The 144179-nt window shown below is 38.7% G+C and overlaps 2 protein-coding genes and 1 long non-coding RNA gene across 6 annotated transcripts; 2 read left to right on the top strand and 1 right to left on the bottom strand.

Moving 5' to 3' along the window:
* Positions 1-49205: 49205 nt before the first annotated feature.
* CCNH (cyclin H) lies at positions 49206-62133 on the top strand. 3 transcript variants are annotated; one of them, XM_068667954.1, is made up of 9 exons: positions 49207-49387; positions 49519-49641; positions 53212-53285; positions 53544-53754; positions 54032-54195; positions 56155-56225; positions 57966-58077; positions 58378-58438; positions 61948-62133. In XM_068667954.1, exons 1-9 carry the CDS (start codon positions 49271-49273, stop codon positions 61984-61986), a joined length of 972 nt encoding a protein of 323 aa, XP_068524055.1. In that variant the 5' UTR covers positions 49207-49270; the 3' UTR covers positions 61987-62133. The 3 variants fall into 3 exon arrangements, 2 of the variants coding, with proteins under 2 accessions (XP_068524055.1, XP_068524056.1); XR_011091462.1 differs by lacking the exon at positions 61948-62133 and having other exon boundaries at positions 49206-49387; positions 57914-58077; positions 58378-58439; XM_068667955.1 differs by lacking the exons at positions 49207-49387; positions 49519-49641 and adding an exon at positions 50577-51422.
* Positions 62134-63991: 1858 nt separating this feature from the next.
* RASA1 (RAS p21 protein activator 1) lies at positions 63992-122848 on the bottom strand. Its single transcript, XM_068667953.1, has 25 exons — positions 122330-122848; positions 108549-108698; positions 104639-104774; positions 103739-103809; positions 100932-101049; positions 99904-99935; positions 99291-99343; positions 98468-98618; positions 93009-93087; positions 90662-90782; positions 88767-88923; positions 86071-86158; positions 83757-83834; positions 81922-82079; positions 81544-81620; positions 77574-77746; positions 77218-77377; positions 76909-77051; positions 75963-76078; positions 74636-74722; positions 71915-71982; positions 69291-69379; positions 68025-68102; positions 66970-67104; positions 63992-64973 (listed from the first exon to the last, which is right to left on the bottom strand). The coding sequence occupies exons 1-25, from the start codon at positions 122707-122709 to the stop codon at positions 64890-64892; spliced, it is 2982 nt and encodes a 993-aa protein (XP_068524054.1). The 5' UTR covers positions 122710-122848; the 3' UTR covers positions 63992-64889.
* Positions 122849-123250: 402 nt separating this feature from the next.
* LOC137848655 (uncharacterized) lies at positions 123251-134436 on the top strand. Of its 2 annotated transcripts, XR_011091464.1 has the most exons (4): positions 123251-123380; positions 123729-123885; positions 127465-127526; positions 128161-134436. It is a non-coding gene; the product is annotated as an uncharacterized lncRNA (long non-coding RNA). The 2 variants fall into 2 exon arrangements; XR_011091463.1 differs by having other exon boundaries at positions 127465-134434.
* The last annotated feature ends 9743 nt before the right edge of the window (positions 134437-144179 follow it).

The following is a 144179-nucleotide window of genomic DNA, read 5'->3' as shown; positions in this document are numbered from 1 at the left end:
CCTCACTCTTGCAAGGACCTCCTAACAGGACTTACAATTAACAGTGAGGTGGGTGATGGAAGTGGAAGCCCTTGAATATGGGTACCATTTAAAACAGCTGGAGCTCCCTAGGCTGTTAGTCATTTTAATTTCCATTGTGAGAAGGAGAGCAATGTGTTCTATAACTCTGCAGCCTTTTAACAAAGTGCAACAGAACCATCTGAAGGCATCCCAGGCAGGAGATACCAGAGGAGACCAAGGTTTCCCTGGCTTACCAAAACTGAGTGGGGCAGATTCATGTTCTGCTTGATGGTTAAGGTCCTCATCCATCATACAGATGGTCATCTTGTCTGAAAAAGAGAGATGGATGTACTTCCTTATCTACATACACCTATACCTGTTTGGTTCAGAGATGTCAGGGCAGAAGTCAAAGAATAATCAGGGATGGATAAGACCACACATGCTCATTATAACTCCTTAAGAGTAGACATCTAATACTATGGCCACTTAACACTCAGGCATGCAATTTAGCTTTGACAGTTATTAACCTTGGTAGTGATTTATAATCTACCTAGTTTGAGTGCTTCTGAAATCCCAGGTCTGCACCTTGTAGGCATCTAAACACCTTTAACAGTCTAGCTCTTAGTTTAGCCAGCTCAGGTGTAAGAGCAGCATTTGACACCTGCATCTTATATTTTACTGCTTTTTACACATTGAAGAGCAGAATAATTACTGCCAAGTAGTTATTTATTCTTTTTTTAACAAGACAGCTCTTACATCACAGGGCAGGATTAATTCTTCTGTCTCTTACCCTACTGACTTAACTTTATTATCTACAATTGAAAAGTCCAGTGAGCAACCAGACTTTGCTGGGTGAAAAGAAAAAAAAAAAAAAAAGGAAAAGTGGTGTTAAAGTAGGAGTGCTAAAAGAGGGGCAAATAAAATTGCAAGGATAATTACCCTGAACTATTTTAACCCACTTTAAAAGGTAATAAATAGGGCTATTCACATGTATCCCTAAGGACAGTGTTCTTTTGTAATGATGAAGAGTAAGTATAAACCAGCACTGCTAATGTTATTATGATAATCCTATGTACTTCAGCAGCCACTTGCACTTAACTGTTTGTAGCTTAAAACACTTTCTGTAATCAAGCTCACTGCTCTTTCTTCCAAGATTTCATTATTTTTATTTTTATTTTTTTTCATTTAAGGCACATCTAGTCCTTTCCATATATGAACTACATCAACATGCATCCACATTGCAATTCTCCCCAAAAACCTTTCCCACGCAGAAGTGCTGCACACCCATTGCCTCCACAAGTCGCCCCATTAACCCAGGCTTTTTTGTCTCAGAATCCAGAGAACGAGGTCCCAACACTTATTTTCAGGTGTCTCCCTGTGCATATTGCCTGCAGCTATGATTTGAGTTAATGCACGGGACCCTTTGGGTAGTGTAACATCCCTTGTGTTCAGTGGGATGTTACCTTTGTCTAATTTTTGGTTTGCCGACTGAGCTGACAGGGTTTTATCATGCAGCAGCTCTGAAGCATGACACCATTAATCTCACTGATGTGCCAGCATCACTCAGCCCATCTTCCTAGCAAGTACTGTTATAATATTATCCCACAACATGTTTTATCCTACTCTTACCTACAAAGCAGACTGAGCATTTTCCTCTCTGGGACTGCACATTGCTGTGGCATGGCAGAGACGAGCTCTCCATTCCACTTGTTTCCCTGCCAAATCAGCTAAAAAAGTGCACAAGTGTAATGCTTTTCCAAGCCATCAGAGGAATGGTGTGGTTCCTCAAAAAATATTTGGGCTTTGGAGCCAGGGTCGGCACAGTAAATAATGTACATAAAGTATGAGGGATGTATATAATGGAAATATTCAGATGTTTGTTGTGACGTTTGACATCTTTCAAAGAAAGGCAACAAGAAGTGGACAACACTGAAATGAAACACATACAAGACAAACCTAAACCTCACGTAAAAGCAGTGAGTTGTGGCTCACAAGGCTGTCTGTTCACAGGGATGAAACGCACAGAAAGCAGGGTGAGAATAAATGAGATGCGTATTAAATTATTTCTACAATTACAATGTTAATAACGATGCACAGAGACAGTCATCTAATATCTGTCTAAATTTATCCTGTGGGCACAAGTATGCTTTCTCTCACTACACAAATGTAGACTAATTAGTGATACAAATGCTTGATTTTCACTTCTCACACACTCAAATGTAAATCAAGAGTGACTTCCTATAAATAACCAGTTATGGTAATGCAAGCTGATAAAAGAATAGAAATAAGATCTAGAAACCCTTTTTTTTTTTTTTTATAATAATAATAATATAAAAACCTCTATTATTTTTGTCTATTGTTTATTACAAATAAATAGGACAAAACATGGAAAAGAGTTCCTGATTTTTCTGCTCAAAAGAACAAAAGGCAAAGCTGTGCATGCAAAAGGTACACAGCGGTGAAAGAGGTCACAGCCTGGCCACGAGTAATGCAACAACTGCACTTAAGTCTAAAATAATACCAGTGCTGTTTTCAGATTGCCCTCTGCTCTTCTGCTGCACTTCTAATTTGTCTACAAAGAATTCAGCATGAACTGGAGCCCACAACACCATGCGTTCCCAAGCTCACCTATATTTAAGCGATGCATACTGGCTAAAATGAGATAAAACACATCCATCTTTTGCCTGGAGAGCCAGCGCTCAGAGAGGGTGCTAAAGGAGGGTTCGTTACATCGCCTCACTCATGAAACCTGTCACCTTTCCCTTCCTTTCCAGAAGGCCAGCCCAGAAGTTCCTCGCAATGCCACACCAGCTGCTGGCACTGCTGGCCTGGAGGAACGGCACCCAGAATTGCAAATGTGGTCAGGAACTCAGGGATCTTCATCTCCAAACCTCTCTGCTCTTCAAAGTCAGCTTTTTCCAGCACTCAGTACTTTCTAAATCTGAGGTTCCCTGTGTGATGGCTTGGAGAGCTCTTTTGAGATGAATAATTTTGAAAATGCTGCCTGGAGCATACAACTCTGAATGTGCTGAATGCCCTCTGTGCCTACAAATGAGAAGTGTTTTTTAATTTAAGAACTCAGATTATTAGACAAGGATTCCCCTGTTTCTTATGTTGATGTTTCTTTTTTTTTTTTTTTTCTTAACCCTTTCTCTAAGTGAAACTTAGAAGATGTTTTCCATAAAAATTGTCATAATCACTTGTGCTCAATAGTTACTATTATGTATAATTAGAATAAAGCTGGTTGATAATCACATCAGCCATAGCCAATTCACCCCAGGATGCAGCTGTGTGGTATCTGAAGGGGTTGGTAAAATGGTGCTGAAGAAAATAAATGTTAAAGATACAATAAAAGAGTTCACACCCATTCATTCATTCCCCATTTGAGTGGCCAAGAAGTATCTATTCATTTGATGAGTTATTCTAGCTGTATTTCACAATAATGTTTATTACAATTATTTTTATTTATTTATTTAAATGAAATAGAAATATCTGGCTGTGCAAGTCTACCCATAAACGATAGCCTGACATGGAAGACTCCTTAGCAGGTTTCCCCCAGGCTATTCTGCACCTGACTACCTGCATGGTTTTAGCACCATTAAAACAGGTCCAACACTTCAGCACAAAATAAATCGTGCCTGAAATTGGGACTGTTAAAATTCTACAGTGCCATCAGGAAATTCACAGAGGTGATACCAAAGACCTGTAAAGAGCACAAAGTGAAAACACCTGCAACGTGAGGCTCCATTCATGTTTAAATGGATGGAACCTCATGGAACATCATGTCCAAAATGTTTAGCTAACATTTTTCAGCTCCAATGAGCTGGTTCCTATTCCTTTGTCAAGTTAAAATTTACCAGCCAAGGTTGGGACATACTAGCAGTACAGTAGTCATGCAGATTTCTTAGGAAACAAAATTCTTCAATGGCAAATATTGTCCTGTTCTTTTTCAACCTTAGGGACGTTTACAAAACAATTTAGCTAGATCAAAGGTAGTAAAAAAATCCCATTCTTCAAAACTTCCTCTTGGTTTGTTAGAAGAAATCTACAACAGTCAGGCATTTTCCAACACAGATTTCATGTCAATCACAGATCTGACGCTGGGAGAATATTCCTAGCCTTTCTTCTGGTAATAAAGGAAAGAGAAATGTCATGTCGTTGCAGCATCTCAAAGGAAAGGAAAGGAAGATTGTGGCTTTCTGCCTTCCTAAATGATCCTTCTCTCACTACCCTTCAGTGTGCCATTTTTAATAACAATATTCCCTAATAAGAAAGCATTCCCTACAAATTTCAGGTGATTCACAGTCCAGTGCAGACATCCTTCATAGCACATCCCCTTCAAAGATGCACATACAGATCTCTCTTTTCAAAAAAACTCAGCACATCACAATTGATCCTAAACTTTCAAAAAGATTCAGTTCCCATTTAATTCCTCTGAAGGAGTGCCAGGATTTCAGAAGAGCTCAGTGTCCTACAGCTCAGCTCCCGTCGTCATATGCACAGCCCAGATTTTGATTCAAGAGACTTCAAAATGTACTGACCTCTTCTGAAAATGTGGTTACTAATTTTGGTTCCTCACTGGAAAAAGCTGTCTCAACAGTTCATTCCTACCTGCTGTTGCCAATTTTTGTTGTTGTTGTTATTGTTGTTGTTGCTGTTTTTTCCTGAAAATATAGCTTTTTGTTATTAAGTGAACATTCACAAAATAACACTAAGAATAATAAATAAATAAAGGATTAAAATTCTCCTTAACAGGGAAACAAAGTTCCATCAACACTCCATTACTGAAGTAACTTTCATTCAGAAAGATTCTTATCAAAAGAAAGAGATAGGCTTTGCTCAGTATCTAGGAACATTTATTTGGGTTATGGGAATGCCAGCTCCCTGACTGAAATGATATCCTGTTTTCTGGTCAGCTTTGTTTATAGGCTTCCTGCAGCAGCTAAAGAGAAAACGTGCCACTTAATTTGATAGGTTTCACCTTCCCAATCCCAGACAGAATGTCATTTAAGTCAGAAGGGAATTGATGCTTGTAATAGCCATTTAAAGCCAGTAATATTTTTAAAACACTCCTCCCCGTTATTGATATAAACCTAAAAATTTCAAAAGAGCAGGCAGAGTTACCTAGCAGATAATTAACTGGTGCTCTTTGTCCAGCTTTGAAGTTCCACTTCTGTCATTGGCCTTCATTATCTTGAAGAAATAACTACTGATTACTCCATTTTCTACATATAAAATAATAATAATAATAAATGATGGTGGCCTTTGTGAAGACCTTTGAGTTTTTATCATCATCATCATCATTATTATTATTTTCAAATTACTGTCTAGGAGATGGGTATTTTTTTGTTATAGTTAGCTGTGTAAATCAGAACATAGAGATATGATACAACTATAATGCAGACTACTGTAGTATTTCAAAGATAACATATCTATATAGTGTATATATATAGTCTATATTCAGTCTATGTATACTGTAGACAACATATTGCATATAGAAATATTTCACAGATAAGATTTCATCTGCTTAACTAAAGTTTCAAATGTTTATTTGAACATTTAAAGTTTCAAATGTTTATTTGAAACTTTATCTATCAAAGAGAAAATTTACAATTACTTTCGTGGGCATATGTTATTATTTTCAGATCTCTTTTGGCTCAGAAAAGTGAAAATACAAACACGACACATTTCAGACAACATCTATGGTCTTGGGAATTCCTCTCCTTGGCCACACAAACTGTCTCTGGTGGGCCAGTAGGACCTGGCCAGGTACTAGCACATCATGCTGAGTCAGGAATCAGAAGTGGCAGGGAGGATTGTCTGGGTAGCGTGTAATTGATCATCAGCTACTGCTGCATGACACTCTGGAGAGCTGCATTTTATGCAGACCATTAGGATGGGAGAAGAGAAGTGGACAGGCCATATGTACTTGAAAAGTAAACTGTCCTTTTTACAACAAAACTTGATCCTTTTGTTGTTACATGCTGGAAAAAGAAGTCTTTGTACTAAAGAAATATTGCAATGATATATTTTAGATATTGCAACTCCAAGCTTCACTTTATATAGAAAACAATTTCCAAACCTGAATAAAATAAAATAAAATAAAATAAAATAATAAAATAAAATAAAATAAAATAAAATAAAATTAAAAAATAAAATAAAATAAAACAATGTTTGCATGCCATAATTGCATGCGTAGATTGCTACTTTTGTTGCTTTCATTTTACGTGTTTCTAAATCTAACATACCTAACACATAAGTGCATACAGTGATGTGTGCATACACACAAACACAAATAGGACACATAAGTGTGCCATGCAGAATTCACACAAACACTTCTACCATGTCAGTGTGTCTTAATTCCCTGCCACACAGCCCTGAATTAATATATCAGAAAGGTTTTTCCCTATATTGCAGAATTTATTAATGTCATGTTCAGCAACCATCACAACTCTGAACTCCTGAAATATGCAGAGAAGAATCTGATGATTGATGTTTTTTCATACCTGTACTCTAATAAACTTACTGCCCAACTACAAAAGTGGCAATAATCCAATTGCTAGAAAGAGAAAGAGTTGACTTTGTAATGAAGGTTTTCTAATATATATTTGTAACCACATATAATTTAGAGTAAAACAAAGTCATTTAATATGAGTACATGCATTCATACTCCTGCCTATGTGCATCAGAAAAATAATAATAATAAAAAAAAAAATATGGAGTTGAAACAATTTCTGTTCAATTATTCTTTTTAAGATTAAAGAATTAAAAGTATTTAGGTTATTTTAAGTAAGGAACAAGGAGAAAGGCATGTTTTTCACTAGGTTATACAGTTAATTCAACAGCAATACCCATAAAACTTGATGGCTTTCAAATTTAATGCAATTTGATGTTGCTCAAGTGCTCTACTTTGCCCTATCTGTTTCCTTTAAAAGTCCACCATTTCAAGCAGAACAATGTTTAATTTTATATTATGTATAAAAATCAATGTTAGTAGAGGCATACATTTTAAGCTTTGACAGATCTATTGTGATAACCAAATCTGACCTCCTCTGTATCACAGGGCACATGAACTCAACAATCAATTTCTGCATTGATGCATTATTTCTAGAAGAATGAAAGCATATACTTTAGAAATAAATGCTTTCCTTATTTCCCATGATGGACAACTCACTTTATCCATACAGAAGTTGTTTCATTGATTAAGAAGTGAAAAATAATTTTGCCTTATTTTAATTGAAGGCTTTCTTATCTTCAGTTTCTGGCCATTGGATTTTGCTGGCACAGTGTAATTAATTTATGTGCAGTGAATAAATGTACGTACTTCCAGGAGCAATTAGATATTTGTAGCTGAAAACCATGCTTCTAGGTTCAGTTTACAGCACATATTTTTGTTTTTTCTCAAATATTTTTTAATAATGCCTTCTCCAAGTACTTTAGTAACAAAGTAGACAGACTGGGGATCCCACAAAATTTATGCTACCAAACTCTATTTTTCATAGGTTGAAAAGGGTCATGTCCCAACTGAATAGTGCCTGATATTCCTGATATATGTTGCTAAAATCAGAATTAAAATTTTCTACTAGAAAGTAAATTAAAATGATCTGATGGCATCCCTTATATCTTCTCATGTTACAACAGAGGACAAAGTCCCCTCCTTTATTAGGAAATTAACCAGATTAACATGAAATTTAGGAGTTATATTTTCTAAGAAGATGCTAAAATAATTTTGTCATTTTGGCCTAGACAAAGGCCATCACTTGTGACAGATCTTGGGTAAACTGTACAAGGAAAATCTGACCAGTGTCAGATCCATAGCTAACCAACACCTTTTCCTCAATTAATGTTCTATAGTGACCTAATTTTCTAGAGGCGACAAACCTGGAAAGGGTCTAATTTGAAGTATTGGTTAGAGAAGAACTGTCTGCAGCTCTAATTTCCCTGGTTTATTACGGTGTCCAAGAGGGCTCCCAGATGAGCCCTCACCTCTCCTCCCCTACGCATACAACTCCTACAGCCCCTGAGAAGTTCCTCCATGGATATTCTGCAGCCTCCTCACTAGCATCCATCTAAACAAACTTTTTTTTCCCCTGCTTCTCTCCCAGACTCACTTTCCTTTGCCATTTAGGCACACTTTTCCTCTCCAGTTTTGGCATTGAGCTCTTTATTCCTCCCAGATAGACACCTTTCATCAGTTTTAGCACTCTGGTTCCCTCTCCCTGCACTCTACTCACACCATCAGTTATATAAAGAAGTTTTGTTTCTCATAACTCTTCACAGATTATCAAATAACTCTCCCCCGACTTTGTTTTTTTTTTCTTCTTCTCACTTTTCTAGCTTGTTAGTAACAGGTAATAAATTACACTAACCTCCCCATGCTGAGTCTGTTTTGCCCATGATAGTAACTGGTGAATGATCTCCCTGTCTTTATCTCAACGTGAGAATTTTTCACCATAGTTTTTTTAAGGAAGGGGAGTGAGAGAGCAGTGTGGTGGTGCTGAGCTACCTACTGTGGTTAAACCACCACAACTGCTTGACGATGGTCTGCATATTAAAAGTGTGGCTTAATTTTCTTATTATGTTTACAGATATGCTAGTAAAGCAAATTTTCCCCTGCATTACAGCTTGTTCAGCTTTTAACCTGGAGTGGACTTTGATATTGTGTCTTCAGATAATAAGTTCCCTGATTTTGCTACACAAAACATCTCTGGGAATTAATATAATTCAAATGTTCTCTAAGAAAATACTGTCATAACATCAAAATATTCTCTCTTCAAGAATGTCGTATTTTAAATCATAATATTCTTGACCTAATCTAAGAGGCTATAGAGCCTGATCCAAGCCTAGTGAGCTGTACATTTCCATATCCACACATCTGCATTTGGGTGTTTATGAACTATAATGTTACGACAAACAAACAAACAAACAAACAAACAACACATCAAAACAATTTATATTATGAAATGGAATTTGATTAAAACAATTGATCTGAATCCCTGAAAAATCACCCATAAGTGAGTAAGATCCATGAGCAACTACAATCAATCTTCAGTTTCATCAGGATATATTTGCAGGGTTTTTTGTTTGTTTGTTTTTTATTTATTATTTTATTTTATTTTATTTTATTTTATTTTATTTTATTTTATTTTATTTTATTTTATTTTATTTTATTTTATTTTATTTTATTTTATTTTATTTTATTTTATTTTATATATATATCTCATTTCTTTTTCCCTAAGAATAAAGTGAATTCTGGCTTGCATTTCATGCTTTTAAACTCTTCTGGAATAAGGATGAATAAGTTGCTAAAAAGAACGGGAGATGTGTAATTAAAAACATATTTCATAATTCAAAAAAAAAAAAAAACTCTCATAAAGGTGTCTTTATAAAGCAGAGCTACTGAGAAATAGATAAAAAATACTAATAGCATTTCAAAGAAATTAAATTTTGAAAATTTAAATCATTTTTTCTCATTGCTCTTGGAGCATATTCATAGTACTGATGGATGATAAATTTATATTTATCTTTACTATGACATAGTTTTAAAAGAGACTTAGAAATATTTATGAAAGTCTAAAAGCTGCCATGCAGTAAGTCCATGGAGGTATAGTGGAAATAAGTCTGAATTGCTATGTTGATTTAAGTATACAATAAGTGTAAGTCTTGTACCTTTTTCATGATGTTAGTAAGGAGCGAGCATAATTGTTTCAGTGATTTGAAGCATGTTTTCAAACAGAATCACAGAATGGTTTGGGTTGGAAGGGGCCTTAAAGATCATCTAAATCCACCCCCTGCCATGGGCAGGGACACCCGCCACCAGCCCCATCCATCCTGGCCTTGGGCACTGCCAGGGATGGGGCAGCCACAGCTCCTCTGGGCAGCCTGGGCCTGGGCCTCACCGCCCCCTGAGTGAAGAATTTTCACCCAACATCTAATCTAAATCTCCCCTCTTTCAGTTTAAAGCCATTCCCCCTTGCCCTATCCCTATCCCCCTGACACAGAGTCCCTCCCCAGCTTTCCTGCAGCCCCCTTTAGGCACTGGCAGGCTGCTGTAAGGATCTCCCTGGGGCCTTTTCCTTTCCAGACTGAACAACCCCAGCTCCCTCAGCCTGGCTCCATAGGAGAGGTGCTCCAGCTCCTTCATCATGCTTGTGGCCCCCTCTAGCAAGCTCCTGTCCTTGTGCTGGGGGCCCAGAGCTGAGCGCAGGGCTCCAGGTGGGGCCTCACGAGAGCAGAGCAGAGGGGGACAATCCCCTCCCTTTCCCTGCTGTTTCCCTGCAGTTTCCACTGCTGTTGGTGCAGCCCAGGGTACGGGTGGCTTTCTGGGCTGCCAGCACACATTGCTGGCTCATGTCGAGCTTCTCATCACCCACCACCCCCAGCTCCTTCTCCTCAGGGCTGCTCTCAATCTATTCTTTGCCCAGCCTGTGTTTGGGCTTGGGATTGCCCCAGAGTGGGTGCAGGACTTTGCACTTGGCCTTGTTGAACTCCACGAGGTATGCACAGGCCCAGCTCTCAGGCCTGCCCAGGTCCCTCTGGATGCCATCCTTCCCTCCAGCCTGTTGACCACACCACACAGCTCAGTGTCATCAGCAAATTTGCTGTGGGTGCACTGGTCCCAGTACCAACCCATTAGGAACTCCACTCATAACTGGTCTTGACAGGGACATTGAGCCACTGTGTTGCAGAAGATAAAGACCTTCAGCCACTGACTGCAACTCTTCAAGTGCAAACATCCAGTGAACATCCTTATCCACCACATAACCCACCCATCATCTCCATGTCTCTTCAATTTAGAGACAGGGATATAATGCAGGACAGTATATCTATCTTTGTATTTCAAAACCTCTTTTACTGCATATAATCAGGTCCATGATCTCCCTAAGAGAATAGGTTGCAAAAGGGCGTGCATGTAAAACACAGCAAACTGTGCTCTCTTAAACCAGAAATGCTTTAAAAACAAAACAAAAACAACCAAAAAAATATATTTTTTTAAGAAAGAAAAATTTTGGAATTCAAAAGCAGATTTTCCTCTGCTCCCTGAATACAGAGGGAAAAAAAACAAACAAACAAACAAAAACACTCCGACGGCATATGACAGTAATCATGCATGGTTTTGGCAATGAATGGCTTTGCTATTCCTGTGGTATATGCCCAAGTCTATGCACGTGGTTGAATGTACACTTCGGAATAAGTGCTGAAGCTTACTTGACTTTCTAGGGGGGAGATCACAGTCAAAAAAAATCCCTGCGAGACAGTAGGACATAGCCCCTGGATGTGTGTGCTTTCCTGTCTTAGTTACCCTAGTAATAACACATTCCACAAAAGGCTGTTGTTAGCAATATACCTGTAAAGTGCCTTATTTCATTCTCCTCTACTTATTATTTTCTGCATTATTTTTGTCTATGCTCATCCTATAATAACAGTCATCATAGCATGAACTGCTGATGTTAGAGAGGTTCTCTTCCTCCCTTGCTATTACTACAGGCTGAGGGCCTAAATTTCTAGTCAATTTGATAGGTATGAATCAGAAGTTCCTACACAATGAGTGGAATAACGTGGATGTAAATCCAGCTCAGATGTGAGGAAAAGCAAGCTGTACTGCCAGAAATGCATTTAGACCCGTGTGGAAAATACATGATGGAATACAGTCACACAAAGGATCAAAAATGAGTTACCAGGTGCTGATTGAACTGCCATCACTAATCAGGTGTGTGCTTTTTGGCCATTCCAATCAAGAGGTAATTAAGTTAATCCTCAGTGCAAAAGATTCTGTTCAACTGTGTTCAATGTGCATCCTAACACCTTTTTAATGAACAAACCCTTTCCTCAGAAAGTAGTCCAAAGAAAAGCATTTTATACAAGGTGATGAAATTAAGCCTTTTCTCCACCTTGCACTTCATCACATTGAGTCTGAAATTGTTCCCCTCTTACTGTGTAATGGGCATGACATTAACGTTCTCACAAGCACATCAGAATGGGTAGCACAGCTAAACCAAAGGTGGGTACAGGTGGCTGAAAAAAATGTACTCAGCAAATAACTATCAGTGTATTCCTGTCAAATGAGGAAGACAAAGCCAGTGACACCCTGCAATGTGGGTCTGGTAGCATCTGATTTTTAATTTTCATTAAGGACCTGATTGACAGAATACAAAATATACCTAGTAAATCCTCAGACAATAGAAAACCAACAGGGAGTGCTAGTTGATTGGAGAAAGGTTTAGGATCTAAATGACCTTAACACATTGGACATGGGGCATGAAATTACAGGATGTTCTTCAACACTGATAAGTGCAAGGTATTGTCCTTGGGAGGAAGTAGCCTTGTAGTTTGGTGCAGGATGCAGCAAAGAACTGACCAGATGAAGGACCCAGGACTTTCACAGGGTTGAAGATCTCTCAGTCTTACCTTGACAGCATTGCTACAGGAGGACCTCGTAGGTTTTGCTGTCCTGAGCACAGCGATGGATCCTTCCTTCCCCTTTCCCTGACCTTTGGCCATAGCTTTATATCAGGGCATGTAGTATGTGCATGGACAAAGCTCAATGGCCAGTAAGCACACCCACCCACTCACCATCAACACGTGCTCCAATCTGCACTAACAGCAACACCAGTAGGAAAAGGACCATTGGAGAGTTAGGGCAGGACCTGATGAAAACTCAATTACCAAGGGAAAAGAGAGGATAGCTGTGGAGGAACCACCAGTAGCACAACAGAGGAAACCAAAGGTATGGCACTCATCTAGAGACCCCTGTTTCTTCTCTTCCTGGCTGGCCACCATAGAGTTTTCCCCTTTTCACTTCTCTCCATCTTCTTCTGATGTCTTAGTTATTTTTCTTTGTCTGTTTCTCCCCCCAAAATAAATTCCACTATTAGTCAACATCCACTGTATTTTGCTATGGACCCTTCTAATTAATCTTGATGTGTGGGAACTTGAAACCCTTTATGTAACATGGGATGTGGCTACTGCACACTATCTCATTTGGCATGGTCATGACTCCCTGGTCAGTTCAAGCTGAAATACTTCACCACTGCTGCCAGAAAGGGTAAAACAGCTTTTTTTATCCTTGCTCTGTCCCCTCAGTTCTGTCATCAGAGCTTGCATGGTTCTTCAGGCTACCAGACCTAGCTGCTTTCATTCTTCAAGCTTAGTTTTTTGATTAAAACACCTCCCAAACCCTGAATTTGAGAGAGGGTAGAGAGTTGTGCGTTTTGGTGATGGGAAGCTGGAGACCACACATGTCAGCATGACAGCTAACTAGATCATGCTCAACCACTTGTGTGTCTCATCCTGAGAAAAGACAGTTAAGTGGAATATGGTAAGAGCCTTCAGATATGTAAAAGCTGCTAAAGAAAGGACAGAAACCATATCTCCATGTCTCAGCAAAGGTGATTTAGCATCAGCAAAAACTCTCAAACAGTAAGGGTGATGAAACACTGAAGCAAATTGCTTGGGTTGTTATGGAGTCTCCAGCATCAGAAACATTTACAAAAGGTTGAGAGGAGCTTGTATCATAAGTGGTGTAAGTGCAGTCTTTCTGGTCTTTGGAAAAGTGGCAGGCTTTTGGTAGTCCTTTACAGCCTTTGGTTTTGCAGCTGAATGGAGACGAATTGAGATTAATTTCTCAATGTATGTGGCTTCTCCTGCCATTGATCATGAGTGTCCAAATGGCTCCTCTCCACCATCCAACTTGTTCCATATTCTACAAGTTCCCATAAAGGTAAATTTTAGGTCCCTGCACCCAAACTCTAAGTACTCATTGTGCATCCAAATAAAAAGGAAAAATGCCCTCTACCATTTCTTTCACATTGCCTTTCCCAAGACAGATACAACAGTCAGTACATCTGACAGCAGTCAGCCATTCTGAAAAAGTAGGCTTGAAAGGATTTTTGCTCAGCATAGTACCAGTGAGACATCTGCCCCTTGATGAGACAGTATACATGTACATGGGCCATCTTAACAGCATTTCTCTGAGGAGCAGGCAATAATGTTGGTGAAACAGGCAGTGAAGAATCTTTCATTGATCTCTTTTTAAAGAAAATACTAGTGGTATTAGATTTTTTTATTATTATTTTTTTTATTTATTTTTTTAACATTCATAGTCCAGTGCCACCTGGAACAGAGCATCACATCTATGCATCACCCTTTACACTGAGCAGCATAAAAATACTGGCTTACCCCATATAAACCACAGTATATGCTCACCTGTAATAGTGTTAGAAGTGCTTGCCTCTCTCTCCTATCCCACTGGAAACAGTACTACAGAAGCACAAGAAGCTCAATGAAGTACAATGATGCACAGCAGGCAAAAAGGGGAGGCTGATTAAAACAGAAGGCAACGAGATGGGGATTTACACTAATAAACGCACTATATACTGGGCATAATTTGGGCACTTCCTGCTGCTCACTCATATACAGAATTACTGAATTAAATGTAAAGACAATACTTCATAAGTTAATGATAAGGCAAGGACAAGTTGCCTTCATTGCCTGGAGACTTGAGGGTTCTTGCCTGATTCTCCTTTCCTGTACTTCACTGGGTCAATCACTTTAGTAGAGTTAGGTTCATTGCTAAACTTTTAAAAAAATGTTGAAACACCAGCAAAAAGTGGTCTTAAGTAACTTGATGAAAGGTGGATATAGATGGATCAGAGATCTAAGCTTAGATGGATGTTTCCTGTTCTCATAGGAGGGAAGGGAAATGAGACATCCAAAGACACTGGTTATTCCTAATTAACTCACAAAAAGAATAATGATGAAAATATAACTTTACTGTACATTTTGCAAAGTACTGCTATCAAAGCAAAGCATATGCACAAAATCATGGGAATTACTGGCCTTAGCTTTTACTGCTGAAAGACAGAGACAAAAAGAACAGTCTTCCATTTAATTTGAGGAAGATCTACATTCTTTCTAATTTTTATGATAATGACATATGTTTCAAATGCAGAAAATTCACCTGGCAAACAAGCCTGACCTTTTTTTAAAGGTCACAGAAGTGATTAAACTTACAAGCCTGGGTAAAGCTGATTAAAACTAATAATGAATTTTGAAGTGCGGATTTAACCATTCTCTGTCAAACTTATGAGGTCTTCCAGAGTGATGACTGGCTTCTGGCATTGCTTTCAGGCTAACAATCGTAAGTCCTCCTGAAAAAAAAGCCTACCCTTTGTGTGCACCATTTTTATGTTATATATAGCTGACCATGTTATTGATACCTAGCTTCTGAAAGGAACAGCAACCAGATCAGGACCATGGGCTGAAGAGCACCTCATCCTTCAGCTATTCATCCCCATGCTCCTGGCCAACCTCTCCAGACTGGACATGCTGTGATGGTGAGGAAAAAGAGTTGCTCACTGAACAAAGCACTGAGCAGAAAGTGAGTAAATAAACTGAGAAAGACCATTTTCCTAAGGACACGTGCCCTGTGTCCCCTAAGTTTTCCTGCTGCTCACCCACTTCCCTCTCCTATCCCCTGCTTGCCGTGCATGACAGCATATGCCATGGCTGAATCCCAGTCCCTTTCCATGACTAGTTGCCAATTTCCTACAGCATTTATTAAAAATAAATATCTTTGAGCCCTCTGGGTGGCTGTCAAAACTGGCCACAAAATTTACATAAAAATTAACAGGCAGGTAATGTGGTCAAATATGTATCATGTTCCTCAGATTTGGGCTTATTGCACAACTGTTTATATGCAAAATTAATTCTCAAAATACTGGATAAACATGAGTTTGGGTGACTTCATACGTTACCATCTGTCAAATGAGTCACAAAAACCACCTGGGGGTACAGAGTCACCTTATCCCAATTGTGAAAATACAGCTTTTTAGCCAAAACCTCAATATGGCTCTCTGAACCTGTACCTTTGCAAGTTTGGGTCTTTTGAGTTCTCCACCAACCTTCTTCAAGCACTTTGTGTTTTTTTTTGTTTTGTTTTGTTTGGTTTGGTTTGGTTTGTTTTTTTGTTTTTTTTTTTTTGTTTTTTTGTTTTTTTGTTTTTTTTTTTTGTGTATGTGTGTGTGTTTGTTTGTTTGTTTTTTTCTTTTCCATTTTGAGATGCAGATTTATTCAACCAAAAACATTTTTGACAAAAGCTTAGCTTCAGGAGTGCCACCATATAATTTTACACTCCTAAATTGATTTTTTTTTCAATGCAGCACAGTGATCCTGCTTCCCAAGACAATGTATGGCTTTAGCTAAAAGAAATGACAGATTCCAAAGATGTTCTTGATGGACAAAAAAATGCAAAATGTATGTTAATTTTATTAAAGGGTTGCTCTGAAAGCCTTATTCTTCCCCCCAGTTCCAACAGTCAATACATTTAACTACAGGTCTCCTAGTATTAGACCATTTTATCTTTTGGAATTTTTGCCAACACTAACTCCTTTGGACTATTAACAGCATGGGAGCACACAACAACAACGAGATCTGAAGTAGACAAATACTGCAGGCTAGCAAAAGTACAATAACAAGGACAGAAATTAGATTTTAATATGCATTGTGACATGTAGCCAAGCTCCTGGGCTGGCAGTTTTGTGCCCATAGTGTTAATTAGAAACTTTGAAGGCAAGAAAACCTCTAATGGCACTTTACGTCCCATTATGTTTGAGATGTTTGAGATAGAATATGTTGCTTTCACTGCAATTAAGGCTGAATGCTTCTCTACTTTGCACCTTACCTGATCACTTCAGTGTGATAATGGAGCAGATTGACAGTTTTCCTCCATCATATGTTTTGCACAGCTGGAAATGATTACACAAGATGTTCAGAAGTACTGGGCTGACCGTTTCTCAGATATCTCTTCTTTCTTGTTCCTCAGGCCCCTTTCACTAATTTGATGCCTGTCATTGCTCCAGTACTGTCAAATTCCACCAAACAGAAGGCTGAACCCAATGAAGTATGGTGCTTCTTTAGTCACTACTCAGCATCAGTTGTGACCTCCCACTGCCTTGCAAACGCCATGCTCATCATAGGGCTTATCTGAACCCCTATCAAACAAGCCTGATTTTAGCAGTCCACCAAAAATGCCAGGTGACCGAGTCATGCCAACAAAAGCCCTACCAGTGCCATCACCCTACTGGCCAGAAATGACAGATTTTAATGTCTTAAGCAGGAAACCGGTATAAAATAGAAGAGATCTTTCATGGGCTTAGGTAATAAGCTTTGTTTTTGGTTAGGATATCTTTACTTGTAATGCTATGCCAAAATAAATAAATAAATAAATAAAAAGCTAGTTCACAGAAATCAATGTTATTCTATCTTCTGAAGTGTTTAATAGCTATCTCCTTGAAATCTTGCCCATCTCATACCCACTGAGGAAAGAAATACATGCTTGCATTTTTGTAAGAGACTAGAGTCAATAACAAGGTGGAAATGCCTTTTAGAAAGGGATGGTTGGCAGTCTCTCCGTACAGCTGTTGGCAAAGCAGGCTGTGCTCCCAGCAAAAGGCCCAGTCTCTCTGACCTGCATACAACAACTCCTCACTCCAGGAACATGCCTGGAAAATGCCACTCTCATGGTGACATTTTATATGTGCAAAAGACCTCCATGGCTATATTTGCAATATTTATTAAGCAACAGGCAAGTAGCTGGCAGCAATGAGTCCTGGCAGCCTGTCCCAAACCGAGTGTCAGGAGAAACACGTGCTTTTTTAGCCCTGGTCCTCTTCCTCTTCATTTACATGCACATAGATCAAAGGAAAGATGCAGAAAAACAAGCAAGTGAAAAAAGGCATTGCTAGCAAGGGCAGGCAGGGAAACATATTTACTTGGAAAAGAAAAAAAAAAAAAAAAAGTGGGGCTAAATTTACAGACAGGCTGTTGAGAGTTAAGGAGAAGTAGTGACTGTGAATAAAAGACAGTTTAAACTATTTGACTGTACAAGGAGAGATTTCAGTGAAGGACAACCCCTTGGTCTTGCCTAGTGAACACCAAGAACACCTTGGATGCCTGGGACACCTGCCACAAAAAGATAAAGTGGAAAGAAAATGCTTTTATCTACCCCTTCTGTCCCAAAGAGTGGGGAAATAAGATACAGATATCGGAAAGCACAGTACAGGCCAGCACAGAGACTTGATTTAACATATAATCTTTCAGCTTTCTGCTTGGATGATGCTATTAAAGGCTTTCATAATCAACGAATTTCACTTCTGTTGAGGAAAAGAAGGAGCCTGAACACTTCAGCAGTTTCTAAAGAATGTGCAAACAGCAAACGAATCAGTGATTCATTAAGCAGAGGAACCCGATATTTTAAAGAGGTTCTTCCTCTGTTGTGCTAGCTGTCTGCCTGAGGAGTCAGCATCACTGTGGCACTCATGATGAGAGTCTCTGCTTTGTATTTTTCATCAGGATCAGATGTAGCCAAAGTTCTGGTGTTACCCTGGGCATGACCTGCAGCAGTACAGCAGGTGACAAGCCCCCCACACCTTCATCCCCCTTCACACTCTGTGCTGATCTCTGGTTGGAGATGCTGGGCTGTCAGAATTATCTGCTGAGGTTTCCAGGGACCCAGAGCAGCCACAGAACTTCTCTGGCAAATTCTTGCTACCTTTTCTGTAGATTAGGTGCTGTGTTTTGTTTGCTCGTTACTTTGGGTTTGGTTTGGTTAAATATGCAAAATCTGCCACTGCTTTTGTGTAATGAGACTCCTTTTCCCTGCAGCAGTCCCAGCCAACAAGGGCACCACCTGAAAGCTAAGTAATAAAGTGAAGTGGCTGCAGCTTTCTGTTTATCACATGAATAGAAGCAGCAGTGGTCACAGTAGGCAGGGCCTTAACAGGAGGACATAAAGGACATGCATTCAGACACATCTTTGTGTCGGTGTGCTGTATGCTGTAAGCTGTGCAGGGGCAGAATGTGAGTAATTGCACCAGATGTATCAAAATAACAGCAAGTGTGGGAATGGTGTGGATTACTCAGATTTTCTCAGCCTCAGCTCCCAGGCAGATAGGGAGAACATGCTTGTTTGTAAGGAAACACTCTTCTATAGGTGAATAGATGTTGAAACCAGAAGAAACTCCCTTACAGTCATCTCCTTTTTGTGGGAGATTGCATTCAGGTAAAGAAGAGGTGTGTGCAGCAAAATGCATCCAGAGGCAGCAGACACAGTGCTGGCTGTTAGTGTGACAATAACTGAGCAACTGAGATACAGGTATCATCTGATATTTGGGCAGCCCTATTGAAATAAATAATTCCTCGGATAACCAAAGTCACAAACGTACATTCACGTTCTGGGGATATGGGAAGGGAGACCAGTGTTTGTCGCTTGCATCTCTGTTTCCTGGATAACAAGCACGGTGGGTATACTTCTCATATCTGAACGCCAACTCAAAAACTAGCTGGAAGAGAGAAAAAATATTATACAATTCTATAAAGGGGGCCTTACAGGAAAGATAGGGAGAAAATCTTTATCAGTGAATGTAGTCATAAGACAAGAGATAATATCTTTAAACTAAAAGAGGGTAGATTTGGATTAGATATTAGGAAGAAATTCTTCACTCTGAGGGCAATGAGGCCCAGGCCCAGGCTGCCCAGAGGAGCTGTGGCTGCCCCATCCCTGGCAGTGCCCAAGTTTTAGGGATTTGATAATTCATCCAGAACTTCTTTCTAAAGCAGCAGTGACAAATGCCAGGACATCTTTGATATTTGATTGCAAATATGTCATCATCTGCCACTGGGCATACAGGTGGTGATGATGAGCCAACAAAGAAATAAAGGCTCTTAAACCGGGGCTCTGAACTGATTTATGAAGTAGTGTTTATCCACAGAGACACATTCAAGGAAAGATTCCCAGGAATGCCAGCTTTCCTGGGAATGCCATAAAAGTTAGAACAGCAGAAAGCTGAGGTAACTGGAGTTTAACCAAAGCAATTTAGAAATTTAGTTGGATGTTGAATGGAGAATAAGAATAAAAAAAAATAAGAATAGTCTCTCTTGGGTGCAAACATAACTCCTTATCCCTTTAGGTTTTGGTTAAAAAGAGAAGAGAGCAAAGAGGTCCTAAAAGGTTGGCAAGGAGAGAGAAAATGGGGAGAGGGATTTTGAAGATATCACCTCTTTCCACGTTAATGTAACAGAGAATCGGTTGAAAATTTCTGTTGTCTTTGACAAACCTAGGGTACTATAATTATTAGAGGTGAAAAACATACAGGCTCATTATAGTCAATTCCACCAAGCAGACTCACGGCAGCTAAAAATCCATCTCTTACCATTGAAAAACAGCTATAAAATTTGTCTGCTAATGGACTGTACCATAATGCTATGTAATACTATGCTATACTTTTCCAGAAGGAAGGAAATACACATTTCCCAATAGCACAGGCGAACAGACAGCAGAGCTGATGTTGACAATTACTGCCATGCCATCCCTACAGATCAGGAAAATCTCCTCATCAGACAAATGCCTTCAGTGAGAGTTTTGACAGACTAAAGATTGCATAAGGACTTAAGGACTCAACCCTGGAAGACTGAAATATGAATTGATAGGAATCATTTTCAGAATATGAAAGTTTTACTTCGCTTCCAGTAGGGAAACCAGTCCGATAGAGATAATAGTAATCAAGATGCCAGTTCTGCTCAAGGTGCAAGAAAGGGAAAGCCTCAGATGGTCACAGAAGCTATTGCTCTATGACTGAACTGTGTTTTCCCCCTAGTGCTTACCTCAAAAATAAGAAGAGCAAGGAGGAAAAGGCAGAGAAATAGATTAAGGGAGCATCAAGGTGGCACAGAGGCTTGATTTGCTCAGACATCTCAGGATCTTTCATTAAGATTTACATCACGATGCTGACCTAGGTGGCAAAGCAATTTTTTCATTGTGGGAGAGAGAAGCTGGCGTTCTCCAGCTGGGTCAGGCAACCTTTCCTGTGCTCACTGCCGGTGATGCGAGTGGGACGGACCAAAGAGGAGCGGGTTGCCCAGGATGGCTGTGCGGCTGCTTACAGATGAACAAGCAGCACCTTGATTTTATCCATCATCCTGCACGAGACAGGCCAGGCACAAGGCAACATGATTTAAAAGTGCTAAACAGATTGACGATGAGGGTCTGATTTTTGTGATTAATTTCACTTTCTGTCTGCGTTAGTGCAAACGGAGTTTTGCTGTGTGGGATTGGGAACGGTCTGCTCATGAGAAGACCTTTCTGAGCAGGATGCTTGGCAGCAGCATGAATTAGATGTTAGCTTGTTCTGAAATTGAAGCACCGAAACAGCTCCCACCTGAAATCCCAGTCCTGAATCCCAGCCCAACACAACACATGCTCAGCATTCAGACCTGCCCCAGAGCCAGGTCCTATGTCCCCATCCCCAGCATGAAATACTTTGTTTAAAGGAAAACTATTTGTGAAGATGGTTTACTGCACACCTTGGTGTACCAGGACAGGGATCTCACAGCCACACTGATAACACAACCTGGCCCAACTACAGCCAGCCGTGGTTCCAGCACTGGGGCTGTACCAGAACCAGCCACACTGGTTTCCAGCTTTGGGAAGCACAGCCACAGCCTTGGGAGCTTCTCAGCCACTTGATGGGCACTCTGTCTTCCCAATGAGATTATTATTCAAGCAACGTCTTTGGTTAATGAAGTATTCTTCTTAATGGAGACAACGGGCCATCTGCCAGGGCATCTTGATTAGGATTCCAGTGTATTAAATTTATGGTGGTTATAGAAGATCGAAGTGGAGTGAACCAAAACAGATTTTCTTCTTTACATCTTTTTGTTTAGAATCATTCTTCATTGTCGCTGCACATGGGTTGCCTTCCCTTGCTGCTCACAACTTTCTGTCTTTCAGCCCTGTTTCATCACAAAACAATCTAGTCAAGAGCTGGTTTAGTTTAAGGTTTGCTAGGAGGGACTGAGTTTGTGAACATAAGAGAAAAATGATATTTTGCTTGTAATGAGCCATGTGACCTAGCATCCTCACTGGCCCGGAATTTCTTTTTTGGGCATGTCTGCGGAATAAGGCTTCTGACTGGTGGTGATTAGCAGCATGAAGGGTGTTTTGTATGTTAGCATCTGGCTCAGTAGCTGCTACGGACATTTGTGCATGTTTTTATGGCAGAACTGAGAGTATCACAGAATCCAAACAGAGCCCTGCATTAGGATTTTGCAAGGAAAACGAAAGAAGCACTTCATTACTTCACTGTAAATATTTTCAACCATTTATGAGCAACATGTTGGCTTTTTTTTTTTTTTTTTTTTTTAATAGAAAAACACACATGCAGAAAACACACTTGTTGCAGCTGGAGCCCGGCTTGCAGACTTGCCGCCCACAGGGAAAGTGCTCCCCACCCCTCCTACAAGGGGTCAGTCGGGCAGCGCCGTGCCCTTCTGTGCATTATGGAAACCTCAGCAACTGCATTTCTTTATTTATTAATTTGTTCATTTATTACTCATGTCCAGAGTATGAAAAATAAACCTCACGTAATGTGTCAGCAACAAGGCTTGGACACTGGCTGCCTGACAAAGTTCTGCCATTGTTAAAAGAAATGAGGGAAAAACAAAGTTTTACTGCTGTGTTTTGGGTGCGTAGATGGGATGTGCTACGGGTAGCTAATTTTCTGAATGACTAATATAAGCAGCAGATGGCGAAATGACAGTACCCTCAGCGATTAAGAATATGAATCAAAACTAACAGTGAGTACTTGTACGTGACCTAAACATTTACAGGGACTGTTAAACACTGTGTGAAACTGTTTGCTATAGTAACCTCAGATACTTCCACAAAACATATACAGAAATCAGAAAAGTTTTTCTCAAGTCATTTATTGATTTAAAATTTTCTAAAACAAACCTTTACTTATGTATCTGGATGACACTGGAGGATAATAGCAGGTGCATGGTCAGACTGACATTCATTTTATTTCACAAGAAATACCTTTAACTTCTAACAACATGCTTGAAAAACTTGGAAAAATATTGTTCAAAACATAATCATGAGCTACATCAACTTTTAGGACCTCAACATTTTTAAAAATTGTGTTTTTGTTTGTTTGTTTGTTTTGTTTGTTCTGATTTTTGTGGGGAGAGGAATAGAATGAATTTATATTTTTTCTGCATATACATAATGATATAACTAAGGCATTGCTAAGATAAAAGTGTACCCTTTGTGCAACTTGCTTAATTAATGCAACATCTTTGTTTTCTATTAAAAATCCATTTGACTGTTCAAGGTAAGGGTAACCTATATGCTGTAACAACACTAATGACCAGATACAAGAAATGAATGTGTATTGTAGAAGCTAATTCATTTTTCTTGGAAAAAAAAAAATAAATCTAAAATACTAACAACTTTATATTTAAATTTATTTTAATTTTTATATGTTAAGATATTTCAGCTTTATCTTCAGATGTTCTTTAGCATTACCTTGTTACCTTAATTGATAAACTTCAAGGAATCTGATGGTTCTTTATTTTTTGCTTGGGCTTATGTTTATGCAAATAAGGAAGAAATCCAGCAATATCCTTGTAAAATAATAATAATAATCACAGATCTGACTGAATCTTCAAAAGAACAATCACAGACCTTTTAACACATTCTTCTCAGGGAAAAACTAAAATAAAATAAAAAATCAAGGAACAATAATTGTATTGCAAAACTTTGCAATACAATTGCATTGAAAAGACTTAAAATATTTCTCACAAAATAAATATTGTCCATTTCTGTCAGCCTTTTCAACCTCTTTTGTGTTCCCAGAAATTGCCAGTAATGAAAACAGAGCAGAGCCAATCAAATTGTTGTGTACACTACTGCACAGTGGGAGCTGGAAGCCCTGCATTTAAAATAAGTCTTATGCATTATTCATGCACTGTGTATGTTTATGTAAATCACCAAAGGCAGAAGTGTGTACTAAAGCAGAATGAGAGGTAAAACGGTGATATTAAAAATCCCCTAATTAAACCGTACCTTAGCAGGTGAGATACATGACCTTTCTATACCTCATTGGTAAAATAAATAAATAAATAAATAAATAATATAAAAAATAGTGTTCATCACATGCTTCATCCTGTATGGAAATCCAATATACTTTCTGGCTTCTAGGACAGATACATTTTTCAATATTTATACTGGAACAAGTGTACTAATATAAATCAAAGCATGTGAGCCATTTAGTCATTCAGAAAGGAAGTGGGGAGATTTGGTTGTGACACTGAAGTGGAAGTTTAAAATTATAGGATAGATATTTGTGGGAATTGAAACGTGAAAACTGACTAAAATAAAGAAAGGGTCAGGAGCATGCAGAGGAAAAACAAATGTTTCCAACAAAACCTAGACATTTCTAGGTTAAGGATCTTCTTTCCATGCACCTATAACTTTATCGAGGACGTGTACCATCTGTGAGGAAGAATTTTGGAGGTGATCGTATTCATTACAAACGCATAGGGAAGGGTTAAAATGCTAATTTCATTCAGGCATTATGAGTGGCAAGAGGAGGAGGAGCATTTATGTAAAAAGAGCTTTCTACTGCACGGTTGACTCTGCAGCCCTCTGCAGTTTAGTATTGCACATAGCACAGACACATTTACTGTTCCTGGATTCATATATTTGCATAAAAAAATAGAAAATTCATACTAATTTGTTTATATTTTGTCATACTATTTTGAAATTATATATCTGATATAATACATGCTGTATGAAACATGATATATTACATGAGTATTACATTAGGTAAAATCATTTTACAGTTTTCATTCTTTACATGAAAACTGTTACTTGGCCTAAGCTCAGAGCATAATTTACTGAGTGACTGTGTAATTACATAGCTGCATAATTACATACCTAGTTTGAGCTGGAAATTGCTTTCCTGATCTTTGTTGTAATTTTCCTGGAATGCATTAAAACAAAACCAACGCCATTTGAAATATTTCAGATTTACATCTTGCACCATTAAGTATCCATGTTCCTTTAAAAATATGGGTATTTTGAGTAAGTTATGAGGCACCCCACACAAAAACAGAGGAAACTCAGATGTAAGCTGGCTGATAGGAAATAAGGGTTTTGAAAGGCATTTTCCCACTCTAATGCAGCACTGATTTTTGAACACTGTGATTGTAAGATGAATGCATCATTAGGGTGCTCAGAAGGTGCACAAAATTCTGTGGGAGAACTTGGACCCGTGATCCTGCACTGACAAACATGGAACTAGCAACTGACTCCAGACACCAGATATTTCCCTGCCAGAACATGGTTACATACATATCTTTCCAATGCATATTTATAGATCGAGTGTCTCTCCATCACCGCCTTTCTACGTGTGTAGTACAGAGATCTCTCAGGAACACCCATGATAGGAAGTGTAGGCAAGGGCTTGGATTGTTGTACCTCAGCAACGTTGCTGATAATGTCAGAAACCCTCATGGCAAGGAGCTGTCAGTTCTCATCTCACAGTGCTTCCACATTGTGAAGTTTGAGAATAAGGAACTGTAATGAGTTTATGTTGTTAACTTGACAACGGGAGTACACTGAAAGACCTCTCCAGAGAAGAATATCCTGCATTCAGGACTGCCTGGAAAGATTTTCCATCTTTCAGGAATACCTTGCACCAAACAAGTCTGGCAGCCTCAGGCACCAGCTGTTTTATGTAGGCACCTTATGACATTTCACTGATACAGCACTCATCATCTTTTATATCATGCAGTGGAATAGCTGGCTAGAGACTTTGCCTAATATTTCCTGTAGATATATGTATATGTATGTGTATGTGTGTGTGTGTATATATATGTATCAGATCTATACATAGTTTACATAGAGAGATAGATCAGAAAGACAGGTCACATATATAGAGATCAGATATGTAAAGATCAGATATATGCATATCAGAAAGATAGCATTTAACTTCTTGATACTGTTGTGACAGTGAAAGGACAGAGTGAGATAATGTTAAGTCAGGAGATCTAAGCACATTACACCATTTTAGGAAGCAACATCAATATTTAGCTCCCTGTTGAGGCTGAACAAAGGGAACAGAAATATTGTAAAGGTTTTGTTTTGACTACAGTGCATGTAGATTTTTTTTGAGAAAAATTACATGTGTAACCCTTGGCAGGCTTAAAATCCAGGCTGATATCCTGGAGTGTGTCAGCATGTGTTTTTCTTGCTCAGGCAACTTTGTTAATGTTCTTATCTGCTTTATGTTCCTGAAAATAACTTCTCAATCAGCAAATTTAGCAACTCACTATGGTTCACAAAGGGCAGCCCCCGGTCTTCAAACATAACACACTTTCTAGCTCATACCATCATAGTTCAGAAGCATCATGACCTGACAAGTTAGGAAGAGACATTCTGTTCTTTCAGAAAGGTCTCACTGGTACCTAACACTAGAGCTCTGGAAGGCTGCAATAATTGTCAACAAACAGAGACATTTAAATTAATGATATTTAGTACAGAAATGCTTTACATGTACTTCTTACAGCTTGTAGTGAATACATTGTCTAAAGAGGTAGACATCCAAGAGGATGGTTATGAATACAAGACAGACTCTATGAGGAATGCTCAGAAGAGAAGAGGACCACTTGCTCTATGGGATTTGACAATTCTCCAGTCAGATGGCTCTCCATACGCATCAGAGAGTGATGCAGTATAAAAGCATTCATAAAATATGCACAGTTTTACAAACCCATTCTCCAAATGGTTCTATAAGTACCAAATTTGAAGACATTATTTGGACTACTGAAAGACTAACTTCAGAATAACTTCAGTGCAGAATGTCCGTGGAGTCTCTTGTGGCCATTCTCCCAGATGTCCAGCTAGAGTAGCGAAGCAAAATGGTAAAAGAAGACAATTGCTAGACAATGGGACTGCATTTAGCAGCTGTAACCTAAGCCTCTTATTAGTGATTTTTGATGAACTTCTGAGACCTTCTGTTTACAGGCATCACCCAAATTAAGCACAAACCTTGCATTGAGCTAAAATTTTGGTATTAAACATTCAGTGAGACAATGGCTGAAGAAGGGATTGAGACTCATATTGCAAGCCCTTCCATGGGACTCAGGAGGCTTCAGTCCAGATGTTGCCCTTTAGACAAAACTGGAGAATATAGGTCGAACAACATGGGCAATGGAATGACAACAAGATGTTTCTCTTGCTACACAATCATTGACTGAATGCATAATAAACCCATGGTAAATATTTCTTCTTGTTTACCTTTCTTCATAAAGGTAAAACACCAAAAATCATCAGTATGTTTACATTATATTTGTGCAATTTCTGTGTATGAAAGCTTCTCTCTCAAATGTATATTAGCTAAGCTGTAATGTAAAAATGGAATCACTGTGAATTACCAGCAAGTATTCTGCAAATTGTGCTTCTTGCTGGCATGGAGCTGCAGCAGATTTACACGCGGAAAATGAAGCAGATTTACACAATGGAAATGAAGCAATGTGACACATAGGACTTCACAAACATCAGACCTTTGTGCTACAAAACTCTACCTCCTCCAACAAACTAATGCTGCCACTTACAGATCAAAGTCTATGTTACAACTGTTATGTGTTCACTGTGAAATTTTAAAAATACCTGGTTTCCTTTAACGGGATTAGGACGAGGAGCTTCCTTATCACAAGGCCATGTTTTCAAATTAGGGAAAGGAAGCCACTTGTAAGTTTACTATAGGGAGAAATCCATGCTTTCCATCAGGCTGGCACGTTTTTACGGAATAAGAAATTGTGCAATAAAAGGACGGAAGTCTTCAGAGACTTGATACAATGAGTAAACAATATGTACATGAAATTTATTTTGTTATTTACATAACATTTGTCTACACTGTAAGACTCTCTGCCCGCATGGAAACACAGTGAGGAATTTCCGTGTCTCATGACAGAAATGTCTGAGTGTATAATTCCAGCTGTTTGATACTTGCTGATACTTTTGTACGCTACACTGGTGATTTCAAATCATATTTTAGGAAAGCACTCAAGAATCCTTGGATATCATGAGTAAGAAGACATAATATTTACCTCTTAAAGTATCAGAATAAATCTAAGGAGATGCAGAAGTTACTCTGTGATAATTCTCAGGGAAATAAACTAAATATATGAAACAGAAGGTGATACTGGATTCCTGAGATGTAACTTGTTATTGTGGCACAGGATGCTGGATGATATTTGTTGTTCTGTGTCTGAAAGCAAACACCAAATGTTAGCACAACTTCTTGTTAGCATTGATCTATACAGCTGAGACTAAGGAGATCACTGATTTTGCTTTAGCAGCAGTCAAAGAGGATGGGAGAACAATGAAAGAAATTTTAAAAACTCCTCCAGATTTTGCCAATGCCAAGTCTTCCTAGCTTTCCAAGTAAATGAAACAGTCCCTCCCAGTTGCTAAATATTCACTGTCCCATGACATATCAACACGCACAAAAGCAATAAGGATGAAGTGAGAAGATTGCCTGTGGTCCATTGAGAAGGAAAGACTAAAGTGGCACCCATGGTCAAGCCCTTCTGGCTGCTGCCACCTTTGCCATTGCTGCTGCAGAAGATAGGATTTAGACAGTGTGGTAAGGTAGAACCACAGAAAGAATTAGGAAACATGTTTGTTTTCAGCCTGAGGGTCTCAACAGCAACGAGGGGATACATGCCTTCATCTCCAGGATAAGGTCAATATAAAGGTGGGGGTTGGTCATTTACAGATTTTGAGGGATATTCTGCTTGTTTATTTTTAAACAGTCTTGTCAGAGAGATGTGACATTGATTAATGGTATCAGTATTGCTGACTGCAATCACACCAAATACAAAAGTCAATCTACAGCAAGATCAGCAGAGGTTTAGAAGTTTGGACACACCTTTTCCAAATGGAGGAGATTTTAATGCCTGCATTATTACTATTATTATTACTATTACCAGAACACTTATATCAGAAGTTATATCAATCACTTAAATATATAGAGTAATAGCACGATAGCGGAAAACACAACTTTCATTTGATTTGAAGCAGATTTGTGTCAGGGTTAGTTTCAATATACAGACTTTAAATTTCATTATGTTATGCTCACAGAACCAGTGAAATAACTGCAAATTACAAGACAGAAAGCCTTGAAAAATGCAGCTTTTAAAAATCTTCCATGTGAAAGATACTTACCTGTAAGAAACAGACTTTTTTTTTCCCATTTTTCTTGTGAAATGAGATCATAAAAAGAACAGAAGAGGGTAGAATTTTAATCAAATGAGAAAGCGTTAAGGGAGTTTTCCTTAAGCACATTTTGTAAGGTAACTGTGTGCCCCCAGATCTGATTACGATGATTTTTGGTAACACACGGCAGCTGGAACCTACTTGGGTGTCCAACAGCTCAGCAGGCATTAACAATCCGCAGATAGCTCTGCAGCAATTGTGTCCTGTAGACAATAGGGACCCCATGATCAGTAAGAGGTACCAATAGCCTTTTGAATTGTTATCAAAAGTACTTTTCAGAAGACAGGGTGTGACAACAATGAAATCCCCTTTAGCTTCCACATCCTCTCAAAGTACCTGTGTACAGGTACTTTCCCTACAAAAACAGAAGAAACTGCTTGGGAAGAAAGGTACGGTTTCTTTAAGTAAGAAACTTTGACGTTCACCAAAATTGGTTTAAGGCATTTTTCTGTATCCTCCTCTTCTTAACTTTCTTAGTGCTCTCAGTCTTTCTGTGTCCTGAATAAGGTTTTCACAGTTTACAGATGGAAGTTCCTGAGATACGAGTGCCGAGTGCCACCTATCTGCAGATCACAACACATCACCTTCTCTCAATTCAAAGGCAAAAACTACTAGCTGCTGCTTTTTTATTATTATTATTATTTCTTTTTTTTTTTTTCTTTTTCTGCCTGTGTTGCCAACTATAGGCTAGAGATCAGTTGTAAAGCATTCAATAAAATGAAAAGAAAATAAATAAATAAATAAAAATCTGTGGATGTTCCAAGGTTGCAAACAGCTATATATTATGTACTAGCAATAACCTCCATAGAGTAAAACTGTCTCCTGTTCTTTCAAGGTGAAAACAGTTTTCTGTTTGCAAAATCTGCACACCAGTCAGGACAAACTCTCTTTCAAATAAGGAGAAATAAGCCCACCTGGATGTCCGTGGAGACACGGTTACATATTCCTTTAGGACTGAAACCAGCCTCATTTAATTCGTTTGCTTATGAATTTGCTAAGGGATGAAATGCAAAAATTCAGTGGCCAAAAAACAGCAGAAAGCACAAGAATGAAATCACAGCTTCAAGTCCGGTGATTTGCACAGTGGGCTTTGGGGAGGTCCTAACGCCACTATCTTAAAGCATCACTCTGTGACAGAAACACAAAACATACCAGCAGAGGTACCCTAATACAAAAGAAGAGTAAGTGCATTTAGGAAAATATGCAAAAATGGCAAAAAGCCGTATTTTAAAATCTTAGTAAAATAATAATAGAGCACTACTTCTAAAGTTTTTCCTTTGTCTCATTGTATGGCTTTTTCTCCCTAGGATTTTCTTTTAGATGGTTACGGAAATGTTAATATATTCAAAAAGCATTTTTTCATGCAGACGTTGTTCTTTCTGTCCAACATGCTCAGAAATTACTGTTATTACCAAGAAAAACATAGTAACCAAAAAGGAGTCATGGCAGTCTGGTCAAGTTCCCGCTGACTGGAAGAGAGGAAACATAATGCCCATTGTTAACAAGGGAAAAAGGGAAGACCCAGAGAACTACAGTCTCACCTCTCTGCCCTCAAGTTTGCTAATGACAGAAGCTGTGGATGCCCATCTCCCTCATAGTAAAAAGGGGGAGTGCCTCACTTATAGTGAATAATTTCTATTAACTATAATTGCCCTTATAGTAACTAATTTCTTCCTTATAGGTAAGCTAATTCCACCCTCTTCTGGTTTAAAACCATTACTGCTTGTGCTATCAATACATGTCCTTGCAACAAGTTTCTCTCCATCTTTTGTAAGCCCCCTTGAAGTATTGAAAGGCTGCAACGAGGTCCTCTCAGATACTAGATTATTCCCAACAAAAGCTGAACAACCCCATCTCTCTCAGCCTTAATTTAAGAGGTTCTCCAAAAAGCATACAAAAAACCATATAGTTTTAGGAAGACATTTCTCTACAAGTTTTTCTTTTATTGGGGAACTAAAGCAGATCTTGAAAGCCTAGTAGCATGATCTTATATAGATGCACATCCACCACTGTTCACAGTCCCCCAAAATTCTTAAGATTTCTGCATTCTACATGAAAGTAAAAACAAGATTGAAACTGGAAAGATATTGGATAGAAGGCTGTTGAAGTATGGCAGAAAAAATCTAAACAAATCTTGATTTTTCAGTAAGACTCTTAAGGTGTAGCATGAGAATAAAGACAATGAGGTAGTTTCTGTGTACAGTGTAGAAGTAAAACAAATATTTCTATGCACTAAAATATGCATACATTTCCATCCCAAATGAACTGGTATATCAAACTTAAATTCCCTTCTGACACCCTTTTGTTATTAATCTATCGCTACTTAACTGTCTTGTTTTTAATCCTCATCCTTTCCATGTTAAGTTCTCATTGAACGTATTGAATGCTTCACTGAATAAGATATTCTTCACTGCAATCCATACTGACATAAGAACTATTTGCTTTTCTGGGCAACTGGTTGTTAAAGAAAGAGTTTAGTTCACTGTAATATAAAGTAGATAATCTCACTTACCTTTCTGTTTTAAATTTTGAGTGAGGATATAATACATGAAGATTTATTTTCATGTGTTTTTTTCTAGCCCTCCTTTCCTCATGTCAGGTTTCTGTCCTTGTCTCCGTAGGTTCATTCCAAGAAATCTTTGCAACTGAATTTTATAAATAGACATCGTAGGGACTAATCTGATTTTTCCACTAGTGACATTGACACAATGAATAAGTAAGTAAATATATATAATCTGAATATGTCAAACGCATTTCCTAAGGACATGGGTTTAAACTGTGAAGAGGAATATTTGCTTCATTCCACATAATAAGCACAATGATTTAATATCCCTTTATAGACAATGGAGGGAATCAAAAGGGATTTAAAAAAAAAAATGGTACAGAGGGAGGTTTTACTTTATGTGTTCAGAAACATCTCCTAGAGAGAGATTTCTAGAAACAAGATTTCTCTGAGAAAATCAGGCTTCTAGAATAATTGTCTAGGTTGGATGACATTGTATTGTTGAGGTTAAAGAGTGTCAGAATATCATACAGGAATAAACAGATGACATTGGGGGAGGGAATAAGAGAGATGACCATGTGCTGATGAATACAGATTCATGTGTTCAGACATCATTAAGCAGAATTTCTACCAAGAATGTTGAGTCCGTGCTGAAAAACATGCTTTTGGTAAAAGCAAAATCCAAAACCAACATTTGAGGATCCCCTTGCTCCTAGGAAGACTGTGATCTTATGAAGACACGACAAAAGAAAAATAAAAAATGTAAAAAAAAAAAAAAAAAGAAAGAAAAAAAAAGTAAGAATAATCTAATTACTCATCAGGAACACTTCTTCCAGTAGAGGCAGGGAAATATTATTCACAGCAATAATGTTTCCCTGGGCCTCACATACAGTCAAAGGAAAACTGAATGGGACTTAGTAAGCATTTGCATGATAGGAGAAATGGAAAGTCTAAAGGTGAAGGAGAAGACCTGCTTAAACTAATGAACTATGCTCGTACAAAACCCAATACTCTTAAGGTGCCCATGAAAAAATGTAGATTAAAAAGTAGGTTTCTTACTTTTAGGACAAGATATTCCAAGGCAACCTTCCACTCAGAGTGGTCCAAACAAACAACCAAATTCAAGATGGAGAAACTTAAGAATGAGCTTTATAAGTGGCAACTGTAAAGCTCCCAGAATGTGGTCCAAGGCTGTGATGGAACCGTATAAAAAATTTAGAGAGGCATTCTGAAATCATCGTATAGAAAGTGATACATAACGTGAAAAGAACTCTTCATAAGTAAGTATATCTGCTTTTTCATCATTTAAAAATAGCATCAAAACAAACAACCCCACAACACTGTAAACATTGATATTAAGAGGAGGAAAATGAACACAGAAGGACACCATAAGAATCAGAATTGCGGAATGGATACACATGGGCAGTAGAAGTCAGGTAGACAGAAAATTTAGGTCGTATCTGTAGTGATATTCCATAGGATCTACATTACTGAAGTCTTATTTCTTTGACTTCTATAAAAAGCACGGGCAGATGATTGCCAGGCTACAGTTAGACATTGTGTTATTGGGTGCTTTCTGTATGCAGTGCACACCAAGTTCTGTATTTCAGCTAATAAAATAACTGTTCCTAATGACATCTTATGAGCTCTAAATGACAGCTATGGACAGAGAAGATGCTCCCAGCACTCAGAGACTAAGTATTTTTGTGGTATAATTTTATAGCCACCCCCGGTAACAAGCACTGATACTGCTCTGCTTTCTGATGTCCTGTTTTACATATGTGCCATGCCTGAGCAGCATATGAAAAGAACTATTAGGCTTCAGGAACAAAACTAGTTAGGGTCCCTGCCTGTTTGCCTCTCTTTATCCATATAATCCTTTCACACTATGGTCAGTTAGAAAATATCTATACAGCTAAGCTACTCTAACTTGGCTGGTTTGTATTGTTAACAGAACCGCCCATGTTTTTTTGTCATAATCTTGCATTTACAGATTTAAATTGGGAGGACGTGAGGGGAAGAAAATCAGTTAGTTGCCATTCTTCTGCTTTAATTATTGAATTCACTGTTTGATGAGAGGAAAAGTAAACTTTGAAATATATGTCTGGATACACCTTAGAATAGTAATGCTTTTCTTCTTAAAATAAGAGGAACTTCAAGAGGGTTAATTTGGAGACCTGTATTTGCTCTGTGCTTATGATTTCCAGTAGAGTCAACAACTTAAAGCCGGTTTAATTGAAACACAGTACCTAATAAGCTGAAAAATATTTCAGAATATGAGTCTTGAAGTTAACAGCCAAAAGCATTTGAGGAATAAGGGGCTCAGAGGGGTTCTATGAGCATAAAATCATCTTCAAATCTTTTCTTGTTGAATTTGATAACACTACTCACCTCTCAAAAGTATTTATTACTTTAGAAGTACTACAGAGCAATAATAAACTCAACAGTATTTTATATTTTAATTTATTGAAAATAATATATCTAGCACCAGATTGAAAGATGATGGAATCCTGTGCATGCTTTTCTTCAGAGAAAAGAACAACCCATTAATGTGAGAATAAAAAGGTTTTCAACAGTGTCAGTTCTCTGTCATGAACATGTTCCTTTTACTGCTTTGTGCTCGTACCACAGTGGTTTACAGCAATACCAATAAGACTGTCAAAATGTTGTAAATCTACAAATAAATAAATAAATAAAACCTGCCATTTATAGCTTTTGATTCAGAAACATGACTATTTATTTTATTTTATTTTTTTCAAATAAAAATGAGGACCGGTTCTGACCCACAACTGAGATGAAGTACAACTATGTTCTCTCGTACAAAGAATGGATCATATTCTTTACAGTTTTGGGGGTGACTTCAGTGACTTCTGTATGATACCTGCAATATTTTCCCCAGAAGAACCATTTTTATGATCTCTTTCCTGTTATCTTCCTGTGAGTCCACTGACCTCACAGTCTGAAACATAACCAGAGCATTCTGATAAATGAGGCTCTGCAGACACAAGAATTGTGTCCTACCAGATGTGATAACTCATACTCAGAAGTTACTGATCAGATCTGATATTATTTTTGCAGTAACAGAAGAAATCTGCTTTTATTGGCATTTACTTTTATTGGGAAAGGTGTTTTGTAGGTGATACTTTTCCTCCTGTAAATAAGTAACTTTATAATACATGCTTAGATTTAATATGTGACTATCTGCTATTACTGGGAGAATCTGTCAGCCCATTTTCTACAAAGTGTTTTGAACCACAGACATGCAAGTGACATCCTGTGTATTCCGTCAATATCTCCCTTGACATTTTAAAGGAATATTGTACCCAACTTCAACTTGTTTATCTACAGGAAACAATACTGTGTTTTATTTTTTTTTTCCACAGGTAAACTTTGAAACAGGAAATCCTCTCGTGCCCAGAACAGAGTAAAAGTTTTCTTAGATCCATCCTTTCCCTTTGGCATACACATAAAAGAACTATTGATTTTTAACATGGTATGTATGCTGTGAGCTTCAACATCAAATACCTTTAATACATGCGCACTTCTAAATTTCTGAATAAGGTATATTTTGATGATGTTTCTAGATGCATCACTTCAAAATTAGTTCAGAATTTTGGGAATATGACAGGAGCAAATCATGACCCTTGAATTACAATCTCACATAATCCAAGCTTGAATTATGTTTGAAAATGTAACTTTAAGCATCCCAGAACATTCAGAGCCTGAGTGATTGTCACCTTCAAGAGAAAAGCAGGTTCTACCTATGAGTGAAATGTATAATATATTCCAATAATGTAAGGTATCTCATTTTATAACTTGAAAAAATTACTACAATAAAATCAAGAGTGTTGCATTCATACAGCACATGCTTGGATGCAAAGTAAGAATAAAAACATTTCTAAACTCTAATTTTAGTATAAAATTACCTTTTTACTGTACACACAATGTGCTAGCATTTGACTTCAGTTTACGTGGCAAGTAGTATGACCACAGCACTATGGGACTGAAGAAAAATTTTAGAGTTCATAACTCTACTGGTCAAGTAACAATCACCTCTTATGTGCGGTATTTCTGACAGACACCCAGTGAGGAAACATCTCTTCTGCAGCAAGCCAGCAAGCCTACATTTCTACTAACACCTAAACTTTGCCGACATTTTCCTCCCCAGACTTCTATTCTCTTTAATTCAGATAACTCCCATCTTTGCAACACTATCCAAATTTTCACTTTTTTTTTTTTTCTTTTTTTTTTTTTCTCCCTTTAGTCTCTTAAAGTATACCATGTTTTTCTTCGGGTTGGGCTGGGTTGGGTTGGGTGGGGTTGGGTTGGAAAAGCCCCAGACTGTGAACCGTTCCAGCCTTACACGCATTAGGCAGAAAAATATAATATTCAGAATGCCACATCCATTTGCAGCAGCATGACATTGGTTCATATTTAGGTCTTCCAAGAGATAACTGCCTAGCAAAACTACCTTTCCAGATGCTTTGCATCTTTTATGTGTACAGCTGACTCTGTATTTTGCACTTTAACACAATTTCCTCAAAATTCCTTTAAAACAACTCCTCTTTTGCAATGCATTTGCAGAGCACCCTAGGCTGTGGTTTCATGGCAATGTAACATTTTTACACATACTAAATTGCCCAGGTGAAGAATTACAATGCAGAAGATGCATCTAGATGCAGAAGAGACTGTTATAGAAGCCTACTCAAACCCATTGACAGATTATTCACCTTTTTCATCATGAATCATTATGGCACTAATTAAAATAATCTTATTGTTCCTGCTTTAAAAATAAATCAGGAATGAACACACTCAACTCCAGGTGCTGAACTGGCTTTCCAGAACTCAAGAAGTATTCTTATCCCACTTTGTAGGGCATACATGTATGCCCAAGGAAAATTGGGACAACAAATTTGACACTGACATTTCAGAACGTATGAAACATAATAGATTTATTTATTTATTTATTTATTTATTTTTGTAGAAAGAAGTCCAAAACTGTTAATTACTTAATGTCAAGGAGGAGACAAAACACAAACAAGAATAATGTCCATGAAAATTAGAGTACCCTACTAGCAATTCAAGGCCATTGGACTTACACAGCCACAGCCACCTTATTTTTATTTTTTTTTTCTGCAGGGAAAAGAGAAAATTATATATCCACTTTTGAACTACTTATACTTCTAATAATATTTCGTAAGATAAGGATTTTCTATGAAAAGCCTAGTTTGAGAAGAATCTATTCCAAACTATCCATTGTAACTCAAGGGTTATTAACGCATGTCAGGGGGCAGACAGTCAAAGCTCTCTGCTCTGTTTTCTCTCCATATATCTCATAAGGCAGCATAGTGAAATTTCAATATTTGCAAAGCCCGTTCCAGATGACAAGTACCTTACCTCTACAGCTTAAGCCCTTTTTCAGCCTGGAAGTTGCTTTTGTGTAGCAACAAGGAAGATCTATAACATTTCTTGAAACCTTCTACATTTTCATGTCAGTGATAATGAAATCAGGAAATCTCATATGTGCTGTTAGTAGTTATTTAGCCCTCAGAAAATTACCCCCTAATGGGCTTAAGTTAATACCATATTTTGGCTAACAGGTCAGAACAGTACTTTGTATGTGAAGTTTCATATCATCTGATTTGCCTGACTATTTTGGTGTATGTATTTCTCAAATCCCTCATTCATTTTCTTTATATCTTTGCAATGAAGCTCTAAAAACATTTGCTAACCTCCATCAGCTTCCTTTATGTTACAGTTATTTCAGGTACTTTAGCTTCACAGGGATTCAGTTATTTCATTTTAACTTATCCTACCGACTAGAAAGAAGAAAATGTTTTCTTGCCAAATCTAATGCAATAAAGAAGTGAGATGGAAGAGAAAAAACACCTAAAGCCACTTACACAATGCTGAACTCAGTGAAGGATTACCTCCATAAGTCCAGCAAAGAACAACTCTCAGAACAGCATAGATCACTCTGAGCTGAATGGCAGTAGAGATGACATGAGGCAGTGGCATGCAGGACTCTTTGCTGCTCACAACAGCATTCTCTCCTACGGCCCTGTGAGCAAGGCAGGCAGGGAGGGTATTCCAGCTCTAATGGCAAAGATGGACAACAGGATGAATGAGTTGATCCCTGGTAGCTGAAAGGCCAGGAGATGCTGCGAGTGAAACAATTCTTTCTTCTGAGTTTCATAAATATTCCTTTATTTTCTATTCCTCTTTCTCCTTTAGGAAAAAAAAAAAAAAAAAAAAAAAAAAAAAAAAAAAGTAAATGGTTGATACGTGCTCTGTTTTTAAAGAAAGAGTGGTGTGGAAAAACAGTCATTTCTCTCCTTTCTTACTCAGGGAAGCATCTGCTCTTTAGCAAAGAAGAGGCAAGAGGGGGAAGGAAACCGTAGCAAGACAAACAAGCAAGGAACACCACTCGTTTCTAAGGTAGCAGAAAAAAATTACTGCAGTTGTTGGAAATGGGGATCCTGACCAGGACACAGCAGGAATCATCTTTCAGAAAAGATGCTGGGTTAGATGAGATAAAAAGCACAAATATAGGAAAATATTTTTATTTCAAAGTTTGTTTCCTGTTATGAGCTCAGCTGTGGATGGACATTATAAGATTCTCACATAACATACAGATTATATATGTTATGAAAAACACAGTAAAATGAGTAAATATCACAAAATATGGAAGTACAATCTGCTGACTGCTTTAACTGCATGCATTTGAGAAGAAAGCTTAGAATCTCTTGGGCTTACCCACTGTCAGCTTTGAAAAGTTTCTCATATTTCCACACAGTTTGATTTAATTTATTCAAAGATATAAAAAATTGTTTTCCTCCATGATAATTTATAAAATACTTCTGGTCATGTCCCTGTCATGATCACAGAATCATGGAATCATCTCAGCTGGAAAGACCTTCAACATCATCATCAACCACCAACCTGACCCACAAAATCCCATCACAAAACCACATCCCTTAGTGCCACAGGTACCTGGAAGAGGTTATAAATTCTCAGTCTCATCCCTCAGCCCACTTTGTTTCAAACACATAGCAACAGCAGCACTCCTCCAAAGGAAAAAGATAATTTGTCCAAGCAGCCTTATTAATATATTACAGTCTCAAACTCCTTTGCCAATTTGCAAGTGTTTCTAGCTCTTCTGGTTTGCTGTAATTCTGGCAAGTGCTAAAGGTTCACAGCCAGATGCAGAGCATCCAACTCCTTTATCTGTGGAATTTAGACCAGGGGGTACAAACTCAGACAGTGAGTACAGAATTAGTTTTGTCTGCTTTCACATGGTCAGTGCTGCTAGGTTAATCACCTCCTTCAATTATCCCTGTGTGCAGCACTTCTGCTGCCCCTGGTTTGTGGGGAGACAACACTGCATCACGTCATAAGCATGGGAAATGGGAGGAAACTGGCACACTGCACCTTCATACATGAGGTGCCCAAATACAGAGGTTACTTAGTGAGCCGTAACAAGAAGCATACCAAGTAATCACATAAAGTAACCTTAATTTTCAGTGTTTTCATGCCTTAGGACAGGAGAGAAAGTTTTTGAATCTCTGCGGGCTGTACCCACAGGGTCAACAATGTCTACACAAATACTACAAATGTCAGATTTGTAGTAAAAGCAGCCTGTCTTTATTCTTTCCAATCAGTTCCTAGAACATTGTGCAATAATGTAATGATTTGAAATAAGATCTCAGAAAAAAAAAAAATCAGAAACAAATATCCCTGAAATTTAGGATAGTTTGCATCAAATCTTGCCTTTGCAACAGACCTTTTTCATCTGTATTAAAATGAACTAAAGCCCCAGCTCTGAATACTACATTCTAGCAATATTTAGGTCCAGACCTGAATCTGGTGTTGTAGCTCAGATTTATCCACAAAAGTGGTATCTGCCTGTGCTAAGTAAACACAAAATTATTGATCCACATTCAGTCTTGGCTGTCTATGACCATAACCCTTAAAGAAAGTATTTGAATAGTTGGAAAAAAAAAAAAAAAAAAAGAAAAAAGAAAAAAGAGAAAAAAATAAAAAAAAGAAAGAGGAAAAAAGAAAAAGGAAAAAAGAAAAAAGGTGGTGTCCAACACAGATCCTCGAGGCTGGAAGTGGCCTAGTTGTCCTGTAGATGTGGTCATCAGGAGATTTTCTTATTCTGCAGTGCTGAAGAGCTCTCATTTTTAAACCACATTTCAAGCACACTTGGTTCCTAATAAATCTTTGCAAACACACCATAATGGTGCTTTCTGAATATGAAGGCAGTTGCAGTGAATGACTCAGAGGTCTGTGTCCTCAGTTCCTTCCTAATTTCAGTTCAGAAATCCAGTGATGATTTTTCAGCCTCAATAATTTAATTATAGGCATCTGAGATGATATACTGGGAGTGAACTGAGTGGGAAGAAAGAAGTTGTGAAGAAATTGAAAAGAAAGGTCAAGAACACCCAGGCAAGGTCAGGAAGGGTAACAGAGAGAAAGCAACAGCGAATCAAGAAACAAGGGATGGAAGCAGCAGTACTCACTCAATCAATGATTCAGGGCATGTCAGTGAAGAAAGGCAAAAAATACTAACTACTCTCCTACATAAAAGCCAGCTTCAGCTTTTGGTCCTTAGGCAAATCGTCCACTGACTTCAACAGATGTTCTCTGCTGTATCAAAGGCAGTATGTAATTCTGATTGCCCAGAAGGGATTCAGTTCTCACTACTGAATGAATGTGATGCCTTTAATTTAAGAATAAACAAACACTTCTACCTTAGCACATTTAATTTTTGCTCCCATGTTTTCTGATTTCTTTGAGGCCACACACTTAGTGTGCACTTCAAGCTGTACTGTATTAAATGCAAAAGGTTTTCTTTGAGATTTAAAAAATGTCAAGGTCAGGAATTCCCAGGTGACATTTCTGGTCCCTTTTTCATTGTTTAAAGTTTGAAGTTTTGCCAAGAGTTATAATCTTTATGTAGGGCATAACCAAACTAAATGACGTATAGCCTTGCGCACGTGCAGATTTTGCACTGATTTGAACAACCAGTACGTGTTACTAACACAGACTAGCACTCCTTCTACAAAAGAATCTCACTGATATCAATAAGATCATACGGAAAGTAAAATACTACCTAGCAAAAGCAAGAAAGGTGAGAATATGGTTCTAACTAGTATTTTGGTGATAGGACCATTGATAATCAGTCATTGTAAAGTCAAGTAGAAGTCAGTCTGATATTGTATTCATATATACAGCAGACTGAGGACTAAAGCACAGTATTTCAAACACTAAATTTAGGACTACTGACAAATTCTCAGCAGTATTAAATACAGCTAATATTAAAATCATATGGTAATAAAGTGATGTGCTTTTCCACCTCTTAGGCTTAATGCTCTCTACGAACATCAGCATGGTTAACTCTTTCCTTCTGTGAATGTATTGCCACCATCTTTTAGGCTAAATAAAAAAAAGTATCTTAGTTTAGACTTAATAGGAAATTAATTATCCTTAGACCCAGCTGAATTAAGGGAAAGAAATAATTTTCTCTCCCTGAAATTACAAGGAGCTGGGCTACTGACTTGAATGGCCACAGAATTAGCTCCTTGGATTCAAATCTGCTAGGGACCTATAGGAAACATGAAATGAGGAAAATACGATCCCCAACAACAGTCTGAAAATATTTTGGTCTGATAACAATTTTCCTTGGCAGTAGCTACAGAAAATTCCAGTTCTTTGACCTTAGTAATATTTAGATAGAGTACTTTTAAAAAACTAGGCAAATAATTTTATCATTATATCATAGACCTGCTCTGTTTGTTTTTTGTTTGTTTGTTTGTTTGTGTTTTTTTTTTTTTTTTTTTTTTTTTACCATTCACATAATCCCAGGTGCATTTTCCTCCGTCATTTGGTGAAATGCAGCTCCTCTGAACTCCTCCATAGTTTTAGAATACACGTGACATTGACTCAACTGCATGTTTCCTATCTTTACTATAAAAACATTCCATGCTAAATTCAGCATATATAGCATATGATATTCAGCATATCAGCACAATTCTTTAACGCTCATAGGTCACTGTACAGCACTTTTCATTTAGAGTGGCTAAAAAATAAATAAATAAATACAAGCTTAATTATCAGCAGCCTTAACAGAAATATGGAAAACTGAAGATAAATGACATGTCCTATTTAAGATGGTGAGTCAGAAAAAAAAAAGGTCCTTATTCCTAATTCCAAATAAACTTGATTGTACCACAGGAAACTTTATTTTTTCCTTCACGGAAGCTGACAGAAACATAATTCTCAATGATTTTTCAGGTTTATGTTCCACATCTTCCAGATGTTATGCTTGGTTACAGTTTGAACAAAGAAACAACATCCCCTGTCATAGAATCACAGAATCATCTAGGTTGGAAGACACCTCCAAGATCACTTAGTCCAGCCTCTGGCCTAACACTAACCAGTCCTCCACTAAACCATATCACTAAGCTCTACATCTAAACATCTATTAAAGACCTCCAGGGATGGTGACTCCAACACTTCCCTGGGAAGCCCATTCCAGTGCCTAACAACCCTTTCAGTAAAGAAGTTCTTCCTAAGATCCAACCTAAACCTCTCCTGGTGAAACTTTAGCCCATTCCCCCTCGTCCTGTCACCAGGCACATGGGAGAATAGACCAATGCCCACCTTGCTACAGCCTCCTCTAAGGTACCTATATAGAGCAAAAAGGTCGCCCCAAGCCTCCTCTTCTCCAGGCTGACCAAGCCCAGCTCCCTCAGTCGCTCCTCGTAGGACTTGTTCTCCAGACCCCTGACTAGCTTTGTTGCCCTTCTCTAGACTCGCTCGAGCACCTCCATGTCCTTCTTGTAGTGAGGGGCCCAAAACTGAACACAGTACTCGAGGTGCGGCCTCACCAGAGCCGAGTACAGGGGGACAATCACTTCCCTAGCTCTGCTGGCCACACTGCTGCTTATACAAGCCAGGATGCCGTTGGCCTTCTTGGCCACCTGAGCACACTGCTGGCTCATATTCAGCCGACTGTCCACCATCACTCCCAGGTCCTTCTCTGCCTGGCAGCTCTCCAACCACTCATCTCCCAGCCTGTAGCTCTGCTTGGGGTTATTGCGCCCCAGGTGCAGGACCCGGCACTTGGCCTTGTTGAACTTCATACAGTTGGCCTCAGCCCATCGGTGCAGCCTATCCAGATCCTCCTGCAGAGCTTTCCTACCCTTGAGCAGATCGACACACGCACCTAACTTGGTGTCATCTGCAAACTTACTGAGGGTGCACTCAATGCCCTCGTCCAGATCATCGATGAAGATATTAAAGAGGACCGGCCCCAGCACCGAGCCCTGGGGGACGCCACTAGTGACTGGCCTCCAACTGGACTTGACTCCATTTACCACAACTCTTTGGGCCCGGCTATCCAGCCAGTTTCTAACCCAACGAAGCGTGCGCCAGTCCAAGCCAAGAGCAGCCAGTTTCTTGAGGAGAATGCTGTGGGAGACGGTGTCAAAAGCCTTGCTGAAGTCAAGGTAGACCACATCCACAGCCTTTCCCTCATCCACCCAGCGCGTCACTTTATCATAGAAGGAGATCAGGTTCGTCAAGCAGGACCTGCCTTCCATAAACCCATGCTGACTGGGCCTGATTGCCTGCTTGCCCTGCAAGTGCCGCGTGATGACTCTCAAGAGGATCTGCTCCATGAGCTTCCCTGGCAATATCTGGCTTCCCTGTCTGGATGTTTTATTCCTATGTCACTGTAGGACCACCCTTAGAACCACTTTGGAAAACTCACTATAATGATTTAACTCAAAGGGAGCACATGGTGATGCATTCTGTAAAAAAAAAGAGAATAGAGTGCTCTCCCTATGCCCACTGCTACTCAACATATTTTTCAGTAGATCCACACCTGCATTTCTTGTAATGATTTTCATACATGTACTTTGTAAATGAAGCTTACAATTCAACTGGCTGCTGTATGCTTATGTTAACTATTTCCTCCCTTCTGCCCCCTCCCCCCCCCCGCGCCAATTTTTTTTTTTTTTCCTCACAGATTTATAGAACAAAATGCTTCTGTTCAGGCCATATCTATGCCGATGACAGTACCAACCAGAGCATAGTTACATGTGAATCCACATAATGAAGGCCTGAAAAACACACACAGGCTGTTTTCAAGAACTTAAGAGCTTGGTGTTACAAAGGATTGTAAAGAGACAGTAAGAACCTCAGCTGGCTCACACTGAAGGCAATGGAAGTTTTATTCTAAATTTAAGTAATATATTACTCACTTATTCCTAGTTTATAAGAGGGACAGAACATTTTCAGGATTTTGGAAAGATATCAGCTATTTTTTACAAGAGTCCCATGCCACAGGTCCATCTCACCCAAACTCCCTTGAGGCAAAGGATGCAACAAACAAAAAAATCCAGGAAGACTTGTTATGTGACTGGGAAATGAGTGAGGCAGGGAGTCACAGCAAGAGCACTTACAAGAAGAGTTCATACATGCAAACATGACTGAAACCAACCCTCTGCCGCTTGGAAAGGCGGATAAAATAAAAATAAAAAATAAAAATAACTAAAGAAAGAAATAAACAATAATGATAAAAGAAGCAAAAGACAAGAAGGGAAAAAAAAAAAAAAAAAAAAAAGAAAGAGAGACAAATTTGGACAGAGCCAGAGAAAGAAAGAGGAAGAAATGCTATCCAAAGGATGCCAGTGTGCCTCAGTTTGACCTGAGGATTACCATTTTTTCTCTCAGCAATTCTCTGTGCGTTATAACTGGGTTCTGGAAGCCTTGCAGAAGATTGTCCCTCAAAGAAGAAAGCACAAGACATATGGTCCACCATACACACTGTACCAAATACATGTTTTTGCTCAGCAAGTGGTATCCACATTTGTGCACCCACCCTATCCTCAAATCACTCTACACTCCCCGTGCAAGCATCAAACCCTTTACCCCTCCTTATTCACGTCTTATCAGAAGTTCTTAAGAAACTGCTATGTTTCAGGACATAGATATGGAAGAAACTTTTTCCTTAAAGAGCACTGGGGCTCTGCTTGGGTATGACATTAAGAGGGATAACTCTGTGGGAGGTGTTGATAACAAGCAGATAAATTGTGCTCTGTTTCCAGCCAAGTATTCTAGCTCAAGCTCAGAAATGGATTCCTGAACCAAAACAACATTTAGCCCTAGGCGGTGGACCTTATTTATGCTCCAAGGTAATTTTTCTGAGAAATTGCTGAGCACATTTTCAAATGACTAAGCAACTGGATAACTTTCATTATCCCACAGTTTTGCTCTGCTACTGCACAATTTGCATAATTCTGAACAAATAGTCCTGTGCATGTGATGCTTAAAATCAGAATAACAGATACACTGCAAGCTTTTACACTTGAGGAGGTAGACTAATGGATTAATGACACATACAGTTACTTATGAAAATTCACTGTATTCCTCTTTCCATAACTTGAAACTAGAAAAAAATAAAATGGGCTACTCTGCTCAACATAGCTCCACATTTCATAATTAAGTAGCTGTATTTTAAAACATCACATTTCAGTTTCTGAAACAAAATTTCTGTTGTTACCTTTCTGATTTGAATAACAAGGTATTTTATGCCTACTTTGCACTTTATTAGTGTATTTTAAACAGCTCTCCATAGATCTGGTTACTTGCGCAAAGAATTGGACTGCAGCATTTATACTTTCATTAAGTTCTTGAATTAAAAGATAACATATTAAAATTGTGTCATAGGGAAGAAGGTTGTGAAGAGTGCTGATGTCAAAGCACAGAAACAGAAACAGTAAATTTTTTTTTCAGCACATTGCTTGATAACAGATTTGCACAGGGTCTTGACCAAGTATTTTATGATTACCTTTTCAAGTGTGTTATCTAAATTGACCTGTCTCTGCTTTCAGACTAATCTTTAGAATCATTAATAATAACAGCTAAAGTCAATATAAGACTAAAATTAATGAAGTCAATAGTTCTTGAGTGTTCCTAAAATTATACCCATAGCCCACTGACGTACAGCTTCTGAAAAGTGAGAGGCATAAAATCAATTTATTTTTTTTTAATTCAGCTTTATCTTCCCTACTGTTCTCTTCAGAAACAGTCATTTTTACTATTATAATGTTTTACATGACAATCATACCATGAGATTACTTCAACTCTCTCAATAAATTGACTGATTTTTGCAATTCGTATGATTGTCTGATTTCCTTATGGAACTGATATGATTAGATTCTGAGCAAAAAGGTGTGCTTATTTTGGAGTACTTGGTATCTGAGTGTCTATCATTCTAGAAAATCAGTCTTGTTCTGAATTCAAACAAAAGAGATGTTCCACTGCTGAAATTTAAGGTGAACAAGTAATGCAAAAAGTAATGCAAAAAAATCTGTCAATGCAGAAACTTAAAATATTTCCTATGTAGTTTAGGAAAAACACCTAAGCTGGCATTTCAGGCCACCAGAAACCATTTTAACTACAAACCCACGAACACTTACATTTGCTTAACATGAAGAATTTAACTACCCCGCATACTTCAAATATATGTTCAGGAGTATTTAAATTATGGTTGCCAAAGCAGAGGCTATTAAATGGTGTTTTTGTAACTTAATTTGTTTTTCTGTGTAATCATTATTTTGGAAGAACAGCAAACTTTTGAATATCCCAAGTGTATTATGAACCTGCAGGCTTACATGGATAAAACTGAAGGAGATATTGTGTTGCTATTATGCAAAAGTTTATTATGCTTTTTTTTTTCAAAATTCTCATTATTCCCTTACAAAGTTTTCAAATAGACTTGAATTTTTAATTTCTAATCTGGAACCCAGAATCCTATCTGTATGTATTGGGCCTGGCTGGGATGGAAGTAATTTTCTTCATATCAGCCCGTATGGTGCTGTGGCTTGAATTTGTGGGTAAAAGGCTGTTGGTTACACAGTTGCATTTTGCATAATGCTGTGAACAGTGCCTGTAGAGTGCTGAGGCTTCTTCTCCTTCTTTCTTAGCCCTGTCCTCCCGCTCGACTCAGTTCTGTATCTCAGTAAGAAAGGCTCAACAACGAATAGCTTAAAAAATAGCTATTTTAATAAGCCAAAATGAAAATATACAGATAATGTCCCTTCAGATGCTGGGTACCCCACATTCATGTAGCATTGAGTAGACACAGATGGATTTTCCCGGGGCACGCTGCACCAATCTGGTATGTGGAGAGGTTCCTCCCCCATCATGCTGGGTGTCTTCTATTTTGCATAACAAAAGAAACCACATCCTCCTGATGGATTGGGATGTCCTTTCCGACACCACTCATCCTAACATAAGGGCTTTTGAAGTCTCATGTACAAAGCCCCAGCAGAGTAGACATGACTGTCCAAAACCACTAACTCTGCCACACAACATCTTCTGCAAGGCTCCCAATACACCTTCAGCAGACCGGTAGGAAGAAAGCAAGTTCTGGTAAGCAGGTATGTGCTATCTAGAAAAAGAGACCAAACAGAAAGGTAAGTAACCAAATGTCAGTGTGATATATGGAGTAATAATTCATGTCAAGAAGATGGTTGATGTTAATAAAGAAGGGGGAGATGTGGAAGTGTGGCCATGGGGGTTGACAAGTCCCATGACTGATGATAATATCAAATTCTTAACGATGAGGCCATCAGGAATGTAAAGAGTTTAGAGGGAACCAAGAAGGGTGATTCAGGAGATGCCATGCAGTCTCAGGTTTCTTGTTCTCCTGCTGTTAAAGCATGGAAGTTGCTGGGGGTTTGCTGTTGCCGGACAAAGTTGTTTGACCAATGAAAAGTCATTTGAAAAGAACTGCTGTGGGGTGAAGGGTATAAGAGGGGAGCCTGTCCTCAAGATGAAAATGCAACACTATATAATGAAGTTATGTCACCAATAAAGAAGTAGGAAAAAGGAATGAATAGGACAGGCTAGCAGAACAGGGACCAGGACAGGAACAGGCACATTGATTGCCTCATGAAGATAGGTTCGACCAAACTCAGCAAACCACTCAGAGAAGCTTGCACAGAAAGTCGCTGGAAATGGGTGCACCGGAGCTGGGAAGAAGCTCAAGCTGAGCGAAGCGGACCCGCACACACAGCTGCCCCTCACTGGTAAGCAGCTGCGCATTATGGGGAATCATACGTCCTTAGGAACAAAGACCTGAAATATGGGACCAAACTGAGGTCAAGGTGTGGGACTCTGCAACTAAAAATGACAAGGTTGCAGTGGGATTGCTCGGCACGTGGCAAGCAGTCTCTGAGGTGTTAAAGAGCCCTGTGGGCATGGACATTAATAGTAGTAGACTTAAAGGATTGTTTGTTAAACGCTTGCCAGAATTCGGAAAATTTTGCCATGTTTATGTTATAATTGATACCTTTTCTGATTGTACATATGTATAGGTGTACCCAGGTTTCTTATGAATATGTAAAAGCAATGTTCTACATGGATATATATTCAGAAGGTTCAATGTTAGTGTGTGCCTGTTGGTGGAGCGTAGACTCCCTGTGCATCCAGCACTGTTTACTTGCCTTTTGTAAACATTACTAAATTCAGATTGAGTTGTGTCTTCATTTATAACATCAGTGTCATTGGCTTGCCTATATACACTAAACCACATAATTATCTAAAATGATAGCAGCAACAGGGAAAATATACAAAGTTCTGGGGAGAACCATATGATGGGTGAAATGATGGGACCAGCTAACATGGTGTGTTGTTAAGTCACCTTCACTGAGACACTGATGAAGACTATATATACATCAACTTCCAGGGTACAAGTTAGCAATTATGAAATAGATCCTAAATTTACATAGGAGAAAAGACTAGAAGAACCACTGGAGGGCCCTTTGTTCTCAAATGCTTCTCTGAAAACTCATGGAGTTTTATTTAAATTGGCATAACATGTATTATTCCCTGCTTTTTTTTTTTTTTTTTTCCCTTAATGTATTATTATTCGATGTTGATGAATTATATGGCTTTATAGTTACATGGATGAAAACAAAATAGTGAAATGCATTGGGATAAGGAGAGGTATTTTTTGATGTCTGCACGCTTCCTGATATTTTTGAGAAGGTAAAAAAAAAAAAAAAAAACAGGAATTTGCATTTTATAGCTATGCATTATTGTATCAAAAAAATGTAAAAGTAAGGCTGACCACGGCATAGGGCAGGGCAGCAAGTCCTTTTGGTACATCATCACAAGAAAAAAAGGGATTCTTTATTTTCGGGGTTTACTGTAACAGCAGGTATTTCGTGGCACGCTGACTCTGGGGCACACCCCAATTCCCTTCCTTGTCAAAGTTCACGTATAATTATGTGTAAAGACGCCGAAACAGGCTAACGACTGTGGCTAGTGCCGTCCTGTGGTAGAGGTGTCGGCAGTCTTGGCACCCACACATCCGAATATTCCCTCTCCTTCCACACATACCCCTCTGCTTAACTACTTATTGTCACGTTTTACTTCACTTTTTGGTGTCTGTGCCACCCCCCGGGCGGCGCACCGTGCCCTGACCAACCCCGCCTCACCCTCCTTCCCGCCCCGCCTCCGCCATCTTCCCGCTCCGCCCTCCCTCCCCGCCATGCGCCCGCCATCTTCCCGCCCCCCCCCCCTTCCCCGTGCCGCCGTGAGGGTGGCGGCCGCTCGCCGCCGCCATGTTCCACAGCAGCACGCAGCGCCGGCACTGGACCTTCGGCAGCGAGGAGGAGCTGGCTCGGAGCCGAGCCGAGGCCAACCGCAAGTTCCGCAGCCGAGCGGCGGCGAACGGGAAGGTGCGGGGCGGGGTGGAGGGGGAAAAGGCGGCGGCGGGGCTGTGGGGCTGTGAGGGGAAAGGGGGTGCCCCCCCCCCCCCCTCCCTTCCCGACCCCCCTCCGCCATGTCGCATCCCCGCGTCCCCTCACAGGTGGTGCCGAGCGAGCTGTGCCTGCTGGAGCCCCAGGAGGAGCTGGCGATCTGCAAGTACTACGAGAAGCGGCTGCTGGATTTCTGCGCCGTCTTCAAGCCCGCCATGCCGCGGTCGGTGGTGGTAAGCAGGCGCCGCGGCCCCCGGCGCCCTGCCGGCTCGCCTCAGCACGGGTGCCCCGCTGTTACGCCTTTCCCCTGCCGTCATCGAGGAGTGGAAGCCAACCCGGAGCTTTCCAGAGATACAATTGACGATACAAATGTTTCAGTTAATTGGAATTGATTGCAGTGAGTCAGGGATACAGTAAAACCGCCTGGCTGCTGCAGGGGGGGGTCCCAACGCTGAGGTGTGTGGTCCCCGGTTGTTTGTGCAGCGCTGGTGTGTGTCTGAGCGCTGGGAGCTGGTCTAAAAGTTTAGACCCTGTGACTAAGAGCACAGTCCGATCGCTTCCTAAATTCAGACAGGCTCGGTGCCGTGACTGTGTCCCTGGGGAGCCTGTTCCAGTGTGCGACCACCCTCTGGTGAAGAACCTCTTCCTGATGCTCAGCCTAAACTCCCCCTGCCTCAGCTTAGCACTGTTCCCAGGGTCCTGTCACTGGTGTTTACAGAAAACAGGTCACCTGCTGTCATCCACTCCCCCTCATAAGGAAGTTGTAGGCCACAATGAAGTCCCCTCTCAGCCTCCTCTTCTCCAGGCTGAACAGGCCCAGTGCCCTCAGCCGCTCCTCATACGTCTTCCCCTCTAGGCCCTTCACCATCTTCGTTGCCCTCCTCTGGGCACTCTCCAGTAGTTTCACGTCCTTCTTGTGCTGTGGTGCCCAGAACTGCACACAGTACTCGAGGTGAGGCCGCACAAGCGCAGAGCAGAGCGGGACAATCACCTCCCTCGACCTACTAGCGATGCCGTGCTTGATGCACCCCAGGACACGGTTGGCACTCCTGGCTGCCAGGGCACACTGCCGGCTCATATTCAACTTGCTGTCAGCCACAACCCCCAGATCCCTCTCTGTGGGGCTGCTCTCCAGCGTCTCATCGCCCAGTCTGTACATATAGCCAGGGTTGCCCCGTCCCAGGTGCAGGACCCAGCACTTGCTTTTGTTAAACTTCATGTGGTTGGTGATCGCCCAGCTCTCCAATCTGTCCAGGTCTCTCTGCAAGGCCTTTCCACTCCCATACAAGTCCACAACCCCTCCAAGTTTGGTGTCATTGGCAAACTTGCTCAAACCACCTTCTAGTACATCCAACTCATTTATAAAGACCTTGAAGAGGACTGGCCCTAAAATGGAGCCTTGAGGGATCCCACTAGTGACCATCCACCAGCCAGATGTGGCCCCATTTACCACAACCCTTTGAGCCCTGCCCGTCAGCCAATTGCTCACCCACCATATGATATTTTTGTTAAGTTGTATGCTGGACATTTTGTCTAGTAGGATCCTATGGGAAACCGTGTCAAAAGCCTTGGTGAAGTCCAAAAAGATCACGTCAGCTGGTTTCCCTTGATCGACTAGATGGGTGATCTTATCATAAAAGGAAATCAAGTTTGTTAGGCAGGACCTACCCCTCATGAACCCTTGTTGGCTGGGACCAATGACTGCATTGTCCCCCAGGTGTGCCTCAATAACTTCAGGGATCATCTTCTCCATAATTTTACCAGGAACTGACATGAGACTGACAGGCCTGTAATTGCTAGGGTCTTCTTTCTTGCTCTCCTTGAAAATTGGCACAGCATTTACCAGCTTCCAGTCTACTGGGACCTCTCTAGATTCCCAAAATCATTGAAAAATAATTGAGAGAGGTCCTGTGATGACATCAGCCAGCTCTTTAAGCACCCTGGGATGGATCCCATCCGGACCCATGGACTTGTATGGATCCAGGTGGAGCAGCAAATCCTGCACATGTTCAGGGTCAGTTGGGAGTTTTCTGTTTGCATATCTAAGAAAACCTTTTTTACTGTCTCCACAGACATGGCCAGCTTCAACTCTAGTTGGGCTTTGGCCACATGAATTTTCTCCCTCTAAACACGAACAGTGTCCCTGTATTTCTTCCTCATTGCCTGACCCTCCTTCCAGCAGCCATACACTTTCTTTTTTCACCTACACTCCAGCAGAAGATCCCTGGTCTGACAGGCCGGCCTTCTGCCCCACCTGCCTGACTTCCAATATTTTGGAATTGCCTGATCTTGTGCTTTTATGATGCAGTGCTTAAAGATTGACCAGCACTGATGGACGCCAACGCCTTCAAAAGCAGTTTCCCAGGGGACCTTGCTGACTAGTCCCCTGAGCAGCCTGAAGTCCGCTTTCCCCATATCCAGGGCTGAAGTTTTGGTGGCAGTTTTCCTTCTGTCACCATAAATTCTAAACTCAACCACTTCATGGTCACTATGACCGAGGTGGCTGCCAATTGCCACATGTCCCACAAGACCCTCTCTGTTCTCCAGCAACAGATCTAGGAGGGCACCTTTCCCTTAGCTCCTGCACCACGAAGTTATCATCGAGGTGCTTTATGAACCTCCTGGACTTGCCATGTGGTGATCCCAGTTGATGTCTGGCAAGCTGAAATCCCCCATAAGGACAAGGGGAGTTGATCTTGAGGCATCTCCTAGTTCTGCAAAGAACAATTCATCGGCGTTGCCGTCCTGGCCGGGTGGTCTGCAATAGATTCCCACTACGACACCCCCTTTATTTGTTCATCCCTTAATCCTTACCCACAGGCTCTCAGCTTTGCCATTCCCGACGTGAAGCTCCACGCAGCCCAGCCCATGCTTCACATACATCGCCACCCCGCCTGCCCTGATGCTATCAAGTAGTTGCTCCAAAGCCCTAAAGTCCCTTTTGGTCGCTCTGGGACTTCTCATTGCTACCTTGTCATGACCAGCAGCAGGTAGCAGTCAGTGGGCTGTGCCAGGCGCGTGACTTCCTTAGCTAAGTCTCTCACCCAAGCCCCAGGGAGACAACAGAGTTCCCCATGGGTTCGGTCCGGTTGGCATATCGGGCCCTCTGTCCCTTTCCAAAGGGAGTCCCCCATGCCTTAGGCACCCTCTCCAACTGGGACGGGCTTTCGTCTCCTTCATGGTTCTGGCTATGGTTCTCTGGAGCCTCCTGCCTGTTACCTACGGGTATCATGATGAATGTATCATGATGAAAAGCGCATTTACTAGGCACCAGTAGGCTGCCGCCAGATGCTGCATGAAACCTGACCTTATATTTGGGAATTGGCTGCCCTAACTCAGTGTGCTGAGTCAGACTTGCCAAGTAACAGGTTTGCAATACCTGATCTCATGCTCGTGGGGCTCAGATCAGTGGGGAGTTCAGCGCTGACAGGCTGAGGTACTTGCAGACACCCAGAGAAGTGTCACTTTTAAACATGCAGGGAAATAGACCGTCACTGTTAAATTTTGTGTCAGTGTCAGATTCTTACGAAGATGCCATCGACTTTTTGCGCAGTCTTCTTAAACATATGTCTAAAAATGGCAGGAAAGACAACCAAACTACAGTTCTGTAAGCTTATTACACCCACAGATGTACTAGATTTGGGAACGTTTAATGGCACGGCATTTGCGCCTGTATTGTGTCCTGTATGCCTGTAGTATACATTTACACTTGTTACTGCTGTGTGATCTTATTTCATTTTTTCTCAATCTATTTTTGCTTCTTACTTTTCCCTCCTCTTTTTTTTTTTTTTTTTTTAATATAGGGAACAGCTTGCATGTATTTTAAACGCTTTTACCTGAACAACTCAGTGATGGAGTATCATCCTCGGATAATAATGTGAGTTATCAACACACCTTGCGTTACCATATCGATTAGAACATTAGAAGTATACTCAGCATTTGTTACAATATTTAATCTCTGTTTTTTTTTTTAAATATATGTAAAGACCTAGTCTGGTCACCTTCTGTTTCTGCTCGGAAAAGTTTGTGTTCTATAGATGGTACTTTGAATATTAAAAAAAATAATTCTGCACAGAACTTCTCATGAAAACATATGCCAATATGAATTATTTTTTTTCCTTTTATCCTTCTCAAGGCTAACGTGTGCGTTTTTGGCGTGTAAAGTAGATGAATTTAATGTGTCCAGTGCACAGTTTGTTGGTAACCTTCGAGAAAGCCCTGTTGGACAGGAAAAAGCTCTTGAACAGATACTGGAATATGAACTGCTACTCATTCAACAGCTGAACTTCCATCTTATCGTGCACAATCCATACAGGCCGTTTGAGGGATTTCTAATTGATATTAAGGTAATAATGTTTTATGTGCTACGTACTTCATATGCTAATGTAAGACAAATGTTATGATGGCTTATGATAGAAAAAATAAGTGTGCTTTTAATGATGTTGATTGTAAAGGGATAGGTGTTTGCCAGGAGGTCTGTTTTGTTGTGCTTTTTAAACATCATTTAATTTGAACAAGATGGCCAGCTACTCTTTTGCTCTGTAGTACATTGTTGAGTTTGGTGTTCTGAGCTGATGAGTGGAAGTTCAGGAACAGCTACTTACTTTCCTATTCGTTTTCTAGACCCGTTATCCAATGCTGGAGAATCCTGAAGTGTTGAGGAGAACAGCTGATGACTTTCTCAATCGAGTGGCTCTGACAGATGCATATCTACTCTTTACCCCCTCACAGATAGCTCTCACTGCTATCCTATCTAGTGCTTCAAGAGCAGGAATTAACATGGAGAGGTAGTCTTTTTGTTTCTTTGGAGGGATTTATTTGCTACCTGTATAAAACTTTACTGTAGATATTCTTGACTAGTAGAATTATGCATTTACTTGGTAGTTAACAGTCTGCTGCATTAAGCATGCTTCAAAACTAAAACTGTAGTGATTTCTTTGTCAACTTTTGAAAAGCAGGAGCTATGCAGTTAGTTGGTGTCTGTTTTTTATATTCCTTTGAAATGTTTTTTTTGCTTCTTCCAAAGTGATGGCTTTGCCCTAATTAGAGCAGAATAGGATTTTCAGAGTGAAGAGACTGGAAATGCAGTAGAAAGTGAAGGTATGAAACATAAAAGAATCACTGAAAGAAAAAAGTTAGATTTTTAAGAATTTCTAAGATACCAAAGATTTTGGAGTGAAATAGTGTTTCTCTGAACTGATGGCTATTAGCCATGCCCAAACTGTAAGTGCTACACTTGGTTGGTACAACCATCAGTGTACACAGATATGAACTAATGATAAGTTCATTCAGTGATAAGGTGCTCTTAAGTAACTCGGTATCTTTTCTGTGGCCTTTTTCTGTTTTCACTTGTTTCTAGGGCTTTGAAAGCCCTTGTTTCAGGGCTTTGATACCAACCCTGAAAGAGTTTATTAAAGCCATTCTGTTTACAGAGTCTTCCACAGCGTGGGAGAATGCTCTTCAGGATTCACTGTTTTCTCAGAAGAGTGTGCCAGCGTTCAGGTGCTTATTGCAACTTGTCGATCTCATTCCTGAGCGTATTTTCTGTACTCCATACATCAAAACTCAGAAAGCTTGGCTATAAAGAGAAGTAGAGTAGTTTGTAGGTAGCATGTGATTCAAGTTATGTGAGTTTTGTCTACTCATAAAAAAAAAAAAAACGAATTCTTTGTCACCCGTCAGCACCTACAGTTGCTACAACCTTGTCAGTCACTGTTTCGCATCAGCTTCAGCTGCTGCACACGAGAGAAGCTGCAGCACGGGTCTTGAGGGCCTGTGAGTAGGGGTCCCTGCATTGGCAGGACAGAGCTGGGTTAGAACACAGAGGCTTGAAAATCTGTGGGTCCCAGACGTCAGTGTGTATAAATCTGTGCTCAAGACGTTACAGTTTCAGGAAAAACAACAGCAACTGGTCTCTCACAAGTAATGGCTACCAGTTAGTCTCTCATTAGGGTGTCAGCAAAGGGCTCGTGAAGTTATCTGAGCAGTGGCTCTAAGTGAGTAGCTGCCAGCTTGTAGCAATTAACATCATCTTCCTGGTGGCTGGGGCCTCAAACTGTGAGCTGTAGCTGACACAGCTGAGTGTATCTGTATTATAAATAAGTTTTCTCTTCACACAGATTGGTAACACTTCAAGAGTCCTTGTATTTTACATGCAAGTTTTCTTCCCAGCAAGGGATAAACTGTTTTTTTTTGTAGATCTTGACAAGGATTATTGCTTATATATCTTGTGGTTTTAACCAGCTGGTGTGTGGGGTTTTTTTTCTTTTTTTTTTTTTTGGTTTGTTTTAAGATTTGGAAGCATAAATGAACAAGTGCTAAAGCTGAAAGTGAGATTAGTCTCTAAACTTTTCGTATTTTTACTCGGAGGTCCCGTATCGTGTGTTCAATATTCTGTTTCATAGCTTCAGTTTTCATCTAAATTCACTTAAATCTTAAGTTCCTTTTTTTTTTTTTAAACACTGGAATGTGATAAATGTCTGTGTAATGGTGTTCCTCAGATGTGCTCTTTTAATGTGTTACTAAAAGGAACTTTGAATCTGAGGAACAGAAGAATGCTGGAAGTGAAGGACTTGCTTCGTCATTTGCTTGTCACTTGATAGCAGTTCCGCAACAAAAGTGTTCTTACTAAGTCTAATCATAATGCTTTAGCAGATGGAGATAGGTGTTTTATTAACTAATGGTAGCTGTCACAAGTAATTATGACACTTTATTTTAGGAAATTATTCTTTCATTTCTCCTTACAGTTACTTGTCAGAAAGCCTTATGCTGAAAGAAAACAGAACATTCTTGGGCAAGTTACTAGATGGCATGAAATGTAAGTAAACATTGGAAAAAAATGTGAGAAACTGTCTTTCTGAAGGAAAACAAACATACAAAACAAAACAAAAAGAAAAACATGATGTTTTTCCAAACAACAAAACTTTTAAGCAGAAGAGTGTGCTTCCAATGGTTTTGTTCAGCTCAGGGCTTGCATAGGGTAGGTAAAATGTTGGCAGTACAACGAACTACTTACTAGTTATATGCAGGGGGAGAAAACACTCAGACTTACCTTTGTTATTAAATTAAATCAAAACGGTTAAGAGCCTGATGCTTTGCAAATCATATATGTTGTACTGATTTTTTTAGTAACTGATTTGCATTCAAAAGTGAGAAATCTGTTTTGGGCACTAGCTAATGTTTTTGTGTGAGTTTGGATGAGTAACTTCTTTTCAGTCACGATGACTTGAGAGTACAGCTTCTGACAAAAGCTGCACATAACCACTTCTACCACCAGAGGGTGACTTTTGTAAGCTGAGTGATCTGCCAGCATTTGAACACCACTTTTACTTTGTAGCTAAAAGGTGTTTCAAAAGATGTTCTGGTTTTATGTTTAGATGTCTAGTACAAAACAGCGACATATATAAAAAACAGAACAAAACATGAATGCTGGCATGGTTTAGCTGTGACAGTGGGGAGTACAGTATGCTGATCATTATATTAAATGACAGTCGAGGTATGGAATTTTAAGAAGGCAGTTCTTTAATATTCTAAGCTAATGCATGTATTTAAAATGGAGAGTGCTAGCATCGAAAAGAAAAAATCCAGTCTGTTGACTAACCAGACTTCGGTGGTGAATATATCATATAAGTCAGCAGGGTCTACAAATTCAATTTAAATTGAATTTGTGAAGTTTGAGGTACTCTTACCTCTGTCTTCTGCTAACAAACCTAGGCATCAGGTTTCTTTTAGTGAAATGCAGAAGGAACTCTGGGATCGCATTTTCAGTTGCAGCTTTGTGGAAGATAGCATTACCCTAAAGGCAGCTCTTCGTAAACGTGGCTGGCAGAAAATTTTAAAGCAGCTGAGATGTTAAATCTGTAAGTGGTTTGTTTTGCATAGAACTGGTGGTAGAGAAGGTCTTCTTTCTTGTAGGGTACTTGTAAATTTAATTTACATTCATAAAAGACAGAAACTGTTTTTAAGACTAGGATACAGTGCTAAATACGAAAAACATCCATCTATTTTGAAAGTCACTGGCAAAGGAATGTGAACACTGTAATTTGCCATGATGAAAACCAAAAAATGTGATACTGGCAACTTATTTCAGTTGTAGTCCTTTGTGCTGAGCTTCTGCTGATCCTTGATGCTAATTAGAATTAATCCTCTGTTTTTAAGATGATAGTCAAGCCTTGTGTGTAATCTTGGATACTCCAAGGTTAGTGTGCTGCAAGTGATGGGAAGTTGTGTAAGCAAATAGTTTGGGAGTTGGAGAAGGTCAGAACTTGGAACATCTGATGGTTTGACAAATAAAAGTAGGGATTTTAGTTATAAAGCTTTCTGTTAAGTTGGTAAAACTTGCCTTACAGTGTCTTGAAGTCTGTTTGGAAAATAGATGTGATGTTTTCAAAAGCTAGCAGAGATGTGAGGGAAAAGAGAGAAACTGTTGCCTCAAGGTTAAATACAAGGGATAAGCAGTAGCAGGAGCCACACTACTGATTGATACTGACGTTGTGTAATTCACAGGGTGGAGCAGAAATTACTTAGTTTGCTTAGAGCTGTGTTGTTGCCACTGTAGGCATGAAAAATCTTATAAAGAAATATGAACTGCCAAGGCCTGAAGAGATTGCTGCTCTAAAACAGAAATTAGAGAAGTGTCACAGTCCGGAGTTTTCACTTAATTCCAACATGTAAGTAGATACTATGTAATTTGTTAAATTTCAATCTTTTTTAATGCTGTGGAAACACTGACTGATCTGTGAGTGAATGAAAATGAAAACGTGTCAATGCAAACATGAGGGTGCCTGTTCAAAGTCTTGGTTCTCAGGTTCACACAGTTCTTCTGTAACATCCAGATGTTCCTCTATGCTGATTAGCACAGCAGGCCTCAACGGTGGAAGATAAGGATATAATAGGAAATAACAGGAAATAAGGAGACAGACTCTGGAAATGAATAACTAAACCTACTTTTTTTTCTGGACGGTGGTTAGGAAGAAGAGGAAAGGTTGTGAAGATGATGACTATAACGCAAAAAAGCCGAAAATTGATGAGGTTAGTAACTGTATGGTACAAATACTTGTTTTTCCACTCTAATGGTTGATGAAATTGACACAGCCACTGACAAACTTCTGCCACTGATATTCTTCTACATATTGCTCAGAGTGTTTTTCAGCTCATTTTTAAAATGAGCCAGAGTTACTGCAGGCCTGCATTTGGGAGTGTTTTTAATACTCATATTTTCTGTGCGGAGTGGGAAGAACATACAGACCATCCTTCGTGCTCTTCCTAGTGCTTTTGGAAGTCTCTTGACAAACCACAGTACAACATGAAGCTTAGTACTTCTACTCCACTGTCTGAAACTCTGTGATACCACTGAGGGAAAACAGCTGTTAAACAGGCTTGGAATACCATGGTGAAAGTCCTGGTTTTGGAAGGCCAGGAACTGAAATCCTAACTGTGCAGGTAGAAATTCACTGCTCAGGATTCAACCAAAGGAGTATGATGAAATATGTGGAGGTGCCTGCCTGATGCATAAGCTTTAGGTAGTGTTTTTCAGCTGGCCAGTGTTTGTGAAACTGTTTCCTTTTACTTTGGCTTCTTGAATAAGGTGGAAGTAGCTGCTTTGCTAGCAAGGCTTGCAAACAGTGGAGATGAGTAGCTTGTACCTCAGATTGTGAGTCCAGGTATAAATATGGTGGGGAGGGTAATTTAGCAAATGAAAACAGAGTAGGGTAATCCTTCATGATCTAATCTGAACACCTTTCATAACTTTCAGTTGTAATATTGTCTGGAAATTGTAGACAACACTGCTACATTCTGGTGGAGGAATAGCTTTGTAAGAAACCCTTTTTAATGGAACTTTTATTGATGCTGAAGACCTTGTACATACAGAGAGTGATCTGTCATCCTTACCATAAAATGCATGCTTTTGTTTTTTAAATAGCAAGACTAGTTGAATTGGGTTGGCAGTGTGCCCTCACTGCTAAGAAAGCTAACAGTATTCTTGGCTGCAGTGGACAAAGTATGACCAGCAGGTCAGGAGAGGTAATCCTTCCCCTCCAGTCTGCACTCATGGGGCTGTACTTGGAGTCCTGTGTCCACCAGTACACAAGGATGTGCTGGAAGGAGCCCAGCATAGGGCCACCACGATGATCAAGGGACAGGAGGAGAGGCTGAGAGAGCTGGGAATGCTCGGCCTCGAGAAGGGGATGCTCAGGGGGATCTCATCAGTGTCCATAAATACCTGGAGGGAGGATGCAGTGAAGACAGTGCCAGGACAGCAGGCAGTGGGCACAAACAGGGTCAAGGAGGTTCCCCTGAGCACCAGGCAGCACTTCTGTGCTGTGCAGGTGGCTGAGAACTGGCACAGGTTGCCCAGAGGCTGTGGGGCCTCCTCCTGGGGGATCTTCAAAAATCACCTGGATGTGGGCCTGGGCACCCTGCTCTGGGTGGTCCTGCTGGAGCAGGGGTGGGACCAGATGAGCTCCTGAGGGCCCTGCGAACCTCTACATTTCTGTGATTCCGTGAATTATATAAATTATCACAGTGGATTCTAGTTAGTCATTACAGCACCAACTTGAAAAACAATCTTACTGTGGTAAAACCATAAAATCGTAGAATAGTTTCAGTTGGAAGGGCCCTGAAAGATCAGATAGTTTTACCTCACCTGGCCAATGAAATGTGGAACCTCAAGCACATTTTATGGGAACTCTTTAATGCCGAAAAACGTTGTCTTATGCCCTCTAACTGCTAGTCTTCATGGAACATACAGCAACTGGCAACTGTTAAATTGTCATTTTCATGACTTTTTCACGTTCTTGCAAAGTGACTTAGAGAATAGTTCCAAATGAACTGTGGAGACTTACTCCCCAGTTTAATTTGAAGGGATCTTACTTCAGCTTACTTTAGTTATGTTGATACCTGTGTTTTGAGGCAGTTCTGATTAGCGGGGTTTCTTAAGTAGTATTCACAATATTTTTTCCAAAGGAATATACGTGATTGGATAAATTGACATAGTGTGCAGCATTTAATGATCCCTTCTTAAACAGATCTAACAGCTATTGAAACTTTAAATACTGATGTATCTGAACTGCCCAGGGTTTGTACTTTTTCATTTGTGAGTAATTACCACGTGCAGGCACATACTTGAAATAGCCAGGACACAAAGGAAAAAGTAGTATTTTCAAAGTCTCTCATATATGCATACTTTCCAAGTCTTGAGGTTTCAGTAATGTGCAGCCAGCTGATATCAATTATATCTTTAAGCAATTAGGCTATGATAGACAAGTGCACATTCCATGAAGATTTTTTTCCCCCAAAATTACTAGTTTATAACTGAAGTTAGTACTAATACTGAAGCCATGAGTGGCACGGCAAGCCCATCAATTTGCAGTGACAGAAGAAATGCACAGGCTACTGACTGACCGTTGATGACTCAACTGCAACAGTAATGAAGCCGTAAAGGGGGCCAGTTATTAGTAAAAGACTGCAGGATGAGCTCCCCTGGAAATCTCTGAAAAGGTGTTTGTAATAAACAAGGACAAACTAAACCTCAAACAGGCAGTGAGAATGGGCTGCTGAAACGACCTTCTTGATTCTGAGGCTGGGAATGGATAAGTAGCTTCAAGGTTAAAGCGCTTAGTCACCACTAGTTAAAGTATTTCTTAATCTGTAGTCCGTTTGTGTAACGGTGCTGTTATGGACTAAATCCTCATCATAAAAAAACTAAGGGTTTTTGTTTGTTTTTCTCCTTCTTTGATAAGCGCTATAGCATGCTTGCAGAAACAAGCTGGGGTCTCTCCCTTGAGCCTTTCAGTTGTGTTTTCTGGGTTAAGCCACTGCTGGCTGAAAACAAAATCTTTTCCTCTGATGTGTTTATGTATGTGACCGAGTTCTCGCTGGTTTCATCATCCCTACAGAAGATAGCATAGTGGGTGGGTGTAAAGGGAGAGTTACAACAGTTTTAATGAACTAGGGAATCAAAGTTTAAGTGCAGTCTTACAACAAAATAGGGGAAACGTCTTAAACTGTTCTCACATTTAGCAACATAGGAAGCTTGAGCAGAAATCTGGGATCATTGGGAGTTGCCAGGAAATGAAATATCCTTTCATCTTTTTCACTAATTGTTACCAATAGTCTTAGGTCAAGCACATCATGACAGTGTGGGAGGGAGCCTAATGAATGTGCTTCTGTGTAGGACTTGCATGAATTTGTATTCAGCTTTTCCGTGTTGACTGACATTCTTACTGGTTGTCAGAAGTAGAACAGTCCCTGTATTGTCGTACACCAGTCCTGGAAGAAATACATGCATGTCAGGTAAAGTGGACAGTCAAACTAAGTTTTAAAATCCGTTTAAAGTTGCTGTTTCAATCTTTTACTGACAGTAGGCACAGTCTAAGAGGTCAAAGTGAAGTTACTTGTATTACTTGAACTCTTTTCAGCTGGCACACATAAGGGATGTTACCCTGATACCACATGCAGCAGTACCAGCTGGTCCATGTTCCTGCACAGCTTACTTTCTGGCCGTGCTGCTCAAGGCATTGCTTTTTTCCTTCCCTTAGGAAGAATGTACCGATGACGAGTTTGCGGAGTTGGTGTAACCCCGAAGATGGAATCCTATCACTGCAGTACCCACTGTCTTGTGACGCGTGAACGTGTCTGCCAAAGGTTCATTAGCCTGTGTTAGCACGAGGTATTTGCTCTGTTACTATTTAATATACTTGCAATAAAGTGTTTTATATACTTCAGTTTTAGTTAATTGTAGCTCCGTTATAAAACCCTCATCCATTTAAGGTCAAATATCAGTAAGAAATGCTCACTTAGACAAATCTGTCACACGCAGAAGAGTGACAAAGTGATGTTAAGAAATGCATTGCAGCATGGCAGTACCTGAAGTCAAGACTGGCATTTAGCAAAGTGGTTAAATACAAGCAGAAAGCAAATCTGGTAATAGATCTGTTATGTGGTTTAGAGCAAAACATGCATGCCCTCTTCCCAAGTTTGTTACTGTTCAAAGAATATAACCTTGCCCCTAACATTTTCTGCATTTGAGAAAAGTTTCTCTTGGGTTAGGATCAGCGGGAAGGCCAACAAGGCAAGCATCCTGGTGGGGGTCTGTTACAGACTGACGAACCAGGATGAGGAGACGGATGAGGAGTTCTACAGGCAGCTGACAGAAGTTGCAAAATCGTCGGCGCTTGTTCTCGCAGGGGACTTCAACTTCCCTGACGTATCCTGGAAGCACAACACAGCCCAGAGAAAGCAGTCTAGGAGGTTTCTGGAGAGCGTGGAAGATAGCTTCCTGACGCAGCTGGTTAGTGAGCCTACCAGGGGAAGTGTCCCACTAGACCTTCTGTTCACAAACAGAGAAGGACTGGTGGGAGACATGGTGGTCGGAAGCTGTCTCAGGCAGGAGGAGGGGGTTGTAGTGAGGTGGGGGTTGGCCTGTTCTCCCAAGTGCCTGGCGACAGGACAAGGGGGAACGGGCTTAAGTTGCGCCAGGGGAGTTTAGGTTGGATGTTAGGAAGAACTTCTTTACTCAGAGGGTTGTTAGGCATTGGAACAGGCTGCCCAGAGAAGTGGTGGAGTCACCATCCCTGGAGGTCTTTCAGACATTTAGGTGTAGAGCTTAGGGATATGGTTTAGTGCAGGACTGGTTAGTGTTAGATCAGAGGCTGGACTAGGTGATCCTGGAGGTCTCTTCCAACCTAGACAATTCTGTGTGTGTGATTCTCAAATGTACTGAGAGGCTGCAGCAACTACTTTACACTATGCAAAGTAATATTCACAATTCTGTGACTGACTTGTTACTGTATTTCCTGTTCTTGGAGCCATGATCTGAGTGAGATTAGTGGCTGTGATAAACCTGCCTGAGGGCATCAGAGAACAATTTAAAATCTTCCTATCTACTTACACAGCTTCTAAATCTTCCTTCTCATACATTGTTTTAGAACACATGCAATTTTAGTATACGTTCACCTAAACTGCAGCTTTAGGAACGTTTACTATGCTGTATTAAGAGCATCAGCTCTACCTACTACCTACACTTACTAGTGTAATATAAATATACCAGTTGTGGCACTTGAGAGCTCTTTTCAGAGCAGAAGGTTCAGTTCTGGGCACCTACCTTCCAGAGAAATAAATGGTCCAACTGGAGAGCAACAGCAAGCCAAAAGACACGTAAAAAAGAATGTACAGCAAAGACCTAAAGATAGAGTCCATACAAATTAGAATGAAAGTGAATGCAAAATGCAGTTGAATAGACAGGAGATACTGTGTGATGTTGTAACAGGTGTGTTCATGTTGCACAAGAGTTATTTATGTGGAATCTCATACACCTTGCCAGTGATTCTCAGCATCCTTTCATTCTTTACCAGATCACTCCCAAGAATTGTCATAAATGGGGTTGCAGAATGCCCTTGGATCAACTGCATAGTTTAAGTTCTTCCCCTCCCTCCCCCCTTATTCAAACTCTTAGCTTTGGTCTGTTACACTGCTGTTCTGGGGATTTATGCTTAAAACCAAAGTGACACTGCATGAACACATCAAAGGACATCATTCACCACATATCCAGACACGAGGAAAAAATCTCCACAGCAACCAAAGTTAGCAAGTTTCCATAGAGTTGATCTGCAGCTTGATTTATTTCAAAAACTTAACTTTCCATGTATAAAAATAAGATTCATGGTAGACATACAGTACACAAAAGACCAACCAATACATATTTTATAAAATGGTTTAATGAATGCATGCATGTCTGATACAATGATCAATAAATTTACTTAATTCAAATTATTTACTGTTGTAAACATTTTACAAAAGCATTGTGATTTATCTGGATATACAGTCCTTGATGGAAGAACTATTCAGACTGAATCAGTGGCACATCAAAAAATAAAGCTGACAATACCCATTCTGCATATTCTCTTTCAACATGATTCCAGCAAGAGAAACAGCATGGTATAAAAGTGTACAGTAAAGATTGTTCCTACCATAACATCAAATTCTGAAAACTGTAAATACAAGTTAAAGTGGATGAAACAGTCAGAAGTCATAATTATTGTAACCAGTCAGAAATTACAGTAAGAAATGTTATCCAGTTATACGTAGCTGTCAAAACAACATATTTCTTTCTTTGTCAGTTGATAATTCTTTTCCAACAAGACAGCAAAACTTTGGCAATTAGAGGTGCTGAAAATAATTTTAAAGTTCAAGACACAGTCACAGCATTTTCTTTGTGGAAGGTGAACTGTACACCAAGGCTCAGAGGTTGTGAAAACTGTTTCCAAGTGGAAAAAAGTGCAAATGTCCTGCACAGATAGCTTAAAAAGCTGCTGGTACAATCATTCACCAACAGAATCTTTGTTTTCTTTTTGCATAGTTCACACATTACTGGGAATGTGACAGGGTGTGCTATTTTTGGCAAGAGCAAGAAGAAAGTGATACTGGTGTGAGTTGCCATGTTGGGCATGCTGGATCCATGCAGAATTCAGGTAGAGGGCTGCTACCTGATGTTGTTGGACACTGAATACTGGTTTTGTTTTTGTTGAAGCAGTTCTGTAATAGCCAACAGCTTCTTAAGAACATGCTGTGGAAAAAAGAGTAAATACAACCGTATGTTAGCAACTAGTAAAAAACCCAAAAATTTTACTTGAGATACATTTTCAACATTAAACTACGTATTTATAATTGTGTTAAGGTAAAGAAGATACGGAGGGGAGCATGGCAACAGCTCTGATTTCCTAGTCAGTAGGATACTACTTGAAAAGGGAACTCCAAAACAGCATTGTGAAATTTGCTGCTGTACCTATGGATCTTCTTGCTTCTTCTTTTAACACAGGTAGGCTAAGAAAGTATACTGCTAGCACACAGTCAGGAGTTCAACCATTTTTATCACTATGGAAGTACTGTTCTAACTAAAACAGGTGGTCCTGAACCATTAGGGCATAATTAGGAAGAAAAGAGGAAAAAAAATGCAAAAGAATTTTGTCTGTAGAAACCCATAACAGAGAATTTATCCTCTGACATACGAAGTTAAGTATATCAAGAAAAGAGGATCACATCCCTCATCATTATCTGTATCAGGTTTTTCTGAAGATCCACTCTTTTTTTTTTTTGTGACAGAAGAAAACCATAACCTGTTTGTCCGAAAACGTTTATTTAGTACTGATTGCTTCTGTCCTGCCTGGCCAGTCTAGCCACTGCTTGTGTTTTTTGTCATGACTATCAGCCACAACGACTCAATTATGAACTCAAACATGGCTTTTTCTCTCATGCCAATATAGAGGTAGATTGCTGTTATTGAACTGGATTAGATTTCAGGTGCTGTAATAAAGAACTCCTAGGTTATTTTCAAATTTCTTGAGCTTTTTTTCTTTCAAAGTTAAGAGTTAAATGCAAGTGTACTTCCTTGTTTTATGAAATCAGAAGTTCACAGCAGCTCTAGTTTGGAAAAAAAATAGTGCTGAAATATGCATTATTCAAGTAAAAGCTCGCTTGTCCTGCTGCTGCCAAAGGACCTGCCATACAGATTTATGGTCTACCTGGGATTAAATTAAGGCCTTATAAATACAATAGTGAAAGTGATTATAAAAGGTATTTGGAAACACTTAATAGTGTTAATTGAAATTAACTATCAATGTCCAAAACTTAACCTCTTTGAAAGTCAGTCATTCCAAAGCAAAAACAACTCCCCTCGAAAGCCCCACAACCAATACAATCAAGGTTAAATCTCAATAATCAAAATGAAAACAAAACTAAACAAAAAAAAACTCAAAATCCTCTGTGGGAGTCCCCTACTGGCTTCACTGAACATTTATCAATGGTTTCAGCTGATACTAATCAAATTTAAGAAAGATTGTTGCTAATAAGAGGTTTTCAAGTGCAACTGTCCCTGCCCTGGAGGCACTAGCATCAAATGGTAGGTTACTCAAATCACTATTGCCTGCACAGCACAATACATAGAAATGTTACTGTGAGGTAAGTTTAATTCCTTACTTGAGGTTCACTGTTATTAGCAGACCGAAAGGAGGTGTATTACTTCTGTAATATACCTTCGAGACAATGCAGTAAGTAATTTGAAGTAATTCCTTTTTGAGTTTTTATAAAGCCATTTGGAAGTTTAGTCATTTACAGTAGGCCTGCTTAACAGCTAGAACAAACTAATCACAGTGGGTTTGCTAGAAAAGCTTGCTATGTTGGTTTATAAATGTACTATAAAATTAGGAAGCAGAAATAAGACAGCAATAGAAAGCTAGGGGAAGTAAATTTAGTTCGGCTGAAAAAAACAGGATCCTTAAAATATTGACCTAGAGAAACTCAGTAGTTTCGCAGATGTACGCTTCCTCTAGAAACTAAAATCTTCCTCTCTAAACCTGAAAAATCTTGGTTTTATTGTACAAATCTTGCAACTATGGACTAAGTATTTACAACTAGCAGCTTTCTTGTCAGATGGCACTTTTTATTTTTATTTTTTAATCAAACATAATGCTAGCCAGAAAAACTTAAAAGAATCTTGGCATGATGGATTACCTCAAGATACCCTATCTGCACCTGTGATTTGATGGTTAAGCTTTGTGGTTTACCTGCATTACACCTCGTTCATTACTGAGTGTCCGAAGTTCATCTGAATGTGCCACACAAATCTCGTGCAAGGCTGCCAGATCACGGGATAGGTCAGTTCTAGAGTGCTCTGTAGTGTCTGGAAGCTCAGGAACATTCTTGAACAAAAATGATGAGAGCAGATTTAAAAGCAGTGAATAACCAAGTAAACCCTGTACAGCTTAAGCTACAACTTTAAGTAACTCATTAAATTACTCATAAAAAAATAATACTGTGATTAAAACAGATTAACCTGACTGTTGGTTTCAGGACAATGATTTTCAGAGACCTTGTGTAAAATCTGTCATTTCAAGAAAACTGATGCATCACAGTATACAGAAATTGCAGTTCAATCAAAAGAGGTGACCTGTCTGCATGCCACACTAAAATACTTGTTTCTGTGTCTTACCAAAATATTCTGAGATGTCATTTAGGTCACTTTAAAAGAATAAACTCAGGGAGCTACACACATTTTTATCTTCATTTTTAATACAAATTCTTAGTATAAATACACACATATATGAACTCCTAACTTCTGTTACAGCTACCGTACGCAAAACAGTAAGAGTTTAAATATAATAAAGCAATTGTTCAATTTCAAACTACAGTATGTACAATACATTTGGGATACGCTGGGGAATGCTGGCTGAAATCTATTTTTTAAAACAATTTCAATGTCTGGTCAAGGCTATATGAAATTATACATGGGATTTTTTTGTTTCAGAATATATTTTAAAATCTTTTTTAGCCAAGATTCCTAATTCTCATGCAGGTTAGGTATATTTTAGCTTCTCACATCTACGGAGTTGCTAAATGAACAAAATGTATGTTTGATGGTTTCAGTTTTGTGTGACAGGCCAGACAGAAATCTGCATTTTTTTTTAAAGATACGTGAGGAAAATTTATTCAGTAACAAGCATTCAAAATCATGTGGAAGCTGATGCATTTTTAAGCTAGTCAACAAAAAGTGTGAAGAATTCTCATTTACAATATTGCATATTAGCATATAATTTCCAGTAAGGAATTTTTAGCCACTTACCCCAAGTTCATCTAAAAACATGATCATGCGGTGTTTGTTGCTCTTGATGAATGGATTTACCCCTTCCATATATGGCTCCTAGTAATTTTAAAAAGTATTCATTAAAACAAATCAGTACCAAGTGAATTGTCATACCTGATGTGAACGCAATGCTGTCAGAAAAATGACATTACAAAACAAGTATGTTATCTGGGGTGACTTTAATTTCTCACGTGTATTTCTGAACGCCTGAATAATGTACGCAGGTCAAAAGCCCGCACTTTGTTTTCCAGGTGGATTCAGAAAGAGTTTCTTATAGGCATACTAGCATGAAATTTAAAACTTCTGAAGTATTTCAGATGATTTTCCCCACACATACTAGCTTCAATAAACAAACGCTCTACAACTTTGAAAAGGGATAATCAGAAGCAAGGTGCCCTTTTCTTTCATTAACACTTGCACTACAACTGGTGTGTGTCAGACACTGAAGTCTGCAGGTACTTATCAGTCACGTTCCTTGCTGCTTGGGAACAAGATCACTTGTTGCTTGCCTTCTCTTAGCCACACAGCTGAAACTTCATTAAAAGCTAGGTCTTTTTACTGCAAGTTGTCAAACTGATTTACAACATTCACTAAGTTTAACGACAGGAAAACGAATACGAATAGAAGGGGTGTTTGGAAGCTCTACAACAGAAAACACCAACGTAAGGAGCAAGTAGAAGCAAAAGCAAAACAGCAGGTGGCGAAAGAGTGACTCAAGAGGTTAGTAGTTCTTCCTTTGTTTCAATATTGGATACTCTATCCAGGTCTGAGTTTAAGTCTGATACCTCTCAGTTTGAAGGTGAATTATATACAGGTAGCTGCCTGCTGAGGTTATCTGTGTTCTCATAGCATCAACACATAGTGGCATCACATTCTGCAATGCCTACTGCAATGCTGTTCATTCATCAACTGTTTTAACAGCCCCTTGCTGATACTACCAGGTTCAAAATCTTCATGGGATGCACCAGATCAGGTTTCTATATCAGTTTGTCCCAAAACAGTGGGCCTCCTCTTCACAATTTGGCCAGATTGCTATTGCTCTAGTTCAGATCAACACCCTGTTTAGTTCCAAATGAAGAAGACAGAAGAAGTGCAGGAACAAAGCCTCTGCTGGTGATGACAAACAGGTCAGGTTTCAGACTTCACATAAGAAAACAAAAGCAGGTTTTTGCCCGTATAAAACAGGAACACGGAAACATATCAGAAAAGCAATTCCAGGCTGTTCTGTGCATGTATAATATTTACCTTAGCTCCAAATTCAACCAAATTTGCTAAATTCTGCACAGACTTGGCGACCAGCGTCAGCGTTCTTGCAGCAGTAGGGGAAGGAGAATCTGACAGGAATACAAAGTAGAGTTATTGGCCATTGCACTTAAGACTACCAGCAGTCACACAAAAGCAAACTCTTCTCCAATTTGTATTTGCAGATTCAAATGCTTTCAATGTTGTAACAGATCAGCATGTGGAAAATATCACTTGGTGAAGTAATTACTAAAGCAATTTAAGTTTTATGTCCAAAAAAATAAGTAAGAACATCTGATTTTGCTACTAGCTGTACACAGAAGTAGGCAAAATGAAGTGTTGTTTAATAGGAGTTCTGTGAAGTAGCAAGAACCATTTTCACAAATATTAAACAGTTCCGGTGAAAGGAAGATTACTTGCAAAAGTAAAATACTAAAAAAGGTGTACCTTTCTCCATATTTGTTTATACCCACCTAAGCGGGCTCTTAAGTGTTTTACCAGTTATACTTCGAGTTACTAGCACTGGGAATATAGAATAACCATGACATGCAATCCTGGCTTGTATTTCCATGGCAGTGTACTTCCTTCCTGTACTTAACACTGCGCTTAGCACTTTACATTAACCTTGCAGTCAGTTAAAATTTCCTTTTCCGACAAGTGACAGTAGGAGGACTGTTAAATTCCCCCAAATTACAGTAAATGGTCTGGTCAAAAGACAGTTTTGAATTTTTTCCAAAAATGACATAGTTTTTATATAGACTCTAAATTTTATAGTTCTTTGTAAGAATGCTATGTACTGTTTATTGTCTGTCTCTGCCTTTTGTTGTCTGTCCTTCCCCTTCCCCTTGCAATCCACTGAAGCCCACTTCTAGACCAGCAGAACTGGTCAAAAGAACAACTCAAATATGTTTGAACCAAAGGAGTTGAATTTTGAAACAAAGATTTTTTTTTAAGCAGTTACTTAGGTGATAGGATTTCTGCTGAAACTGAACCATGCTCAATACACACAGCCTTCAGGATACTTGTTTCTCATTATGGGAAGAATGTGTATGTTGGAAGCCTTGCTCCAAAAGGAGTGTCAACCTTTCTATTATTATTTTCTGAACAGCACTAAAAGCCCTACACAGGGTGTGTAAATTTACCCTGACAATAATCAAGAATATTAGCAGAACTTATGCACAGGACTGTAGCAAGGTGAGCTTAAATGGGGTTGCAGAAATTGATTGATAACTTTTTATACATACAGATGCAGCGGTCTCATTTGTAGCCCAGGTCAGGAGGGACCTAACTTGCAAATTATCTTAAGATAACAAAATACTAAGGATCACTGTGTGTGAAGCAGGCCATGTTTCTTAAATGTTTTCTCCAAAGCACGTGTGGAAATGATTACAGAGTGAGAAAGGAACTTTCAGTTTGACACAGTCCTTCTCATTTAGTATAAAGTATAGAACAGGAAACATGCTACATGGTCTGAAAAACTGTTTACAAAAGAAGAAAAGGAGTTTTTCTGAATCAGACTTCCGATTTCATGTTTCCAAATCAGCATTTTTGTAGTAAAATCAGGAAACTGTTAGGGAGGGAAGGAGGAAGAGCAATGGCTAGTGCTAATCAAGTACCCTCTAGTTTGGTGTGATCTTCGTCAAAAAAAATATGGGTAACAAAGATGGGTATAACATACTTGAACTTCTAAGTCAGACTTTTGAATTTAAATTTTCAGAAGTCTGACTTAGAAACTATAAACTTAGAAGACTGACTTAGAAAACTATACAAGTCAGACTTCTGAATTTAAGTTTTCATAATAGAGTTTTCCCTGTGGTAGTTTATGCTTTTCCTTTCTTCCTCCCACACAAGAAATTCAGCACCGGGCCACAGACCAGTTCTGCAATCCTGCTCTGGCAAACAGAAATGTTCCCCATCACCGTTTTTGTTACTGCTACAGATGCACTCTACCAAAACAGCAGCAAAAAAAGAGGTTAACTACACAGTGAGAACATTCACTTAGGCATATCCATGGGAACCCTTGCACGTGGCCTTTAAGCCAAATGAGATTACTGTTTCGAGTCCATACCAACCCACCCTTTATAAATGTTACCCCTCTCTCTCATGTTTAGAATTCCTGATTTGAGATTACTTTGAGTCATTAAGTACAGTCAAAGACTCGTACAATGTCTGGAAGCTATCTAAGCAGCAGGTTCAAACGGGTTATTCAAGAATGATTTTCTGGTTCCCCAAATATATTCCAGGCTTTGCAGACACTTTCAACTCTATAGATCTTGTTCATTTCAGAGATACTGCAGAAGTTCATCCATAAACTTTGACATTGCATTCAAAACAAGGTGTAAAGATCACATGCTTAATTTTTCCACGCTGATAGAATATATTGCACGCTGCTAGGCTATAGCTCTACACTGTATTATTAAATACAACAGCACATGTTCTGCAGTTTAGAACAAGCACCTTCTAACCTTTGAGGGTGAAAAGCTCACTGTTAGGGAGAAGTCATAAGTGATGTGGATAACACGAGTTTGGACACTGTTCAAAAAGCATCACTTTCTACATTAGACACTAAAGTAAACCCAAGCCTACTACTACACAAAGTATGAATTCGATCTGAAGCATATAGTCACCTGAGATGATATTAAACATCCTTGGGTTCAGGATAGCAGGACAAATCAGTCGAAGAAAAACAAAGCCACTGAAATGGGAAAAAAATTGTATTTTGTTCAATAATAAAGTTAGAGAATTAATGTAAAACTGTGCAGTCTTTAAGGATTCAAGTTAATGTGAAAGTCTTCTTAAGACAGACAACAACCAACCAGCCTGCACTCTGTGAACACGTTCCTTAGTCAAGAGCACTGATATGACTTCATCTATGATAAAAAATGAAAGAACAGACATATTGATTTCCCAATTAAGGCGAACTGCTGAAACTGCCTGGGAAGAACTTAACTGCGAAGTGATACTGAAGCTGATCAAAGTCCACGCTGACTTCAGAAAGGAAAGGCCCCTGCTCTCCCAGCTCTCCTGCCTTCCGGAGGCTTTTTGCTGTGCATCACAGAGGGCGTTCATCCTGCAGCCGCCCACTGCACCAACCAATGTAAGGAGCGCAGGGCTGCGTGGGCGGAAGGGAACCTCTCTTTTGGCAGCAACACAGCCTTATAATCAGCTTAAACCAACCTATATCCTGATGACAGCATGTTGCAGCAGAAGAATAAACAGTAAGGGATCTACCTTCCTTCCAGAAGTTAACTGCTGCCATCGAAATGCTAGAAGAAGCGTTCTGATTGCAGAACTAGGAACTCACTCACCAGAAGGTCAAAACGACCTTCAGTAGCATGACAGAAATCTAACTTTCTTAATAGCAGAAGTAGAAAACACCCAGCTCATGGCAACCTCAACCCTGCCTAACTGCTGTACAAGGAAGAGATATACAGACCAGCTACGACAATCTATGCCATCCTTCATCTTGTTTGGACTGCGTGGACACTATCACCAGACTGTTCCTCACTACAGCAGTAACAAAGCATTAACAAAGACAATAGTTCTAGCCCTTTGTGAAGCAAAAAAATAGTAAGAATTCTGTGGTGTGAATTTAATTACCTAATTTAAGTACCTAATTTTGAAGTCATGACATACACACCAATCTTTTTTTTTTTTAAACTGTCTGAAGCTGAAGGCCACTGAGGTACAATCAGAAAGGACGGACCTTGCTGATCCAGAAGATTTGGTGCTTCTTACCTTGCCTAAGTTAATGAGTCAGTATCTGTATGTGATTTTTACAATCAGAGAGAAATGCCAGCACAGTCTGAGTTACCAGGGAAGCTACCCAGACATCCAAAAACTGTCCACGTCTGAATACTCTAAGCATTTGTTCACAATAATTAGTGCAATAAAACATGATGGTCTTCACCGAAGGCTGCAAAACTCTAGCGATTAAGTCACAAGTACCACTTGTGAAGACTAAGGTCACAACAGAAAGTGACCCGATATTTATAGCGTTGGGTGGAGACCTGTAGAAAACACTAAACGTGAACTGTGTCCGCGTAAGGAAAAGCCACGTTTTTCTATGGAGCTGGGGTGGAACAAAAAGGTGTTATATATCCACCACTGAGCTCTACAGCCCTGCAATGTGTTATCCCCTGAAAACAAGAGGGGCTTTTATAACATGAGCATTTGCCCTAATTTGAAGGGCAAGATCCAGCACAGCACCCTGGTTGACATGAACTGTGGCTTTTAATATTGAAATGATAAACAAGGCCCAAAGACAAATCCTCTGAAAAACTCCAGCTGGAGGGAATCCAACCTCAGCAACTGGTTGGACTGCCAGATGTTGGGGGGAGATAAAAAAAAAAAAAAAAGATGTGTCTGATAACCTCAAGCCAGTAACGTTTTGAAAACCATTGCCAAGATCACATCTTTGTCAGACATTTTCATTGGACTGGCACTGGCAACGGAAGGTGTTTGAGGAAGAACTCGTATATCGCTTTGGATTACAAACGTGGATTGGAATTTTTGTGCACAGCGTGAGATCAGAGGAGCCAGGTTGAGCGTCCTCTTGCATCATTTTTACAGGAGCTTGGGAATGTTCCAACATGACTGGACAGGAGCAGAGAAATGGACGTGAAATCTTACAATATAGAATTATTTGTTTTCAGAAAACAACAGTGTTGATAGGAGTGATTAGCACTAGCAACACAGCACCAGCAACTGGGAGCCCTCTCTGATGCAGAGAACTCTATGTTGCAGACAGTACTTCAGTGAAAACTAACGACAGTTCAATGGGCTTTATGAGAAGGTGTTAGATTCCTTACCATGTTGGGTCTGCATTGTGAGGAGTATTTATCTTAACCTGTGTGAGATTTCTCCAGCAATCAACACTATGTAAGAAATAGGCAGTAAGGCATGGTCTTCCCAGATGGCAAGAGACCGGAATGCAATCTTCAGAGGTCACTGCTCTCTACAGGTATTTGAGGTATATTATCCTCATAAAAGTTAACTACCGCTTTAAGTGAAGTTTTTCCTTCACAGAATTAAAAAGGGAATCATTATTTTAGTTGTAAAGCTTCACAAAATACAAGTAAGTTTGAAACTATTAAGTAAAGCTATCCTGACCTCTGTACTACAACATCTTACTCTGGCAGTGTTATATGACCACGGTTAAGAATCTAGCAAGCTCTTAATCCTTAATTGGGATATCATGTCTCAGTATCATAAGTTACATAGATAGCAATATTTAAAATAGTATTATAAAGTTCTGTCACCAAAAGAAAAATAGATAAGCACACTGAAGCATATCATTAACAAGACTTTAGAAGATTACTTTCAACATAAAGCGTTAAGTAACTTACCTAACAACTCTGGTTCTCATGGTGGTATTAGCTGGCCACTTGCTTTGAACAGACTTCTGCAAGCACCCATAGATATATCTTAACGTCCTGCAAAAAATAATAGCTAATTAAAAATAATAGCTAATTACTCATTCCATTAAACACAGAGTATCAAAAAAGCTGCTGAGGAAGGCTATAATCAAGCCTCCTACTTGATGCAGAACTTATCAGCTCCAATTTTGTAATGTAGACATTTTTAAAATTTTAAATTTAAGAGTTAATTTGTAAGTTCATACATTTGTAAAAAGTCCATTTATAATTGTATGTTGAAAGGGTTTACAAATCAGGGAAAGGCCTTCATTAATATATAATTCTATTCATGCAGATAAGAATCTGGGATTATTTAGATGCGCATTAAACATTTTATAACCATTTATGACCTGTTGCTTAAGCAGCATTTCCTTTTGAAAAATACCAAATTTATTATTATTATTATTATTAAATTTTGCTCTTTTTAACTAACAACTTTCCTTTCCATAAATAAGGGTTAGGAGCTTTTAGAAGCATCTAAGCAACCACAGCAATTCTCCTCTCCCATCAAAACAATGGGAAAATTGTAGCATTTTTCACCAGTGTTGGGAGCCGCACCATATAATTAAAAGGAGTGCAACTTTTAACCTTGTAGGCACTACCACAACCTAAACACTTCTGTGCTACTCTGCCATCTCAAATTCGAGGATTTTGTTTACTTTAAAAGCTAATGATACAGTGAGAGAAAACAGTAATATCCACTCTTTATTAGATGGTTCAAGCCTAAAATATGAGCACAAGTTATTTTATCACTTTGAAGAAGAAATAAAATTAACTTCTCCATATCCCTGTTAGACAGAAGTAATCATAACAGGTATCACTCTACTATACCCACTTGTATTTTGAGTATGGTGTAAATAGTTCCTTTTCACTTTCCTAGTGGAAAAGGACTAGACATAATTTGTGATCAACTAGACACAATTGTCTCCTAACTTGTACTGTCTTCTGCCTCTGAGGAAATATGATACTGATTATTTTTATTCTTCTTCTTTCCTTTAGCTCTTGGACCTAGTAGCTTCTCCTTCAAAGAAGAGCACATACATGTTAGCCAAGGATTTTTGCTAAAAAAGTACTATTTATTTCAGAAAGGATTATTTTTTAATTCATCTATATTCCTCCGTATATACAACCACCCTACAGACATTAATCTTGTGACTGATTAGCAGAAGATAAACCAGTAAGAAAACAATTTTAATGTGCAACATAATCACCAAACAGGAATTTTCAAATGCAAATCTAACAGAAAACTCCAACTTACGGAGGCAGTATCTCTGCAGCCATGAATATTTTCTCCACCAATTCTGAAAGTATACTGAGTAGATGTGCCAAATTAGTGTTTACATCTTCGTTTTTTTCTAGTTTTGAAGGATTTAACTAAAACCAAAAAAGAAAAAGATTAAGCTCCCTCTCCTAACTAGTGCTACCTATATAAGTTTCATAATATTACATGTAATACTACTTCAAACTAAATTAAATATTCTGCAGCTGTACAAATGTCAAGACTACTACAGAACTCAGAAATCGGATTCAATGGCTAGCAGGCACATGAGAAGCAATAATTCCACTGTGCTATGCTTTTAATAGCTCATTCAGTACTATCCATCTACATGACCTTTTGCATCTTTTAATTCAAATTACTGAGGACTCCCATCCTTTCCCACAATTCAGCTAGAGTAAAACACAGGAGTTAGGAGAGACACTTAAAAAAAAAAAAAACAACCTGTAAGATCAGTAAGAAGCCACGGAGTGCCTTGCTACTTTCGACTCCAACATCACAGAGTCAAAAATCTTAATAGACTCACAGAATGTTAGGAACTGGAAGGGACATTGAAAGACCATCTAGTTCAATAGCCCAGGTTCTGACTTCTACATCTTGAGCTTACTAGAAGTTACTTAGGACAAGCCACTGAGTAACTGCTGCAGAACAACCTACATTTTTGTTCTGTAGAAAATGTAACTTAAAGAAATATGAATTAAAAAATGAATTAAACTTAAAAATTAGTACTATGAATGTTGCTCAAGCTAACATCTAGAAAAGCTCTTAATGAATTCAGTCCCTGTATTAATCATATAAATTAAATTTAGTTCTGAGAGATCGATAAGTGTTTCTAAAGCTAATATTTAATGCAAACACAATGTCTAACAGTCCGTAGATAATTGTGTCAATAAACCAAGATGTTTAAAAACATAGTTCAAGGTATCACCTCACAGGACTGCTTGCTCTCCATGATCTTTAATATAGAGTCTTTCAGTGCATGGTGAACAAAACGTGTTGCTGTGGCTTTCATGTACTGCTCCATGAGTGTACTTGCTAAAGTGGTGGCACGAAACAAGGTAGTAGCTTCATCTAAAAGAAAAAAAGTGAAAGGCTGAGAAAGGAGACAGAGCAGTGAAAATAACTGGTGTTTACATTTCTATGTGTGTCGCAAATAAAGAAAAACAGAAGGCACCAGAGCCCTTCCCTCCCTACCCGCCCACAGTTTCAGTAAACTTTAGTGTAGTTACTACAATACCTTCCATGCTTATTTCCCTGTCATTTAGTGTTCGTAACAACAAGGACTCAAGCTTTTCATGAAGAAAAATCTTCAATAAAATGCCAGCCAACAGTGTTCTGTCCTGTCCACAAACGTGTGATAAGGCATAGACTACGTGAAGCTCCTTCTGGAGTATAAGCTGGAAGAAAAACAGTTTTATATGTTAGAAGTTTCTGAATATTATAACAGTTTTTGGAGAAACTGGTATCATACATCTATAGAGAAACAGATGTCACTACAAATATAATGATGTCAACCTGTGTTACTGAAATCTGTCTCAAACAGACAAAGCAAGTTTTGACTGGTGAACTAAGGAAAGTTAAATAATGTTATACCTCTTTAAACTCACTGTACTCCTCTTCTGGCATGATTTTCTCCATAGAATACCGTGCTCGAACACGCAAAGATCCTGGCTCAATACCCTTTAATGGTACGTGGGAACTGAGTTGAAACCACTCATCTGTTGCATGTCCTTTTTGCAATCGGCTTAGTTGGCAACGCATAAACACTTAAGGAAAAAAGCATTTTTCAGTTAAGTTATCGCCAGCAAAACAGTGTTAGTATAGAATAAAAACCGTATTTTTGTCACATCCCATCTAATTTCAGCAAGAGTATTAATAACTGTAATCAAGATTTTTGCCACCAATGTATTAGCAAGTTCTCTATTCATTGGTTTAAAATATTCCTGTGAACTGAAGTGGAAGTAAGTACAAGGTGCTGTTCTGTAAGTAATGTATAAATATACAATCAAAAATGACATTGGATATTAACAATTTTCTTTTTTAACACCCATGTAGAGGGTAAAGAAAGTGCTACCCTGTAATTCCTGGTAGTAGTCTGAAAATAAAAGCTTATAAAGTGTTCAGAATTCACTGTGTTGTTGTTTTTCCAGCTTTGGGCTGATATTACTGTCAGGCCTGCTCCCTGACCACTCTGTTACTTTTTATTATTTATTCTTATAGCGACACTACTTAAGTTCCTCACATTAAAATACCCCCAAGCAAACAGTCTTTGATTTTTCACATTTCTGCAAAGCCTATACACAACATGGCCCTTCAGAAATTGTCAACAATTCCAGCAGACTTTCTATTGCCTCAGCGTTGCAACAGGTGCAATCAGGTCATCATTTGATACTGGAAAAGAATATCATCATATTTATAATGCCGAATTCAGGACATGCCATTTGCCTATTTCACATTCTCTGGAGCTGATAAACTGATGTAAGATAATGCATTCAGGTCAGCTGAGCAGTGTGAAAAACAATTTATCATCTGTTACTTATCACCAGTGTGGATGGGACCACAATCCTATCAATCAACTTTCCTAGAATATTTCTTCCCAGCAAAGGTGGGAAGAAATACACCCACAAATAAGTAATGTGTTTTCTTGCTTTGCTCACAAACATGGCACATACTTCTCACCAATGGGGATAGTGAGATACAAGATCTAGAATAATCTGATTCTTTCTTTCCTGTGACTATAGGAGCATTCATAACTGTAACACTGCCTGGAAATTAGGGAGGGAAGGCAGCAAGTCTCTAGCCAGTACTAGCAGACTGACTTCCCAGGGCCACAGAACTGTCAAGCATGCACCACAGTGACCCTTTTTTCTCCTGACAGTTGCACAATCTGAACTACCACCTTCAAAAACAAGCTGTGGCACTACTGTAAATAAAAACTCTGCCTGAAAGGAAAAACCTAAGCTACTACTTTGCTCTACAGACTTGCCTGCCTGTGTTGTCCCCCTCCATTACAAAAATGTTTCTTTTTCAAAAACGTTTATTTTTCACCATTAACTAATTTAAATGAACCAAATGTGCTAGTACAAAAACTAAACCAGAGCTCGCATTCCAGTTTTCAGTAGCAGCAGATGGAGTACAGTCTATGGCTTTGTTGTGTTTTCTCTTTAAGATGTTTATATGTATTCATTTGAACAAATCCTTATGCAAATTATTTCTCTCAGAAAGAGAAACTAGTAAAGAAAAACTGAACAGAATTAATAAACTTCTTAGTATCATTTCTGTATACTTGAAATAATTTTTAAAAGCAAGAAGACTAAAATAATTATGGATTATTTATAACAGACAAACATCAAAGTCAAAAACTTGAGAGCTCAGTAAGCATTTTAAAGTAATGAAGAACCAGCCTTCTTGCTCTTATTCTAGTATTTATTTCTGTGTTATGATGAAGAAATAAAGCAGCGAGACCCATACCAGATTTTCAGGACCTTAATCTGTATATATGACAGAAGCAGCTAGCAGAAAAGACAACTTAAACAAATAACGGGAAAGATTACAGTACTAGCCTCACATGACTCCCATTTCAGAGCAATCCACATTCAGTAACTAGTTGAAAAGCTGAATGTTCACGAAAGCAACTAGTTATCCTGCTTATGGAGAGTTCAGGAGTTATTCAGGCAAGATACCTAGGTCTGTTAGGTGAGGTCTGTTTTAGCTCATTTTTTCCCTCCATTTTATTTCAAATATTTAATAGGGCAGAGATATATGTTAATTCCACTTGAGTTGAATTTTTCCTTTTTTCCTCAAAATGAAATTAGGGTTGAGTTATGCACTAAGAGTGTGTGTAACAGTAACTGTCAAGTAACTCTGTCAGTAAGGCACCCATCACCTCCCTGGCAGCTGGATGCATTTGAAGTCAACACAATCTTCCTAACCTGGACTGAGAGAAGGAAAATGCAAAAAACAATTCTAAAGAAATTGCTTAAGCATTCCATTCACAAACTACCCTTGTAAAGGTTCTTGTTTTACTAACAAAATGGTTCAGGTAGCTAATTTCTTTTCTAGCTCAAATGAATATAGTAACAGTGCAATCACATGCTCAAAACAGCAACTAGAGCCCTTTTGTCTGTCAGAAGAAATATATCTTTTTCCTCCAGGTATGCAAGAATTTTTCTAGTCAGAGGAAGGGCAAAGTTTTGGCATTGAATGAGGTGCTCCAAGAGCATTCAATCTGAGTAGTAATTCTTCTACTTTGGTCACAGCTACAATCTCTTCTCTACACATCTCTTCTCTGAAAAAATCACAAAATTATCAACAAGGCATAAAAAACAGGCCAGTAACACAATATACATAAACTGAAAACATTTGCAATAGATTATAAATATTCTGCCAGGCTTTCAGACAGACAGGTCTGAATACAGTGGAAAGGAAAAATTCTTCAAACAGGCTGAGGATGTGTGCGTAGCAAGGAGGAGGTGGGGGCTGATGCTGCTACAGAATGGGTACATCAGCAAACAAAGACACTTTGAATAGAAGAAAAAGCCTAAAACACACTGTGTGGGAAGGGAACCAAACTTGAACAATAAATAAAACAATATATATATATATATGCATATATAATATATATTTTATATATACAAATTATATATTACATATACATAGTATATGCATATATACCATATATAGTATACTATATATACATATTTTATGTATATATAATATATATAATTTGTATATATAAATATATATATAATTTTTATATATATATACACACACACGTATATATAATAAGCTCAGAATACATTCTTCAGATTGAGCCCTTTCTTTTCTGGGCCTACCAGCTTCCTATTAAATTGCTGGAATAGAAACAAAACAAGTGCTGAAGAAGCAGCTGTCTAGCTAACAAAAAAAAAAAAGCAAATTCTTGTGAACTCCTGTAGAAGGTATAAGAAAATATAAATTCTTTCCCGTTCAAAGTGATACTAAATTACCTCCAGGTTTAAGCCCAGGAGCAGTACAATAAAAGTACACAGATGAGGTAAACAAAGAATACCAGGCAAAGTTTGTTCCAGTGACTCTCAAGGTGGTGATTTTTTTTTAAATTATTATTTTTTTAAACGATCAAAGTACCATTTTCCTCCCTTTCCTTTTTCACTGGAAGCAACAAAAAAATTAAAAAGAGAAAGAATTCCATACACTCATACTTCAAACAGATCCCAGAAATCAGCTCAGTGAAACAGTACTTAAAAAGCAGACTCTTTTTCCCCTTGCTTTTGGGTAGGCACAGTCATCGTATAACATAATAGCTATTCCAGCAAAGAACTATGAAAGCCATGAAATACATAGGACTGGATTACTGTGCATTTTATTACTGAAAACATGGAAGCTTTCACTGTAAAAAACATTAATGCAAACCCAGTAAGAAACATCCAAAACATACAAATACAGTCATGTGATAAGTGTAAAAATATATGTAATTCTCTTGTGACAATTACAAGAGTAATGAAAACTGCACAAAGAATCCATTGCTGCAACACATATGCAACTTTTACAGAAAAATACTTACATATATCTGGATCTTTACTTTTCTTTGTTTTGTTACTAAGACTTATCTCAAATCTATTAATATCAGATGAAAGATCACTAGGAGAAAAGACAGAAAGCCTCAATTAATACTATACTTGGCTGGCATTTAACCTTATTCTAAACTCATTCCAATCCTGAATTCTCATTTACAGCCAAAGATGCACACTTACATTAACGAAGATATTTAGATACCTACAGAAAATTCAGCCCATGCATTTATGACTAAAATCTTTCTGTTGTATAACCACACATACAACATTTTTAAAAAGCATACACAACAGACAACACAGTGTTAAAAAATTTAAATGCAATGCATCTTACAAGTGAAACTTGGTAATTCAAGAAGAGTAAGACTTACTCAAAAACAAATTCTTCTGACCACACAGGGTTCTGCCCTTCCCTGATATGTGTTTTTGCTACCTGGACACTGTTCAGGTAGATGTTGCAATACGGATTAGTAAAATGCTTTACTGGGAGGGTATGAGCTTCTTCTACATGCAAAATAAGACTGCTGACCTAAAGAAAATACAAAAGATTTACTTCTTTTTGCTACAACAGAAATACGTAACAAATGAATATAAGTTTTCTTCCTCCATGGGGAAGCTTAACATTAACGTATAAATACTGAATGCAAACTATAATTTCCTGATAGAGAGAGCAAAGAACATATGTAATGGAACAACACTTTAAGAGGTACCAGTGACAAAGTAACAGTAATATCAAATAATTACTGAAAACAAATCTCTGGCACCATATGTTTTAACGCATCCCATGAGACATTAGGATTTGCAAATACTAGCTGTTCGATGCAGAGCAAATTTTACTGAAATCAAGAGCCAGCACTTTGAGTAACAGCCATGGATGGATGACTGCAAACACAATAGTGTACTTGGTGCTTTCCTAACAGATTATGTAAAATTGCTTTGAAGAATATTTTGAACTGCCTCCTACCATACAAAATTCTGAAACACGTGTAATTCGTATCTGACTCAAACAACTACTGATACTAGCTGATGTCAAATACATATAATAAATACAGGAATCATCACATTTGATCAGGTCAACATTCTATTTAAATTCAAATATTCAGCATCACTAGTTTCAAATGACTTTACAAGAAAATTATGTAACAATTCACATTAGTTTCTTTACATTCTCTTAGACAGCTTACACCGTAAAAGTCACCAGCAGGCTTTTATTTTCCATTACACTCTGCAGAACATGCAGATATGAACTAATTGATCTGTTTTCTCTTCACATTTTTATGTTCCCTGACATAATTTCTCTAGGATAGAAATAGAAGTGTGATTTTTTTTTTTAATCTTTCATCTTGATGACTCACACATACTTTTTTCACCTATTTCCTATTCTATTCCTGTATGGAGATAAACATTTTGTTTTTTGAAGAACAGAATTAGTTCAGATTGCCACTCTGTTTAGCTTTTGCAAACTGCAAAAACTAAAAAAACAAGCCCACAATTTTCACCTGCCAGTTCATCTGTGAAGTCAATTAGTTCTTTCCTTCAGAAGCATTTAATCTTCTTTAGTACTAACTACAGAATAATTCTGTGTGTGCTGAAAAACATTGTATTCTATTTCTTTTTCCACAGCCTGCTAAAATAATTACTTTTGGTGTTCCTAGCACTCAAAACTATCAGGCATTCTTGAATTATTTTCCCGTTACTCTCCAATCATTACAGACTTAGTCATTTATGGCTATTCGTCATCTACATCTGTAAGAAATTCTGGCCATGACAGCAATTCCATGTGAGATACTATGCCACAAGAACGGACCAGCATGCATTTGCTACTAAAAATGAATAGTTAAACAAGCATTTTGTTTATACATGACATAAGTCTGCCAATTTCTTGTAAAGCTTCTCAAATGTGGAGAATCTAAAGGAATAAGGTGATACAAATGCTGACTTCTTTACACTTTTACTCAAATGAGGTCAGACAGTAATATTTAGCATAGCATCTGCAGATTCCCTAAAACACTTGGTCTTTACGTGTACATGTATTATAGCAAAGTTGAAATGTTTCTGGTTCTGCGTAACTCCAAAAAGAAAAGCAAGTACATGCAGAATTTGTTGAAAGGAAAATTCTCAGATTTATCAGTTTCATTTCACAAGAAGACAAAACACTCCCCCCTCCCTTCCCCTTAGAAGACCCATATTAACTACACAGCTTCACCTGACGTAGACGTTTATTTGATGTTCCTGGACTGGTTTTTCTTAAACTGCAAAACATCTGCAGAGCTTTCATCCAGTCCTAAGAGAGAAGGATGTGGAATAGTGTAATGAAACAAAGTCAGACAGTGATTCTTGCAATGGGCTAGACATTTAAAAAGATATGTTGAATATCTCGACTATTCCCCTAGCTTAATGTTTTATGCAATTCCAAGGTATTCAAATTTGTTAAAAATTCTTATCCTTAACAAGCAAATGCAAAAAGAATTTGCAAATCCAAACCATTTTCTATTTTGGAAATATCAAGCATTGCTAATGAGATCTATACAGCGTGACTTTTGTCAATTTTCCAAGCTAGTAGTATTACATTAAATTACAAAGGGCATATAAAATGAAGCAAAACTTGTTTGCTTCAGAGAAAATATCAGAACTATTTGTCTTGTTAACTGATTTTTCTCTCCAGTATTTCTGTATTGCAGTCTTAGTACTTGTATACTTCAACCAAAAACTACAGCAGCACTAAACAACAAGAAGTATACCATACACCCCCCTTTTGTCTGCTCTTCGATGCATAAAGCAGAACAGATAGATGGATTTCATTTCAATAAAGAAAACACACAGGTTATCTAACACCAAACTGACTATGGAACCTTTGTGCATTTTTTTTTTTTTTTTTTTAAATCAAATAAGCTGCTAAGAGGCACCGCCAGCTTACCAAGTCGCCTCTGAAAAAGTCACAGGAGTGTAAGAAAGTTCCTAACAGAAGAGCTTTGTACAGGGTATTAGCTTTGGAACATCATCTACTGCAGCTCTTCTCAACTAGACCCTTCTCAGCTTGAGTTAGGTTTCAGCTTGCTAAACCTTCCACGGAAGGAAAAGCTTTCAACTGCACTGCACAGTGTTTTAATGGATTTCTTTTCTTGTTCTAGTAAGGAGTAGTGATCAAAAAAACAAAGGCCTCCGAAATACTGTAAATTTACAGAAATAACTCCTAGATGCACAGTATACCTTAATACTCACTCATAACAGGAAAACCTATCCCCTTAAATGCCAAAACTTACAGCAGTGAGAACAATGTGCCACTACAAACACAGTGACAGTAGCGTACCACCCCTCACATTCACTTATGCTTTGTACTTAAAGACTACACATAACCCACAGGATGGTTGCTTTGATATTTATTTGCATTACACAAGAACCATCATGTTTTCCAGAATATAGGAATAAAACTAGTCTTCTATATAAAATGTTATAAAGTAAAGAAAGCAGGAGCTTCTCAAAACAGAAGCTTCTGTTTCAGAAGCTTCAGAACTACATTAAGATTAATGTAAAAAATTACATAATGTATATACTCTCAATTACTATACTGCATGCTGCTTCTAAAGATAGTACATTAAGAGTTGCATGATAAACATCACTGAAATATTCTTACGTCATGTCAGTAACTTCCATGAATTTATAATAAATTAACAGGAAAATTTGCGCTTTTCTGTGCATACAGTACTGGAAGAATACTAAATTTATATAACCCTTAATGCACTGGTGAATAGCAGCCTATTACAAGTGTTTTAAACAGGTTTAATTTGATTCCTATTAAATCACATGCAAAGCTTAACTCCTGATGGAACCTGTATATATCAGAACTGTGACCTTATTAAATAAAAACAATGTTTTTATCTTGCATATGCTCTCCTGCTGGTAAGTGAGTTTCAGAGCATTAGGCTCCTATCTTACAACTCTTAATCAACAAATCCAACTGCTAGAGAGGTAGAAACTAAATGATACTGACTGAAAACAGAAAATCTTATTTTTCATGAACAATCAGGGCCCAAAGCTATGAAAAAACATCAATTTATGGACAGGAAAAATAGCTGCAGAAGGCAGTCATTCCACAGACTTTGGTCACAGGGCTCACGTACATTTTACTGTGTATCAGGAAAGTGCTCTCCAAGAAAACTCCCAAACGCTGTGCTCTGATTTGCCAATATAGAAAACACTTGGAGAGAAACTTATTTTTCTGTACTGAATTATAACAGAAGAGACGTTCTCCAAAAAACATTAAACAACATAATGGATGTTCAGTCCTCGGCACCTGAACCTGTCCAAACTAGAAAAAACACAGGTAGGCAGGTGCTGGATTCTCAGCAATAGTTTCCCTCATCTATCTCCTACTACTGCATTGTAACACCTGCTAATATAGACTTAACCACTACCTATTTGTGGTATACTTGGTTCCTGCTACAGAATGGTGGTATCATTGAACACTGCAAGGCAAACAAATCACTTTTAAAATTATATTTACCAACAAAAGCTCTCACCTGTGCTTGTTCTGGAGTTTCGCCTGCAAAGTAAAAGATGTAATGCTCTTCACTAAAGTGCTGAACTACTATCTGAAAACAGTTTGGCCTTAAAGATAAACAAAACAAAAAGATGTTTTATTAATCTTCATAATATTGACAGACACCTTTACTTATTAATCTCAGACTGGGCATCAGGAAGCCTTTCTTTACCCTGACGGTGGCCAGACACTGCAACAGGCTTCCTAGCGAGGTGCTGGGCGCCCTGAGCCTGTCCAAGAGGCATTTGGACAGTGCCCTCAGTACCGTGCTTTGACTTCTGCTCAGCCCTGAACTGGTCAGGCAGTTGGACTGGTTGATCTCTGAAGGTCCCTTCCAGCTGGAATGAATTAAAATGACATTTACACTGGACTAATTTTTCTGCTGATTGTCTGAAAGGAGCATTGAACATGGCATCAACGTGGGGTGAGCACAACTCTAGCAACAGCACCCTCGGAGAAAGGAGAGACTGGACGGACTCCAACAACAAAACTTCTCCCATGTTTCAAAGCTACATTTTGGTTTGAACACGTTATGTAATTTTAGGAAAATAGTGTTTCTGTACAGCTAGTTTGGTTTTGAGCAATAAGAAACTTTTAAAATGTTTTATAATGAATATGCACGTATACTATCTTGTAGTCTAAGCAAAAAACTAATCATCTGAGAACTATCTGGGTTGAGGACTATTCCCACAAGCTTTTTAAAACAAGCAGAAGTTCAGCATTAGTTCCCACAATTAATGACAAGTTAAGGATTTGTTCTTTCGGGAGCTCAGGGAATGGCACTAACATAACGAATCCTCTATATCCTGTGTTCCACAGGTCTCAAAACTAATAAAATGTGTATTGGAGCACACACTACTCATCTGATGTATGTCGCAGAATCACAGAAGCATCTAGGTTGGAAGCGACCTGTAAAGTTCACCTAGTCCAACCTCTGACCTAACACTAACAAGTCCACTAAACCACATCACTAAGCTATGCTTTAGAGGCTTGTATGTATCACACTCCAAAACCTTAAACATAACCATGGTGTCTTTGCCATTTTGTATAACCCCACTCATTTGTCAAAAAGACTATCAAAAATCTTTATGTTGTTAAATTATAAGCTATTGCAAGTGCACACTTCATTCACAAACTTCCACGTTATGTTCGAATGAATTTAGCTGTCCTAAACACAACATTACAAGGAGGATCTTATTTCATTTGCAATGGCATGTCACTCTTCAGTTCCTCCATCCACTTCAGTGCCTGGTGAAACGCCGACATGGCATTTTGTCTCCATGCCACAGAAGGGTGGGGGAGAGCAGGATGTAACCAGAGCTGGGCCTACTTAAATCACTGCCCCCAAAGAAACAAGCAAAACTACAGACTTCACTGTACTTCTGAGAAAATGATAAAAGAAGCGTTTGTATTGTTTTCCTTTTTGTTTTTTTTTTTTTCCTTCTCCTAATACCAGCTACTTAAAGTATAGGAGGAACTTTATCTCAGCTACAGTTCCTTATTAGCAGCTTCCTGAGGTGATGCAACCATGCATCTTCTTCTACCCACATTTAGTACCACTGACTCTCCAACTTCATTTTAAAAACAGCACAGGGGTTTTTGGAAGCTGCTTAAGAAAGGTCACCATTAAACAAACTTCTTCTTTAAAATGTACACCAAAGCTTCCTTTGTAATTGCTATCTCACATGAGGAACATTTCTGTAGTAGTGTTGTTTTTTTTTTTTGGTTGGTTGTGTTGTTTTTTTTTGTTTGGTTGTTTTTTTGTCTAGTCTGCTACACTTTATTTATATGTATGCTCCTCATCCATTAGTTTAATGGGCTTTTAGAATGTAAGAGTGAAAAAACCTGGTGGAGCAAAAATCTTTCCAGCTTAAGAAACACCACTAATTTTAAACATGTATGTTCAAGGGCGGTTTTTTGTTTTGTTTTGTTTTTTTCAAAAAAAAATCACATGAAATTGGCTACAAATCCCCTTTGATTAAATAATAATACATGGCTTTTACCAGAATTTCTATTTAATTATTTTAAATCTGACACTTTTAGGAGTAAGCATTCATGTTTCTTGTATATAGCTCTAAACAGAGGTCAGTGGACTTGTATCTAAAGTATTAGAGTAAGTAAGATTTGATCTGAAAATTAACTGAGTATAGTTTTTGTTTTTGAAAAAATTTATAAGGATGTTGACTTATGAATTAACTTTTAAAGTTGGTCTGATCTAACAGAAGTACTCATTCTTAAATACAAAAACACTTACAAACTCTGCTTAACCAAGTTAGCTTTCAACTGCCTATCAAAGAAATTTAGATCTTTAGGAATTTAAAAAAATTCCAAATTCCTTGTCAATTCTTGGTTCAAAAGATTAAAACCCTGAGCATTCACTATTTCTAATGTGTAGAAGATGAAACCCTGAGCAATTATTACACTCAATATTCAATAATGCGAACGCTTGAATCATTATCACACCCCATTTCAAAATAAAGCTTTAATGCTGAATACTGAAGTTTTACCTACAAGCTGTTTATGAACTCTTGCTAGCAGCTCAGTATGAACCAAGAGTTACAAGGCAAGTCAAAGCAACCTGCTCCCTGGCAACATATTGCACATACATTGTACATGCTTCAAATGTACAGTCAGTTCTCCTGCTGCACATATAAGAACCAAAAGCCAGCATCCTACCTGCCAAACAAACTGTCATGTACTCCGTAGACGGAACACACACTAAGGTCTATTAGTCCTTTGGGTTTCGTGGCTCGCTTTTCACTTTCAAAATAAATAAGCTGGGCATCGTTTCCCTCTAATATAAAGTACAAGTTTTTCCATCTTTTTCCTTTACCTGTAGAAAAGCAAAGTAAGAAGTTAATAGAGTATTCTGAAGAAAATGGAAATTTTGTAAATGAAGATAATGGAACAGAGTAGTAAGCTTTTGTCAAACTGCAAACAGAAGAACAATATATAACTAATCACAACAGGTATATTATCAGTATAAATACTCAGTATTATGCAACATATAGCTAAATCTAGACCCTTGTCATAAATCAGGTGCAGCTGCAAAAGGGTCTCTAAACGTTTTCACCAATTTCAACAGGATTAAGGAAGTGTATATGAGCTGCCTGGACAACTGGTTCAGATCAGCAGGAAGACTCTGTATGCATATAGCTTACAAATAATGTCCTGATGCTGTGATCTCATTTATTACAACAGTTTTAATTAAGAAATAAAGTCTTGACATGAGAAAATTATTCACAAACTTTGACCAATTTGTAACAGTATCTTAACACACCCATCTGCAATAATTTGGCTAGTTCCCCTTGTTTCAGAGAAAACATTCTCTGAACTTTGATAGATAAGAACGTTCTGGAACTAATTCTTATGAGTCACATGTAAGTTTGCGTTTTAGAAAAATGTTCAGCCTTAACATTATGCTTTGATCATCACAAATCCACCACAAGCTTTAATGAATGAGTACCAGTATTGTTTTTGAAACGATGACTAACATCCAGTTACCACACTGTCTGCTGGATGAAGAGTGATTTCATTACAGTTGTTCCATACGCAGCTATGGGCATCTCTCTACACCTGCTCAGTAATCCTGTTTGCACTTTTAAAGTATATCATTACCCCATTTAACTAGACTTCTTCTCTTCATTCTCATCCAATGCCTCACTCTGCCACGTCCCTGTACAGCTTCCCTCAGAATTAAACTTCTCAATAGATGTTTTCCTTGTTCTGTTTGTAAGATCTATGATTTTGTGCTTTTTCCTTTTTTTTTTTTATTATTATTTGGCAATATTTGACTTCATACTTTTTTCTCACTTTTTGCTTTCTACCTACATTACTATCTATAATTTATCCTTCTAGCTGCAGTCTCTGTCATTTATGTCATCAAATCTTTTGTTATTGTTTTTTTTTTTGTTTCCATTACAGTGATTTAAAAAAAGTAAAAACAAACACTTTGTAAATTACTAACTGCTCCAAAACCTTAAAGACTTGCCCAGTGGCAGTTCTTCAGGCATATAAAATAACACATCAGTCTACTTTTGATCCTTTCATTGCACATTATGGTGATGGTATCAGTGTCAGATCCTCCAAAATGTTGTTATATATCTTGTACATAAAAATATTTTAAAAAAAATTTAAACATACAACCTAACTTGGACTAACGAAAGAGCTGTACAAATGAATTGATTTGTACTATTCTAGCTCTAATATATTCTGTCTGCAAGAATTTTTTTGAGTTCCATATAAAATACTTTTAATGAAAATGCATCTTGTTAAATTAGTTTGAAAGCTAACTTTGACAAATATGTCTAGTTGTAGTGCCGTACTCTGATTTTTTTTACAACAAAAAACTCCAAAACAATATTTTCACACTGCATATAGTTTTGTGTATTATCTATTTCTATTCATACGCAAGTCAAGGAAAGAAACTTCAACACTCTTTACATACATTCTACAGCATTTTTCCCACTTTAATTTTGTTCTTTGTAGTAGCAGTATTATACACTAAATCCACTGTATGTGTGCCCAGGTCTGTTTAAAAAAAAAAAAAAAAAACACCAAACAGAACTCACTTTTTTTCAAAAGATAGCCTTTTTTGACAATATTTTTATAAAAAGCATCCTTTGTTTTGCGACGAATTGTATTGTAGATTTCTTTTCCATCCACCGTATCATTAAGCACTTGCTCTTGGTGCTAGTAAACAAGGAAGAAAACATATTTTAGGCTCAGAAACCACCATTAAAAAAAATCACATACTGAGGCTGCAAACAAGATCATCTTACTACCAAATCTTTAATACTGTTCTCTATGCTGCTTTATTAAAACCCATGAATTTTTAGTAATATACTCTTGCTAGAAATGTAATTTAACTGTTTTCTGTGGAATTATTAGACCAGAGTCATGATAAAAGTTATCAATACAGACCAGCTGTAATAAGGTAACATCTGTGTATTTTTGCCATTAAGTAGAAAGCAGCGTGTTTCACGGTGATTTCTGTAAAATTTATGGAAGTCCTGAAAGATTTATCTAGCGCCTGTCTTCTATCAAGGCTTTTTAGGCAGAGTAATCAGGGACAAACTCTGAAGCAACAAGAACAGTACACATCTCAATTAAAACCAATACGCCCACAGAGTTGCACAGACCCTCATTCGCCTCATTAAAATTCACGTCTTCTAATTGGATAGAACTCTTAACAGAATACAACAGAAGAAAGCAGAAACACGAGACAGAAAAAAGGATAAATCACACAGAAAACTGTAAGATCTGGAAAAGCAAGTTAACAAATGGGAACGGCCAAAAGCCAAGCTAAGTTTGACCTTACCTAGCAAACTGATCAGCAAAAAGTCTTTCACCATAAGAAATATGAAAAACAAGACTGTCAAGCAGTGAGAACAGTGTTGAGATAAAAAGTGATAAATGAACTGGCTCGATATTGAATTTCTACTTTTCTTCCTGCCCATCTATGTGTCAGAACTATGGTTCTGAACAATATAGCAAAGGCAAGATGAAAAATATTTTGGTAATACTAACAGGACCTACAATGGAAACAACATCCAGATGTTCATGAACAAGATAATCTCTAACGTAACTACTCAAGGAACAGAGCACAAAACAGATCTAGTGACCATGTCTTTTTAGTGACCTCCATATTGAGGAAGTCCCATCAGATTCATACTAACAGTAATCAAAACTTCCCAACTTTTTTTTCTTCAAAAACACAGAGCATGGCAGCATGTGGAAGGGAGGTAATACATGGCCAAACCTTAAAATTAACTACCAGTCACTAAATTTTCAAACAAAGAAAACTCACAAACATTACTTTATGTTATTTTAAATTATTCAGAAGTCTTATGCAGAAAATTATTAGTAAAGGAACTCTAAGTGCATGTGAAAAAAAACTAAAATGAATACAATTACTACTATGGTCCAAAAGGAGTTATGGAGCATGAGGAAAATCACTAGCAAAGCCTTCAAGGATTAGTCTCCAAATTCACATCTGCATTGGGGAGCATCAGTGACACAAGACTATCAGTGACACAGGGAAGATGGAAATAATAAGATGCAAGGCTACTAATGCAACATAAAAGTTGCATTTTTTGATACCTACCACTAGAAAATGAGAAATAGATGAGAAATCTGAATGCCTGAGTCATTTACAGGATGACTGAGCTATAAACAGAACGTAGCTATGACAATGTATTGGCTTTGGTGGGGACAGTTCTTTATTTTCATAGCAGTTCATGTGGTGCTGTTTTGCATTTGTGACTAAAACAGCTGATGATGCACCAGTGTTTTGTATATTGCTAAGCAGTGTTTGCACAGCACCAAGGACTTCTCTGTTTTTCACTCCGCTCCAGCAGCAGACTGGGAAACAGCAAGAAGCTGGGAGTGGGCATAGCTAGAACCAGAATAGATGGCAGTAGGGCAACTATGAGAATGAATGGTATGAGACAATATTGGCTTTGATATGCTTGGCTTAGTGAGAATATAGGAAAGGATGAACTTTTGTGATGGGGCAAGAGTGTTCCAGAATAAACCCTGCAACTCAAGATTTTCTGCATCTACAAGTTTCTTCCAGCAGAACAAACAACTCAGGGACAAAAGACTGGAGATTGCTGTGGTTTCCTCCTAACACGTGGGGTTAATGCACAGCACTGCACAGTCAGGGAGCAGAGCTGGGGCACACAGCAGAGGATGAACACCTTGTAGCACAGATAGAGCCTACTATTATTCTGTTGACTACATTCCTACCTTGGATAAGTGAATGCACATGAGGAAAAAAAAAAGAAAATTAGAGATGATGCTGTTTAAATATCACTGGTATCTCTGCTTTAATTCATGTCCTACATTATAAGCAGGCTTGATGATGATGAGTGGGAGGTCATTATCTTCACCAAAGGCTCAGAAATGAAATCTTACCTGCATTGGAACAGGATCTTTAAGGTAATATCCTTCAACAATCTGTTCTTTTCTGTAGTGCTCAATGATGTCAGCAATACTGTTCCAGAAAGAAAAACAGCATTTAAGTGTTAAACTGGTTAGTTTTTCCTGTCTGAGAATCGCTTTCCCTTATAAATCACAGAAATTTGTCAACATTTAATAAAATCAAGTGCTAAACACCAAAATCTCCTTTGCAGCAATGAGAATTTGCTAACATTGAGGAAAAAAAAATCACAAAATTCACAGTGGCTAAAGTTTAAACTCTGCAGATTTGTTTAGTTGCTTAAAATGCCAAACAAGGATGCTTTTTTCCCATACTCAAATAGCACATGTGCTTTACTAGTTCTCCAGCTAAGCTGAAAATTGCTAGTTCATTGATAATAGCTTTCAAAGTCCTAGAGTAAACAGGGAATGGTTCAGACTGCAGTCTATAAAACAATTTCTTCCTAGGAAGGGAAGAGCAGAAAATAGAAAAGGGCTGTAACAGATCATGCAGATTATATTTGGAAATCACTAAATTTTCATGTTAAATTAAATACACAATCAGTAGCACCCCTCTACAGGAAAGCCTGCATCATTATTAGATTCAGATTACACTTTGGAAGGCTCAGGAGACAAACTGACATTCACAAGCTGAAATTCAAGGTAAATGAGTTGCTTAAACTTATTTTTACATTTACTGAAATTTACACTGTAATAAAGAACAGCAACATGAACACTGATACAAATGAATCATTAATATACAAAATATCAAACTGAAAAACAACAACTAAGTAAGTAGAAATATACTGAACATGATTTCTCACTTCACAGGTTGCAATTTTTGCAAATATAACCAAAGCACATTGAAGATATTTTTGACCTATTACAATTGGATACAGCTATGTCCAACACGGAAAAGATATGGTACAGTATAAACAAACTCAAAAACATTTAAATAAAACGGCAAGATATCTTAGCCCACCTTCCTTTCTTCTAAAGCAATGAATTAGTACACACTTGATAAAATAATGAATTGTTCCACATAAAATTTTAGTTATCAGCCTTGCAAAATGACTTTAGTTTCGCTATTATTTAAATGAAATAATTGTAATTTTTATTGAGATATACCTGGTGTATCATTTTCTCTGTAAAAATTGAAAGTTTACCACACTGTATAAAATGACTCCGTCATCGTATCTGGCACGTAAAATAGCTGCTGCCAACATCTCGGTATAAATAAAACAGCATTCAGTATTTGTTCTTATCCATCAGATCAAGAATACCTTGACTATCAGTACCTTCTCTCCTTCCTTGGTTAAAAATGCTGCCAAGAGTTCCTTAACATAGGAAGCAAGTGCCTAATTTCTTCCAATTTCATAAAATGGGCTGAAGAATAAATTCAGCTGTATTTGAGAACTCATTCTGTAGCCAGTGTGCCATATAGACTAGTATTTTACGCCTTGATGGAGTGATTAAGGACTTAGTTCTTAGCCTTCTGCTCCCTGAAGTGAGCTCAGTTTGGGTGGTCATACATATATTGCTTCAACACTAGTGCAGCTGAAACGGCTGAACAAACTGAGCACTGCAAACACATAAAGATACCAGGTATCTCCAGGCAAGACTAGAAACATGACTTAACAAATGATCAGAGCTACCTAACATGTGAGAAGTCAAGTATGAAATCAGACTGACCATAAAACTCATCTAAAGGACAGGAAAAATAAATCATAACCCTTCTCAATGTCTAACAGCAACAAAAACCTTACACAAAACACATTTAGGAAGGTATAAATAAGCAAGGATAAAAAAATCCTTAAGCTTGGTTTAATATACAAAAATAAAGATGATCTCAATAGTACATTACAGTTTCTTTAGTGATTTTAGAATGCAGAGCATAGGGCTTGTTAGGTTCCTCAGGTCTTGGCTACCTATGTAATTTTAAAAGCATCTTATCATTATGAGCAGTATCTTTTTTTTTTTTTTAAATTTAAAGGGTGAATCGATTCAAGATTTTCCAACCACTGACATTTAAAATAATGAAGAATCCAAAAAGCAGAAGCTACAGCCTTCTACACGTTAAGTTATAAAGAAAAAGAATGAACATGTTAGATCCATATTGTTTAGCGTATCAAAACACAGATTTAATTCCCCAGTTGGAAACAAAAGTGTCTTCCAATCAACTATTATATTTTCAGATCATCTTGTCTGCTAAGTTAAAGACAACTTGAAAACTAAATTCCCTCTATAAACTGCTGGGTCAACACTTCTTTGCAGTAGAATCAATAGAAACAAACTAAACCTTAGTATCACTTTTTTTTGTTTGTTTATCTTTGAAAGTCATCTGTTATGTAGGTTGAATTTAGCAAAGAAGGCAGATGGAGAGGACAGAAGAAATGGTCTGGTACGCATCTCCTACCACAGGTTCTAAAATCAGAACTGAAACATCGGTGTTTTTAAAAACAAACAAACCCACAAAAACTGTGAAGCATATGCAAGTTCTCCACAGAACTGCTGCACACGGAAGGCACTTCAGCAGATCACCCACCTGAACCCCCCCCTTGATCACAGCAGGTTGCTCTGGACCTTGGGTAGCATCTCCAAGAGTGCAGACTCCACACTTTTGTGGGCAACATGCTCCTGCATTCAGTCACCCTTCCAGTAAAAGAACTCATTATATCTAAACAGAATTTCCTGTACTTCCTTTTGTGCCCACTGCCTCTTGTCCTGTCACCAGGCATGACAAAGAACTGCCTGGCTCTGCCTTCTTAGCTAGAAACCAAACAGTGCCTGCTCATTCCCTGCCCTCAACAGGACAGGAGAGAACGTGAGAAACATGAAATGCAAACTTTAGAAAACTTGTGGGTCGATACAAAGAGGGTTTAGTAAGTGAAAAGGTGGGGAGGGAGGGGGCAGGTGGAGGGAAAGGCAGAGTGATGCAAGCGCTATCACTCACCACCTTGAACAAAGCAGGCAGATGTCCACACAGACTCTGACCAACAGCCACTGGAAAACCAAGCACCCCTTCCAGTTTTTATTGCTGAGCATATCTTTGATCAATTTGTGCCTCTGGGAAACACAGAAAGCCACGATGCTGTGCAAGCACCACCCAGCAAAAGCCTAAATGCTGCTGGTCTCGCCAACACATTTTTAGTTACAAATCCCAATCACAGCACCATACTGGCTGTTGTGAAGAAAATGAACTTCATCCCAGCCAAACTCAGTACAGGCACCAAGAACTGACTTTGCCAGTTTTTCCATCAAAACGTAAGAAGGAGACTGTTAACAGAGAAACTTGTTATCCATGGAATAAACAAGAAGATCACAAAAGTTACGTTGTTTCCTGAAGTTCATGGGAAAATATGATTTTATTATATAGCCAAAATAATTCCTCTGATAAAAACGCCATATATACGCTATATATTTTGACCCTCAAGCGGTCAGGTAAAAGACTCCGGATTGGCAATTATGTAGAGCTGATGTGAAGATAATGAAATCATGAAAGCCACCTCTTCACAACAGACTGCAACTACAGTCTATTAATCATATTAATTTATATAAAAATCTAAGAAATTGACATACACAGTGGTGGCAGCACATGGAAATGCGTAAGGTTAGTGGAAGAAACAGTCTACCTATGCAGCACAATAGTAGATGCCTGAGATGCACCCAGCACCATTTTCCCCACGATCACCCAGAACAACTCTGCCGCACATCTGAAATACAAGGAAACATACTACTGCGTGCAGAGGGCACCAAGCTTCCAGTCCTGTGTCTGGATATTCAAACTACCCGAGAAATAAAACTTATTTTAAGTTTCCTTAGTATTCTTTAGATTATTTTTTTTTGTATGAAAGATCTTGGACTATAATTTATTGAGAACTTAAGCGTAACCAATCCTGTGCAAATTAAGAGCAGATCGGTTGTATTCTATTTGATTTTTTTCACACTGATTACAATTACCAAAACTGCAAGAGAATAACATTTAAAAACAACTCTACTGCCAAGGGTTTTTATTTTTATTTTTTAAAGATGCAGTCTAATAGCAGCATCAGAATTTAAAAGAGGTATCTTGCAAACACCTAATGAAACAGCTCAGTATAGAAAAGGTTAGACTACTGGGACCAAACATGCATTTAAACAAACAGCAGCATTTCCCTTAAGCCAAAATTTTCAACCTGAGGACAAACACTAAATTTTAAGATAAGCCACATAAGATAATCTGGAGGAAAGAGTTCTCCTGTGATAAATGTATTTCATATAGATACTTCAAGTGAATTCAGCATTGGGAAATTAATTTTCTGAAGTAGTAACTTAATGCTGTAACTTTCTGAAGGTGTGCTATTTAATGCTGCAAAACCATTTGAGACTAATTTGACTTCCACTAATTTGCTAATTAGTTTTGCATCACCAGCGGCGAGGGCTTCTGGCCTACCATCCTCCTAACAAGCCATGTAACTACAGAATGGGCAGGAGCTTTTACCTGCATGAAAAGCTGGCACTGCAGCCAGCTCAGTTTTCAATGAGGATGTCTGGAGGCCAGACTGATTAATGTACTCAGGCAGCCTGGGTGTGGGATATGCACAGATTCATAGGTTCCAATTGCTTAGCCTCACACCTTTGTCCATTACAAAATGTGAAAAAAAATCCACAGTACTTCTTAGTTAGGAGACCTGAACATTTGAGAATGAGTGAGAGAAATTCTCTACTGGGATGAAGAATGCCCTGGTTCTAGGTGAACAAGACTAGAAAAGTTCTGATTGTGTGAAAAGATGGAGGTGAGCTATTACTACTGAGAAGTCTTACATCTACAAAAACTCTAAAAATATTATCACGGATAGAACTGCATTGATAGCTTTTCCCATGGAAATGGGTAATATCTCTTGTAATCTACTTTTCTTTTTGTACAGATTACTGTATTGTTGTACTACTGGCAAAACAAACACATTCTAAGTTTCCTCACTCTAAATGAAGTCATCTGCAATTCTTACCAAACTATCACTCAGACATTATAATACCATTTAATAACTTTATCCAACAATTAAGGTTTTTTTTCCCTTATTGGCAAATATCCTTTTCTATTATTTACACTCTGAAATCTCTGCTGAATATCTCATACAAAACTAACATCCTCTTTCAAAGAGAGAAGAACCAACATTACAAATCGTAGCTTCCAAGACAATACATTTTCTTAATTACACCTCCACATATGATCCACGACTTTGTATGAAGAAACTGGTTTGCAGAACAATTCAAAAAAAAAAAAATTAAAAAAAAAGCTATGCTTCGGTTTCAAGAACTTCTCAGTTACAAGTAACTGTTAAGCAAGTTAGGTGAAATGCTGAGTATGCTGTTGAGAAAACTAAAGTCTTATGCCAGTAAGTAATTATCAGGAACAAAGTATGCAGTTTCTTTACACAAGCATAAAGTACACACATCTTCTTATCATTAAAACTTACCTATTATAATATCTGCCTCCCATCATAAACTGATTGTTTGCAGTTGGACATATTTTAAATCGCTGAATATTTTCACTGGTCCGAAAATAAAGTGAATAATCACCAGGTGTATTATCTGAAGGTCTCACAAGAAAGCTGCACACTTGACCAACTGAAAAGATATCACAATAGTGTTATTTACTGTTACTTTTCTTACAGTATCATTTATGAGCCCTCATCAAATCTCTTTCTGCATAAATTAACAAGAATTGCACACTTCAAGGAGAGAGACAAAGCCTAGGAGGTAAATTCCAACACAGATTCCAAATCAGACAAAGTAATGCTAAACTCCCAAAGTTAATACAAATCAATTTAGCTGCAGCTGGCTACCCACCTACCTAAGAACGTTTAAAAAAAATTAGGTGTTTTCAAAAATTAATGGTGTTTGTTCTTATATTTGAAGTATTCTATTTAACAGCATGGGTCAAAAATGTTCATGTTTTCATTTAAAGAAATACTTCGTCTACAAAAAGACCCTTTGGGTCCATAACTATTTTTTTTCCTGAGAAATATTATATTACCAGCCCATAATAGTTTTTAATACATGTATTAATCAAAAAGAATGTCACTCAAAATTTTTAAATTAACTGTATTTGAGAATTTAAATACACTTGACATTCATAGAAGTTTTATTTCAATGTAGTATTCTATTGCAATAACAACCGGAGTCTGGTCAAACTAAGACACTCCTAAGTTCAAACATAAAAGCAAGTTTTGCCACAAGTTAAGATAAATAAGATTGCTTTGTGCTATTTGACTACCACTATACCAGAAGTGCAAATACCTGTCATCAGCAAATTGTAAGCCTCTTGTTTGGAGATCTTCCCATGGAACCATCTTAACAAAGATGAAGAGAAAAATTAGAAAGCAAGACTACAAGCTCTCTTTTTTTGGTTGTGATGGCATCCAAGGCACCTATGGACTGATCTTTATTTAAGAAGACCTAACACACAGGCAGGTAAGATTATGCTGCTTAATGCATAACGTTCTACCAACAGCATGAAAAAGCTAAGATTAACAGATTCATTATTGTAATGGTACTTTGCTCTCTCCAGCATTTATAGTTGAGTAGATCTGAACAGGTTACCTCTGAAGTAAACACAATCCTAATGAAACACTCCAATGTGCATACTTTGGCTGTTAAGTGATCATACAGGGATTCATTGATGATTTTAACACTGCAAAATCCCTTAATTATAGGCTTTCGAGACTTGCAAGACTTTCATGTCAATTATCTGTGCATCTTTAGCAGCTAATATAGAAATATTTTTTTCCTAACACAAAAAAAATCAGTATCTTCTGTTCATCTTCCCAAAAATCTGTAAACTTCAGCTATGAGGTTTCCAATCAGTTATTTTATGATTCATTTTTAATTTAAAAAAAATAAAAATCCTTACATTTTGCCTTCATGTGGATCTTCTTCTCTTCCCTAATGAGAAAATTAACATATTAAGTGCATGAAAACAGTACAAATTAAACTATGAAGTTCATTTTCTGAACTAAGACCTTCTGTAGAAAAAAACAAACACATTATGTAGCCTAAGATATTTTGAACTAAAGGGCTTATTGCACTTCTGTGAAAGTTTTCCTCTTCATTCACGAAGTGAAAATTCAGCCAAAATACAATACTTTAGAGGATTTTATTTGTTGTATTTCAAACTTTTCTTAAGAGACAGTAAGTTTTAAAACTCAGCTTTCTTAAGGTTAACTTCACCACTGATATAAAAGTCTCCAGTTTAATATTCTAGTAATACCAGTTCAATTTAGCCATTCACATTGTCACTTGGATCTGTAAGAAGCAGCTGCAAGTAACTCCACTAACAGCAAAATACCTATGCTACACAGGAAAACATCCAAAGCAATGCTAAGCTTTAAGAAAAAAATAAAATAAAAAGCTCTTGCTTAGCAAGTCCTTTAAACTGTCTCTTCTCTTGCAGTAAACTCTGTTACCTGCAAGTCACCTGGTTAACTTCTCAAGTTAGCATATACCCTTCCAGGTACAACTAGTTCACTAACATTTTCTATGTATTGACCTTAAAAGAAAGGCCTGCCACAACATAAAACTATACCCTGTACAGTTTGCCACAAAACATTCACAACCATAAGACACAAATGCAATTATATGACCAGCAGATTCTTTACAAAGACAGCTGAGTTTATGGAACTGCTTGGCAAATTTGCAGTACCATTCATTTGTATTTCTTTGGACAACATGCGAGTAAGTGCTTTTTTGATACTGGATAGGGTTTAAATGTTTTTCATAGTTTTTTTAAAACCACTAGATCCAATTACCAGGCTCAGAAAAAAATCTTGTAACTGAAAATGAGGCAGTTAAGTGTCACTGATTTCAGTAGTTTACATATATTTATTTATATGCACACACATAGAGATATATACACAAAGATTTAAATATAAAATTACTTACCACTTCTTCTACCAGGTCTTCTACAATAAGACCTTGTTCATCTGTACGAAGGTTTGTAACCCACATCCAGCCATCTTCCAATTCATTATGGACAATAAACATGTCTCCTTTAAGGAAACTAAAGAGAATTACAGTAATAACAAAGTTAGAAATACAATCACAATACAAGCTTTAATGAACACAATGAATTCTTGAGCAGAATATCAGCAAAACATTTGAGATAATCTGCTTATGAAAATACATGGATATTCCAAGCATACTGTGTGTATGTATTTTTCTCACGGTTTAAGTGGCTATCATATATGAATATTTATATTTCTTTAATTTACATTCAAAATGTAATACATATTTAAATTCTATCAACTTTAAAGCGTACTAACAATGCATAAGACAGAAATAACACAACAGTATTAGAAGATAGTAATACTTTTATTTTTTTGAGATGGACCAAATATAAAACACCAGTAAAGCAATTAAAATGCCATTAGTAGTCTGTAAGAAAATAACACTCCTTTCACTGAAATCTAATCTAGCATAACAGAAGCCCGTGGAACATCTGTTATTTATGTTCTCACACAAGAAAACAAGTGCTACAAAGAGAGTATAGAATAGTTACTGGAAAAGCCATGCCATCAGCTACAAGAAAAGCATAAATAAGAAGCATTAACGTGCCTAAGGGAGCTTCATTACTAGAAGGTTTGGGTAAGTTACTCCTTAAATTATCCCAAACTCAGGTCACACGTAAGCATTTCACTGTAGCATAGCAGGACTTCTCAATCAAGTTAGATGATGCATCAAGGGTACAGGAAGTATCTACATGTATAAGACACTGAAGCTCATTAACTACAAATCCAGTCCAAAATTACACAGCAAATTTCAAAGAACATTTCTCTCATTTGAGATGGCTACCAAAAAAGGCATTAAGATTGTGCATAAAGCCAACAGCTAAAATAAAAAAGCCTAATGGAACATGGAATTAATTCATCTGCTAATGAACCTAAGCTGTAAGAATGGGTGGTGGCCAGTAAGAGTACCCTACATCAGCTCTATTATGAAGAACTAACTACACGGTAAGTTGCTGCATGGATGATATGCTGAAATTAATCCTGCAATGCTATTAACTTTAATATCCTCATCAGTATTTACAAAGTTTTCGGTCAAGATTCACTGAGTCACAGAGTGCATTTATTTGACCCAGAACAAACTGAGAACTTTGTTCCGGGCAATGCCAGGAACAGAATTATTTTAACCATGATCTCATAAGCCTATCACAAAGCTCTGCATTTCAGCTGTATCCTGGAACAGGGAGAAAAGGTATTATTTGCTATCACAATAAAAATTGTAGAAAAGTAACAAAATGTTTTTCTCCTGTAAGTTAAGTGCAGTAAGCACATACTGGACTTGACTGGTATTTTTATTCTTATACGCAGTAAGAAGTTTTACTTGAAATGTGTAACTAGAGTTCCCTCCTTGCCTTACCACCCTCTTCTTCTCCTCCCTTACTTAGAAAATCATCACCTCAATGATAAATATGATCACATTATTCCTTAAGGAGGTCAGGCTGGATTAGGCTGTGAGCTGTGCACTAAGTTTCCACCCTAACAAGGATATAAAGCTCTTATATCTTTTTCTGTATTGCTGGAAATTAGAATAGTTCAGTTGAAAAGGACCTAAAAGGTCATCAAGCCCAACTGTATCTTAGATCAATACTCCTAAAAACAAGCCAATTCCCAATTCACTTGGAACGTTAAATCAGCTTGTGAAACCAAGACAGTCTCATGAGACTAAAAATCAGTGCAAACCTCTTTGAAACCCTCATACTAAATTATTTTTTTTCAATTGGAAAAGTATCACAGAAAAGCATTATCGCTCCAAGTAATTAGCATATGCTGTTCTATTGGAGATGGGACTGTTGGATTTGTTTCCTTCCCACATATGCAGAGTACCATGAAAAATCAACATACAGACAATACTGAAAAAATTAAGGTATCAGTGTTAGAAAGGAAATGAGTAACAATGTAACAAAAAGTTATGATAAACCAGCACAGTTCAGTAACCTTTTAAAGTCTTAAATTACTGGAGATTACACATTGAAATATCATTTGTTCAATACAGACTTTTTGAAAGGAGAAGGGGAAGAGAAAGGAAGCAAGAATCATTCTTGCTTTACTTGAAGAATAGACAAGCAATGAGAACAAAGTAACAGTCACAGGAAACAAAAGTTTCCAAGCACAGACAACAAAATACATACTAGCACATCAGAAGCCTTTGTTTCTTTAATGTTGCTCCTTCTTTCTTAGTTCAAAAAAAGGTACCAAGTATGCTAGTCTCAAATTTTTAGGTAGTCAAGGCTCACATTCTCTCTTTCTGGTGGGAAGGATTACTTTGGCTTGAACTATTTATCTGCTATTAGCTACTTCCTATACACAATTAAGGGAAAAAGCAGCCTAAAACATTTATTTCAAATATTCGTGAGACACTTCTGCACAGAATTTTCTCTCATACAAATTTGCCCTCTTTAAGAAAAACACAGGCCTTTATAAAACTTACCGGAGAAACATAATTAATTTTAGTTCTAACAATCTAATGCAACTTCCCGTACAACACAAAGTAGCATACAGAGAAAAAAAAAAGCATTACTGTTATATCCAACAACAACAAAAACAGAGAAATCATCCTTTAAGCTAACAATATCGTACTGGAAAAAGAGATGTTCATATTGCACATGAATGTATACTTAAATCCTTGTTAGTATCTATACATACTCTGAGAATCTCAGAACTGCTACTACCTATATTAAAACATACCTTATTTCATCAGTTTCTGGCACTTTGGTGTAAGGCAGAATTGCTCGAACTCTCCTTCTGTCCTCCACAGGCTACAATTTAGAAGAGAGCAAAAATAACACTTTTTTCACTGCCTTGTGACTCCTCTCCCCAACACTGTGCTATTCTGAAGAAAAGGATTTGTAATGGTCACCTATATCCCCCAACAGCATTAAGTTTTCCAAGCTTAAAACCACTAAGAATACAATTCGTACACTTACAGCTAGAGAGTTCTCACTTTGTTTCATTTTGTACCGTGAAAGATAATGTACATTCTCATCTTGAGAATACATTGCTAATAAGCTAATTCTCATGGAAATATAATTCTGAAATTTCCTCCAATTACAATGGAAATTTAAAGAACTTGAACTATCAGAAACATTTTTAGGTTTTAAGTTTTGTTTGCATGGTTTTAGCAATGAGAAATTGAAAGATGCCCCATTTTCAGAAACTTTGATTATCCACAGTATGAATATTTGGATATTTTTTTTAGATACATAAAATATCACAAAACAATAAAGGTTGCCTGTATTACAGTGGTACTCCTTACTAGCCAAGAATTACATACATGTATTTTCTTGTTTATGCCTATCCACCTGCAATGCTATTGCTACTTTTGGAGACAACAGCAATATCCAGTATCTAGCTTTCATTAAAAAAACAAAAAAAAAACACTAAACAGCATTTTTTTAATAATCATTTTCCATCAGTAATAATGCATTTTTATTATATTCCTTATACCTCATGATACGTTGAGCCTATGTAGGATGCTCAGGAGCTTTCTGCAGTGATTTTTCTTCTCCAAAGAAAACTATGAGTACTGATTAACGATACCAAGTAAATGGCTCTTAAAAATATTACTGCAAAAATGTTACTACTTACCTCTGGAGGTGCTACTGGAAATAATAGCTTTTCCCCCTTCAATAAACAAGACACATGACTGTAATAACCAATTAAGTCTGAGAGTGAAGCAAAGCGACGTCCACCAATGTAATAGTCTCCACACATGGCAATAATCCTGTTAATAAAAAAAAAGGAAGCTTGACATAAGTAAAACAACCCATCTGTAGAAAAAAATCCCTTTTTTTTTTTTTAAAGCAAAAGAAAATTAGGTAATGTTGAAGTTTTAAAGCAGAGTATCTACATTCAATAAAATACCATATTACAACCTCTCTGTACATAGATGTACAAACCTTAATTAATGGGTATTTCACCTGAAATTACTTATGTCTGTAAAGGAAGGGGAAAAAAAAGACATAAAATTTGCTACAACTAAATGAAATAAACTAAACAGAAAAAAGTAATTAGTGTCCTGGAAAACTGACAGGGTGCTCTAGTAGATGCAACAACACTACCATGTGTATCATGCAGGACATAAATACATGTATGTATTTAATAAATTATCAAATTATTTTCATAATAAAAACTGAACTTGATTATAGAACGCAGAAAATTCAAACATCTTCAAAAATAGTAATTTTCTTGCAGCTAATTTGCTATCCATGCTAAAAATTAAGAAATTACTTTGGAATAATTAAAATATCTTCTTATACTTTTTTTTTTTAATCTGTATTTGCTAATTGTCAGGGAAAAGCTTATGGAACATTTTTGGTATTTTAATACACAAAGAATTCTTTTTTAAAAAGTTTGTTTTATTCTTTCAAGGCCGTGTTTTCCCTAAAATACAGATTCATGAAAACACTGTCATACAAAAAATGGAAGGTACTACATCTGTTCTCATTGCTATTCCATACAAATTCTAAAAGCAGTCAAAAATAACTGATCTAGGCAAAAGGATTAACAGTATCAAAAGCATTCCTGCTATAACCAAGAATCATTTAGAAATGTAAAGAAGTACTTAATTTGAAACAACCAGCGTTTTTGACCAGATAATCCAAAGAAACAACAGGAAGTATGTAAATTGGTGGCATCGACTGGACCTGAGTTTTTCCAGCAATGCAGATGTGACAGCTGCCCTTTGTAACAGCTCACTCACATTCTTAAAGGGTTATCTGGAAAGCAGCTGGGAGCAGGGAATAGATGCTGGCACAGGGACTGAACCGCTCATTCAGTCACACAAAGTGAAAAGGAGACACTCATCTATATAAAAGTTATCATTTCTGGTACAACCATTAAACATCATCTGTTTTTATAAAACCTGCAGCTTCCAATAAATTGTATCACAGGGAGAAAATCCTTCCTATTTTTCTCCAGAATTCTTGTCGCAGAGTGTTAGAATCCTTTCTAAAATATCTTATGGTACACCTCTACAAATGGAAGTCTAAGTGTACATATACTGCTTTTGATCAACTGAGAAAAATATACAAAATAAAGTATAAAAAATAAACAGATTATTAACAAAGTAAGCATATTTTGCTTATTAAGGAAAAACTTAAAATCTAAGAACTCATCTTAATTCTCTCTCCAGTCTCCAGAAGAGGTGAAAATTATCTCAAGGATATTTCAAAATAAATAATAATACAAAGAATAAACGTATCTGAATCTTCCCAGTATTCCACTGCTAATCCCTTTACAATGTTTGGGCACAATTCAAAAAGAAAAAGAAAAAAAAATCAACTGCCACAAAACTTCTCTCTCATCCAAAAATTAGTATATTACTTATCTGCAGCTGCTTTCTTCTGTTTTTACTCCTGTTTTCTTTACCAGGTCAGTAAACTCATACTTTAATAAAATTCTTTCTTCTCAAGCTGTTCTTTGAGCTGAATTATTTCTCCCAACCAATAGTGTAAAATCTAAATAAGGGTGAATCTTCAGAGATGAAATCTGAAGTTTTTAAGCATGTAGCAATGAAATAGAGAGTCAAATAACAACGTAACTTTAAAGGATTTAGACCAGATCTTTTGGCATATTTTCGGCAAGATTCCTTGGTGAATTACTCCATAGAGATTAGGTTCTTATTGAAATACAGTGTTTCAGATTATTATTTCAAGCATAAACAAAAACTTTCTTGGAACACAGAGCCAATATATACAAAAAGACTTCTGTAATCCCAGAAAATCCTGAAGGGCAAGACTAGAAGATAAACATTGTCCTTTACAATATTTGGTATCATGCACTAACTCACTAAAAAATGGGTGAAAATAAATTGTTTTAATAGATCCATATGCTGCCCATCAATCACACGGTACACAAGCATTTTCACCCAAAATGCCGGGATTTTTAGGGAAATAACTGTGGGAAATAATACTTGTAGGAAACAAAAAGAGGAAGATTGTTTAGCAATGACATTTTCACCCATTTCTGGTAGACTGCAATTGGCAAAGATGAAGCTCTGGTGGAGAGAGCGCTTGTACTTTGTGGGAGACAGGAGATTAATCCCTATAATTTGTTTGAAATTACATCAACTGACATTGTTAAGTTTGACAATATTCTTGAGCATAGGACCTGTCTTTTTGTTAAGAAAGAAAAAATGCACATTCAGCAAATGAGATTGAAATGTGTCTCAACTCTGAAGAACAGTATCAACAAAACACAAATTAATTTCCTTGGTATGTTTTATGGATCTTGGAATGAAAGATTATTTAAGCTTGGAAAATACAGTGAGGACCCTTTCCTCAGGGAATTGGAAACTGTTGGAGAACATTTTCTACCTGAGATGCCAGCAACACTTCTATGGTGGGCATGAACCAATATTCAAGTGCCCTGAGGTTGGCTTCAAGAAGGCCTGAGGTTGGCCTAAAGTTATTAAAAATAATGTAGGACTGTAGAGCAATACTAGAAAGAAAACATAAATATAGCTTAATTTTCTGCTACTGCTGGACAGGTACCAGTTCCCAACAGAGTATCAATACAGCTGAAAAGCTGGAATTGTTAGCTCAGATAGCAAGATGCAAACATGAGATACTATTTGTGTGCTACACTGCCTGAATTTAGTGGAATTATGAGCTGATGCCTATGCTAGATCAGGACCTCTGAAATACATTTCACCTCACAACAGACACATCCAATAGCTCCCTACATTTGTATACCACAGACATAGTGGGTCATGCTTTGGTATCCTGGATAATTTGCTTTCAGAAGTTGAAGAGTTTAGTTTGTGTTTGTTTCTATCAAGACCACTGAGAAAGGTTTCTACTACTGACAAAGAAACTTTTCTTCCTCTTTCGCCAATATTTTTTCTACGCTATTTGGTGAAGGTGAATGTTACACTACAACACAATACTTGCTAACTAACATTCATGCCTGTCTCAGAATACATCTCATTTACACTAATGAATAAATGAACTTACTAATATACACAGCTTGCCAATAGTGAAATAATCCTAGTTACAGTTTTGTATAAAGGCCTATTTGTATTTAGAACAATTAATTCTAACATGTACTGAAAGCTGTTTCAAGCAAACCCTTTGATTGTTAAATACATAATCTCTTCATTTCTTCTTGTTATTTTCTTAAAATTATGGAAGCAATCATACTTGCTAGCACTTCAACATTGAAGTCTGTTCTGTAAGCTAAAAACGAGTTCTGAGAAATAGTCCCAAAACAGTCTTTGTGGCTGACTAATGAAACCTGCATGTTACTTTAAGTCTATTAACAACAACTTCAGACAAGCCTCTCTCTACTGAGGGTTTCCTTTTATTTTTGTTCTTTAAACTATAAAGTGATTCTTAAGTAGTGTATTTTAAAACAACTAAGCACAAGTTAAAAGCGGTACCATAAAAGAACGAAAAGACAGAAATATTATAATAGTGGTTATTGCTGTCAGTACTGTGTTCTAAAAAAATAAATAAATAAAAATACAGTATTTTAAGAGAAAACATTTAATTCTCACCTAAAATGATTGACATTTGTTTTACTAAGGAATGAAAGCACAAATGAACCTGGTCTCCGATCACTCTCTCGAATAAGGTAGCTTCCAGGTTTTCCCGCCTGTCGAAGACGTTCTTCTGCAATTGTTCTGTCAAGTTTTCCATGATACCACCTGAAAAAAAAAATTACAAGGGGTGTCCTTAGAACTTAACATTTTCATTTATTCTTACAGAACATATCTGAGACCAAAGCAAGCTTTCAATTGGAACTGATATCATTGTGATCTTTTCCTGCAAACAAAGTTACTACATATTTACAGGTGCAACCTCCCAGTAAGTGCTTTTAAGACAGCGTAGATTTCAGATAACCAAGTAACTCGCATTTTGAACCATCCCATGGGGCAGAAGCTCTAAGTATCATCTTTTCCTCTTTCTCCAATTTGCTTGTTTTAAATAAACAGAAGCTGAGGTGACTTCTGACTTGAATGAAGACTGTTGTGTTTTAAGCCTGCCTGGGCTTCAGTTCAGGCTGGAGTTTCCTAAAACATGAATTGTAGAAGTAACAGCCTTTCTTTAGCTCACACACACGGATGTCCTGGTAGCAAAGCCTGCATCAAACTGGAGTTACAGCAGTTACCAGACCACCATCCAGTCCTAAAAGAGCCCTTCCTAAACACGATTCATACCCTATAAATTAAAAGCAAGTACAGATGCGTGGCAAGTCACTGACTGCTGAAAATGACAAAAGAGCACTTCCATCTGTAAAGTAAAGGTAAGACTTAACAGCAAAGCATTAATTAGCATTACCTCAATTCTTTTTATTTACATAGCTTTTGTCAGAACTCTTATTCGATCGCAAACGATTAAGCATTAGGTTTAGCACTAAAAAGAAAAAAAAAAAAGCAGCAATGGAGAGAGTAATTGAAATATAAAAACTCAAGTGGTGTTTCTCATCACTTTTTACAAGGAAAAACAACTGTGCCACTTACAAAGCTGCAGCATGTTCTGGAGCTACAGAACGTAATTTATTAGGTCTGCATCTATCAACTCACTATGCTTAAGAATTAACCTTTAATCTCCATGTTCAAGAAAACAACCGTTTTCATACTATCATTGTTTTATGGTATTTACATCATTTACTACTTCAGTCACCTACTGATTCTACCTGTTTGTGTAGATCTGTCATGCTATAAAAAAAATGCATTTTAGAACAGATATGAAAATTACCTCTTTAAAAAAAAAAAAATACAGCGGGGCTGTTGATAAAATCTGGCCGGATACACTTTTTGTATGAAATGGAAGCAAAATCAAAAGTTTTCTCTGAGGGCTTGCCTCAGAATGAAAAGCAGATAAGCTGTACAGATAAGCACTACGTGCACCAGCGTAGATGCTGTTTACCCTGGCAAAGCTGTGCTGTTGCTGGTGTAGCTCTTCTTGCTTCTCTTCCTTGTCCTGATGGAAACAAGCTAAACCAGAAGAAGTGCCGCTTTGTCTGTCCAGCCGTACCAGCCAGGTTACCCAGATGTGCCTCACCACATTCCAGAGCAGCACAGCCTCCTCGCTACTGGCAGGAACAGCCAGCTCGCATACGGTCTGCGCTGCCCCATCCGGAGAGCTCAATGGGAAACAAAAACAAAATCAGGAGTCTGTTTTGAGCTCTCTAGGATGAAATATCCTGCTTGTCGAAGGGCATGTCGGTGGCTTGAACCCAAGGCTGTTGGTTATGAGCACACATCACAACTGGGCTTTGCTCGTCTGGATAGACTGGCTTTCCTAACACAGAAAAACTCCCCGGAGACTGAAGAAACCTTCCTGATCAAGAAATTCTTTGAAACCAGCATTCCACGGAGCCTATTTTAAACTAACAATAGGCTCACTACGCTTTTATTTGTTCCTATTTATCACCCACTCAAGAAAAATAATCCGGGCTCTGTTGAGGGACACATCGTGTTTCAATGCCAGGCTTAAAGGCATGCCTTCAAAATGGGGAAAGTGGGAGTGCAAATCGCTGATAAAAATATATTAGGAAAACAAAACAGCAGAATTACAAAAAAAATATATCAATGTTTTTGAGGGGGACTGTGATTTCTTACAATGATAGTCAGCAACACAGCACAAACCTGGGTGCCAAAATTTTAAGACCTGAAGCTCTAAACAAAGAGGACGCCCTCCCTGTTAGCTGGTGTATCGCACACAGTGGAGATTACCTCCCCTAATGTGAAACAAGATATACTTACTGTCCCATTCAACAGTTTTGTTCCAGCCTCAGCTGAAGATATGTCGTACTAATTAAGGGATAAGCAAGGCTAAACAATGTTTGTCCCCTTATCTCAGAAAAGGGTTGTTTTCTAAAATAAAGCTGCCTCTTCAATGCCACTGAGCACCCACATACTTGAAATACTTGCAGCTGACACAAAGTACAGTTGTATTCTGCAGTTCACTATGCATTAGTGCAATGAATAAACTACTCCACACCAGGAGCTACAAAAACACGTGTTAACCCTGAACTTCACTAGCAGCTGATGGGAAGGTGAGATACAAATGTCAGTAGAGCAGAGTCAATACTCAGCAACGATAGCAGAAAACAGCTCAAGTGATATCCTCAGGAAGCCTCTGTAGATAGCACACATCTTTAGAAAACAGGATACACACTCAAGTACAAGCTTTCAAGATACCATTAGAGTAAGCAAAATGCTTGTCGGGAAATAACTGCATTTTTCCAGACTCAAGTTTCATCACTAGAGAACCACTTTACTCTAACAATACAGTGCAGAAGAGTGCTGGAAGGCTTCAATGTTAAAAGCGCACATCTTATACTTCACCCAGCTCTCACCTGACTTTGGCATTAATACGAAGATGCACTCTGCAAGTTTTCTGCTTTACTTTAAAGCAGTTTAATAGAAAATAGCGAAGAACGTTTTATAAAACTGCCACGCTTGATTTCATTTATAGATATCAAGTGCTCAATAAAGTATCCTAAGTATTATCTTTCTTAATACTTGCTAAGATTTTTTTTTTGATTCAAAATACATCCACAGATCAACTTTTCTTTCAATACTGACCAGGTTACTGATCACAAATTCACACTACTGAAAAATACTAAGATACTAAGATACTAAATACTATCCACCCAATAATCAATGCTAGCCAAAGAAAACGTGCATCAGAAATACCTGAACTGCAGAAGCAGTCCTACTCATTGTAATTTCACCAGAGAACAAAGAGCACAGAGCACTCTGAAGGATGAGACCAGTCTGAAATAAACTCCAGATTCTCTGCCTTTAACCCTCCATCAGGTATCTCTGTGAAGCCTGCAAAACATGTAAGTAAAATCTACCTTTTCCTCTCAGAAGACTCTGCAACATTGTGAACTCTGTAGGTCAAGGTCAGCAGTTCCAGCATTTTTGCAGCCAGAACAGCTTCAGATTTAACGCGCACACAATTAGATGCAACATTTAACGTGATGTCTTAAGTTTCTGTCCAATATAGCCGCCTCAGAGAGGCAAAATGGGGTCCTGGCTGCAGAGCACCACATTTATTAAGGGTTTGGATATGAAGGTATCACACCCAACAACCTGCTGAGCTGTTCATCAGTAGAAAGTTGCCCCTCTGGCTGTGACTCTTACCACGTGTGCACTCGGGAGAGTAACTCACAACTACTTACATGCACATCCTTCATTGCTGACAATGACAAGATCCCTATCGTTCCTAGTCAGTCACCTCTACTTCCTCGCCTCGTCCCATCTAGGAACACGTCTGTATTGCCAGCACTCACTTTGCAAAATTTTAAATGCTGATAATCCACTATCTTCACAGTGTTATGAGCAAACAGAATTAAATGGCATTCTGAAACAAACAGCTAGTGTCCTAACAATACGCTAGCTGTCATGAAAGGTATAAAAAGAGAAAATTGTCACTCAAGGTCACGGAGTGATTCAACTACAAAACGTCTAACTATGAATCACAATTTAGGCTGTTGCTCCCATGACCAGCACTTTAACCCTGCTGTAACCAGCTCATTATCCATTCTGTGGCCTTCATTTTTACTCTATGAGAGTCAATAACAGACTTCCACATTTCACAAACCAACCTGATGCAAGAAAACCCTTCCACCAGTTTAAATCCAAAACAGCCTATTCAAACCTGCTCCATAATCTCAATTACAGCAAACAGAGGGGATGCACACTCGATGTCCAGCAAGCTCAGGGTACGCTGCTCACGGGGCTTTTGGCCCCCAGCAGGGGCACTCCACGAAGGCCGCGCCAGACACAGGCTGTTGGAAGCGAAGCAGCAGATGGTGAATTTACCAGCTGGGAGCACATCACATGGGTCAGCCAAATCCTTTCATATTTATGTTTTTTCCTTTTCACTTGGGAGAGAGGCATAGGTATGAAGACATGTTGTTCCATCGAACATTTCGGCACTTCAGTACCCTGCAACTTTAACTCGGACACACAGCAGGCCAAGGAGAGGGAACGCAGAAGAGCGATGAAGGACTGGGTAAGCGTTTTTGAGCAACCTAGCAGAAATGAAGGTATTGGTAATAACAGGAAACCTGTTTCCACCTACAACACACGTTACAGTGCAGAGGAAAATTCATCACCACATGCCATATCCACTTCACTCAAAGCTCCTCTTAGCCATACCCTGCTGCTCCAACAAAACGTATTACAACAAGCAGAGAGCTTCCAGGAGACATGGTCACAGCTGCCTCCCTATCAACGCAGCCACTGCCTTTCACAGTACCTCTCACACATTACAGATTCTTGTTATCACTTCCTGAGACTACACGAGCTCTCGTTACTTACCATTCCATAATTAGCAATTTTTTGACAGGGTCTTAGCAGTTCTCAACATCACTTCCTGCCAGAAAAAACTTCCTGCCAGAGAAAAAGCTCTGCAAATATGCGCCACTTGCTGTACTGTACTCACCTGTAAGACACTGAAACAAGCTGAAAATAACCTGAAGCACTGTAGGTGTTCTTTGCCCAGCACGCATGAAATTAGAGGCTGTTTCATACTCTTCTACTAAGCGTGCTGGTGTTTTTTAATTCATTTTGTATGCATGTTTCCATGTGGAGGCAGAACACGTAAACCTAATACAGTTCGCTTATATCCTTTTTATGTTCTAAAACCCCTTAAAAACTGCAAGTAGAAAAAAAAAAAAAAAAAGAGGCCATGTAGGAAGAGTAGGAAGCAACCGACAAAGTTCAGTCCCACCATGGTACTTGCAAATGCCTCTGAAAGTCACTAAAATGCTTTCAGCAGAGAAATTCACAACCGTGGACTTGAGGAAAACAAAAAAATTAAAAACATCTCAAACAAAAAACTCAGTATGTCTTAACAGAAAGACCAAGCAAGGATGAGAAAAACGAGGTAAGCCTACATTTAATAGGCAATACATTTAAATAACTTTAAAGAAAGTGGGGTTCTAAACACTTCCATCCTTTCAAAGATACAAGGTGTAGTAAACCTTAGAAGAGATCTAACAGCACAACAGACAACAAAGGCAGGCCACGGAGTTCTTTCAGTCCTATCTAATACACATTTACTAAAAAGAACAGTGACCGCTATCTCCTTTTTGCAAAAGCCACCGATAAACAAGATAAATATAGATAAACCAAGCAACAGCTCTTGAAACTCTCATTTTCTTACTGAAAGGTCAACTTAGGAAGTAAATTCTGGAACTCATTACAGTTCTTAGCAAGACATTTCCCATTTTTAGCAAAAGTTTCCTATTCATGCATGCTTCCTACATGTGCCTTCTGGTCTTTTCTGTTTAAACCAAGAGTAATGAAGAAGCTACAGAAGCAATGTCAACACTGCTCTGCAAGTCAGCAGATAATCTTTAGCAACAATTAAGGAATTTCTGGGATTTTCTTTCCGATACTTGAATTAAGAGACAATTACTATGGAGGCGTTGTTACATTTTGGTTTTGGAAGCATGAAGACATTTCTCTAACACCCCTTGGGTTGCCAAACAGTAAAAAGCACAACTCTCCCCAGATGCTCAGAAAGCAAGAAAAGCCCTCCAAGAAAAAAAATCTAGGGAAAAGGTACAGAGAACCGGCCGTGGCTTGAACAAGACAATGCAAGTCATTCCCAGTCCTCTGGATTAACAAAATATCCAAACGTGAATTTTGTAAAGTCTCTGCTACTGTTTACTAATAAATGGAGACACAGAAAATGAATTAATTGATTAATGATTGCTAAGTTTTATACGTAGGAAAGGTTGATGCAATTTATCTATGCAAGAACCACACAGAATCCAGTAAGCAAGCCACGGACAGAAAATCCTTTTCTCTGTGTAGACGTATGGGTGAGTATTTGCATACATATGCATAATTTTACAGCAAACAGGAGGACTGGATAACAGAGCAAATGTTTCAGAAAAAAGTCTTACATAAATCTACACAGAAGTACAATACAATTCCTGAGCTGATTAGCAAAGGTTGGATAAATGTACGTTGTTTCTTGAAGCTTCTGCAGAACAGAAAGCTGTGTGCTCTGCAACTGGAAGTCCACAGAGGAAAGCCTTGCCCAAACATCTGTTAAGTAGCTATAAATGAGAAAAATCGTATGCATGCTCCTGCTTGGGCAGTGAAAGTAACCTTTAACAGGAAAGGTTAACATTTTTAATATTCCCACCTAGCTACACGGCCAACTTCTTCAAATACATGCAACTGTAACATCTCCACATTAGCATCACTATTCCAACCTAAAGAAAGTATAAACCGATGAAAGCCCAACCACTACTTGAAGATGAACAAGAGTTACTACCTCAGTTCAACAACAACAACATACTAACAAAACATACAAAAATAAGTAAATTATTGAAACTTGAAGATGAGAATCACTTTTATTATCCACCCTCTTCCACCTGCTCTTCCGAGCAGCACAGGGGAACGGGGACTGGGGGCTGCAGTCAGTCCCTGACTCTCCTTTGCTGCTCCTTCACAGTCCCTCTCTGCCCCTGCTCCCCGTGGGGTCCCTCCCACGGGATGCCGTCCTTCCTGAACTGAGCCTGCGGGGGCTGCCCACAGGCAGCAGCTCTTCAGGAATTCCAGCAGCAGGTCCCTTTTGGAGCAGCTGGAGCTGGCTCCTCTCTGACATGTGGCAGCTGCTGGGCTCTGCTCACAGAGGCCACCCCTGGAGCCCCCTGCAACCAAAACCTTGCCACAGAAGCCCAGCACCAGCATCCGAGGAATCAGGTCTTGACCAGAACTGACCAGAGCCCTGGCTGGGTATGTTGAGTGTCCTCCTTCCCTCAAATGTGCCCGTAGCTTTCACATTTACTTAGCAGCACTGGCTTGTATACAATTATTAACACATACAAATTGATGTAATAAAGAGATGACTTGAAAGGAAAACGTACACATTGCAAGCAAACTGATCAAATTTTTAAGCAGCACTATTAGGTATCTTAGAATTTTTAAAAGGCAATTTCTTGAGTTTTGGCCACAGAAATTGGGAGATCTGCCTACACAGAAAATAACAAAGTGTTCTACTTCACCCATTTAAGGATTTATTGTGCTTCCCTTTAAAGCCTTTGCTATTAGCTACTGCCATTGATGTGACTCCAGAGTACTTCAAGTAATAATTTCCAGCAAGTAAGTCCCGTAACACCCACCCTCAACTATACCATCAGCGTATTTATACACACACAGAACCATTTTGGTTGGAAATGACCACGGGGGCTGTCTAGCTACCATGCCCCCAGTGCTTCTCAAGCAGGGCCAGCTACAGCAGGCTGCTCCCAGCCACACGCAGCGGGGTTACAGGTACCTGCAAGGATGGGGACTCCAGTCTCAGGGCAATCTGTGACCGTGTTTGACTACCCTCACAATTAAAAAAAAAAGTGTTTGTTTTTTTTTTCCTGTATTGAAATGGATTTTCAAGTTTTTTCATTCGTTCCCACTGAGTCTTGCCCTGTGAGTGACCAGCACTGGGGACAGCTTGGCTCCCCCATCCTCGTCCCTACCCATCAGGTACTCACAGGCGAGGATACGATCCCTCTGAGCCTCCTCCAGCCCAAGCCGTCACCTTGGTGGCCCTGTACTGGCCTCACTCCTCTGAGCCCACATCCCTCCCACTGGGAGCCCAGCACTACACGCAGCACCTTGGACGTGTCCCACAGTGCTGAGCAGAGGAAGGATCGCCTCTGACGCCCCTCGCAGTGCCACCCAGGAGGCTGCTGTTCACCTGTTTTAGTGCTTGGATGTGTTTCTGGCTCCTGCTCAGCTTGCTGTCTGTCGGGCCCACTCAGTCACAGAGTGGCCCTGCGGAGCTGCTCACCAAGCAGTCAGCCCCCAGCACGGAAAAACGTCAGTCAGTCCTCTACGGGGCTGTAGCTTTGCGTTGCCTCTGCTGAACTTGAAGAGGTCCCACAGGGCCCAGCTCTCCAGCCTGTCCAGGTCCCTCCAAATGGCAGCCCACCCACCTGGCACATCAGGCGCTCCTCTCGGGTCTGTATCAGCTGTGAACTTGCTGATGAGAGCAGACCCCGTCCCAATGCTGAGGTTGAGAACCACAATGTTCAGTGGTACAGGTCCTGGAGGACACCACCAGTGTCACCCCACAGACACCAGCACCTTCCCCTACCCGACAAGCCAGGGACCTCACTGCAGAAGGCCACAGTACAACCAGCGCCGTCCTCTCCCCATCACCTTCAATACAAAACATAATGCAAAGACATATTCAGGTTAAAAACAAAGCAAGACAAATTCTCTTCCATTCCAGAGCGACAGAGCAGATACTTCAGATAACAAATAAAGACTGAGGACTGTCTGCAAGTATGCAGAACAGCATTAGGAGCCTGACAAGCATCCGAGTGACAGTAATACCTTACTGGTGCTCAGTGTACTCGGGCAGCAGGCAGAGGAACACAGGATTGTTCCATGGGGATACTTCTAGGAAGCACAAGGACCAGGTTCAAACACCTCCTCCTCCCTCCTGCTGCACCCTCCAGTGAGATACGTACAAAGACTTCACTGCTTTTATTAAATGAGCAAGGAAGACACAGACAAAGTGGAAAACTACTGCATGAACCCTAAGAGTTTATGGCTCAACCTACAGATGGGGCCCATCACCGGAGAGACCCAAGCCTCACTGGTAAATTCATGCTTGCCCCAGCTGCCCCACCACCAGGCATGAAAACAAAAGGTGACGGGACACGGCACAACACTGAGCACCCCAAAAGGGCAGGACAGTAGATGGAGTACACAAGTCCCACATTGCTGTTCTCGGAATCAGGGACAGAACAAAAACTAGATAAAGTGAAGGTCAGGAGAGCATCCACTCCTTAGATGAAACGACAGCATCCAATGTTAGCTAGAAGTACTGAAAATCCCTTCTCAGACTTTCACTAGCACCAAATGCTTTCCCACTTCTGTTTTTCTTCATCCGAAGCTTCCTTTAATATACGTACCTATCGTGTCAGCGCACTTACTGCTTGGCTTCCTATATATGGTTAGGTGCAATTCTGTCCTGCTGCTCTTAACCGTGCATTTCTAACGCCACACACTCAGCCAGAGGTAAAACCAGACTTCTCTTCACGTCTAGTTTGTAAGCGGCCCAAACAGTACGCTAACCAGCAGGTAATTAATTTCTTTATCGACTTCTGCTCCCTGTGGAAGGGGAACACCTTGTTTTCCAAGAGAGAAAAAGTTTACATGCTCAGGTTAACTGCTAAACAGAAAAGGAACCTCATATGCTAAAATCAAGTTGCATCCCATTTCATTTTTTATTGCTTATATGGAACCTAACTGCATATGCCAATGTCATTTTTCCCCAGCTCTCACTGCTACAGACTTATTCACTGGAATGGAAAATGATCCTCGACCATTATTCAGGGAAAAAAAATTCTTTTCTTATTAGTTACTCAAATAAACAAATGTTGCACAACTCTGGGCTTGCCACCTTTGACAGACTTACCTCAAGAAACTGTAATTCACACCGCGTTCAGACAGAAATATTCTTCCATGCAGTCTTTGCTTGTAATGCTATTTCCCTACCCATCTCTCTGTTTTCAGCTTTTTCTCCCTAATTTATTGCCTCAACAGATACCACGAACTACTCTAAGAATACATCTGCTTTGGGTAAGATTTTGTTTTAACCAGACAGTATTTTGACAGCCTGTTTCATTTTGTTAGTTGATGGCTTTCAATTTCAACTTGTTTCCATTTAAAACTGCTAATCGCTGCTTAAAAAACACCATATGAAAATGTGAATTTTGTTGAAACATCCAAGAACTGCTTCTGCTACTTTCATGGAACACTACAATCCCAAACAAGTTATTTAGTCAACTAAGATATTTAGTGAAATGCCTAAGTAACTATAAACTATTTCACATAGCAGTGATTTTTTTATTTTTTTTATTTTTTTTTTTTTACTAAATTAAGCAGCATTCACTCATTAATTTTGAAGGCCATTTCCTTGCACGATTTCAGACCGCTGTCAGCCTGTCAGTGAGCTTTGCAGATGGGGAAGAAAGCGCAGAAAAAAAAAAAGAACAAAACAAACACAGAATTGCCCATTTTATTCCCTAGCATCCTGTGCTTCCCACCCAGCATTAAACTACAATATAAACACGCGACTGCCGTGCTCCAGAAAAATGAACAACCCCCCCCCCCCACACACACACACACACTGAGCAGACAAGTCTCGAGTCAACTAATTCCACTCGGGATCAAAGAAGATAAATATCAACCCTACTTGGGAATTTTGAGCTTCTGAGTAAAGTGAACCTGTTACATGCTGACAATCTCCTCCCAGTGCTAGAAAATTAAGGAAAACACGTTAAGAGAAGACACGTTCCCCTTTTCCATAGGTATGTGGAAAAGAAAAGAGGAAATTAAGTGTATTAGGTGCTTGCTAGCAAAGACGAACACATCCTGACTGCTCTGAACAAACTATATTTACAGCATCCTGATGGGAAGTCCAGAACTTGCATCTGCTTCATTTCCCATCTCTTCAGGTTAGCTACTGTAAAAATCAGCATGACAAGAATATGGTGTTTAAAAAGCTAATCAGCAAAAAATATTTAGTCTGTAACAGCTTTATGGCCTAAAACTTGCTAAGGGAATTCACTCAGATATTTTGTTTTCAACTGTTAAACAAATTAGGAGATAAAAATGTTATAAAGTTCTGTGTAAGTTTATACAAAAGCTTCATTTCATTTTATGCATAAAGATCCAATTTCAGACCAGAGTACAAACTAGGAAACACCAGAAGCGACTTTTACCAGATTTTTTTTTTTTGTTTGGAGTCAGTAACCAACAATTCAGTAAATCCTGAAATGCGATGCATGTCCAAGGGAGGGCAAAGCGGGCTAGTTAGTGGTTATTGTTGTGAAAGAAAAAGAAAAAGTCTTTTCCTTCTCGTACAGGAGATAATGCCACACAATGCAAAGCCAGGAGCGAGGAGCACTCCCCGTTCTCTGATGTGCACGCATTATCCTGTAAGCAAACAGGACAAAGAAACAAAACTGTTTGACAGAATCACAGAATTATCCATCAGGCCAACCGTGTATGCCTCCCATAAAAGCTGAATGAATTAGGAGGAAGTGGGAAAGGGTGGAGCTGGCAGTCGTATTTAAACAAATGGAACAGCAGCTTTACAATCGTATCCAACTGGAGAAATTCAATCCACGTTACAAATTCAATCGTTGTTCTTAAAAATTTGTGCTGGACTTTTCCCTACATAAGATTATAGATAATGCTGAACTCTGTTTTGGTAATACGCTCAGAGTTCAACTCCACAGCGGCAAACAGTCTGGCTACAAAGACAGGGCCCTTCCGAAATAAAACAGCAGCACTGAAAGGATGGCAATATCAGCATATTGCCAGTGCAAACGGCTTAACAGAGAGTGGTAAAAACTGACAACTGCAGACGAGATGAATGAAAAAGGCCGACTATATTGAATCAACCCACTTCAGATTTTGTTTACTGAGAAGTCACATACCCAAGATAAAGTTACAAAGAAAAAAAACAAAACAGTTTATTACAGCAGTAAGTGCTTCCAATTAATCTTTAAGTACTTTATTTCTTGGGTTTTCCTTCTGTTAAGGATTCTCCTGGGGCACAATGCTCAGCTACTGAATGCCTGGCTCTGTGGAGACTTCAGCGCCCCTTTGGTGTCAGCAAGGTGAGCCGTGCTGTTAACCAAAACAAAATCAGGGCCTCTGCAGTCCTCCCTGAGCACGCACTTGTCAGAATGCTAACATCCTCTTTTACACAAGTTCACCATCACGCCAGCACGTGAGTCACACGGCAATATCCCGACAGCAAAACCCGCTCAGATTTGTCCAGGTCATAGCAGCTATTCTGCATCAAATGGGCGATTATCTACACCTTATAACTACCCCTCTCTCTAAAGTTACTTAGAAAATAGCCTGCTTTCTCTCCAAAACACAGCCGGGTCTAACAGAAGCAGCAGCCCAGTCTTTCAGAGAGAAAACCAGAAGCGCAGAGTTGTGTCTCTCGCTGACTTTACAGACAAAGTAACTTCACTTTTATGTGTTTCTGTTTCCCTCCTTACCCTTTGTCAAAACTGCCTAATCATATTTCTAGCTCGTTAGTGAAGCCTGCAAGTGAAAGACTATTCAAACACCACCTTCACAAAACAAGGCCTTAACTAGGCAAACTTGCATGAAAACTGAAGGAATTAAAAGAACAAAGGAAGTCTGTCAAGGTCAGAGAGAGAAATTTAAAAGGAATACTTAAATATTACATTTTACGCCCTCCTCACGACTGCAGTGGCTCCTGAAATGTTGGAAATACCTGATAGCACAGAAATCAACTCCCGGGTAGTGGAGTCACAAGAGAAGGTAAAAAAGAACCCAAATTCAGATCGGTTTTCAGATTACCCTTCTGCCCTGTCTCCTGAATCCATCTGCCAGCTGCCACCTTGAAATCCTAAATCGCCTGCTACAGTTACTGAAACCTCTGGAATAATGTATTTCTAGGCACCAATGAAGGCTTTTAAGCAATTTCATTTTTTAAACAGGAAGGTACCTGCTAAGAGGACCACTTTCTGCTCTAACACGGGGCTCGCAGTGCTTTACAAAAACCTGCCGACTTCCTACACGTGAAGCCAGGGGTTGTTCTTAGAGTACTCGCTCATGACACCAGCTCCACATAACATTTTCGGATCCTGTATTTCAGGCAGGATAAACGCAGAACCGCTCTCAGGGCGAGATCCCCGGTATTACCGCCCTGCAGGACCCCGGTGAGCCCTGATTAATGGCAGGGTGAGCGCAAGGAAACCCAGCCAGGGATTTACCTGGATTTCTTTCCACGCTGCCTGAGCACAGCCTAACTAGGAACAGCTCTGGAGTTGGCTGAGGAGCAAAGCAGGCTGGGTTTATCAAAACACACGGTCCGGGAGTACTTTGGGACAGCGGAAGGCTCACGTTAGGAACATGTTGGTTTTAAGAATGTGCTGAGGGTGAAATATAAAGGAAAAAAAAAAAAAAAAAGAAAAAAAGGCAACACGTGCATGCCCCTTTGGAGGTGTTTGCGGGCGAGGGTGTGCTTGGATTGGGGGGGGGGGGGGGGGATAGGGCACGCAAAATGATGAGGGGGTGGAAGAATTATTTCGCACCACGTGTTGAGATTGGGCTTAAAAGGGGGAAAAATAACAATAATCATAATAATAAAACGAGTGTTGTTTGACGGGAGATCGCCGCCTGGACACACAAAGCTGCCGCTGCCGGGTGCTGCCTCAGGGGGTCGGGGGTGCGGGGAGGGGGCGTTGGGGTGGGGGTGTGGGGTCGGGGAGGAAGGGGGGGGGGTCTTTACTCACTGGTTGGTGGGGGGCGCGTTGAGCGGGATGGCCACCTCCTCCTCCTCGTACTCGGGGCCGTCCAGGGAGTCGCCTTCATCCACCGCCCCCAGCGCCCCGGCCGGGGGAGGAGGCGGCGGCGGCGGCGGCAGCGGGGGGAAGGCGGCGGCGGCGGCGGCTGCGGGCTCGGGCGGCTCCGTGGTGGCTGGCGGAGGGGCGGCAGGCCCCGAGCCCACCGCCAGCAGCCCCAGCGCCGAGCACAGCGGGGGCGCGGCGCCCGGGAAGGGGCCCGGCGGGCACGGACCCTTAGCCCGGCACGGCCCCGCTTCGGCGGCGACGGCAGCGGCGGAGGAAACCGAGCCGCCCTCCTCAGCCCCAGCCCCGGCCTCGGCCGCCATCATCGTGAGCCTCGCCCCCCTCCGGCCGCGGGGAGGCGGCGACAAAAGGGGCCCCGCAGCCGGCACCGGCCCCGCCCCGCCGGGGCGAGGCGAGGCTGAGGCGAAACTTCCCCGGTGGGGACGGGACGGGACGAGGCAGGGAGGGAGGGAAGGGGAGGGGGGGGGGGCGGCCGCTCAGGGCAGCTCCGCGGGGCGCCGCCGCCTCCGCTTCATGCCGCCTCCCTCCGCCTTCCACACGCCCTCAGCCCGCCCCCGACCGACGGACAGACCGACGGACGGACGGACAGACAGAGGGAGGGAGGGAGGGAAGGAGGCGGGCATGGGCGCGGCGCGCATGCGTCCCCCTGCCTCAGCGAGCGCGTGCGCGCGGTGTGTGGTGTGGTGTGTGTGTGTGAGAGAGAGGGTCGCCTCGCCCAACAATAAAAACCCACCGAAACGGCCCCAAAATTAATAAATTATGACGTAAAAATGTCTTGTAGTTGTTATTAGGGGAAGGGGAAAATGGAAGGGGGGGGGGGGGGGGGTTCTGCCGTTTGACTGGGTTGGAGCGCCTCGCCCCGCCCCGCCGCGCCGTGAGGAGGCGGTGGGAAGGCGCTGAGGGCGGCCCGCCGGGGAAGGGGTGAAAGAGGGGGAAAGTAATAAATAATTTAACCGAAATGATTTAAAATAAATGAGTAAATAGATAAAGGGCGGGGAACGGGGAGGTAGGTGGAGCTGGGGTCCGCTGTGAGGGGAAGGCAAGGCGGGAGGAGGGGGCTGCCCGGTGGGGCGGCCGCTCGAAGAAAATTAACAATTTTTCACAGAAAATATTAAAAAAAAAAAAAAAAATGAAAATCCTAGTGGGTTTTCCTCTTGGAAAATCCTGCAGAGATCGGGATTTCCAGCAGCAAACAAAAAGTGCTTGCTAGAGTCTGCGAGGCGCTGCGCACCTTGTAGGGGTTGTAGCGCCGTTGATACTAAAAGGCATTTACTCAGCACTTTCCTGAAGTTATACTTTTTTTCTTTTTTTCTTGCTACCCAAGCCCACAGCCTCTCACACCCACAAGCCTATCTATCTTCGTCATTAATGGTGCTGCTGGCTGTGGTGGGCTTACTTGGCGCTTCAGATTCACCACACGGGAAAGTACCTCTGTGATCAAGAGGACGTTGTGCGACAAACATTACCGGGCACTGTAAAATGTGTAGGTATCTTTTGATTTTTTTTTTTCTTCTGATTTTTTTTTTTCTTCCCCAGTAATAAAAGAGCTGACAAATAGCAGCACGTTGACACTTGTATGTCTCTCAAGAGTTCTCAGAAGGCATCTAAACATTCAGGTTTTCAAAGCTTTGCATTACCCAAAAGTATTAAGTGAATTTCTCCCGAGGCCACTAAAACAAACTACTGCTCCCACTTTCACAGCTCTCCCGCCAACCTCTTTTTATCTGCTGAGATGAAGTTTCATATCTTGCCTTCTAAAGGCAAAATTTGCTTCCAGTTAGACCACTAATATCAGTGGAATTATGCTGGGTTTGTGCCCAGTGTCAGCGCAGGAGCTGGCTCTAGCCCTCATTTTACAGAATGGTAGCACATTTAGACCCTGCTGTTTCCCTGTTTAAGAAATTGCAGGTTAAACAGCAATCTCTTAGAGTTTTGATTTTTGCATTGCAGCGTTTCAGTATTGTGTATGTAATTCCAAATAGTCTTGAAGCCTACTGTCTCTGCGGGCTTCCACTCTGTTTGCTTTCCCTCACAGATCTTTAAATAAAACAATTTTAGCACAGTCTTTTTGCTGTTGTGAAGTGATATTCCTAAATATAGAACTGCAGTGTAAATATTTATAAGATTGCCTTAATGAGGCTGGCTTTTCTGGGTGCCGTCAAGGGCAACAGCATGTGTGCATGGGTGTGTGGGGACTAGGACAGCTGTCCTAGGAATTTCCTGCAGGAGGGGGTAATCTAACTGCAGCACTCCTTCAAGAGATTTATTTTGGGGAGAGCAGTTTTGAACTTGGCAAGGATTCTACAGAAAGAGAACTTCATGTAAGATCAGCCGAGTTGTTGCATCTCTGCCACTGACACACTGCTGCTCTGCACTTTGCAGGCAAGGTTTTCTGTCCCAGGTCTCTTGGTGCTGCAGTAACACACACAGCTTCCTGCATCAGCTCGTAAGGAAAGTTGATTTCCAGGCTTTGGTGTGGCATTATTTAGATATATTTGGGTGAGGGAACAAGTATAATGGTATTTTTCTTAAAGCCTCTTGTGGATTTACAAAGCTGTTGTTCTGAAGTTCTGGTACAAATGATGCCAGGATGGTTACTTCTTCCTTCCTTCTGTGAGCAATGTCAGGCTGGATTCTCTGAGGAGTGTATTTGCATACACCCTAGAGTCAGTTTGTAAGGTGGCAAATCTAGAAATACACACAATTTTTTTCTCTGATGGCTGGTAGGTCTGGTATCCCTCATCTCTGGTCTAGTCATGAAGTAGCACAGCAGGGGTTGATTAGGGCTTTTCTGGTCTAATGACCAGTATGTAGAAAGGCCAAAACTGACACTCACACAGCAAAATGCATTGCTGCACACATGTTGATGGATGCTGCCATTCATTATTGGTGATGCTCCCTGGTAGTACTGCCTCTCCCTGCTCACTTATCTCTTTGTTTAGAGTAGGTAAAATTATTAGCAGAGGATCCTGCCTGTGGAGAACATACACAGTGTCTGCCTGTGCTCCTAAATAAAACAGATTATTGCCAAGTGCTGAGGTGGGATGTCTGGACAGTGTAGCCTCCTTTTCTGTCACACCTCCAGGCATGCCACTGGCAGCCTGAGGAGCTGGTCAGCATTCGAGGTGCTGCAGGGACCGTTCCCAGCAGGCAGCTTGCATACAGCCACCCTGGCGTGGAGACTGAGAGAGTTCCTCTGCGGCATCAGGGGCATGCCACCCTGTGCCAGCTGGCTTGATTGCCCATGTGTGTGCACAGGGCCACTTAATTTGCTAGGGTTGTGTAGATACAGACATACCTTGCTGCTTTTTTTATTCATGGTAGCTGGTGTTCAAAGTCTTTCATAGATCCAGTTCATACTGCAAAGATTGTGGGATCCAAAGCCGTATCTTCAGACGCAGTAACAGATGAATGCCAGTGGCATCAAGTACCTCCTTTGAATTATGTTACCTAATCAGCATCCTGGGTTTATAAAAGCTGCTTGTGCACTACCACGCATACACAAGTGGGGCTTGTGTAGTAACAGGTACACAGGAGTTGTGGCAGCGGTGGCATGTTCCGGTCAGCTGAACACAGGGTTAAATCCTCAAGAGTTTTCAGGCTGGATTTGTTGCTAATTTAAATGCATGGCCCTATAATGTGTACAAGGTTTCACTTTCTTCATCAGTAAAGAGAGAAGTCATCTCACAGATGTGTCAGAGGATTAACTTTGTTGGTGGTGGTGTGTTTGTTTGTTTTTTCAACATTTGAAAAATAGTGAGAATTAATTCTTATTAGGATGAAAAGTCACATAAAGTGAATGACCCAGTGTTTCAGTCGCATTATTTATAGAGATGTTACTTGAATCATTGATAAGAGTAAGCACTTCGTAACTTTCACCTTTACTCCTCGCTCCAGCACACACCTGCTGCTGTCCTCTACCAGAGCACAAATTATTTCCACTTTTACAAAGTTGTTATCCTGTCTCAGAAATTAATAGCAACAATTTTTCTGTCCCATGATGCAGTGATAAGGAAACAGCCTCACCATAAAGAACCCAGAACGCTCCAGCTGTTCCAGATCTTCCCCTCATGCTCCCACAGCAAAATAATACACGGTCTAAGAGTTGGTGCTGGCTCTTCCTATGTATGTAGCTGTTACAACTCCATAGGAGGCTGTATATGTTGCTGGGAAGTTGGGAAGGAGGGCAGAATCTGGAATACAACAACCTGAATACTGATATATTTATGTCCTGTGACTTAACTGCTTTTCTTTCATCATGTTTGCTTTTTATTTTATTTCTATCAAATAAAGCCGACTGTATTTCCAGAAAAATGATCGTAAGGTTATCATTGATCTGCCGTCATCACTATCTGCATATTTAATTTTGGGGTCTGTCAGCTCTTCCATTTTCATGGTATGAATCAGAAGCTTCTGTTTGCATTGAATATTTCATTTGTATTGAATCTCAGAGTAGATTACTATCGATAAGCTTATTTTAAAATTCTTTCCCTTTACTTTAAAAGTGCAACTATCTTTAAATGTTTTTTTTGTTTGTTTGATGACTTCCAGATTATTATTGATCCATGCAAGAATATTTTTTTCACATGGGAAATGATCTCCTTCAAAGTCCAAACTGTTCCATAACCTTTTGTCCCTCCTCACTTTGTTCTTGTATAGTTTGATGTGCTTTCAAATAAGTTTCTAAGCTGGAGTTCAGATACACTGAGCCGAAATAAAAACTATAATCTCCAGAGCTGTAGAAACTGCATCCTATTTTCTAACTATAATCTCCAGAGCTGTAGAAACTGCATCCTAAACCCAAGAGTAGTATCTCTTGGGTTTCAGAATTGATAAAGAAATTACTACTTGATCAGTACCTTTTTTTTTTTTTTTTGGTCTCTTAAGCAAATGCAAAAGGACATGAACAGCTACATATTGAAGTAAATGTTTTTATTAGTATATGATACTGTTTTTTTTTTATTATTATTTTTATATATATATATTTTGATCTGTCTTTCAAAATGGCTTTAAAAGGTTTTGTATAGTTGTAATTTTTCACTTTCTCTTTTCCATTTTAGAACAGCACCATAGGAGACATAGGTTTTTTCTTGTCTCACTTCAGGCTGCATCTGGAAGAGAAGTATTTTTTTTTTCTTCTTTTTTTCCCTCTAACATTGCATATTTCATGGTTTTGATGTTCTAAGTAGGAGTGTGGTATTTCAGTCCCTTTTTATGAGCCCTCAGTGCACGCAGCAAATCTTTTTCCTTTTAGAAACAAACTGATATCACAGTTTGATACTCAGCCTCAGCACAACATGTTTTTGAGCCTTAAACCTTATGTTAATTAGTACATTGAAGCTCAAAGTCTTCCTGTCAAATCTTGTTCCTTGCTGTACTGCGTGGCAGTACTTCTACTCAGTTGTCCTAGTCATGATCATTGATACTTTTGCTACATTTTATTATTTGCACATCCTGACAGATTTTCTCAGAACATGTTGTGTTTTGTTTTTTGTTGTTGTTGTTCGTTTGTTTGTTTTCTTGACAATTAGCTTTGGAAAACATAAAATTTCTGTGCTGTACTATTTAAGCATTGTACAGAACTTAATAATTTAATCAAAGCGTAGTTATTTTGCTGTTAACTTCTTTAAATCAATTTATTTTGTTTGAGTATAATATACTGGTGCCACTATATATATTTTAACCCTAGTTATTCCTATATTGTCAATGAATTTTCAAAACAACATGTATTTGTACTGTGTTTTTCTGTTTCTTAGATTTCTGGTTTTGGAGCACTTACCGTCTTCTAACATATAAAATGTTTGTTTGTGACATGCGTGTGGAAACATACACACTTCATCTTGGGTGATATAGTGTATCAGCAACTGAATTATTCAAAAGTAACCATTTTAAGCAAGAGTGAGACCCTTTAGTATCTCTCTGGAGGCATTGCACAGCCTCCTGGGCACACCTCGGCCTGCACTAACGGTCAGAAGCTCTTACTTTGGTAAGTCAGTGCCCAACTTTTTGTTCTTTCAGAGCTTCTACAGCAATGAACCAGATGATATATTTTTTCTCCTTGAATCCTAACAAAGTGCTGTGATCATAAGAACTGTAATGGCTATAACTTTTTTAGTATGCATAGCATAAGAGAGTCGGGATAAAATCAAATTGCGTGAAATAAAAACAGTGAAGTAGTACACCAGACTATTCAAATTGCCCTAATTTCAGTCTTTTCCTGTGGCCAAATACTTTTCTGCACTTCTTTCTGTGTCTGAGAAAATACATATTCGCTGGTGTTCCTTGCTACAGTTTTTTAGCACGTTGCAGGATTTTACTTTCAGAAAAGCCACCGTGGTTTAACTTGAAGATGCGTTTTGCCTGCTAAGTTTTGACTGGTATGCTAGCACTTCACATATACCTCCCACAGTAGGTGCTTTAAAAATATCCACAGATAATGAAAACTTCCCTGGTTCTTCTTAGACCTCCAAGATGCAACTGTAACTCCTCGATAACTGTTAGCTTGCATCTAGCAAAATGTTTTGCCAAAAGCAGTATGTTTGAGAGATCAGGCTCATCGGTTCAAGACAGAGCACAGTCAAATACAATTACACCTGCGCTGGCTTGTTCTCAGAGCATTGTACTGTGTTTTACACAGTCTCGGGTCAGTACAAATTTTGAATTCCGAGTGTTGTGTTTTAATTTATTGACATCTGAAAATACAAGAGCTAGTCTGATCAAATTGAAACTGATCGGTAAGGAGAATGTGAATGGCAGGTCATGTATCTGGCGTTAACAAGGAAGGCATTTGCTACCTATATACTCTAAGTGTGTTATAAATGGAAAAAATATTTAAAAAAAAAAGATTTTAAAAAGAGGTTAAATATGAGTCACAGAGGTGGTGGCATGTTATCTCAGCACACAGGAGGCAACAGGGAGTGTACTTTTCGTATAATCACATGGCCGCTGCCCCTTTCTACCTGAAAGAGATCAGCAGCTGCAAAGGTGTAAGTGGACATAGGGCTGGGAAAACAGACCAGCCATGAAAATAGTCTATTTTTCCAAAGGAAATGTTGTTGCAAGCGTCAAATCACAGTAACAAACTGCAAAACAAATAAAAAATTTAAGAACATTTATTTTATTTGCTCTGAAGAACTGCTTGTGATTTTCTGTGTTATTTTTCATGTGTCTTTTTCCTCATCAAGACGCTATCTGATAGATTGTCTTTTATAGTGTAAAATAGATAATTAACCAGAACCAGTAATGTTCACCTTTCTGAGGACTAAATTTTGTGTCCCTGAAGGACCATGAAAATACACACTTAACTTCAGTAGCACAGGAATGAGAACTACATAAATACTTTTTGTCTTACTTCATGGTTCTTTAATTTTAATTCCATATTGTTGTGCATATTTAAGCATGAGAGACGTGTGGTTTTTTACTTGTCTATATTTGTAATTTATGCCTTCACATAAAGACAGTACAGGTTTTCTCCTGAGCCTATAGGCATTGAACTACTCAATTTGTAGACTTACTGAACAGCTACACTATTTTTTATTCCACACTAACAGTTGTCTACATTTTCAGAAGCTGATTTGTTAGTTATTAACTTTTTCCAGGAGAAGACACAAAGACTGAGTTTCAACAGACAAAAATATATATATATATTTTTCCATTTTGCGTTTGAAAATACTTTGCATGTAATAATTTTCTCTGCTTTGTTAATTACAGCTCACATCCATAAAGGTTCTCAGTAATGAATGACCTTGGGTTTATGCAGCATATCTCTGACTGTCAATAGACAAAAATTTACACATCGACAAACATCTTTGTATTTTTGCAGCTGTTTAGGTATCCTTTGGATGTTTGTATAGGTGCTTTTACAGGAGCTGGAGAAAGGAAAAAAGTCTGATAAGAATGAACAAACAGGAAAATGTGATTATACTCATAATACCTACAGAACTTCCTCTCAGACCCATTATGTAACCTGTGCAGGATAATCCCAGCCGTTGCGTGGGGGACAGTCTTTCATTTCAAGCTGGGGCAATTTTTCTTGCTGTTTACCCTGAAACTGTTAAACAAATATTTAATCACATTATTGAAGAGTATATCTTCTACATTAATTTCAATAGATTAACTACTCAGTTTGTGACTGCTAGTTGCAGTGACTTAATATAAGATACCTACCCATGCCTTGTATTTAAATTAAGGATATTTCTGTCAAATACAGGTAACAGGTATTCATGTAAATTAAATTTTATATATCTGTAAGATCAATATATATATATATATGGGTAATATGTATTACTCAGCAAGGCTCATAATCTGCCTTTAAAATAGGAAATTGTATCCTTGCTTAATAGAATAATTCAAATGTAAAAAGAGTATCTGCTTCTAGATGCAGCTTTAATAAAGATAACAAATAGCTATATACTAGTCTTTTCAAAGAGTATTTATATCATACAACTAATAAAATAACACAGCAGTGGAAAGTATTTATCTTTTAGTTCCAAATTTTCACTTCAATTTCCAGTTACCAAAAAATTGTAATCAGCTCTTTTGACCTGATATTTTTAAAAGAATGTCTTCATGAACATTGCTGTTGAAAACTGGAAAAAAAAAAATGGGAAAGGAAGAAGTTCTAGTTCATGCAAGATATATGAATTTAGTCATTATATAGCTAGATCTAATTTCATGGACATCAGATCTGCATAAAGCCAGTAATTTTTAAAAAAGGGCTGCTCACATGGTGCTCACAAAATGTGCGTATACATTTACTGACTGTATTAAAAACAGTATTTGCATGTAAGGCATACGAAATATATTTGCAAAATGGGTAACGGTGTCTGAGGTCATATTTGCACATCTAAAGTATCCATTCTGTATATGGAGATTTCTACTTCCTTATGGAATATGTACTGACATGAAACAAGTTTCTTAAGTATTACACTGGGTTAGTTTAGGTGTCCTGTTCATCTGCCTACAGCTCAGTTCCTGTAGGTTCTCCATCCCGGGTTACATTTTTCAGTTGTGAAATCTTTGTAAATTAGAAAGAGGAAAAGTTAACATCCACTGTGCTAAAGGCAACTTTTAGCTATTTTTGTTGTGGGATATATGGAGGTAGGTATGCTTAACTCAGACACACTGTATTAATCACAGAAATTACTAAGTGAAATTCTATGGCCTGCATTACATAGTTGCCCAGCCTGTTAACCTTTCTGACTCTATAATTTTTTAATCCACAAATACAGTTTTTAAATAGTCCATTTGTTATTGTTTCTGTTCTAGTTACTGCTTATGATAGTATTAACTTGTATAAAAGCTATTGGTTTAAGCTATTTGAATGTCTATTACGGAGTTTGAAATAAGTTCCACAGTCAGACACTGAAGAACAGGAACATAAATATTCCACCGGTTTACTGTGTATTCCAGAGTATATATAGCTTATACTCATTCCTGAGTATACATAGTATACTGGTATATACTTATTCCAGAGTATTCCATACCCTATACAAAGTGCAAAGTCTGTATAATGTTAATAGCTCATTCCAGAGTAGCATAAATACAATGACAAAGCATTTTCTGTTTCCGATGGATTTTAGCCACTGGTGGATAAAATGCTAAAAAAAGTGTTAAAAAGATGTTAATAGCTGTCATCCCATTGTTCTGTTTAAGTCAGAGGTATCTGAGAATCTAATAGTAATAGTGAAATCACTGGTGAAGCTAATTACTTTAAAAGGGGCAGAAGTCTAATATATATATTCTTCAATATGACATTTTTGATGATTAGAAGGATGGAATGCTCAAACAGCATCCAAGGTACCACATCTGCTACATAAGCACAATTATTTTAGCAGGAGTTAGCAGTTAGTAATAAATAATATTAATTAAATTAGATTTTTAAATTGTAACTTATACACACTGATTATATTTAACCAAAGATTTTGGTAAGATGTGCTGGTATTTAGTTAGTTTATCTGCTGCTTTTGCAGTCTCCTCTGAATGTCTTTAAAACTTTAATTGACTAAGTGCAGTTTGCAAGGATATCCATATCCTTGTATTCAGCAATTATACATTGATTTTTCTATCTGTATATATTTAGAAATGTGAAGGTGAAAACACTTAGAGAATATGCCAGTTAGATTACATAACAGGAAGACACAAAACTTTATATTCTGAAAATGTTACCGTTGCAAACGGCAGTACATGCATAGCATTTGCATTGCAACAGGAGCAGAGACTCAGACAGCAAGCTGGGGGAGGCTAAATGTTAGAATTCTTATATTCCAACTAATTAGAATTTGCAGTGTACAAAGTTAGGAGGAGTTTGTAAAACCAGGACCCTCCTTAACACACTGTGGTGGTTTTACTCATCTGGGCAGCCAAGCTCCACCACAACCACTCTCTCACTCCCCCTTCTCAAAGGGAAAGGGAAGAAAATAGGATGCAAAGGGCTCAAGGGTTGAGATAAGGACAGGGAGATCACTCAAAAATTATCATCATGGTCAAAACAGACTCAGGACGGGTCCCCCACGGGTGGGTGGCAGCTCCCCCCAGACCCCCTGCTCCTGCGGGGGCTCCTCTCCACGGGCTGCAGCTCCGGCCTGGGGCCTGCTCCTGCGGGGGCTCTCCATGGGCCGCAGCCTCCTCCAGGCCACATCCACCTGCTCCACCGGGGGCTCCTCCACCCATGGGGGGGCTGCAGCGTGGAGATCTGCTCCATGGGGGACCCATGGGCTGCAGGGGGACAGCCTGCTCCACCAGGGGCCTCTCCCTGCACAGCCCGCAGGGGAACTGCTGCTGCCTGCCTGCAGCACCTCCTGCCCTCCTGCTGCACTCACCTGGGGGCTGCAGGGCTGGTGCTCACTTCTCACTCTCCCAGCTGCTGTAGCACAGAAGATTTTTGTTTTGCCCTCTCTTCAGTCTGCTCACCCAGAGGCACAACCAGCATCACTTACAGCCCAGCTCTGGCCAGTGGCGAGTCCCTTTTGGAGTTGGCTGGAGCAGGCTTCTCTCTGGCATGGGGCAGCTGCTGGATTCTTCTCACAGAGGCCACCCCTGTGGCCCCCCACTACCAAAACCTTGCTGTGTAAACCCAATACACAGAAGGAATAAGCATATTTAGTCCCTGCATCAAGAGAGCCTAGAGTACATGATGTAATGACCATAGTCTATAACACCAAGGAAGCAAGCAGTTTAACAGTACTTCATAACGAAGAGGAAGGAGATCATCTAAATATAGTCCAGTTTGCTTTTTGAGAGGCTTTGTTTTCTGAGAAAAGAAGCTTGCAACTGAAAGAGTGCTATAAGCTAAAAGTAACTCTGCATTTGCTGGTTAGGTGAAGAAAGCTTGCAGTGGACGCTCAGCGTCTCTCTGATATGGAGGGTAATAAATTGGAGATTTTCCTCTGGGTTTTGCAAGACAAGCTGTAGCCTATTTGAAACAGCTGCAGTAAAACAGAAGCTGTTTTCTCTCTAGGGAACAAAGGACTCTGGCTTGTGGCTGAATTCATGCAATATGATACTCATCTCAAATGGAATAAAGTTAGTTTGGCAAGTTTCATACAAGATTAAAGGTAACTTTCTAATGGAATTAGAGATGGTAGTGGGAGTGGGTCTTTACTAGTGCGTATCCATGTAGGATTTTGAGCCTACTGCTTCTCCGTTTAAAATCTGTTTTTCCTTGTGGAAAGAAATCTCTTTTTAGTGACAGATTAGGTCATGTTATGCCTGCACAAGAAAACAAAGTTGTCCCTTCTCACTAACAAAGGGTGCTTCTTAATGGTTGTGCCTCTGAGATGTGTATGTGTAGAGGCATTGTGCATGGCCACATCACCTCCTCCTACTACCTCCTACCCATCATTGTCTTGCCTTTAAATGTCTGGCAATTTCATGACTCAAGTTAAAGCATATGCTAATCTAAAAAGTTATGGGCATGTGTGTATGAGAGATTTATAGCATTACACATGATACTGTTCTAATCTGCAATTTAAGTATAGCTCACATTTCTGTAACTAGATTTTCCTCTGGAAGATTTATGCTTGTGGGAATGAAAAGTAATTTGCATTGAAATAAATTTTGTTTAGTTGCATCTGTGCCAAACTTTCTAGCAATTCTGCTTTTACCTTCCTGTTCTGCTTTCTCACCCTTCGAAACACTTTACTGTCCTAACCAGCTAATCCACCTATTATTATCACCTCTGTTGCCCAAAAACTAGTACACCTGGACAACACAAATGTTTGACATGATGTCCCTGTCTGTCTTCTGGGATTTGGCCATAGTCTGCCTTTTTCTGTTGTACATGGCTAGCAAATACACTACTTTAGATAGACCAGTACTATACATTACCTGAGCTAAGATCATGGATTGTATCAGTATAGGAAAAAGTGAAAACAAATCCTAGGTATCAGATACAAAAAGTGTGATGCATTTGAGAGTACTGCCATAGCAGTAGATGAGCACGATTTCAGCTGAATTGCTATGCAGTGCCCTAGTTAAAATAAGGTGCTGACAAGAAAATTCAAAACAGCTAAGCAATTCCATAAGCAGCAATTTCTTCTGAATCTCTGTTGTACATTCCTATGTCACCCGCATTTTCCCTCATAGAATCACAGAATGGTTTGGATTGGAAGGGACCTTAAAACCTGTCTAAAACCACCCCACCACCACCACCATCACAGGCAGGGACACCTCCCAGCAGTCCAGGCTACCCCAAGCCCCATCCATCCTGGCCTTGGGCACTGCCAGGGATGGGGCAGCCACAGCTCCTCTGGGCAGCCTGGGCCTGGGCCTCACTGCCCTCTGAGAGAAGAATTTCTTCCAAACATCTAATCTAAATCTTCCCTCTTTTAGCTTAAAACTATTACACTTCACCCTATCCTGACACCCCCTGACACAGAGTCCCTCCCCAGCTTTCCTGCAGCCCCCTTTAGGCACTGGCAGGCTGCTGTGAGGTCTCCCCGGGGCCTTCTCTTCTCCAGGCAGAACAACCACAGCTCGCTGAGCACAGGCTCCAGGTGGGGTCTCACGAGAGCAGAGCAGAGGGGGACAATCCCCTCCCTTTCCCTGCTGTTTCCCTGCAGTTTCCACTGCTGTTGGTGCAGCCCAGGGTACGGGTGGCTTTCTGGGCTGCCAGCACACATTGCTGGCTCATGTCGAGCTTCTCATCAACCACCACCCCCAGGTCTTTCTCTTTCTTCATGGCTGCTCTCAATCCATTTTCCCTCCAGCCTGTATCTGTTCTTGGGATTTTCCCACTGTGGGTGCAGGACCTTTCACATGGCCTTATTGAACTCCATGTGTTTTGCACAGGCTCACCTCTCGGGCCTGCCGAGGTCCCTCTGGATGCCATCCATTCCCTCCAGTGTGTCAACTGCACCACACAGCTTGGTGTCATTGACCCCACTGTTCATGTCACCAACAAAAATGTTAAATGGTGCTGGTCCCAATACTGACCCCTGAGAATACCAATCATTATTGATCACCTGGACATTGAGCCATTGACTGCAACACCTTGAGTGTGACCACCCTCCCAGTCCGTCTATCATATTCATGTCTCTCCAATTTAGAGACAAGAATATCATGCAGGACAGGGTCAGATACTTTGCATGAGTCCAGGCAGGTGATGTCAGTTGCACTTCCCCTAACCATCAGTACTGCAGCCCCATCATAGAAGGCCACCAGATTTTCCAGGTGCAATCTGCCCTTAGTGAAGCCCTGTTGGCTGTCACCAATCACCTCCTTATTTCCCATGTGTTTTAGCAGAGTTTCCAAGAGGATCTGCTCCGTGATCTTGCCAGGCACAGAGGTGAGACTGACTGGCCTGTAGTTCCCTGGGTCCTCCTTTATTTTCCCTTCATCATCACCATCTCTTCTTTTCTTCCCTTCACTAAATACTGCCTGATGAAGAGGCAGTATAAAATATAGCTGATTCCAAACTAAATGCAGACTTTTGGTTGCAAGACATACGTAGAACAGTGATAGACCAAGAAACAAGCTGAACTTGATGGCTTTCTCAGTAAGAAGAGGAAGAAGGGAAGTTGCATTTTGGAGTCTTTCAACTTACCCAAATTTTCCTAAGTCTTGTGTAAAATTAATTACTCCTGAGACCTGGTAAAAAATGGGTCAACGTTGGGCCATTAGGTTTAAAAACTGTTGGAGGAGTAAGACATTTTCCCTCAGTATCTCGCACACACAGTATGATCACATTTTTCTTTGAAAGCAAAGATGAAAAGACTGCCTTAGTGTAGAAATAATATTTATAAAGCATGAAGGATACTATCATTTGCTTATGTGGTATGTGCATGTTTTTAATCCTTTAAGAACTTAGTTATTGCTTTATTTTATCAAGAAAATCTCATCAGTCAGTTAGCACGTTACCTTTTATTGTCATCAAATATAAGCTATTGTGTTCAACAGAAACTCCCATTTGTGTTTCTTAAGCTTAAAAATATTAAAAATACTGCACCAATATGAAAACTTTATATTGGTGATGTGTCACATGAAGTATTTTATAAGTTGGTAATTTCTAAGCTCCTGAATTGTCAAAACTGAGGGAAAAACATCCATAATAGTAGCACATCTTTAAACCTACCACAAAGTACAAGAAATTACATTTTGGATTAAAAGAAAAAAGCCATATTTGATCTGTAGGAACTGCATGTCTCTATCTCCCTCTCTTAATTATGTGAATATGCATGCCTTCCAGCAATCCAGAACATCGCCATTCTCTTGTGTAATAACAATTCAGGCCAAGACAGACCCAAGCCGGGAAGGCAGGCTTAGGGTTGCTCATCTGTGTTATGAGGTCCATTAGCATATTGGTCAGTGCCAACGGGAAAAAAAGAGTGAAGAGAACTATGGTGCTCTTCATTATATTTGAGTATCTTTACTTGTATTTTTTTTTTTTCACATCTTCTTGAGCCTTCATAAAGAAATATGTATTTCTTTTGCTCTTTCATTGCGTGGATTAGCAAAATCTCCTTCAATATCAAGTCCTTTAGGACATGAAGTAAACCAGCCAGCAAAGCTACACTTACTTTATGCCACACTAGCTACTTTTTTTAATTCAAAGACAGACCCCATGACCTACACTGCCCTTGTGTTTTCCTTATTTGAAATGAAGAACAGCACATACATAATCAAATGTGTCCTGTATAGCAATCAGGCAGTAATCTACTAATGATGGTCTCTCTGAGGTGGTTCCACACCATAGTTTCAAACTAGATGGGAGAAGACATAGAAAGGGGTGCACCTTTGTTTCTAAAAACAAAACAAAATGAAAACAAACAAACAAACAGGTTCTGTTAAAAATAATTTGTAGTAACATTTTCCTAATTTTTTTATTGCTACAGAAGTTTAATAATGCAGACTGACTTCTTAGTATCCAGACCTTGAAAACCACTGATACAAACTGCTGCTCACTGTCTTACTTTGTTTCTGAAAGGCAAAACCTTTAAGAGAAAGACTAATAGAACTACTGAAAACTTTTAAGAATGTGGAAAGGTGGATCAGCAATGCAGCATATTTCAGGAAGGGATAGAAGCAAAAGGAGAAAGAAAGGGACAGAAAAACAGCAAAAGGAAGTATCACAGTAACTACAGCAATGTCAGAGATGTCATTTTCAGCAACAAAATGGATTACTATAACTCGGATAACCAGACACAGAGGCAGCTGGCAGAGATTCTGAGCAGGTAAATACTATTCTTAGAGCTTATGGTCCATCTGGTCAGCTTCTTCCATTTTTCTCACTGGGTTTCTGCTACTGTCACAGTGATATGCTTTTTCAAAGCTGCAGCAGTTACATACTAGAAGGCATACTAACTGTAAGAAAAACTTGGTAGAAAATAAATGCCCACATTAGTGTAACTCTGGGAATACATATGAAATACTGTGCTAATTTGTCAAGCTGGGTACACAGACATACTCCTGGCAGACTAAGAGAGAAAAGCATAAAGTATCTTCTCAGCTCTGCAAAATTTTCTGTTTTGCTTTTCAGAAGTCATGCAGAACTGAGCATTTGCTTAAAATTCAAGGCAGGTATTTGCTGCCTCACATCTTCTAATCACCCTTAGAATATTTCTGCCAGTTTCCCAGAAGCACACCTATCTATTATCATGCATCCCTTTTGTGACAGCTAATTTTTTTCTTACTGATAAAAGGATGTACGGCTAGAGGAAAAGCAAAGTTGTCTGGAATAGAATCAGGATGCCAACACCATTCATATTCAAAGCAAAACTGTCTCTAACAAGTCAGTCTTTTTCCTTTACAATGAACATGTGAGAATGCCTGGAAATTTCAGATTTATTTATTTATTTATTGACTGATCTGCAATAACACAAATGAAATATAACAATGATCTGAATGTGTTGAAGAAGTATACCTTAGTATATATCTTAGTATATATGAACTCTGAGGACAGATAATAAATAGGACATGGGTTCTATTAATTGTATGAATACAACTGAAGGACAAATGGAAGTTTTTAAAAGCCTTGCAACAGAAAGCTACCTCTTTAGTAGCTGTGAACAGCTATATGTCAGTGGTCACAGAAGTAGATATGCCCATGTCAAATTGGTGAGTACTTCTTCACAGCAGTGATCAGGGACTTAGTGCTAGCATGTGATAGTAGTTTTGAATCTATAAACAACCCATATTGACTTCTTGTCACGTGTCACCTAGACTAAAATTTATGCAGGTCTTCAGAAAGACACTTTTTATAATGTTTTTAGAATTTCACTTGTGATTATAGAACAAATAGAGCACTGAAAATATTAAGCTACATATCGCCTCCATATGTAGTAGAAACAGTCATCATGAGATGTATGCTCATGAATATTACGTGCACTTCAGAAGAAATCCCCTGCATGTGTAAGCAATGACTCTCAGTAAACAGAAGCTGTTTGCCTGAACTGGTCCAGTTAGTATTGCATGCCTACATGAAGGCTCATATTTTTAAATACTCTCCCAAGACCATCAATTGGAAAAAAAAAAAAAAAAAAAAAAAAAAAAAAAAAAAAAAAAAAAAGGAGAGAGAGAAAGAAGGCTAAAAAAAAAAAAAAGGATTGACATTTTTAATGCATAAAAATACTGTAAGGTTTTGCTTCAATTAATAGCTTAATTAACTATAATGACATATCTGACATCTGCAATTTCTCTCTCATTGTGAGATTGAAAAATAGACAATTAGGGTAATTTCATTCAGCCTGTAATGCAATTGGATAGAGTATTAAGCTTTCTTTGTCCTGGACTGTCTGGTATAATGCTGAATATATAGGCAGGATTCACACAAATGTTTAAAAATCAGCATGATGCTTCAGATTCATGCACAATACATTCAGTAAAGCTCACTCAATGTACAAAGGAACTGCTTCAAATAATGTACCTGCCTAAATTATTTTTCCAAGCTATTATAAATACAGAAAACAAGTACAAAAAACAATCTCCAGTTATCCTCTCAGTCCACATACAATTCCATGTAACTTTTACAGGGACATAATAAACCATAATCGTCAAAGAACTACAGTGCAATTCTTAGTGTTAGCATAACACTATCTTTAGAATTTGATGAGTAAATGACTTAATGATCAAAATATAATTCATAAGATATTATCTATTTCTCAGATCTTAATATAAACCAAGTACAACCTTTTTAAACATGAAGCAACACAAAATGAATCTGAGCATAATAATCACTTTAAAAAGTTTTCAAGTTTTATTTTTTGAATACAGTTTATTTTTTCACTGATAGAACCAATAACTTATTTACATGTAGACAAAACAGTAGAGTACACAATGTTCTCTTACCTGGTAAAGTCAGTTTTGAATGTTGCCACAGTTTACATACACACCACTCAGTGTCAAAGATAGAAGATAAAGCCCATGGTAACAGGTAAAAGAAAATCATATGGGATAATACCAAATCAGCTATGAGAAAACATCTCACTTAATTTGTATACTTGATGTGGGATTACATTAACCCATAGGTTTTTCCATTTAAACAGATTTCTAGGCTGCCTCAGCATTTTTAAGATGCAATTTTCTTAGCAATCTTTTTTTAAGAATCTCTTCCTAGAGCTGGGTTCTCTGCAGTCACAGAAATGAAAGATGAGGGTGATTGAGAGACATGGGTGGGGGATGTAGGGTCGATCCTTAACATCTAGCTATATAAGAAAAGGAACAAATTCTGCCATCAGTGTTTCTGTACCCATACAATTTAAAAGAGTCATTTCAGTGCAATGTCAGAATTAACAAAATGGTGAATACTAAGCTATATAAAAAGCTTTTGGAAACAACTTCACATAGTTATATGCCATAACTGAGGATAAATACTGACTTCTACTAGATTTGACAGATGAATATCCAGATCCCTTTCGAAAAAAATGTTTGTATTAATTAGAAATAAATTAATTTTGTCTTGATTTCTGCATTGCAGAGCAAATACAATACGTTGTCAGAAAAAAAGATTTTGATCAGTCACAAACACATTATTTAATTTTCTTTTTCAGAGAATTTGAAAAAGCCAGCTTTTCATTCTGATTCAGAGCGAAGCAACATGTCAAAACTTCTACGTATTTTAGGAAACATGTCCAACTTTTGTAGATTTCTACTCAATATTAATAAAAAATTTATTATAGTCACACCCTTACATAAGCCATCCCAAAATATTCTCCTCGAATGGGTCTGATTATGCTTTTCTGTTTGCTGTAGTGAAAGCCACATATAATTTGGCTTGTAGATAAAGTGAATAATTGTTCATGCTCTCTCAATGTATAATTACGTAGCTGTTTCTTTTGATAATTAAGATCAATGTGTCTATCATTCAAAGAATACAAATTGATTGGTATTATGCCATGAATATTTCTGTGCACATGTCTAATTGTCTAAAAATACATGGAAACAAAAGAAAAGGTTGTGAGAACAGGGTTTTAAACCACCCAAAATAAAATGTCTTAAAAAATTTATATATATATAAAAAAATATGCATTACTTTATCACAGCTTTTCCTTTAAAAAAAAAATAATAAAAAAAATCAACGCAAATAACTGCATGTAGTTTGTATAATTAAGATTTTAGCATATTATACAGCCATTATGATTGATGGCTGTATACTCAGCTTTCAGAGTGTCTGACATGAGATAGACTGAAGAATTAGGGAATACCTTATCTTCATTATAGATTTAATATTTTCTTTATTTGACAGTCAGAACACCTTACATGATCTAATTAACCTGATCTGACAACACTCTTGGGTTATGCAGAGGAACTGTCTGAGGCTCATCAAACACTGTTGGTAGTTGGGATGTCCTGTTTCTTTCTGCTGTCGGAGTTCCGTATGCTACCAGTGGAGATGTCTTCTTCAGACATGGAAGACTTGTTGACCTCTACCTGAAGGAAGCATTAAGGTAAGTCAATGAAAATTAAACATACACCCTGATACAGTATGCTTCATTTTCTGGATAGAGATGTACCTGAACTACCCACCTACCTACAAAAAAAAAAAAAAAAAAAAAAAAAAAATCATAGAAGCTAGAATGAAAACACTCAAATCTTATGCACTGAAACACAACATTAATGTCTATCCAAATATGCATCTACAGGGCAGTTATATTCCCTACAATCAAAATGTGAAAAGACATGAATAATAATTGGTTTAGATACATCAGAAAAAGGAGAGAAAACCAAGAGCCCTGAAATATTTGGAGAAAATTTTTGGAGAAACTATTTTGAAGAATATTCAAATCCTTTTGAATCTTAGAATCCAATTCAGAAGAAATGGATTGAGCACCTATTCTGCAGATATTTCATATAATAATGCTAGGAATTCTAAAAGTAGGCTACAAAAATGAATTTGTTATTTTGGGGTTCCAAATTAGTGGAGATATGTTTGGAGAGAATAAGAAATTAATATATTTTGAGCACAGAGGATGAGAAAGGACATAAATAGGAGATAACCATGAAGGAGAAAGAGAAGATAAGATAAACTGTTTTAAATCTTTACATTCCTAGTAGCACACGCACACACACACACGAACAAGATTTTATAGGATTTTGCCTGATTAATTGAAAAATATTTTACTGGTCCAAGCAGTTTAAACTTAGTTAGATTTTACTAAAGAAACATTTTTTTCTTGTTTAACTAATGTGAAAAGTAGGAATATATATATATATATATATATTTAAAGAGAAAAAGTTGTTAATATTATTTACTAGACAGACATACACCTGAAATATATATTTAAGCATGGTCTGTCAGGGTAAATCAGGCTACACCAAAGGAAGAGGACCATTCTGTATGTGTTTCTCATTAGATCTTGGCTATACTATGAATTGGTTCCAATATAGCTGCTCCCTTTCTTGGTTGCAAAGTATCTGAATTTTTATGGCAGTGAAACTCTGCTGAGGAAAGTAGCTCCCATGCAAAGCAGAAATGCCACATACAGATAACCTGAGTAAATTCTGAACAACCTGTTTCTGCCTGTGTGGTTCAGCTTAGCACCGTCCAAAACCACAAGCTCAAATCCTGATGGCTACTTAGCTCAGTCCTATCTGTGTCCCAGAGGGAATAACCTTAAAAAAAAAAAAAAAAAAAAAAAAAAAAACAGAATGAATGAGGTACAGAAGTCATTCTTGCTTAGCAGAAAGGTTGGCTGATACTAAAAAATGTCAGAGGCCATTAAAAGTATTTGCTTTAAGATATTGTTTCTGCTGACCTTCTGACATATGTCTTGACAGAACATTATCTCACACTGCCGACTTGTAGTTTTAGAGGAAGCTGTCACTGGAGATACCGCATTAGCTCACTCATTTATTTGGTAGTTCTCAGTAAAAGCTCAGTATCTCAAAGATGTTCTACATAGCCCTCATTCATCAGCTATTATAACATTGAACAAAAATGTTAATTTTCATCAAGAGTCCCAGTAATTTATTTTTTGTTATACTTATCTTTCAGACAAATGCCACTGCGTCCTAGCTGACAAGAGCATTAATGTACTTGGTATTCATGATATGCTAAAAGTTCTCCTGTCTCATATGTTCAGATGTGTTGTTATTCACACAGTTTTAAATAATTTTAACAATTATATAAAGTAACAATTTTATCTAATGACTGTGTTTTTTTTTTTTTTTTTTTTTTTTTTTTTTTTTTTTTTTCGCTTTCATTTACTTATACTTCACATTTACTACATTGCTGGATTATTGTAATTATTTTTTGGTTAATTTCTCCAGTAAGACCTTGTATTAAAGAAAAGGGTGAAGTTTGCTCAGACACATTCTTCTTAAAATATCCATTTGATTGCTGATCAAACAAGGTAGTGATTTTCTTTCCACTCTTTGTGTTTAATGGGCTTGGTTTGCCCTTTCTTGTTGCTCTTCAAAGATATTTAAACAGGAAACGAGAAAAGTGTCCTTTCTTCCCTCTTCCCGTTCTTTACGAGGTGGATAGCATTTATTTTCTCAAGTGCATGTTTCAACCTTGATTTTTACTTTACAATATGGGGTAGAAATAGGATCTTATTCACAGAATACCAAATCTAGCCATTTAGACTGTGAAATATGCCCAATTTTTAATGACAATAAGGGAAAATTTTATACTGGAAAACAAAATTAGTTCCCTGGCTATTTAGGGAGTTGAAGATGAAAGGTAAAAACTGGTAAGGAAATATAAAAACGAGCAAGTGCTATAGCATTTTATAAAGTTATGTTAGCCAGTGCCTAAAACCCCTTTAGGCACTGGCAGGCCACTGTGAGGTCTCCCTGGGACCTGCTCTTCTCCAGGCTGAACAACCACAGCTCACTC

The sequence above is a fragment of the Anas acuta genome, chromosome Z, assembly GCF_963932015.1.
Source record: "Anas acuta chromosome Z, bAnaAcu1.1, whole genome shotgun sequence".
Lineage (NCBI taxonomy): Eukaryota > Metazoa > Chordata > Aves > Anseriformes > Anatidae > Anas > Anas acuta.
Note: the sequence above shows the minus strand (reverse complement) of the source record. Positions and strands in the feature narration are given on the sequence as shown.

What these genes read in the sequence shown, in the direction of transcription:
- CCNH (XM_068667954.1), top strand. Translation starts at nt 49,271, where the DNA reads ATGTTCCACAGCAGCACGCAGCGCCGGCACTGGACCTTCGGCAGCGAG. An exon ending in TATCATCCTCGGATAATAAT is followed by an intron (nt 53,286 to 53,543) that starts GTGAGTTATCAA and finishes ATCCTTCTCAAG; the next exon opens with GCTAACGTGTGCGTTTTTGG. An exon ending in TTTTCACTTAATTCCAACAT is followed by an intron (nt 58,078 to 58,377) that starts GTAAGTAGATAC and finishes GACGGTGGTTAG; the next exon opens with GAAGAAGAGGAAAGGTTGTG.
- RASA1 (XM_068667953.1), bottom strand. Translation starts at nt 122,709, where the DNA reads ATGATGGCGGCCGAGGCCGGGGCTGGGGCTGAGGAGGGCGGCTCGGTT. An exon ending in CCAGAAACTGATGAAATAAG is followed by an intron (nt 101,050 to 103,738) that starts GTATGTTTTAAT and finishes AATTCTCTTTAG; the next exon opens with TTTCCTTAAAGGAGACATGT. An exon ending in AGGCTATCTTTTGAAAAAAA is followed by an intron (nt 88,924 to 90,661) that starts GTGAGTTCTGTT and finishes GCTTTTCTACAG; the next exon opens with GTAAAGGAAAAAGATGGAAA.